The sequence below is a fragment of the Cinclus cinclus genome, chromosome 8 (assembly GCF_963662255.1).
Source record: "Cinclus cinclus chromosome 8, bCinCin1.1, whole genome shotgun sequence".
Lineage (NCBI taxonomy): Eukaryota > Metazoa > Chordata > Aves > Passeriformes > Cinclidae > Cinclus > Cinclus cinclus.
In genome coordinates this window covers 11,827,418-11,971,596 of record NC_085053.1, presented here as the reverse complement: position 1 = coordinate 11,971,596, position 144,179 = coordinate 11,827,418, and the positions used below count along the sequence as shown (strand labels likewise).

At 38.3% G+C, this 144,179-nt stretch overlaps 5 protein-coding genes across 8 annotated transcripts; 1 reads left to right on the top strand and 4 right to left on the bottom strand.

Annotated features, from left to right (window-relative positions):
- Positions 1 to 25,154: 25,154 nt before the first annotated feature.
- GPR88 (G protein-coupled receptor 88) lies at positions 25,155 to 26,219 on the bottom strand. The gene has a single exon (XM_062497731.1). It carries the CDS (start codon positions 26,217 to 26,219, stop codon positions 25,155 to 25,157), a length of 1,065 nt encoding a protein of 354 aa, XP_062353715.1.
- A 3,162-nt stretch (positions 26,220 to 29,381) lies between these two features.
- Positions 29,382 to 80,526, bottom strand: CDC14A (cell division cycle 14A). Of its 2 annotated transcripts, XM_062497103.1 has the most exons (16): positions 80,038 to 80,526; positions 79,537 to 79,627; positions 69,335 to 69,410; positions 63,542 to 63,634; positions 61,505 to 61,584; positions 55,494 to 55,560; positions 53,322 to 53,384; positions 50,107 to 50,194; positions 48,272 to 48,502; positions 46,007 to 46,145; positions 43,423 to 43,579; positions 42,665 to 42,777; positions 42,038 to 42,085; positions 40,847 to 40,975; positions 39,595 to 39,913; positions 29,382 to 31,185 (listed from the first exon to the last, which is right to left on the bottom strand). In XM_062497103.1, the coding sequence occupies exons 1-16, from the start codon at positions 80,141 to 80,143 to the stop codon at positions 31,156 to 31,158; spliced, it is 1,830 nt and encodes a 609-aa protein (XP_062353087.1). In that variant the 5' UTR covers positions 80,144 to 80,526; the 3' UTR covers positions 29,382 to 31,155. The 2 variants fall into 2 exon arrangements, with proteins under 2 accessions (XP_062353087.1, XP_062353088.1); XM_062497104.1 differs by lacking the exon at positions 29,382 to 31,185 and having other exon boundaries at positions 39,595 to 39,675.
- A 2,407-nt stretch (positions 80,527 to 82,933) lies between these two features.
- EXTL2 (exostosin like glycosyltransferase 2) lies at positions 82,934 to 91,866 on the bottom strand. Of its 3 annotated transcripts, none has more exons than XM_062497615.1 (5): positions 91,641 to 91,866; positions 89,901 to 89,971; positions 87,524 to 87,951; positions 86,097 to 86,167; positions 82,934 to 85,516 (listed from the first exon to the last, which is right to left on the bottom strand). In XM_062497615.1, exons 2-5 carry the CDS (start codon positions 89,903 to 89,905, stop codon positions 85,025 to 85,027), a joined length of 996 nt encoding a protein of 331 aa, XP_062353599.1. In that variant the 5' UTR covers positions 89,906 to 89,971; positions 91,641 to 91,866; the 3' UTR covers positions 82,934 to 85,024. The 3 variants fall into 3 exon arrangements, with proteins under 3 accessions (XP_062353599.1, XP_062353597.1, XP_062353600.1); XM_062497613.1 differs by having other exon boundaries at positions 89,901 to 89,974; positions 91,641 to 91,654; XM_062497616.1 differs by lacking the exons at positions 82,934 to 85,516; positions 91,641 to 91,866 and adding an exon at positions 86,878 to 86,978 and having other exon boundaries at positions 86,145 to 86,167; positions 89,901 to 90,852.
- Positions 91,867 to 92,239: 373 nt separating this feature from the next.
- Positions 92,240 to 115,791, top strand: SLC30A7 (solute carrier family 30 member 7). Its single transcript, XM_062497221.1, has 11 exons — positions 92,240 to 92,319; positions 92,487 to 92,588; positions 95,965 to 96,078; positions 97,503 to 97,590; positions 99,315 to 99,441; positions 100,385 to 100,540; positions 101,964 to 102,014; positions 103,891 to 104,026; positions 111,726 to 111,816; positions 112,564 to 112,713; positions 113,444 to 115,791. The coding sequence occupies exons 1-11, from the start codon at positions 92,240 to 92,242 to the stop codon at positions 113,489 to 113,491; spliced, it is 1,143 nt and encodes a 380-aa protein (XP_062353205.1). The 3' UTR covers positions 113,492 to 115,791.
- Positions 115,792 to 119,123: 3,332 nt separating this feature from the next.
- Positions 119,124 to 138,920, bottom strand: DPH5 (diphthamide biosynthesis 5). The gene is given in 8 exon segments (XM_062497315.1): positions 119,124 to 119,373; positions 120,252 to 120,355; positions 121,422 to 121,461; positions 122,370 to 122,490; positions 131,856 to 131,964; positions 135,206 to 135,330; positions 138,446 to 138,687; positions 138,690 to 138,920. Coding segments are annotated over 8 exon segments (1,185 nt in total). The 5' UTR covers positions 138,910 to 138,920; the 3' UTR covers positions 119,124 to 119,149.
- Positions 138,921 to 144,179: the final 5,259 nt, after the last annotated feature.

Genomic DNA, 144,179 nt, shown 5'->3' with positions numbered 1-144,179 from the left:
TCATTCTACCTCCAAGGTCAGCATATGGATCCTGCTGTAGCTCATGGTTTCACAAAATGTTCTCTTACATAGTAAGTTTTGACTAGCAAACACAGTTACCTATGGGACTTAGTTTTCTGGCACATAGCTGTAAAGCAAACCATTGTGAATAACTGGAAATCCTGCTAGGATCTAATTAGAAGAAATAGGACACAAAACCCAGTGAGAAGCTGTCTGTGACTTCTTGGTAATCTCATGACAACAGAGTGACATCAGTTGCAACAATTCCATAGTAACTCCTTAAAGTCTCCTAGGGTTAAACACAGTGTAAACCTAACTTCTATGTGATTGGAACTTCAGTTTCACCTTGGCTGTAATTGCTGGCTGTGTCTCAAAAGCAAGACCTCTACATTATTCAGAGGGCTCTCCGGAGCTCATGGAATGTCAAGAGCCTGCAGGGGAAGCGAGTGCAGCCTGGATTGGCACTCTGGGTTTACAACACACAGAAGTGTTCAGTAACAGTGAGAGCAGCTTGATGCTTCCCATATGAGTATGCAAGAACTACCCAGGAGCCCAAGCCAGCTTTAAAATCTTGCTGTTAAAGAGAAATGAAATCTGCCATTCCTGCCAATGTAACAGTGCTTTACATAGAGATAAATTTCACAGGTTCTTTTCTGAGAAACTTACTACTCAAGGTATGCATGAATGTTAGACTCTGCCACAAATTTATTTGTAAAATTTCTAGGGTCCACATATTGAGAGGCTATTTGAAAGAGTATTAAAACAATTTCTTTTAAATAGCACAAGTTCTTCCTATGCTAAAAATTAAAATATTTATTGAAAAACCAGGAATCACCATTGTTGCACAAAACACAATAAATAATGCAAATAGATAAAAGAACAAAAACTGGAAAAAATTGAAAACGGGAAGTAGGTATTGAGGAAAATTCTGAAAACATTATTAAATGGTCTTGCTTCAGTATCTCATGTATTTCAGGAAAACTTTTTTCTTATGAAGTAGTTCAAATGAAAGGATAAATGGTGCTAGCACATATAGTAAAGATAAAAGATACTACAGAGAATATTCCTATTCTCTTATTATTATTTACACATATTACAAAACACATTAATGTTTTCCTTTGGAGGTTACACTTTTTCATTTCTTTTGCCAAAAGGAAACTTTGTCATAATTAAGTGCTGCTGTTGTTTCTCCCTTACATTTAGAACAATTTCCTTATTATCTTTTCCAGCATATATTAAAAGAAACACAACTGTACACCAAAGTATTTGACAGAAAGGTGTGCTTTTCCAAGAGAAAGAAGGTTTTTCTAGTTAATTCATGATTCCTCTAAACCTTGGTAAGAATCATGGGAAGTAGGCCAGAAGATGGCTAGTACCTGAGATCTCACTCCTATTCCCCCATTTCCAGTCTTTTGGAACTGAAATCCTGTTTGGATGTGCTCATCAGTGTAGTTCTTATAAGGAGACAGAGATGGACAGAATATACTCACAGTGGATCAATCAGAATTTTTTTCAAACCAGAATCCCATCCCTGACACAGGCCAAAAGCAGGTTGAAAGATAAAATCTTGAGAATGGTGGAAGTACAAGTGATACAGTTGCTTACACAGGGACTCAGAAAGAAATGGTCTCTGCATTGAGTCCGTATTTTTGAGACCATAATTCAGTACAAGAAAAATCCTATGAGCAAATGAAATTTGAGAAATATCGAAGAGATTTGGAAATACAACTTTACAGACATATTTCTAAAGCTTGCAGCCTTTTAAACCTTAACCTAAACAGCATAGAAAGACAGAAATTATTAGTATTAACTAACACTATTTCAGTTAGAACTAGGAATCACCTGCTCTGTTCTGCCATTCTAAAACCAGCTCTGCTGCTTTACTCTCCTCTTGCACTACTTACTGCAAAACATTTTTCTCCTTCAACTTCAAAATAACCAGTCATATCTGAATGCCACTGAATTTTATCAAGTGAGCTCTTGTTAGCATCCCAGCTTTGCACAGAGCCTCTGCCAAAGTTTTGAATTGTCCTACAGCTGTTACTGCCTGCAGTGCACTGCTCCCAGGCCATCTCCGTCCTGGTACCTCCATTTGGCTGTGTCACCATCTGCTGACTTTGCACTACAAGTGTCACAGACCCACCTGTAAATGTAGGATTTCCCTAAATCAATCATGCCACCTTCTTACTTAGGTTTACATTCTGGCCTAGTCTAAAGCTCAATGGATTCAAACAGAGAACCTTCAAGATACACTATTAGACTTTGCATTGTCCTCTTCAGCTGTGTAAATGACTTTTTAACCCTGAAAACATCATATTTACTAACACTGCAAACTGGAATGACTGAAAGGCCAAGGAGCTGCTTTGCTTGCTTCTTTGCAGTACACATTAGTCTAACTGTAATCATGAGGAACATGGTAATTTAGAGAGCTCCTGCTATGCTGGGCCACTCAGCCCAGGGCTCAAGCACGAAGCATGGATGCAGTTCAGAAGGCTGTCTTTGCCACAGCACAAACATTTACAAATTTTATCACAAGAATACATATTTTTACTTGAAGAGTGGAAGATGGCTTTGCAAAACAGCTTGAAAATCATGTCAAAACCGATTTCAAAATGCAAAGATGTTTCAAATGAAATATATGAAATAGTAAATCTCTAATGGGTATAATCAAAATCACTTCTCTTTCCATGGTGTTTCTTTCTGTTCTCCTCCTGGGAGAAAGTTGGCATTTATCATTATAACAGCATCTATTATCTCTCTTTAAGCATTTCTCAGTTTTAGTAGAGAAGCCTCCACCTTCTCCCAATACACAATAGATGAAACCTTACTAAGGCTTCAGCCCTTTTCAAAATCCCAAAGTCACACATCGGATAAAGAAAGAAACAGGATATTCAAGTAAATTATACAAAAATAGGAAGAAGGTTGTTTATGAAATGGCAACCAGAGTCCTGACACATACAATATTCTCACTGTTTTTTCCTTTGCCATAAGTTTTCTGACCCTTCTGGCTTTTTGTTTTGTTTTGGTTTTTTCTGGCTGATTTATTCATCAGCTTTTTCTATCACTATGGCAAAGGCAAATATCCTCTGGAAGGAAGACATTTTCCTCCCTCCACGCTTCCTCTGAGACATAGAAGAAAGAACTTCAATTTATTATCCTGCCAAAGTTGGCCACCTGGACAGAGACACCCATCATTCTCAGAAGTGCAAGATTAGAGTGTGCTCGGGCAAAATCTGCCTGAGGAACAGATCATTTCCCACATTTGCCTTACTTAGGTCCAATGTTTAACTTACAGCAATAGTCAACAGCAGTGGCCTGAGCAGAAGATTAAGACTGCTCATAACTAGCAAAGATCATCATGCAGTTCTTTAAATAATTTCCTTATTTGCTGAGATTATGTCTCCTTATTTGAGGTATCATTTCCTTCTTTAGCTTCTCTTACTTTACTGCAATTATTATTCCTTCAACAGTGAAAAACCAAAACATCGATTTAAAAGTCAAAACCCATTCAGAATGAACAATGCATACAAACACTGGTAAACACTGGTGCATATAAATTTGTCTAATTTGAATCTTTTATCTCTGATGACAGGAAGAAACTTCCCGAAAGTTTCCCACCCACAAATTATCATATAATCAGACCGTATCAGTTTCAGAAATTGCACTTAAATCAAGGAAATATAAATCATTGCCTGGAAATGAGAGGAATTCCAACTTACTAAATCACAGTTCATGCTAATATTCAGATTGAAAATGTAATGTTCCTCATTTCATCTATGCTGTGCTATTTACAACATTCAAACTGCCTGTGTTTAGTCTGTGACTTTTACATTTGACTTTTAATTTAAATAAGTTAAAGAAAGGCAGATAAAAAGACATTTTTTCAAAAAGGAATGTAAGGTTTATTTGGTGATTTATGAATATACTGCAGATTACTCCTGAAAATGTCTTCTGTACACTACCTTTATTAAAGGTACATAAACACAGATTTGTTTCCTGGTACCACAAAAATTCTATATCTGCATCTATTTTGTCAGGATTAAGACTCATTTTAACAATTAATTTATTAGTCCTATTTTCCACACAACAGGGAATTTATATCTTAAATCATCTCAGGTATATTTAAATCTCAGTTAATTTAAAAATACTTTTCTCAATTTGCAGGTGAATGCCAATATCACCAAGTTGCTTGCATGCATGCAAGTGGAGGCCAAGGACTACTCTTTCTTATGGAAACTGTCATTTGACTTGTCTAATAAGACCAAAGGCGATAGAAAACACTGCAAATGAGCTACACAGGAAAGTTTAAGACTTATCTGTAGCAGAAAAAGGAGAGAAAATGCTTCAGTATTCCAAGTCCTATTGGAATCCTTCTAGGCAACTCAAATGTTGAACCAATGTATCTATATCCTGAGTTACATCAATCTTCAAAAGTACTGTATTCCCTACAGGGCACATAAAATCCATATACAAGCATTTAGGGAAGTAATTTTTAATTTCAGTTCCCTTTTAAAAAATGGTTGAAAAACATTTTTAATTGAAAACCAATAAATATTCACCCATCTCTTCTTTTGATTTTGACTAAGTGTTTGTGTCCTGTCCAAAAGAACACAAAATTCAACTCCCTCATGCAGGTACCCACTTGCTTTAAATATCCTGGCTGACTTTTTTCCTTGCGTAAAACATTCTATTTCTTATCATATTATTATTCGTTTATATTTTCGTTTATATTTTCGTTTATATTCTAGTAATATTTTTACAAATGTCTATCAGCATTATCATGTAGAAAAGCATCAGAGATAATAATAATAATAATAATAATAATAATAATAATAATAATAATAATAGAGATAGTATTAATTTGGGGGAAAAAATTAAGGCAGTTGGGAGGCACTAAAATTTCTTATTTGCTTCTCTACAGAGAAATGTGTGACCAGAATGATTTGCCCATACACACATCCATGAATCTTTCTTAATAAGGGCCCTGTAAATTGTGCCACCAAACAGGTGGCAATTGTAAGTTCTTCACTTGCAATAACTTCAGAAAATTATTGGCAAGGATTAGCACTAGCCAGTGAGTTTTGATTCTTTCAGACCAATTCAAAGAGCCTTGTCTTCCTCTGGAAGGACTTCAAAATTATGAACGACTGCCGAGAAAAGCAGCCTTTGCTAGGAAGAAACAATACAATGCAATAGGTCAGTGGAAGCTTCCCTCTAAACTTTTTTACATGCAGGGTTTTAGGGAGCAAAGGGAGGGAGAGCCTTCCACTTGAAATAATAAACCCCAACTATGTTACAGAAACCTATGGTTGCAGAAACACAGGCATTCACACAATTATGTTAAGGAACATTAGGTGCTTCTGGAATCTCCACCCTGAAATGGTTTCCTGTTTTTCAAAATCGCAGCTACTAATGCTAAATGCTAAAAGATTTGCTTTAATGCAGCTCATCTCATTACAGTCCCTACATCCTGTTTGTAAATGTGCCACTGAAATTAAGCTTTCATCCAGCTGTGAAGTCTGTCCAAACTGACCACTGCTACATGCCAAACTAGAACCTGGTGTGAACTTTCTTGAGTTAAGAACCCGGCTTCTCATTTTCACTGTGGGATACCTCATGTTCCTGAGATCCTACAGGAATAATTAAAAGCCTTGAAAATACACACAATAAAAGGAAAATTGAACCACTGAACTAAACTCATCTTCCAGTTCTTGGAGAATTTGTTCGTACAGCTATAGGGTTAGTTACAGACTCTAAAAACACTCATTAAAAACATAAAGATACATTTACAGAAACACAGCTTCACAGGATAAAAGCAATTAGTCATGGATCAAATACTCTTAATGAAATGGAAGAGCTTTGTACTTCCAAACTTGTTCTAGTGAAGATGACTATTGATCAAAACACTCTCTTAGAAACTCCCACATCAATAGCTATATGTAGAAACAAAAAAAAAAATTACATAGTCAAATCTGTATTGACATCATTTGATTAAACAAAATCCGTCTCAGGGTCCCTTCCAAGGCATATCTCTTTTCCAGCCCATTTTCTCTCTTTGATAAAAAGAGACTGAATCAGGCTTGTAAGAAACCTGGAAAAGAGATGTTTAGGAAGTACTGCCCATCCAGGTTATGCCAAAGATCTTAGAAGACTTTCAAATTACCTCAGATTCTTTTCTCTTATAAAATATGAATTCTCTAAATAAAGATGTAAAATAAGAATTTCTCTAGAATCTCTTAATTTGCTTTTTTCCCTGACATCTCAAGCAATTTTTTTCAAAGTCCAGGCTGCAACAGCATGAAATCTGCACTCCTGCATTAAGGCATTGATCTGATTTTCAGACTTTCATGAAACCTCCATGCTTCCAACAAAAACAAAAACAAAAACAAACAAACAAACAAACCCAAACAAAAAAACTCATTATCTCTACAGTTCATGAGATAAAGCATATTGATGGGAATTACTGTATATTTTGCAAAAAGGCTTTTTGGCTTTGAGATATCCTCTGGCAACTTAGATTATTTTGAAATTTTCTGCATTATTTAATTTCACTCAATTTTGTAAATTTTCCATACTACCAACATCCTCAAAAATCACTACAGAGTCATGTCCTAGATAAAATCTGAAAGTACTCAACATCCCTTTTGATATTTTAAATTTTTTTTCAATCTGTTAGGCTTTGAATCATGATCATTTCCTACACATATTAATGCCTGTCTACATTCATGTTTTACAAATACAGCAGAAAATGTGTTTTACAATTTTTGCTCATTCAACCACATTAGAGTTTAAAACTCTATCACCAGTATTTTAGCAAACTTCATGAAAAACAGACTGGTCATAGCAAAGTCCCCAGTAGATGCTATGGTATAAATGCTACTTTTACAAAATAAGTTTTAATATCTTATATCCAAAAACATATAGTTGTCCACATTCCTTATTTTAAGATGGTGCTTAAAACACTCACAACTCTGTGAATTTTTACTGATTTAATTTTTTTTTTTTTTTAACCAAAAAGTTCAGTTATTTTGAAATGAAGGTATAATCCAAGTACGGTGTATGACCAGAACACACACACACATCCCATCAATCCTTCAGAGTAAACAAATCTGTCTCAGCTTTTGCTTGTATGTGCCCAGGATAGTCCTAAATGTACCTACACTGAAAGTCAACAGCCCAGCAGGTCTGCTGGAGCTGCATCCCTGTGGTCTCTGTCAGTATGACACGCTGTGGAGGAACTTCTGAAATGAGATATTTTATTTAAAATTGCTACTGAGGTTGCAAATCCACATACTATTAAATGGGAAAGAAGATAATTGAGGTTTGTATGTTTGTATGTTCCCACATAATTTCCGCGCCCCCCCCCCCCCCCAGGAAACCACCTATTTCTATATTAGAAGAGATAAATTGATTGTGGCAACCAGTGAGGGGTTGGACTATAAAGAAGACTCTTTTTACCTGCACTTTGTCTCATTTAGCCATAACTAAAGTTACTGAACACTATAATTTGCCTAATTAAAGTAGTATGGAATGTTCATTACTTTGAAAATTCAGGTGCTTAACTTAGGTAATCCAAGTTAATAGAGTTGAGGTTCTCCAGAGAAGTGGGTAGAAAGGACCAATAAATTAATCAGTGGCAGTTGTCTTTCATGTTTTTGAGATCTACATCAAGAGTGTTGGCCTAGGTACAGTATAAACACACGTGTTCAATTCAGTACATCTATTATCTTCTGAATAAGCTGCAAGGGAGGAGAAGGAATTGATGTAATACCCTCATGATTATGAGGAAATTCTTTGAGATTACAGACTAAAAAAAGTAGACATAATAACAGAACTACAGAAAAAAAACAGCTTTAGGCTATATCCAGCTTCTAAATGTTTTTTACATGAGAAGTAACACTCATTTTGTCCCATTTCCTACATCCACAACCACTTACACCAGGAAGAAAACCAAGCAAGACCCAGACCAACACATCAATTTCCCTTGACAGAAGTTCCCAAGTTTTGCTATACTAAGTGAACCTGAATTCCAGACAGCACAAGGGAAATGACATCCCTTGAGCCAAGACTGCAATTTTAGTCCCTGGAATAGCACACCTCTGGAGTTCAATTACACGATGAAAGAATTTGTTTTTTAGAAATAGGCCTGATAAAGAACTGTTCTGTGGCAGGCCATCTTATAAAATACAACAAATCCAAGCTCAATGAAGTTTGGATAAGGAGGGACTCTCAGATAACAGCCCAGCACCTGTGAAGAGCCCAGGTGCCTGAACCCAAGCAGCCAGCAGTGCCTGCTCTGAGCCCCTACACAGCACAGGCTCCTCTGGGCTCTTACAAGGAAATCTTACAGTTAACTATTAAAAATCCACCCAGAGAGCTCATCAAGCAAAGAACAACAATTAGACTATGGAGAGAAAAACCTTGTGCAGAATTTAGATTCAACGGTGATTCCTAACTGTGAGGGATTTTGTGTGATGTAACACTTGTAGTATGGAGTTACAACAGGGAAAAAATACTGAAATGGGGCCTGTTTAGTATCAGATAACTTTATATTTTTTACCATAAAAAGATTACAATAAACACATAAAAGTATATGCTCTGGAGGTTTCAAAAGCTTAAGAATATTCAAAGGTTAGATTTAATCTTGGAGATATTTTACAACCTTAATGACTCTGTGGTTACTATTATCTCCCATTTCAAACTCGGTTGGGCTATGCTATGAGGCAAAACTTTGCTCACCTTAGACTCTTCAGCTGCAACTAGCTGTGGTACCAGTCACTGCCAGCTGGACTTCCCATGAACAATAGGCTATGTTATACAATGACAAAAATAAGAGCCTGCCTTTTAACATGTTTACAACATATACAATTTTATGTGCAATAATTTCCTTTTGTTCTTCTCCTTTTGGTTACTCTGAAGTTGTGCAAATACCTTCCAAGTATGGCAGTGGTCTCCACTGATGCAGTGGAGAATAGGAAGTCACAGTATAAATATCTAATGAGGACAAACATGTAAAAACTCTGTACCTTATGAGAAGATAGCCACAAAGAGAAATGCACCCTTAGGAAGCTCCCTCTCTGCCAAGAAATTTTGCAGTACTGCAATGGCAAATGCCCCAAGTTAATTTTGATAAGGTCAAAACTGAAGAAGCAGAGCTGTGCAAAGCACTGAAACAATTTACATGCTACTGTTTGAAAAGTATCTTCACAATGCTCTCACAAGTATACAGACCTCCAGATAGACAAAATTGTTCTCAGACTCAAAGGAACTTAAAATATTTCCTCCTTCACTATCACATGGGTATACTTCCTTCTTGATGATTATGGGTCCAGCATCCTCTGGTTCTGTGCAACTGTTGGGCACTTTTGTCCAGGCAAACAACAATAACCTAGGATGATGAAGACAATCTGCTAAATAAGGTAACTTGTTCTGACACTCTTCTTGAAATTCTTCTTTCTGGTAATTAGTTTTACATCTTATTTTCAGTAGTTCATTTTGACTATCTTTCTTCTTGATTATTAAATCACCTGCACCTTTATGCACTAGTTTTAGCACACCAAATTTTCCTTTGCCTATTTATTTTCTCTTCCCAGTTCGTCAGAGGGTAACTTCAAAACTGCTTTTATTTTCTTTAAAGGCTCTCTTCTACACTGACAGGTCTCACATTTCCCATCACCATAATTGCTTTTGGGACTTTTTCCAGTCCTCTCAAAATCACATGCTGAATGTTCTCATTTCCTTTCCAATATGCCTCTCCAGAAGTCCATTTCTTACACTTTGAATTGCAGCCAATCTCTCATTCATTATGCTGAACACCTTTCTTATGCCTTTGCAAACATTTCTTCACCAGCACCTGGAAAAAGTTAGCAAGATCACTCAGATGACTACATTTTCACAAGCCATTAATAGTTCCAGGAACTACTGAGTGTAGCCTGCAGTTTCCCTGACAGTTAAAACTAGCAGAACTGTAAAAGATTTTATAGAGGCATATTTGCAGGCATTTAACTTCTTTGCATGTCCTATAACTTCCAATGCTAGATAAATTCTCAAACTCCTTGCTTCCAAATACTTCCCAAATCTAGCCCTATATTATTTCTTAGTATTGTGTACACACACTATTGTTCTTTTCCCACCTAGTTCCTGCTCTGTCACTCAGTTACTTAATTTGTACGAAATCAGTACAATTAATAAAGATTTCCTACTATTCTTTCTTTTAGTTATCCTGTTGGAATGCCCCCACCTACTAAGAAACATTGAAAAAATTTTCTGAGATAATGAAACTAAAACCTACTGCAGGACAATAAAGAAAAAAGAAAAGAAGTTGATAAAACATGCTATTTGTGAAACGAAACAAAACAAGATAGGATGAAAAAACTATTGACACTAAGTTCAGTGTAGGATCTCAGAACACTGCACAATCTCAAAACGGAAAACAAAATTAGATGTCTCTTCACAAGTACTTATTTCTGATTATTCGTTGTGCAAAGTACTGAAGTATATACATAACATCAGTAGAGGGTATTAGTTCCACTTAACTATGTAACAGAAGCCTCATATATGCTTAAATGTTTTGCTAAAATAATCCTTACTGTTATTAAGTAAGAATTGTAATTGTTGGTATAAAAATGCAATAAACTATCCATTTAGTTTGCAGAGCATTCAGCAGTGAACTCAGAGGCTCCCAGGCTTTGTGTAAAAAATCTCTAACAAACTTTTACTACAGCAATCACATCTTAATAGCTCTGAACATCTTGTGTACATATGTACTAGAGCAGACGCTGTTTAATGAGGGTTTGAAATCTGTGGAAATACCCTTGTAAAAGAGAGGAAATGGAAATCCCCTTTGCATCCATTATTACTTCAAAATATTTTATACAAATCAATATCATAGTCATGGGTGGAGTTCAATATTTAGGAATATGGAGAAATCTCCTTGCCTTCTGGATATTTTGTAAGGATCTGTAGGGGACCTTATGGTTCCAGAATTTCCTGCTTGTAACTATTCTTTCTCAGCATAAACTTAAATTCTGCTAGATATTGGTCCCTTCCTTAACTTTTATGTTGGAAGAACTCTTGTATTTCACAAGACTAGATTAGAACTGAAAGAAAAAGAAAAGGAATGTACTTGGTTAAATTAACTCCTGCTTAAACCAGATGCTGCAGACAGACTGGGCACAGGGAGGCAAGGCTTTTCCTCTGGCTTGTTACACTGGTAAGGAACGTTCTCATCTTTTTCTTTAGTCCTCACCTGTGCTGGAGCAAGCTGCTTTTGGACATTCCTGCTAATAATAAAAACACTACAGCTTAGAACTACAGTACAGGTCAAACCTTCCACTCAGAGAGAAAACAGAGAGAAGAAAAGCAAAAAAAAAAAGAGTGAGAGAATCTCTGTCCTTCCCGCACACGGTGGGTCCTGGAAGGAAGGAAGGAAGGCTGCTGCTCGTGGGTGAGGAACTTTGGGCAAGCTGCATTTAGTCCTTGGGCAGGTAGCCTAGGAGATAACCTGTACCTGAATTAGGGCAACTAACTTAGAGTGTCCCTGGAAACACTGAGCCAGCACTGGGAATTTGTCATGTAATCTGCAATGGAATATGGAAGCACATATTTACAGATGATTGAAATAAACATAACTCATTCGGCACCTTCCAAAGATGTTAAACAAATTAATTTACCAGAAACTAATTTTTATAGCAGAAGAGTGATTTTCAAGTGACTATTGCAGTATAAATTTATTCATAATAATAATAATCTGAAATTCTGATCTTCTCTCCTAATCAGTACACAGTAAAATGCCATATCAATGAAGAGCCTATTCAACATCCCACTAGAATGTTGTATATTTCTAATGCACTCCTGGCATTTCCAAGAAATTATATTCATTGTAATAAATAATTGTTGATTTATTCAGAGCAATTAACAACTTCAAGAAATGTTCATGTTTTCATGTGCTGTCTGTGTCTTCTGCTAGAAGACTCATAAGGCTCTAGGCATATTTCACAGACCCTGCTTGGTCTTCCTGTGAACAGACACCAGCCAAAATTTAACTATCCTGGTACTTCTAGTATTTTATAAACATATGGCCCTTAAAATACACTGCTTTGATGAACAGTCTTGTGAATAAATTCATACAAGGATAGTGAAGTAAAATGAGGTGTTTCAACTTAAAAAGTATTAATGTTTAGAACTTCTTTTTAAACACATTCACAGATCCAAAGTACATTAAATTTATCAACTCATGCTATCTTCAGTTCACCTATGACACTAAATCCACAAACAGTCATGCTGGATTTTTTGCTGAGTGTGCCTATTTTATGGCTGTTGCTGCAATCCAAAATTAGTACTTTATTTAGTATCAGCACTTTCTCGAAAACAAATACAAAGTTGACAGTTATTTTTAAGAATGTGCTGCATCACACATTTAGAAAACACAAATAATACCAGCAAACATGAAGGAGATGTACCTTATAGAGTGTCACAGGAAACAGAAATCTCACAGAACAAAAAGATCTTCCTATCACCAATAACTATAATTTGAACCTGCTATTGTTTATTTAAAACATAGGGAAAGCTCTGCTTCCTGTCACTATACATGTATTTTGCTCCATATACAACATGACCCTTGACTTATAATAGACATTAGAGAGCTCCTTGGCTTCCATTCAGTTCAGCCACTATAGACTGAACCTGCAGAAGGTTCAGCCAACATCCAAACTACTTTAAAAGGATTTGACACATCATCAAAAAACCAAAATATGAGTTTCCTTGAATTCTAGGAGGAAAGCACTTGAATGGCAAAAAGAAAAAAAAAAGAAAAACACAGAAATGTTGCCAGGTCAGACAGTCCTGCTCCTTATTGCTGAAACAGCACAAAGCAAAACTCCCAGCTGTACAAGTACTATATCAGCCCTCCCGTGTTTCTTAGGTATTTTGAATGCTGAAGCCTGCAGTCTGTTCTCCAAAGTGGCAAACTGCATGGTACAGTCCCCACTAAGGAAAAAAATGTGTGATTCCTAAAGAAATTAATAAAAGTAATTTAAAAATTACAGCCAGTTTTTAATAAAGCAGCAGAAATCTATGGTTAACTAAGGAGAAGGCTCATGATCTGCCATGTGTGGATACAAGTTGGAGGAATGGTAATACTGACTGGATGGTGCTCCTCTTCCTGGGTAATCTACAGTATCTCTGTATTCCATGCAAAAGGGTAGAGCAGCAAGTAGGTGTTGTCTCTCAAAGGTGTTAACAGGAACGACAGTTTTTCACGTGTTGCTAGTAGAAGGGAAAGACTTAGCAATTGGTTATAATTTCCTCTGAATTTTATTCCTAAATCCCTCCTCTTCACCATTTTGGTGATGGAGGCCCTTTACATTTTCCATCTCTTGGAAAGCACAATTTTTCCCATTTAAACTTCAAGTATGTCCTTCTACTATACTGATACCAAGTAGAGGACTTAAAAAGGACTCTGGAACCACTGAACACACAATAAAGCAGGAGTTGTAAAATTCAGTGTAAGATGTAAAATAGCCCCAAACCTGCTGTGAAATTAAATTCTTTGTTTTCTTATTTTTAAACAGATTGTCACGTTAAAATTAACTGATTTTTTGCTGTTTGCTAACCTATAGGATATTTGTTTTGCTACCACTGGTTGTTCTAATAGCCTTCTATCAGGTTCTCCAAATTTACAATCCCACTTTGTAAATTAATATGCATCTACCTCTCTGCACAATTTCTACAAACTTTTGAACTTCCTCCACTGTGCCTTCTGTCCACAGATGATTCCTCCTCTTCCAGCCTCTCCTGAAGCTTCTTCAATAAACTTCCTGTTTTCTTGACAGTGTTGACTATGTCCATTATCTCATTTTCACTTCCAAGGAGATGTCTTGCTCTCCCATTCCTTCCGATCCCATTTTCACCTCTTTGTTCAAACTTCTTTGCTCTATTTGTTTTCCTGCTTGTTCCTTAACACTGTCCTTGTAGGCTTGCAGTTCTATGAATTTGCTTCACTGACCTCCATATGCTGTCTTGCAAATGTGTGAGCATTAAAATTCTGTAGCTATATTAAGCTTTTTAAGTCATCTTGCTCATCCTATTTTTTCAGGATTTGCAGAAGTTCTGCAAGTATCTTCCTAGCAACTACTAACCTTGAAGCTCTCCTAGCATCTCCAAATTATTTACATGCTCATCCATACCTCTTCCAGTCACATTAATGATATACTGAACTCTGAAGGAACAATATGGTATTTTTTGTTACCTTCTGCCATGATAAAATCCTACTAAATCACTTATTTTTTGCATTTCTTTCATGACAGATGCACATTTGTGTAAATTGTACAGCAATACCTCACCTCTAAGACAACAACTATTAAACTCCTCTACAAAAAAAGGACTCTTTCTTTAGCAAAAGACCTTGGCTCAAACAGAGCATGCTGCAGTGCAGACCCCTTCACTGCATAAGCAAAAGATAGAAATGAAAAAGCCTAGAAGCTGGCTTTACTACAGATGTTTCTCTGATGGGGTTCTATTTACTTTCAAATGTTGGGACTTATAATATAATTATAAATTAAGACCTCCCCAGACTTCCAAAGCTCCCAGATGTTTTTGGTTTTGGTGGGGTTTTTTTTGTGTTTTAACAACTTTGACATTCTCCTAAGCAATTTTTAAGCTTAAACTGCCCACTTCTTTCCAGATGTTTTTATTTATTTATTTTGTGTTTTAATAACTTTGACATTTTTTCTAAGGAGTTCTTAAGCTTAAACTGCCTACTTCTGCTCTTAAATACTAATTACTGGTCAGGTAAAGGCCTTGGTTTGCCTTGCAATTTTAATAAAAGCTACGTTAATATATTCTTGTCTGACTTTCATTTCGAGTGGATGAATTACATATATTCATTAACTAAAAAATAGTAAAAAGTAGAGATTACAGAAACTGATGTATCATAGCAAAAATATATGTATATAAAGACAACTTAATGAGTGTCTTACAATAACTACCTGATATTTGCTTGAATAGAATGCATACTTTGGTAGTGTAGGTCCATTTACCTCTATCCCTGAAGTCATTAAAAGAAGGTTAATTGAGTGTTTCAGGGTGGATTATTTTTCCCCTCTAGGCTGCTGGATCCAATCAGATGAATGTGTTGATTTGCTGTAATTGCACACACGTGTTACATAGCTTATCTACTTCCATAAATAATAATGTAAACAGAAATACCTGAGCATATGTTTAAAAATCACAAATATGTGTAAGTTATGTTAAGGCAATGATGCAGAAACTATTTCTCACAGCTTTATCTGTGTAGGCAATCTTACAGCCATTTTACATCTGCTTTGTTTTTCATGTTTATATGCTTAAGTCTGTTTGTGTTATAAAACCCAAAAGGTAACTAATTGTATAAGCCTGTTCTTTTCCTAATTCCACTCCAAAAATTCTGACCCTGTTTGCTGATATTTATTGAATTCTAGAGGCTTTTTAGACTAGATAACTCGCCCAGCTTCACCATGTACACCAGCAGTACACGATCCCTTTGGACCATAGTGCCATCTAGCTTCTCTTTTCCTGATCTCAGTAATTCCATGTGCAGAACAAGGTTGACTGATGTAGCAAAAGAAGGGCCAGGGAACAATCATTAACAGAATTGTTAAGTTAGTTGATTATTTCTCTAGACATGCAGCTGAATTAGGGGAGCCTGACAATAAACCCCTCTTTGGTAATCCAAATGTGAGACAAAAGCATGTATTTTCCTTTGGAAAAGGTCTTATTGTTTCCCTTCAAAATGGGAAAATCAAGATCCTTACTGAAGCTCTAGGAAAGCTACCAATGCTTTGGAAATGCTCTGGCACCACACCAATACTAATACACACTTCACTGGACATCAAGGGCAATGTGGCTAAATCCTTGCATGTTGCTGAAGCCATTTGTTTCTTACAGAAAAACCTCTGCTTTCAAAGGAGAAAAATTTGAAGACTTGGAGCATTCCTTGCAGTGCCTAGAAAGGAAAAATGCTAGAAAAAGTCTCTTTCTCTTCACATTATGTGGTAGGAAGGTAATGGACTTCCTTGCTTACACGTGGAATCTAAGATCCACTCAAAGATGCCTGGGTTTCATTTACCTTTGCAATATATGCAGGACCTAACTCTATGCAAGCATGCAGCAAATCCAGTCCCTTTAATACCTGAGGGTATAACTTCAGAAAAAGGGCTGCAGTGGTAGAACAGAAAAAGTCTCCTCCAGGTCTGGGTCTGACTAACATCCTTGGCAGCTTCTGCTGGACTACACAAGATCCAATTTAGTTTGCTTAATCTTTCTCTCTAATTCACTGCTGTGCTTGTTACTACCAGGAGGGATAGGTATTTCCTGCTGTGTCCCATGAGTATGGTTTGATCCTCCACTGGCACCATTACATGAACTTCTCACCACTGGAATGACAAGTACTTAATGCTGTTAATGCCTAATAGGAAAACAGCTGATTCTTCAAACATTTATTTCAGAATGAATGTCAAGATAAAGATTTTCCATTAAATCCTATTAATCAACTGAACTTCGTAAATGATCAGGGTATATTAAGGTCTTAATCCCTAAATAATTAACAAATTAACTGAGATTCCACTGGTATTATTCCTTTCCACGTAAACCACCTAAGTCTGTGAAGAGATGAGGATAAATGGGCTACTGAACACGTAAAGGTGGCATAAATGTGCAGCTCTTAGAGAGATGCAGGAGTTGTGGCCTTTCACAATAGGCTTATATGAGGGAGAACACCTCAGATCACTGGATGGCCCCAGAGCAGCTGCAGCTCAGCAGCCTTCTTGTTCCCAAAGAGCTGGCAGACACAGCTGTCTGCACTGTGACAGCTTCCACCAGCATAGACACCCTGGGTTAACAGCTACCAACAACCTTGGCATCACTGGAAGTTTTTATGGCCATTCTTGCCAAAAGTTTGTCCATAGACTATCTGAATAAAATTATTTATACAATAGGTACTTATGCCAGCCTAAGAATGGATAGCACATTAACAGCTTTGTACATTTCTGCATGAAACCAAATATTGATGTCAAAATATTACCAAATACATATGACAACAGTTCACCAAATTTTTTTCCCAAAATCAATTAATAGAAAACAGTATTTCAAAATAGTACTGTGTAAGTGATAAGAATAAGAAACAAAAGAACACTTCAGTCTACCTCTAGGTATCTCATTTACAGATATAAACTTGTATGGGCTGTTCTACTGTGATTAGGTTGATCTCAATTACTTTCAGATTACAGATAAGAATACATATAATCAGCTATTTTATTCATTAGGTTAACATAATATTTATAGTGTTAGATGCTAATAAATGAGATAATAGTTACAGTACTCTTAGTTTTACATGTAGTGATTTTTTATTCTGCATTATTTGCTCCACAAGTTGCATTCACGCAGATTCCTCAATATGCTTTTCCTAGAATTTTTTTACATTTGGGAAGAGATTGTTTATACATTTGTATACTTAACGTGACAATATTTTTTCTTTATAATTAAATGAAAATTGTCTCTGAAATCTAAAAGAAAATAGGCCAAGTGTATTAATGAAATTTGAAGAAGCTACCAGATAATGACTTATTTTTTTTCCCTGAGCTCTGCCACACATAAACTAGACTATTGTATCCTCTGGGAAGCCACACTTTCTCTGCCACCCACAACCTTGTGCAGTCTTGCAAACGTGTCTCCCAGGAGTCCTGATCTCCAGATGAGCTTCTGGGCAAGAGGGCTCACCAGCTTGACATGACAGATACCTTGGGAGGAGCAGTCAGAACACCTGGGGCACCATGTGCTCTACTGCAAAAAGATATGGGCTCATCTACCACTCTGACACATGCTGCCAAACAAATATTTCTCTGAGTAATAACTCCATTTTTTAAATATTCCTAAATTCCCAAACTCAGTGAAAGGGATGCTCGTCAAGGGATATGAAGTTCTGACAAGTTTTGTCTACCTCAAATGAAACAAAATCATAGTTCAAAAGTCTACATGCTTTTTAATTACATATGCATGTATGTACATGTAAGTACATAATTCTGGAATGTAGAGAACTCAGGAACAAAATATCCCCCCTCAACAGTCTCAAAATTTATTTGTGTTTGGGCTGATACCAAGCATGGGACACTATCATCTCAAGGATTTTTTTAGCATAGTATGACTACATTGCAGAAGGGACTATAATTATAATCTTGACATTACCATAACAACCGTGGTTGCTATCAGGTGACAGGTATATAGATAATCAGTAGACAGCAATATTTAATGATGCATGAGATAAAGGAAAATTAATTCATGCCTTTAATTCAGATCAGAGCTATCATTTGTTAAATCTGCATGTAACTGTCCTAACCCTGTTCATATGTACATAACAGTTAGATTAAACAATAAAGAGCCAAGCAAGATATCTGCTGTGAAATTCAGAGAGCTCATGTTTAGTCTTTATACAATGAATAATTTTTGTGTTTATATTTATCACTATTTTTAACACAACAGAGTTCTACTGCCTTGATTCAATTAGCAATTAAAAAAAGGGAAAAAAAAAAAAAAGCTAGTAGCCACAGTGAAAAGGATAAAACATGTCTTTGCTTGAAATAAAATAAAAGCAGTAGTGAGGCTGGCTATTTTTTTCCCATGCTGCAACATATCAACTCTTTCATTTAATCTGAGAGAAATAATGCCACAAACTGAGAAAAACTAGAAATCTAGAGCAAGGGGAGATGTTCTGTGGAGTGAAAGAGGGACAATTATGCTCACCAGAGGAGCTAATATGGCTGAACATTTCAAATCCTGCAAGATTTTATCACTACCTTTATAAAACAGGATTAACTGAAGGAGATATTTTTATGGAGAAGGACACTCCTGAAATTAAGCTATTCCAGTACGTGTAGATGGCCATGGGTGAAATGCAACAGAAGACAAAAGAGTAATACCCAAAGATAGGTATGAAGAAATACTACTCACATATCTTCACAATATCTCTGGTTACTAACACTGTTCAAACCTTGGTGCTCCTGTCTCCACAGCGACAACACTGCTACAGCCATCTCACTGAACCTTGGAATGGAAGATGCAAAGTTTATAGAGAATCACGGGAATAGTGTTTAATGAAATGACATCAAAGTCAGTGGCAGAGGTTCCAGGCTGAGAAGAAACTGGCTATCTCAGCACTGTGGTTCACAGAGGTAAGGCAGACAAAGGGGTAAGAAGAAAACAGAGGATATGGAACATACACGAAGCAAAGTTTGCACAATGTTTCATAAAACTGACTATCTTTCAATTCATCACCTTTGTCTCTCAAGCTCTCCCTTTCACAGTTTTCCTCTGTTGCTAATGCACATTTTGTTGCTTTGTGACTGACATTATATCTCCATCACAGCACCAGCTTCTGAACAGATTAGGAGGGATGCAGCTCCTGCCTGAAGCATAGCTCTGTTTTTAATTCTGCCCTAAGACTGTCACAGAGCAGGTGAAGACAGCTGAACACAAAGCATCTTTGGTCTTAAGTGAATCTTTTCAATAACAGCAGCACTGCTCTTGTTCTTTGTGTCTTGGCTCTTGAACCACCAGAGCTGATTCTGTCCAGTAAGGACAAGATTTGTTCTTCCTTCCTTTGTGTTTCTTTAGTAATTAATACTAATTATGCTTTTCATCAGCTGTCAATTCTAGAGCAGCAAGAAAACTTTGGAAGCAGGGATGAATCTCACAGAAGCACAGAAAAAAAAAAAAGACATTTAAAGAATGCTGAAAAATTTTGGCAGAGGCACATTTTTATTATTCATAACTTCAACCCAATGTCTTACAAAGGATAAGTTCACTATGGTGAAGTTTAAGGTGCTACTCAGCTCCTTTGATTGGCTTGAGCTCCCCCTCTGACTGGCAGTTTGCTTTCCTTCTGAACAACTCTCAAAAGCTTGGCTCTAAACTGATGACAAGCCTGATGTCTGGGGTTGCAGGTTAGACATCCTACAGTTTTCCCTAAACACCAAAGAGTTAACCTTCCTGGAGTGGTTATTATGCCTCTTCAGAAATCCAAAGCTTCAGGCAAGAAAGCAGTCACAAGTGGTTTTTTTCTCAGGATTGTCTCCACTTCTTTATTTTTATGAAAATCCATCCAGACTCGATGTAGGGCAGACTGCACAGGGGCCCCTACCATGTTGAACTCCTTGACAATAAACAGACAAGGTGGCCCATGCTCTTCAAGCAGAGCTATTTTCCTGTAAGGTCATGTTTTCCACACCAGAAGAGATCATTAGATCACCATGTATGGTAACAGATTGGTAAGAATAATAAGCATAAATGTGCTTATTCTGTAATGACGCCACTTTTGTTAAGTTACTATGATTTAACTCTTCAGCCAAAAAGGTTTTTTCTCCAGTCTTCCACTATTTTTTGAATTCTTTTTTCATACTATCCTTTTGTTTACACAGTCTTACTCAAATTCAAATATCTGTAAATATAGACAAAGAATTTGTCCACTGCTCTGCACAGTAAAAGCCCAATTTCAATGCCTACTCACTCTTTAATTAGAAATGTAAGTATGTGGGATTTGTCCATCACTTCTTTAGTCTTAGTTTACAATTGTCTCCCATAACTTACCCTGCTCAAGCAGTTGTGCCCTGATTAGCAGAATCAAGAACTTTTCCCTTAGTGAAGAAAATTATGGAAGATGCTGAAGAAAGGGAAAGAGAAGGAAAGAAAATAGACTATTACCCTGGTAAAATGATGACAGTGCATGGGAAGGATTGACATAAAAGAGCAAAAAAAAGTAGCTTTCTTAGAAGTTAAACAGTCACGAGAAAAGCTATTTTCGCTGCCATTTGAGAAAGGGACTTCTGAATTTAAAGAATATTGCAATAATCTAGTTATGTGATTTAAGATGAAATAGAAAGCTAAAGTATATGTTGTCACTTTTTTCTTTAATGAAATGCTACACTTAAATGTCTTCATTTGAAAATAATCTGTATGTGGGTTTTTTTAAAAATAGCATCAACTTGGTAGTTAGAAAAAAAAGGTTCACAGTGTGCTTATGGCTGACTGAATCTGGAGGTTAGCTAACATGTTATCTCTGCTTGTCAGTCCAGTACTGCTGTTGAATGCAGTCTCCACAAGACTGCTGATGCAACTCATACCTTTTTTGATTTCAGAGTTTAAAGAAAATTTGCTGGTTATGGAATGCTTTGTTAAAGAAAGAAATTGAGAATACAAGTGCATGTTTTTATTTATTAAGAAAAGCATAGAATTCTATCTCTTCACATACAAGGAATCTAAGAATTTGAGATGTTTAATTTTATCATAATCCCAGGCCTCTTCTGGCTTTCAGACTGTACTCTGTGTTGTTTCTCAGGATCAAACTGCTAGTGCCCCTGTCCTGCCTTCCTCATCTCCCCTTGTCATAATTTCCCAGCTTCACCGTGCTGCCTGTGCTGTACTTTTTTTACACACCTTTTTTGAGGGCAATGATTACCTAGCTTTGGTGGAGTCTCATATTGTTGTAGCTACCTAATTTCACAAAGCAGCTCTATGGCTTTTTATAACTATTTTGAATTAAGGGTGACTTCAAAAGATTGAACCCAAACTCTAACTTCAGGAACAGCCTCTACAAGCTTTGCTTTCACAAATAACCCATGCCTCAGGATGTTATTTTGAGGCATCACAATTGTACTTTCAAAAAGCAGGTCCCACATGTATTTCTGTATGGGCAATCCACAATCCGAGTGGCAGATTCATTTGGGCCATAATGTACCAAATGACACTTTTCAAGCACATCAGTGCAACTGGCCACAATTCATCCAGACTATTACTGATTCCTACATGTTCTTGTTCCCAGAAGCCCTGAGAAAATAGCAAAGGAAGAGGCAACTATTGCACGTGAACAACGTGGCTGACCTGCACTCCTTTATCACTACTGCATTGCAAATTCAATGTTTAATGAGCTCTCACCTCCCATCTAAAGCACACGAAGCCAACTAAGACATGTCAATGCCAGCCAGTCTAGGAAGGGCAGCTTCAGGCCATGCTCAGACAACTTGATTGGCACAATACCAGAGAAAATGAGCAACTCATTTCAGGCAAACTTCTTTGCATTGCTGCCAGGATTTTCCATCATCTTCATTTACACCTCTCGAAAGAGTGTTTGGTTGAGACATTTCAAAGGACAGTTGGCAACATATCCCTTGTGTCTGTAAATTAGTTGTTTGAGCATGACAGAAATTCACATTGAGGAAAAATTACCACTAAACTAGCAGAGGACACATATAAATCATCTGTAAATTAAAGCACAGAATGACAAAAACTGAGAATGAAATCCATTTCCTTAACCAAGAAGCAGTACCACACAGCCAGGAGATCTTGAGCCAAGCCGAGCTTCCATTGCAATTTACCATGGAGTATTTACAATGAGGAAATACAAAGATTATGGCTGTAGAACAAGGCATACAGGACTTTTCAGAGCAGTCATTTCTCAGAGAAACTGATCTTGAGACAAATACTCCTTCTTAATTACTTTAAATTAATTCTTTTTTCTGCGTAATATTATTTAGGTCACCTGAGTGTATTAAAACAGTCAAAGATTTACAGTCAGATGTAATTACATCAAACTTTCCAAGGGATTTCCAGTTGTTTTCTGGAATTGATGCATAGCATAAGGATAGCTGTCTAAAGTTTTGTACATCATAGCATTTTTATACGTTTGCATTTAAAATGTGGTCTATATAAAATGCAGGCATTTCAGATTCAACTTGCATGCTATTTTACAAGGGAAGAAGCCCAGAAGTTGCAGTTATCTGATGGTTTGGACATTGAATTCTGAAACATGTTATTGCTTTAATTCCAGACTAACGTGTTCCATGGCCAAAAAACAGGAGAGAGGCATTGTCTAATCTTTTATTTTAAAGTTTGATTTCTTTTTTTTTTTTTTTTTTTTTTTTTTTTTTTTTTTTTTTTTTTTTTTTTTTTTTTTTTTTTTTGCTTATGGGCCCAGTATTGAGTTTTATCAAGTGTCTTGAGTTCCTTTAGCCATGGTGGGAGGTGGCAATATGCATTCTTCTGTGGGTTCCAGCCTAAGGGTTATTTTGTAGTTGAACAGGGTCTTGCCCTCAGGTGGCCCTTGGTTGAGCTTTATTTTCGAAGTGAACCAGAATATTTTCCAGTACTGGGATAGATGAGGTTGAAGCAGTTTTCTTTCTCTATTTTCTACACAAAGACAGCTAAAGCACAGGCACTGCGATTAGGATGAGATATTACAACAAGGATATAGTGGCTCCTTCACTCTCCAAGATATGTGCACAGTGTTAATAAAATAAATCTTGTGTATCTTGTATGTTCAATATTTCCTTGCTGGGACTCTACATCTTTCTGATGCCATCACTCAGAGGAACACTATCTCCAAGATGAAGGAAGACGCTTTCTGTAAGCCTCAGATTTAGAGGAAACTAATTTTACTTTTCAACAGATGCTTGCAAGTGGCTAAAGCTGTTTTCAAGATGTTCATATATTTTCTGGATGTCAATTTAAAAAAAAAAGTCCTTTTGAGACCTTCATTCTTTGTGTTTTTCAAATCCTGACCGTAACAAGCATCTCTTCTGTAATGATGGATTTTATTTTATGCAGGGAAACAAAATATTGGTATGGGGCTTTTGATACACCATTGTATCACAGATACCTAACAAGTCGCAGTCTTGGGGGGAAAAAAATCCCTTTCTCTTAAAGCATTTTCTGTGGAAACTCAAACTCCACCAGGTAAAGCAAGCAAAGTGTGTGTGGCATTACAAAATATGGCCAAAGGGCTTTTTATGTTACTACTTATCATGTGTGTCTTTTCCTTGTCATTATCCCATCATTAAACTATCCTCATGAGAGTTTTAAGTTTGTGTCACCCAGTGCAACAAACTCTTGCTGTGACAAAGTTTCCTATGTTCCATGAGTCCATTCTTCTCCAGACAGCACAACTTAGGCAATACTGCTTGTAGATGTGCAAGGATTCAGAAAACAACTACCTTCTTCCAGATATTTGTGCCAAAAGGCAAAGACAGCACTAAGTATCACCATGAGAACAACAGCAACTGCGTTGGAAAAGAGGAAGGAGGAAGTGAACCAACAGAGAAGGAAATACAAGGAATTTAAGACCATTCCTGGGAGGAATGGGCCTGCAGCACTCACCACCGCAGTTTCAGCGCGAGGAGCTGTCTCCTTTCTAAATGCCACACAGAATCTGTTATTTTGTATCTGGCAGAGGCTGTGAAATCATACTTCTGCAATAATATATATCTGAGAGAAACACAACAAACTGGCAACTGAACAGGTGACAAGGTTAGATGGACCACACCAGTCTTCATATTGCATTGTATTTTATAGACTGCACATGGGCAAAGACCTTTGTTAAAACAGGCCTTAAATAGCTTTCAAAACAAAATATCCAAACCAGATCACCACAAAGGTGCGTATGTTTTTGCTTTTAACAGTTTCCACAGACAGCATCATCCTGAAGTTTGCCAGAGGAAGCTGAAGGAGGGTCTGGCACGGAGCACGGAGATCAGGTATGCTGGGGGAAAGGAAGCAGCTCCCGGTGTCTGTGTGCGTGTGTGTGCAATGAGACACCTGCCAGCTCTTCATTACCGAACCTTGTGTTCAGGGAGCTCACTTCAAAGGACTACTTTAAATGCTGAAAGAATTACACCGATTTTATAAAAACAAACTTGCATATGTCTCAGAAAGAGCTGCCTAGGTGCCTGTCTCATACTGAAATCTTTAGAGCATAACAACAGTTACGTGCGTTGCCATATTTACCGGTTATCCCAGATTCCTAAACGCACCGCTTTGGCTGGAGTCCTGGCCGGCTCCCGGGGGCGGACAGCAGCCGTGCCGGGAGCGGGGCTGAGGGGGCGGGCGGGAGATCCCGCCCCAGTGTCCGTCCCGGTGCCTCGGGAGGCATCCGGCGCTGCCTGGCCGTGCGGTGGAAGAGGGAGCGGGCAAAAAGTGCGTGGGGTCAGCAAGGAGCAACAGGAGAATGCGTGGAGGAGGAAGCGCTCCCAGGGCGGGGTCCGGGGCGGCTCGGCCGCCCGACGGGCGGTGGCGGCCGGCGGGGGTGGCGGAGCAGCCTGAGGGGCCCGCGGGGGTCCCGGCGCGGCCCCGGCCCCTCAGCGCGGCGCGGCCGCGGCGCTGGCGCTGCTCCCCGTGCCCCGGCGCCGCGGCAGCTGCGGGCAGGGCGGGGCGCCGGCGGGGCCCGCGGCGGCGGAGCGCGGGGCGGCGGCCGGGCCCTCGCCGCGGGGCAGGACGGAGCGGGCCGCCCGGCGGAACTCCTCGCTGCGCCACGTGTAGAGCAGCGGGTTGAGGGCCGAGAGCGAGCAGAGCAGCAGCCAGCTGGCGGCCTGCAGCGCCGGCGGCGCCGGGCGCAGGAAGAAGCCCAGGAGGCTGACCCAGACCAGGGGCTGGGTGCCCAGCAGGAACACGCAGCAGAGCAGCAGGACGGAGACGCTGCTGAGGCGGCGCTGGGCGCGGCGAGGCGGCGGCGGCGCGGCGGGGAAGGGCAGCTGGTGCAGCAGGTGGAAGTTGAGGACGCTGACCCGCTTGGCGCTGCCCCGCACCCGCCGCACGATGCCGAGGTAGCAGTGGAGCAGCAGCGCGGTCTGGCCCAGCACGGCCAGGGCGAGGAGCAGGGCGGTGTAGCGAGAGCTGCCGTCCGACTGGGCTGAGCCCAGGGTCCAGAGCCCGGGCAGCAGCGGGACCGGGAGCAGGGCGAGAGCCCAGGAGAGCCCGATCATGCAGCCCGTGTGTCTCCGCTGGTAGAGGGCCTGGTACACGCTGGGCAGCTTGGTGATGAGCACGTACCTGTTGAAAGCCACCAGCAGGTGCGAGGCCAGGGAGACGGTGAGGCCGAGGCCCAGGAGCCCCCCTCGGAGCAGCCGGTACTCCGCCGAGCGAAGGGAGGAGGAATTGGGGGGCAGCAGCCCCAGCACAGCCTCCTGGGGCATCCACAGGGCGCACACGCTCAGGTCTGCCGCACAGCCGTTCACGATGAAGGCATTGCTGGTTGTCTGTAGCTTCTTGAAGGAGAAGACTAAATAGATGACCATCACATTGGATAAAGTCCCTGAGATAGCTAAGACTGCGTAGAGCAGCGACAGAAAGATGCGGGTCCCGGAGGAGTCCTCCCAGAGCAGCAGCAGAGGCGAGCTAGCACTCCAGGAAGAGGCGTTGGGCATCTCGCTGAATGCAGCTCAGTTCTGACTTTGCCCTGCAAATCCCATCCTTGTCTGGGTCAGAAGTTCTGCTGCAGGAGTCCTCACCAAGCACACGGGAGGCTGTGCAGCTGAGGGACTCTAAGGCAGGTTTCAGTCATAGATAAGCTTGTAAGGTCCAGAAAATGCTGTTCGCAGTAACGATCCAAAAACCAGCAGTGTCCAAGGCAGGTAGGCAGCAAGAGAGCCCACAGATTGTAGTTGGTGAAGGTGGGTCCATAGGCAGGCAAATGGCTGTTGGCAGACCAGAGCACGAGTGAGGTTTCTGTAGCTGTGAAAACAGCAAAAGCAGCAGCACCTTGCAATCGGCAGCAGAAACGGCAGCAACTGATACAAAGCTTTGCAGTTTCTCCTGTGCCACAGTACGTACACTGTATATCATTCCAGGAAGATTCAGCCCTTCCACTCTTCATGAATTATTCAGCAGATTTTCAACTTGTTAAATCAAGAAGGAAAAAAAAAAAGCCAAACCCTATCATGCTCCAGAAATACTCCAACTACACAGTCTGACTCTTTTCTCCCTGCCTTACCAGTCTTCTGGGTCTAACCCATTTACACAACTTTCATTTGAAGCAAGGTTTTAAAGCACTATCAGTCTGAAATACAGTCCATAAACTGTAGAAATTCCTCTGCTGGGTACTCACTTTTTAACAGATTTTTTTTTCTGATCTTATTTTTGTTAAGAGAAAGCTCAGTATGCTTCTGCAATTTCAGTTAATTTTAGAACTAATCTATAATAATAATAATACACTTTCCAAATGAAATCTTTCAAACACAATAAATAGACCAATCCTTGTAAGACAGTACTTATTTGAGGAAGCTGGCTCTCAGTCTGAACATTTTACATCTCTTCATAAATGTCAGCCTTTCTCAGCCCACAGGAAACCCTGCATTGCCACCCTGCCAGAGGTGAAAACTGGTGTTGGTGAGCACACAGATAACACAGAATTAGTGTAGTATTTGAAACGGTCTCACTCCAAAATTAGTTCCTGGAGAGATGAGTAACAGCTCCTGAGGTGGACTAAAAACTGACTGAAGAGTAGGCAATAACAATCCATTCCCAGATGGAGAATAATTAGTCATGGGATTCTCCCAGGAACTCTACTCTGCTTTACTCAAACAGAGACAAAATGTTAACTATCCTTAACCTGGACCAGACTTAATAAGAAACTCAGTAAGAGAACTTACATTTACTTTGAAAAGTTTTTCAGATACAGAACAGCGGTAAATTTTGTGATGAACTTAAGAAAAAAAGCTGCTTTTACAGGTAGGTTAGATACACGATACAGAAGCAAGCCATCACAGTTTGTAAGGTATTATCTGTACCATAAGGCATTTTTAGATACTGTTGAACTCCTGATGCCAACAAATGGCAATATGAAAATCATGTATTAGGAGGTAGTTATAGTTGCAAGATACATTTTCTCAAGTTAAAACAGTTAACTTGTGTGGGTTAATGGATGTTGCAATACAGCACATCTTTTATTTGACACAAAGGCTCATGTTAACAATTGACAGAAATATTGATCCAAAGGTGGATTTGTTACAAACATGAATATCTATGTTCACTTTTAATTAATTAGATGGCTCATATGCTTAAGGTTAAAGACATAGCTCAGTGATTTACTTGATCAGGCCCTTAATTACCATATTTTTTGCCTGCTGCACTTTACAATGTAGATCTAATCAAGTGTCAAACCTTTTGAGGCCTTTCATTGTTTAGCTGTCAGTAAAGAACAGTTATTATAGAAACTAAAATCCTCCTCTTTCTGCAGTACTGTAATTGAAAAATAGTCTCTGAATCTGTAACAAGAAATATCTCCCTAAATGAAAAGCTTCATAACTCATACTCTAAAAGAGACGATGATGATTAACTTTTATGTTAGCCGCAGAATATTATGCCCAGTAAAGACCTTTAGATTTATTCCATCCATCCATCCATCCATCCATCCATCCATCCATCCATCCATCCATCCATCCATCCATCCATGTTTTTAGAGATCTTCAGTGCTACATCTTGTTCTCCCAGAACCAGACATATTCATATTTGAAGGAGCATAAATGGGAGAGTTTAAGGACAAGTGAACACAGGACACAAAATAAATTTCAGGCTATTTCTTAAAAGCTACAAGGTTCTGAGCCACCTTCCTGACCTTTCACTGTTCCAAATGTTTATGTTATTGTTAAGAAGTTGATAGTTGCAAAATATTGACTTACTTATGAATAAAAAAGTTGGTATTTATGTATAATAATATATTTATGTATAATAATGTAAGACAGTAGTTATGTAATTAATCTATTTATCTAATAAATCAATGAAGAGTCTAGAAAAAGGCCAAGGGAGAGATTGATTCCTATGTATTAGAAACCTTTAAATTTGCTGTTCTTGCATATTATTTACTCTGCACATTCAAATCACCATTCATCCAAATGCAATGGCAGAAGTCTCTTGTTGTCTTTTTAGATCAGACTGTCACCAGAATTTGGGCAACTTGGAAAGCATCTGCTCTATTCCCAGCTTTTCCATTCCTTTGGAGTGGCTCTGGAACAGTTACACAATATCCACATCTGCTAAAAAAGAGAGGCAGACAGGAATATTAAGCACTAATAAATAATAGATAATTATGTAACACAAAAAATTTGCTGAAAATCAGCAAGAGAGGTAAACAAATGTTAGAACCATTTGTGACTAGTTTTAAATTGAAGGAAGGAAGGACAAAAAGCTAAAGAAAGCGAAATTGTTTAGATTCTTATGCACAAAGAAGTTGCTGTTTGTGGGACTGAGACCTGTTGCACATGCAAAAAAGTCAAGGTACCCACAAGGTGCCTCACCCAGGATTCCTCAGTTCAGACACAGCTTTGAAATTACTGTATTTTGAAATATAACCCCATGATCATAGTATCAGTATGTTGATTAAGTACCTGGCAATATACCAAGCAAATACAAGAGGGTTTAGAGAGATTATTAAAAAAAGGTATCTATCTTGCTAATGGCCTTTTGCCATGTCATCCTACTTTTAAGTACATTACATGGTTTACAGGAAAGAAGATGATTTTGAAGAGTTATCTTCAATTAGAGATCAAATCATCAAAATATCTAAGAAAACATCCCAAGAAACAAGTAAGTTGACTTATATAGGCATTTATTATCAATTAGCTGTATGTATATATATAAATATCTACATTTCAAAATTAATCAGTATTTTATTAAGGAAAACTATTTATAACAAAGTACATGAGAAAATTCTTTGAGAGGTAGAATTACCACTAATCTATAATTCATATACAGTATATTGTATATATATGCACACACATGCTACTTTGTGTGTGTCTATGTTACATATACACAGTTGCAAAAACATTCAGTATTGCATGTAAATTTTATTCAGTGATTTTGATTTTTATAGCTGCTCTTAGTATTGCTTTTCAACATTTTCAGTACAACTTTCCATAGCAATTTGTGATCTGGTCCTTTTAAAAATGATGTAGCACTTAACATCAGTTGTAAAGCAAATGCTGGGTATTCACAGGTCTTCAGGAACAAAGACTGAGAATTCAACTAAGCTTTATTTTCAAGTTTCTGCATATATTGAAAAAACAAACAGGTAACCAATCTGTTTTGTTTTTGTCTTGCACACGAGGGGCAAATCAAATCCTCACAGCTGCTTATATTCTTTTCCTTACCATGTATTTGTGAGTTCTGAAAATGTTATACATGATCTTTTGTACCTCCCTGTAACACCATTTTATCCTAAGCCTCATTCCTAATCACATATGACTGAAGTGAATGTTCCACAGAGTAAAAAGCATCTTTACTATGACAAAAACCTTCCACGATACAGGAGGCTACCTCAGCCATATGCTTAACAACAAATGTAAAGGTTTATGAAGCCTCTAATTGATAAATAAAATTTAATATATGTCCAACATTGACTATGTGTTGCTAAGGAAATTGTACACATACTGCCAAATGTAGGTTAAAAGCATGCAAGTATACAGTGCTACCTAATTCATTGTACATTTTTACCAACTTCAGTTTGGTCTGCCTTCCTTTTTGCAGCATATATTGCATAGCAAAAGTTAACACTCTACACTGAAAACAAAACATAAATCCTTTAAGACAAATTGAAAGAGTGTTAATTGTACAACTGAGTCATCACATAAATTACTTTTTTGTTGCAGCAGAAGATGTAATTACATCACATGTCAACAAATATTTTCCCTTTATTTTTCTTTCATAGTGTTTCCTTAAGAAACGTTAGCAGCCAGAAGTGGAAAGCAGACTATATATCAAGTGCTTTTAGTTGATATTGTAATAGCAAGTCTCTCACTAGTTAGACTTCCATCAAATTAGCAGAAGACCAATTAGTAAAAAAGTAAATTACATTAGGCTCTAAGCAGTAATGATGGACCCCTAAAACAAGAAAAATCTCTTGTTCATAAAAAAAATTATATCTTTGATAAACATATACAAATTCTTTAAAATATACCTTTTTGTAGCAAAGTAGACCCTAAATTAAAATATATTCTAGTTTTTACATAATTTTTATATATAGTTTACCAAAATATTCTTTTAATACATATTTTAACACTGTACACAAGTTAATAAATGTCTTAATGAAACTCATTAGAAATATATTCAAGCTGTCTCAACATAAACAATTTAAATTTCTATATAACATGGAATAGGAATTTCCATAAATTCAACTTCAGTGCATCTGCAGTAGTCATTAGCAATAAATTTCTGCCTGTTAAGAAGTTTCCTCTTGGTGTTAAGGTTTTAATACATCTTGTACTGAAGGTTCCTCCTTTTAATGAGCAGCTTCTTCTCTTCAGTTCCTCTCCATCATGAAGAACATTGACTTGAAGAGCTCAGCAGGTTCACCAAAGCAGCAATGCTTTAGTACTGAACATACTCAGATTGAAGGGACTGTGCAGAGAAGAAAAACTGATTAAAACTCACTGGAGAGGTTTTATTTATATATATTTTTACTTAAAGAGTAGAGGAAGGACAGAAAGGAGAAACATAAACAGAGTTGGAGTGGGATGTGAATCTCTACACAGGTAAAGAGTAAAACAGAAGAAATTAAAATCTGAGTAAAGTCCATCAACCCTCCTGAATCTACACTTTTCCAAACCAGCTTCTTGAGATTCTTTAAAAAGTGTAATAAGTCCTTTCAAATACCACTGCTGCTGTAAGTGAATTGTTTCCCCATATCCTGAAAGAGAATCCAACTGCTTCTGTAAAATATCCAACTGCTACAGCTTACTGTAGATGTTGATTCAGATAACGATACAGGAAACATAAGACATAGCTCATTACTGAGGAAAAAAGCTACCTCAATAATTACACAGACAGATAAATTTATGTATGTTACCAAAACCAGATGAAAATGAAGCACTACAAATTGTTCATCTGGATTAGTGTCAAGTCAGTATAATTAAGAGAAAACCATAACCTGCTCTATTGTATTTATTTACATTTCTGTTTCTACTGAAGTCTAAAGTCTTATTAAAAACTGATTAATCAGCTTAGACAGTATCCAATCCCATTACTAGCTCCTATACAGATGTGTTTAAGAAGTCATTCTGATGAATATGTTCTGTACAGTGGTGAGCCGTCCCAGATTAGTATGGTTATAAATAAATAGTAAACAAACCCCCCAAACATATTTTAAAACTGCACCAATTCTTCAGAATTAGAAAGAACTACTGCAGACCAACATGATTCCTAAGACACACTGGTCTTCTCTTCCATTTTCCTACTATTCCTAACTAGTCATTATAGAAAATACTCTTTGGCACCCATAGTGAAATCTGTTGGTAGAAGTGCATAGTATGTTTACTTATATCTTTATAGCTCTATCTAATATCACACAACTACCTTCCTCTATATTTCAAGTCTAAAAATACAACTTTGAAAATATACACTAAATGCATTTTCACATCTTGAAGATTTGAGACCATCTGGATATTTTTTTCTAGGTAGAAAAAGTGCTGTCAGCATATAGATTTGAATACCTACCACTCACGGAAAAATGTCTGGCTTTAGTAAGAGCAATGCAGAAGGAATAACCTTTCATTAATGAGTACTTGAAACTTTTAATGATCCTCAAAGGCTTCTCATTTTTGGATGTGTATTTTAACAGCTGGAAAGATGGTTCCACTTAATTTGTGCAATATTTGAAATGGACCCATCAAAACTGAATCCCGAGTAAAACATTTTTAAAAGGCATGAAATGTAGTTATATACTCTCAAATGCTGTACAGTAATGGATTACTTTAAGATTGGACAGCTGAAAGATGACCAGAAAGCACTGTAGACTCTTAAAAGCAGCAAGTATTAGTTACAAAGAACTGAGAACACCAGCCCTTCACTCAGCAGAGAGCAGTAAGCAGAATTCTACACCATGATTTCAGTAAAAGAAGCAAACCATAAATTAAAGATTCTGAAGTTTAAATTATAATTCTCAAAACTGTTAGTAATCCAAGTTACAAAAAATATGGAAAAAAAAATAAAGAAAACATTAAAAAAATCCCTAATATCCAGCAGCATATATTGTTTGGAAACAGGATAGCTTGTTTTGGTAATTTCCCTTACAGATGGGTAGGCAGAGTTTATTTACTTTCAAATGGAGAAATATGTTTTTCAGTGTGTTCTCACCCTCATCATAACTCTACTTCACATCCCTATGATTTCTTCCTAATGTCTCAGTCTTTTCTAAATACAAGCAAATAATTAAATCTAAACAGCATTTTTTCTCAGATTAATCTAAGTCACTTCACATAAATTTCTATCACTAAAAACATGGTGATAGCTGAAACAACTGAGCTATTGTAAAGTATAAGATTTACATTTGAGTTTGAAAAATTTAAATATAGCAGGAGAGGCTTGTTTTGATATTTTTTTGGCATTCTCAGAGAAGTAATCTGTGATCTTAAATCTCTTCACATATCTGAAGAGATTGACTGCAAAGTTTCAAAGCTTGTAATTGTGGGGTTTTTTTTTTCCTTTCTTCTTTTAAAGCTTTTGAGGACTTTTCTATTTTAAAATTTACATTTGTCATGACTCAACGTATGGCCTATGTTTCTGAAATCTTAATTAAAAACAAAAAACTCCAATCCATTTTACAAGTAATTTGCTGGATTTAACAAAATCTTATTTAAAATAGAGTTAAAAATAGAAGAAAAAAAAACAAGGAAAATTGACTGCTGAATTGCAAAAATGAGAGTTTAAAAGCAGTTATTGGAGTAGAAATCTCAGTGTGTATTCCTACAGTGGTCCCATGCCATGTCAAGCTTGCCTTTTTATACCCAAGTAACAGACGTTTCAACAAAGAACTAAGAATTAGATCGTTTCACTACAGTTAAAGATATTTAATGAAGTTTATGCTGAAACAACTGCTTAGATCACTTTCATTTTTCTTCTTCAAGAGGAGACACAGAAAGCCTCCTGGAAGAGAAAATAAATACCAAATTGAGGCACTAGAATTGTACTGGCAGACATGCGACTGCAGGACTAAGCCTGATTTTGAATTCTGTTTCAACACAGAATAACTCCATAGGCATTTAGGTCTATTTGTTAGGATTTTAACATGCCTTTTCCCCAGATAACTGCAAAAATGTAACAAGTTTTCTGAATTGTGCATCAACTCTCCCAAAACATTGCTGCAATAGGAGTGTTGCTGCAGGCAAGAACTACTGTGAAGACACAAGAGCCACTGAACTAACTCAGGATGCACTAGAGAAAACACACACACACACACACACACACACACACACACACAGTGATCCCATGGGTCTGCTGAATTTACACATCAGCAAGATGCACCAGTGTTTGTCTGGTTTTTGCAAAGCCTGTCCTATCTACATTAATGGTAAATTCTTATTAAGAAAAACCATGCTACAGGTAGAGATTATGTATGAGTTTTAAAACACTGCCAACACTTCTCAATTTTTTGGCAATGTTTCCATCTTGCCAGTTTCCATGACAGCTATAGAAGCAAAAGGTGACTCATCTTAAGACTACCCAGTTACATATTCTCCAATAAAAATACCTTTTAAAGAGCGATATTTAGATTTAGAACTACTGTAAGAACGAAGCAAAAATCTTATAGCAGTACCTTAAGTGTGATTATAGTTGAAGACAGTAATTCTGTTATTGTGAGAGATTCTGTTTAATCAAAACATGCACTTTACAAAATAAAATATTTATTCTATTTGACTGTAACAGCAAGTTTTCTTTTCTTTGAAAATCAAGCTTTTCTTCTAGTTCATCAGCATAAACACGATAAAATGGATTATAAGCTTGCACTGATGAAGAACAAAAACCATTAGAGAAAAATACTTGTCTGACAACAAAGGTTATAGTCATGGTTATTTTTTATTCTTCCTTTTTGTTAAGTGGAAAGTGGAACAGCAGTATTACTGCTTTTTCATTGCAAAACACTGGAAAAAGAAGATGAGCAAATAACCTTCTCTTCCATAGTGTGGGAAAAATTCACTAATGAGCTTAGTGAACAGAAGCAGAACTGAAAAATTGCTGTCCTAGCCATCTCAAAATGCTCCTGAACCAGTCATGTTAACAAAGATAGACAAGTAAGAGTGATAAGGTGATTTTCTAATATAAAAGTACTGCATGATTACAGCTTGATATCTAACTCAGGGAAAGGAGATTTTGGTCATTAAGAGGAAGGGAACTAACCAATATCATTCAAGAGTCCTTTGACAAGCTAAGTGAATAAACAAACCACCAGGACATGTAATAGACTTCTGTCAGGTACATCACTTGATGTGCTCCAATTAGAAAGAACACAAACACTGCAGCAAGCCTAGGCTGGGCTGTCACGACTTTCAAATAATTTCAGCATCTAAAGCAGTGAAGTGGAAATGATTAAACAGAATTCTGTTTTTAAAAGAACTCTGCCAGAACTGGTAGCTTGATACTACTCCGTATCTTGCTGATGAGCTTCAGACCACTGAAAAGTGCTACCAAAAGCAAAACAGCTGCATGTCAGGGGCTGAAGTAGTAAGGAAAAACCAATCTTCCTTGGTGGCTTAATTGGTCCTAGAAGAAGAGGGGAGGGGAAGTAGAAAAAAAAACAAAAACAAAACCAAACAAACCAAAAACCAAATAAAAAGAAAAGAAATTATGCTTTTCCACAGAGCTCCACATGGAAAAAAAGAATCCCAAACCAAACCAACTATCAATCCCCCGAGGAATGCAGGACATGGGATTTAAATACAAGAAACAGAAGTCACTGTCATTAATGGCAAGAACTCTTTTTTTCCCCTCTTCCCCCTCAGCTCTCAGTGCATTACAGTCAAAGAAAATAAAAAACTATGCATTTATAAGCAGGCTAACACTGAGTAGCAGATTTCTGGACTGGAACGATTTAAAAAAATGAAAAAAATTGAACACTTTCTAAAAGCGGTTTTGAACTTAACATAGTTTATCAAAAGAAAATCAAGTTGAGATGAGTGGCACGAGATATCTCCACAAGAAAATAAGATAATAAAGGGCTATAACATGGACATAATAAAGAGATAAAGAAAGTTTCAGGTTAAAAGTGAAATAGTTTTACTCTGCTCAATCAGTGGGACTAATAATTCAGAAAAATTATGTTGTCCTCAAAAGAAGCCATCTGTATTTGCCACTGAGCTGCTCCCTACCAGACAGAAAGCTTTCAGAGATAAATGACTGAAAAACCTACTCTTGTCTTAAACCTCAGGACATCACAGTAACTGCACTCAGCCAATTGTGCATAAAATGGGTAACAATTTAGTGCACTCCCCTGTGACTGGGAGATATGCACAAGGCTACACTTAGAAGCAAATACATTAATCAGAACATATCTGAAAATCATTCCAAACAGGAACACCTTTTAGCCATTATTATATTGAAGAAGGTAAATAAGAAGGTAAAAAAGGTAAATAAGAAATTTGTACTTTTCTAGACTTTTCTAGACTTTTCATGGTATTACTCTTGCTAAGAAATGCTGCTTCTCACATCACAGCATATAATACATAAAATAGCATATTTTTAGCTCACCTCACTCTTCAGAGCAGAGTGGAGATAGAATTTTGTTTAAAGATCTTGCTGCCTTTGACTGTGTGTAACCTCTACTCAAGAGCAATGTCAAGCCAAGAATTATTCAAAGGTTAGATCCTTTATATCCCTTATATCCTTCCATGCATTACTAAGTTATTAAGATAGGTAGGAAGAAAATTAAAGGTATTCTTAAAACGGAAGAATTGTGCATTTTAGAAAGATTTTTTTTCTTTAAAAATGTTTCCAATTCAACCTGAAACTTTACACTATGCCCAAGATATTTTATTTAAATCAATGTTTTAAGTCACTTAATAGTTCTACTACAAAGAGACAACAATTAATTTCCTTCTTCACTGCAACACACAGAGCTGTAAGCACCTCTCTGCTGTCAACATGTCTATTTCACCTGTACACGAATTGCTCCTTTCTTCTTCCTTAAACTACACAGTCACCAACATTCTTTGCTTTTGCCTTCTACCCAAGTCATCCTTATCTAAGAAAAAAAGGCTTGCTACAATTCAGGAAGTTTTACATTTTACATTTACATTTTTCAGGAAGTTTTACATTTTACACCAATTCAGGTAGTTTACATTGTAAACCACCCCCTCTCCTCACACAGATTTGGGGAATTTTTGTCAATGCCAACTATGTTGCACCTCAGAAGTTTTATGAGACTAAGGAGAAACACAACACTATCCTAGAATTCTGTAAATATCTAGACACAAAAAACCCCCAAAGTGTCACCAATACTTAATTTCCTGTCCTATGCTTATGGAACAAGCCCACTAACTTGACTTTCACTGTTAAAAATCATTTGTAGCACTAAGTTACAGCAACTACTTCTGCAAAGGAAGTGACAGTTCTTAGCATTTAAGATGTTATATTTACATTCAACCTTTTAAGCAGGTTGAGGAAAACAGGCTTACTGTTTCTGTAATGCTTTACCTTGTCATTTGGAACCCTTGTAAATTCTGGCCTATTTGTGAATGATGTCAGCTTGTTTTCATGACTAAGTCATATTACAGTTACAAGGAGTGTCTTCCTCTTAGGGTGCTGCATTTAAGTTTACATGCATATCATTTAAGCATAATATATAGCTGTAAGTAAAATATGGAAAAAACCCCTCTAAAAATGCTGCTGGAAGCATATAATTTACAAAAGAAACAACTGAAAAGAATGGGAATGGGCTGGCTCTCCAAAGAATTACTGTTCAATACATTAAATATTAGACAGCACTGAAAGTGAGACATTAAAAAAAAATCAATTCAGCTAATTTACCACTTATTATTCAGATGAGTGAGTGCTCTCACCTGCTGGTACACTGACTTTTAGTGCCAGGATACTCAACAGGACCACAGGACTGAACTCCTGAGGACTGAATTTCTGTAAGCACAATTAAAGACTGGGAACACCTAAAAAGGTTGACTTTCCAGAGCAATCAGAATGCATGAACAAATGAAATGCTCATTAATGTATCTCAAACAAACATTCCTGGCTTGCAAAACAGCTTTTCACCTCTCTCCTCATCTCTGTGCCTGAAGAAATTAAACTGATTTAGTTAAACAAGACAATCCTCTTGTTCTAGAACTCGTTTTATCATAGAAAAATTGTTGTGGTTTCTATGTATCACTTGAAAAATCTCAATTATATACAGTTGATTACAATCCCATGTGGTAGAGTAAAACAGAGTCAAATTAAAGAGGTGAAGATGTGGCAACATTCAAGAACTCCCTTGCGAACAAACTACTGCTGCTGTTTAAAGCAAAGTTTAAACTCAAATTTACACTCAATGCAGAACAATAATTCTAAGATCGTGGAATATCAGCATTTATTTCCAGATAAACTGTAGTGGATAAGAAGCTAGTTTTTTTTTTTTTAAACAAGGAGTCTGAAAGCATCAAGTATTCTTAAGAGCCACCTCAGGTCAAGCAGATTCTACCACAGTAAGAAGAACCCACTGAATTAAGAGAATACAGAATCACCTTTCCTCAACTAACTTCTATGTTCTGTATATACAGATTAGGTTTCAGTCACACATGCAATTTAATTCCACAATGGAACAATGAGATTTTATTTCCTACCGTCATGTATCCCCAGAAAAAAATCCTAAGCTACAAAGATGTGGCTTCTGAACTGTGAGTGGTGCCATACCCGAGCTGTTAACAAGAGGGGGGGTCATCCACTTGTGCAGGAAGAAGGGAACACAGCCTGTCAATGACCTTTTGCAGGACATCCTACTTACATGCAATGTATGTTATTAGCTGTTTTAAGACAGACTCATCACACTCAAAACCACTAGCACGTATAACACCAGAACTTTCTTTATACTGAAACAATTTATCAGTGGTAAGGAAACAGAAGAGTGATGTGCACTGAAGTTAATTTTATACAAAGCCAATTTTATTTCCACCCAGTAAAAAAAATAAAAATCCTAAGTGTCAGAACTAGTCAAGAGAGGCTGACAGGCTCCTTTAATCATAGGCAAAATATATTAAAAAGTGTACTATTTTTCATAATTAGTAGGCTATCAAAATCCTTGGAAACCAGGTATTTTAAATTGGTTTTAGATTTATAGTAGTAGATACAATTATTTTTTCCCTAGAATAGATGAAGCTATTTCTCATTTCATAACTGAAGTTTCTCTAGTCTCTCTTCTCTGCATTTTGTATAGAAACACTTTCAAGTTGCATTAGTTTGTATGTACATCCTCTTTATACAGACTCTTACACAGAGGAAGAGCACAAAATAAGCCTAAGGCAGCACCGCTGTTGAGGAATGAAAGCTGCAATGTGAGACAATCAGAAATATCTTGCTTCTAATACTTTCCACATTTGGTGTTAGAAAAGGAATAAGTTTCAAGTCAAGAGCACTAACTGTTCAAATAAGCCCTATCTTTAAAGATGTTCTACTTCTGTTTACTATGACACATACAAAGGCTTAAAATCTGTTACTGCACAAAGATGAAGACGCATAATTAACTTACAGACTGTGTTACGGATAATTCAAAATAAAATTTAAACAGTAAAAAGGTCCATTAAAAAGTTATCAGGAAAGATGTAAAGTTCAGGTGCAATTTATTTTCATGAAGCTTCCATGTAACAGATGCTTAGAAGAGATGGAAACAAAAGCAGCTGAAATGACAGGTAACAGACAAAGGTGCTGTTCAGAAACATTAGAGGAAGTCGGAGAATTATGCTACGACTGTTTCTTCCAACAGTTTTGCTCACAGAAGCAAGGAAGAAAAGCATCAGTGACCTGCCTGAAAGTGCTGTTGTGACTATGACTTACAGGAATGGACTCTGGTATCATGCTGGAGGAGTTGTAAGGCCCATAAAGGAAGGCTGCTGCGTACTCATCTGTCACGGCGCTCTGAAAATTGATTTGGCTGCTCAGGTTGTTGCCGCTACTGCTGTTTCTGTTGTATAAGTTGTTGTTCAGTTCATGTTTTTTTCTGTGTGGCAGCTCCAAGCTGCCATTCAGGTGACTGGCGATATGGCTTACAGAAAAACCTGTCCTAGAGGACGATGATGTCATTTTGCTCTCATCATCATCTGAAGCAGCATACAGGTTCCCTAGAGAACTGGCTAGTCTGGAGTTTATGGAAACGCTGAATGGAAAACACATGCAGGGGAAAAAAAATATTCACAAGGTATGTAGAGAAATATACAAAAATGTAACAGACAATTCAGAAGACATTAGGTGAATAACACAGACCTTTCTGAAATAATCTGTGCTTGCACACAGGTTCATTTTCTAGCTCGTAAGTAATGAAAAGCAGAATTCTTTGTAAGGACTTCCCAAGTTTTGCTTATTCAAGCACTATGCCATGGCCAGCTTTCACCTCTGTCAAACCATATACACATGCAGAAGATGGTGTTAAAAGGTTTAGGCAGTATCTGATATATACGGAGGGACTTTTGTGTACATGAACAGTTTAGGAACTCCTCCTCTGTTTCTTGCAATCAGTTTTGCGATACAAGGCTTCAAGTAACCAAGCAGTAATACGACAAAATTTGAGACTAGAAATAAGGTGTCCTGAAATATCTCAAGCTGGTTACTCTGTTCAGGCAAATGTTTGTGCACATAATTATTAAAAATGCATCAATCATTCTGAGTGTCATATATATAATTACTTAGGACAGTAGTAATAATGAAGCTAGATAGTAATGAATCAAGGGTTCATAAAAATTAATTACCACTCAGTATTCTGAGAGTAATAGCATATAGACTAGTGGGAATAGCTGCAAAACATCTATAAACTGAAAGAAGTGAATGAAACCTTAAGAAATCACCTGAGCAAGTACTATTTCTGATGACGCAGTCTCAATAAAACTCTCAGACCAGTAGGATAGATTTTGGATTTTGCTTTTTTTTTAAATCTGTAGGCAACTAAAGTTTGGCTAGTGGAACAGAAAATCACTGCAAGTAAATTTAAGTCTTATAGCCAAGAACAGCAAGCCCTTCATAGGCTGCAGATGTGCTGACAACCACTGCAGGATACGGTAAGCATTTGAACCAAAATGAGAAGAAGAAAAAAAACCTTTTAAAGTTAGAGCCTGAGGATGTGGCAAGTCTGCTTATTCTTTCTGCAGATGGTGAAGTAACTGCCATCACTCTGGAGGCCTTCAGAGGAGAAATGGATCCTTCTGTGCTACCTGCAGTACTCAGTCTAAAAACAACACAGAGTTCCAGTGAGAAGCAAGATTTTATAATTAAAATACACATCTCCAACACATAAGTCTTTCAGTGCATAGACTGGTATTTTAAAATAAGAGTGAATTCTCAAGTCTGAGAACTCAACAGCAAAAACTCAAGTTTACCTGCTTAAACATATTTTTAAAAGAAACTTTCCAGATATCCATTCCAAGTATTTCCCCTGCTGCCCCTTATTAAAAAGATACAAGCTACTTTTCACCTTGATAATTTATGAAGGACACGGTCCATTTCTTATAGATTTATTCTAAGTTTTATCATAAATTTTAGAACTCTAAATGTAAATTTTATTAAGAGTACTTTTTGAGCTTATAGAGCAAGTATGAGTAGAAAAACTCAAAACTGTACTTTTCATGAGGTCAGTGTCATTTCCAGATGAAAATTTTCACTAAGTTGCACAGAACATGCAGCTCTTTCTATGGTGGGATTTTTAATGACAACATTCTTCATGTGTTGATAATGAGCTGTATGTATGCTACACTGGACAACTCAAATTGTTACTACTATTGCTGTCCACATTAATTAATTAAAAAATTAATTTTCTCTAACCCTAGATCAAGAGATACAACAATTGGACCCTAAAGGATGAAAAAACATGGGTACAGATCTCCAACTACATGCACAGAAGAAAAATGACAATAAGCAGCTTTAATTACACACCAAGAAAGGGTAAAACATTAATTTCCAATGCTAGTCATCTGGAGAAATTCAACTCAAAAATTCAGGTCAGAAAACTGAAAAATATGTGCTCTTTTCAGTATTAATGCTTGATAATGATAAAAGTTCTGTCTTACATACTGTATTGTTGATTCAATGGGGTAAGGCATGCAATTTGCAAGTGCTTAAAAAGGTTTGTTACCTGCCTATGCTCAGAAGTCTGAAATAGTGATCATATAAATTGATTAACAATGATCAAAAAAAACCCCAAAACAACCAAACCAACACAAAAAAAAACCAAAAACCAAAAAAAAACTAGTCAAATGATATACATTTAGAACTAGAGTTTTAAAGTCAGTACCTGAAGGGCTGTGATAGTGACCTGGTGTGCAGTTTGATGTCTTGCAGCCTAAAGAAACAAAAGCAGCAATCTTTATACAAGGATCAAAAAAACCTTTCCTCTCTGCCAAATCATATCTGTGTGTCTCAGGTTGACTTAAAATACAAATATAAGAGTTAGAATTATTGTCAATCAGTGTTTTAATTTACAGTTAAAGAACAGAGAGCTACTTCAGGTTTAATTTCAAAGTTCACATTTTTGCTGGTTCTGAAAAATTCTAAATTTCCATAAGGAGTACAGAAAAGTAATTACAGAAAGACAACAAAGTTTGATTAAGAATATTTTGTTCAAGTTTTAAGTTTTAGAACACTGGATATAAATTAGAAAATTTTCAAGTATTTTTTACATTATCTTTTACTTCTACAAAGAAGGCATCCCTACACAGGGAGACAAAGAGCAACAAAGGAGAGAAGAAAAAGATTAACAAACCAAATCTGCAACTAATAGGTACATATCTGGAGAAGTTTCCACCACAGAAGGTGATACAGGTAGTACCACTGCCTTAAACAAGATCATGTACTTGCCACACAGACCTGATAGCATGGACTGAATTTAAAACTGTAGGTTACCTCAGACTGGTATAATTACCTCAGAGCTCCAGCTGCAGCAGAACAAGGCTGTCTCCTAGTTTTTAAGGCATTCAGCTTATCTCCCTGTGTCATCTCATTCTGAGCTTCCACATCTTTGTCTTCAGAATCGTTCTGGGAAACAAAAGCATGCAAGCAAGGGAATCTATTAAATCCTAGGAGAGCACAGATGCAAAGCCCTGAGCATCTCCTTGTCAAAGATCAGAATCCAGAAGGCTGATCTACTGCCTCCTGCAGACATGGCACTACTCTTTGTATAGCTGTGGGACATTAAATGTGCCTCTGTACAAACACATGCACATAGGGCTCTTGCAGAATGTGACCTCGAAGTCAGCTCATGATGCTCAAGCCTAATGCCAGCATTTATTGACTTCAAGGATGTCTGTTGGACATTTATACACACCTGCATTATTAGTTAAAAACTTAGAATAGGAAGACTTTTTTTTGTTTCCAAGAGGAAAGCTGACTTTTTGTTTTCCTTCATTCTCAAGAAAACAACTGAAAATCCTGAGAGAATGACTTGAAATAATGCAAATCTTTTGAAGCATGAAAAAGCTGTAGCAGTTTTAAATATTACTTGATTGTTTTTATTTTTTAAGTGGATATTTGATTTTTCTCAGATTAACTTTTTATAGGTCATAATTAGAACAATCTAATACTAATACAAGCCTAAAAAAGCCAAAAATCTAGAAGTTATCTGTAACTAGTTGTTAAAAGCACAGTTTCAATCTGTCTGAATTTTTTACTAAGAACACTTACCTCCTTGTATTGCTCCAAATCTTGTGCTTTATTCAAAGTGTCACTGAGGGAAATGTCATTCAAGCCACAAAGAACTCTGTTAACGTTTCCATCAAGTCCTTGCTGTTTCTGCTTTGATCGGATGAGATCTCCCTCCAGCCATAACATTGCTTGCTTCCTTCAGGATACAGAACCAAAGCCATTCAGATCAACAAATTTACATACACATAAAAAACCATATGAAAACATGCCACACTTACAGACTGCCAACATTTGAATCTTCTGTACATCTTCATCTGGAAAAAAAATCTACATGTCTCTCACAAAAAATTTTAAAACTTCAATACTTAAAAAGAACAACAAAAACCCTCCAGAACCAAATACATCTGTAGTCATCACAGTACTAAAACTTCATTTTATCAAATCCTTCTGGGGAAAGAGGTTAACTAAACAGGAATTTGCAATCATATTTTAATGGCTCTTAAAACACAACTTAAATAATATAAAATAGTGCTTTAATATACATCATATGTAGCATAATTGATGATACAGAACTTTGCAACTCACTAGTGTGTCTTCTGAATACAGGTATTGTGTAGTGAAACTACAGCTGACCTGTGAAGTGCAAGTGGATGCAGTCATGTAAAGTTTACCAGAAGCCTAATATAAACTTTGAGAAACTGAAAGAATATATTCTTCACACAGGTGGCATTATTCCTCTACAAAGAAGTTTGCAGGATAGGTACCAGTGATGCTAGTTCCATCCAAGAACTGAGACACTATTACATACTACAGAAACAACATTGAATTCCTCCACTGAACATAGAGGAAAAACATGAGGAATTAAGTAAGAATAAAATAAGAATACACTTTCACTGGAAACTTTTGTTTGAAAATAAAATATTATGGCAAGCCTTAAGAGCTAAGGGATCTGAGCCAACTGCCTAATCTTTTGCATAATAAATGCAAAAGGTAAGCACTTCAGAAAATTTCCCTACATCCCTGGTAAACATCATGAAAAGGCAGAATACAGGGATGGGGGAGAGAGGGAGTGCCACTTAGTCCAATTAACAGAAGTAGCCTAGAAAACATGCTTGAATTTAAATACTTTTGCAATCTTTCAGTATTACTGCATATGTAGACACAAATTGATCTAATACACATTGAAGTGGGAGAATTTCTGTAACCATATCCCCCCCCAGACTAGTCAAACCTCCCTTATCAAACCTCAAAGAGCCGATTAGGCTTTGATATCTATGAAGCTTGGGAGATTGAAATTCCAAGATGTTACCTTTTACTCTGCAGCCCTGAGGGCAAGACATTTTTATCAGAAAGATGTAACTGACATTCTTTCTCAACTCCATTTTGACACCACTGGTGACATTGCTTGACTTCTGTCTGTGATTGTTAAAACAGCTCTCTACCACCCATAGACAGTGGAAAATTCTTACTGAACAATACTACAGTTCTCAGCTGTGGCAAATGCAGGCAGATCTGAAGGATCTTGGCCTACCTTTAAAATCAAGCCAGGTATTCCTTCAGTCAAACCAAGAAAAGACATGGGTCTTATTTTTCCTATCTTGTAAGTAAACAGCATTTACTATTCATATTGCCTACTACTTTTATTGTTATTTTTCTCTGAAGAAGTCTGATCTGGCTCCAGTGAACACCTGCAGTTTGTCAAAGTTTGTGATCCGCAGTGTTTTGAATAATAGCAATCAATCACTCAAACAGAGAAGTGCCCATTTAGTTGCACTGGAAAATAAATAAAACCCCTCATCCATGCTCTACTTCTCTTGAATTACCATTTGAATTCTCTTTTCCTCTCCAATATCCTATGCAAGGTCGGTGCATCTTTTACAACATTTACACAGTATCTAGCAGAGCTGATGAACTATCCTTTTCCTACTTGTAGTGGATTTTCTTAAAATATTTTGTCCCATAAAAGTGCAAATGCCTCCAAGTAAATATTGTCATGCCATCAACTCAAATACATCAGCATAAACACTGCAGTAGTAAATGCACAACACAGAAACCACTATGACATTAAACTTACTGTCTACATCACTCTCATTCATTTCCAGTCAGGATCAGATCTGAAGCTGTATTAAAACCATACATTTGTTTGGCTACAATTCCAAATGAGAACAGTTTCATACATCATGTTGAGGAATCTGATGGCGATCATAAGCTTTCTACCAAATATTAATTTAATCTTTAGTTACAATAAAGAAAAAACATACAAATGATACAATTTTAAGTGCCAAAGATTATATATAAAGTATTTAAAACTATTCTGTCAGTGTTAATATTTAATAAATCCTATTTGTTGATTTATTCTTTTGTCCACATCAGTCCACTTCCAATACATTCATCTAACTCCTGAATTCCCCAGAACAGAAACATGCAGTCTTAGGGCCCTGTGCCCCTTGAAGGGGACAAAATGCATAGAAGTCCAGAAAAGGTGACTGCTTCTGAGCAACTCAGATTTCAATCCCCTATTAACTAACCTTAAAATATCAGTAGACAAATTAGGTCCTATAAATAGTGCAAGATGGAAAGGGATGGAGAGGAGCAAATAAGGTGTATATATATATCTACATACTCTTCCAAGAAGTGTTGCTGTGGTCCTATAACGGAGCCTGGGCGACATATTCTTATCCAAGCAATGGCTTCAGCATGTGTGAACTTGTAGTGCTTCATTAGGTAACAAGCAATCAGGGTTCCTGTTCTTCCCAGGCCAGCTACACAGAAACAAGCATCAACAGCCACATATGAAGGGATGAGCGTTCCAGGATTATCAAATAAAAGTATGGGATATAAGAAAACTTCCATGCAATGTTATTCACCATATTAGTATTTGAAGAAATAATTCCTGATTCAGTATGCTATTTATCACATAATTCAACTTCAATGCTGTTGATATAGGGTCAAATCTTTCATACTTAGGAAAAGTTAATGTTTAAAAGAACACCTGCAACAGTGATCACTCATGGAATTTGAAAAATTCTCCTCCATACTTCGTTTAAAAAAAGGCCAATATTTTTTTAAAAAGCCATGATCAAGCTGGATACCAACTTCATATTTATAATACCACTATAAAAACATAATCAAAGCACCCTTGAGAGGTCAACACAAGTACCTAAAAACCATGGTGCAAATACATGTCACATCTCAACAGAGAGCAACACAGTGGGATTTTCTTTTTGAATCAGTTTTGTTGTTAAACCAGCACATAAGACTATTTACTGCTATCTGTACAAACAGCAGTCACTGTTGACCAATGTATAATTTTAGATATCAATAGCTTAAAATAATTTAACCCATTGTCCAACAAATCCCAAACTAATCCTGTTTTTAAGGGGACAAAAGAGACAGAAAGATTAGCTTTTATTATTAGTAAAACCTGAAACTACAGAGTGAGAATTAACCTCTTTCCAGCTGTGTCTCATCTACTAGTAAAGTATTTCCCCATTTAAACCTTATTTCCCACAAATACAGTATTTACAACTTAATAGTCTCACAGTAGCCCACTATTGTTAACGTACCAACAACTATCTGTGTGGAAACTCTCCAAGCAGCCAGACATCTCTACTGACAATTCTATACACAACTACAAACTCTTTACATTTAACCAATAACTAACTCTGACTTTATTGAAAGTGAAGATGATTTAGGTAGGATGGAGGTAGACGTTCAAACATAGTGAGGTTCCATAACTATAGCTTAGAAGACAAGCTCTGAAGACTCATTTAAAAGGCAAAGTATTGATTCCAGTTCTTTCCTCCAACATTCTGCTAATTTACAAACTTTCCATTACAATCCTTTGCAATTAACTGTTCTATCTCATCTGAGACAAGCAGTTTCTAGTGTAATAGCTGTACTCAGAAAACCTCTGCCATGTATCTCTGCCCGAGTTAGGCCTGAGTTAACTATTCCTTTAACACTATAGAGGATTATTTATGGTGGTGTAAAAACTAGAAAGAACAAGACTGTTGATTTGCTTACTAAATGGTCAGACAAAAGACCAAAAATACTTCAATGTAGAAACCACATCTCTAACTCACTAACAAGTATGTAGTATTTCTTAAGCAGCTAAGTCTGGAGCAATCTACAAACAACCTCCTGCTAATCAACAGTTTATACTCTCATTTAGCCAGTTAGCAGATGCCCAGCTTATCAATGCCAGAACTGAGTTCTAGCAGCAATAACAACCTGCTGACAAATAAACCTGTTTATCCTTGACATGCGTATTTATTGATCATGTGAAAATTATGAATAGTATTATTCTTGCTTCTGATCAGGCAAGGCATTCATCTCCACCATGTCCTTACACAACTCTAAACATAAATCAAGCTGAACCCTTAAAAGCCTTTGTTAATCTCTCTTGACTAAGCACGTTTTGTGAATTTTCTGGCTGGTTTGCTCAATTAGGCTGGTTTGAAATGCTGGCATCACAATAACCCACATTAACTTGAAATGTGGAATTCATACTCCACAGAAAAATGCAGAACAGTCAAAAAGCACAAAGATAACCTTTTAGTGTTTTGCACTTCCTAGCCAAGTATCATAATGCTGTGAAAGCATAATGCAAAAAAGAAACCTTCATCAACTAAATCTCAAGTCATATTAAAAGAAACACAGAACAATGAAGAACAGATTTTCAGTTCCTGCATGTAACAGTGTAGGATGTAAGGACTTCATATACAGAGGAAAATAACAAATATTTGGTATATATTTAGTCAAGCACCAAAAAGCATCATTACTCTCACAATCTCAAAGTGTTCTTAAATACTACACTTCTGGTATAAACTCTATGGATTTATACTTACTCTGAATTTCAGTTTAAGAAATGAATAGGTGCACTTACCTTTACAATGTACAGCAATGGCACCATCAGCATTTTCACAGATGTTCAGGAACCTCTGGACTATACTGTCACTTGGTGTGCTGCCATCAATGAAGAACAGATCATAATGCTCAAAACCAGCATCAGTAAAGCGTTTTGCCTCATACATTTTTTTGTTTAGTCTTATGACTGATGTGACATTATGCTTCTTGAAATAGGGAAAGTAGGCTTCAGGTGCATGAAGAGGATAACCTATAAAAAAAATAAAGCCACAATCATTTAATGTCCTAGGTTCATGAAGTTCAAAATCTCACTAATCAAAACTGCCCCTGAAAACTTTTTGAATAATAAACATGCGAATACTAAAAATACTTTAATACCTTATTCAGAATAGACATGTAAAGTGATATAAAAAATTGTCAAAAAAATGCTCATTAAGACCACTTTTATTATAAAAAGTATTAGGAGGCAAAAAATTAAACGAGAGTTCATGTGAAGCACTGTACTGTCTCCAACTAAGCCCCCATTCCTCTCTGCAAGAGGGATTTATACATAAAGCTGGGGACATATACGAATTCAGCATTTCAAACCAGCTGTTTACCTAGAGTCAAGCTGCTGATCAAAGAATAAAAACATGCTTCAAGAGGAAACACTGTTTCTAAGGAAAATAGACTGCTCATCTATATTAAGGACAAGAGGAACAGTCAAAGGATAAACTGCAGCACCAAAAATACTCCTGGCCTACTGGGAAGTAAAAGAGCTTTACTGCCTTGATTCTCAGTCAAGGGACAAAAGGATCCTCTAGACGGAGATGGGGGGACAAGAAGGGAGGTCAATGACAAGACAGCTGTTCAGGACAAGTCACTGCATTAGTAAGTGCAATTCAAGTCACAACATCATGAGAAAAATGTAAAGTGTACTTGCAATCACTTGGGAGAAGTTGAGCTATTGTTTCATAATTGGATTTTAAGTGTATTAATTTCTTAATTTTCAGTTATAAATGTTATAAATAAATCACAGGTTTTCCAAATTCCATGAAACAGTTTAAGTAAATTTAGAAAAAATTCTTCAAGAAAGGGTTGCAACAATGACTGGGGAAGAAACCCAAACCAACCAAAATATTTTCCTTCTGGATTTTGTTTAAATTTTCAGGGGACACTATGTAACTGGCAGCAATTCAGTCATAAACATGCAAGAGCAGAAGAAGTGGATTGGCAGGGAAGGTAGATATTCAGAAAATATGCTCACATAAACAACAGGACATGGCACAAATAATATACTCAAATTCAGAAAAAAGCTGATGGCAGTATTTAAATAACTGATTTTCCTTTTAGCTGGGCCAAATCTCTACTTTCCCTCTGTCAAGAAGCAGTCAAGTTTCTCTCTCTATTTTGGTTTTTTTTTAATTCCACTATAATCACATTCCCTAGGTTCTTCACATTACCTCAAGTATCTTCAGTAGGAAAGGCAAGCTTCTTTTAAAAGTCTTTCCTGGTCTGTGCCATAAAACTCTTAACACAGTCTTCTGTGATTAATACAACTCACCTTTAATTCTGCACACTTACTTATCAGGTGTCTGGTTCCAGGAGAACAGTAAGCAACCTGAGTCTCTCAGGCACTTTGTCACAGGATGAAAAGTCACTGACTGTCAGAAGAATTGAAATTCTTCTGGCAAAGAAGAATTCCAAAACCTTTTGAATTAAATTCTATGAGTGGATATAAAATGCTCACTGGATGATTATTTCTGAAGATTAAAACTGATCTATAACCCTCTATTATCTTCTGCTCATTGGCTGTGATGGTTCTACGTGCTGGAAAAATACGATCATAGCATAGCATTAAAACATGCACCGTACCATTTTCAAGTTTGCTTTTTGGGTGTGGTCCACTAAAAGCCAAAAATTTTCCTGGAATAATCCAGTTGAAGTCACCATTTTCCACCCGCTAAAAAAATTTCAGAAGAGAAAAATATTTTAGTACCTGTATCTAGAAGGTTAAAAAATTACTCAAGATTTTATTTTACACTTTACTATGTTCTTGTTGCATTAAAACAAACATTTGATATGTAATTAAGCTAGCTTAATTATATGGGACAAATTAACCATAAGCTGCTTCTCAGATCTATCTCAACAAACTGAAATGCAAACAAAATTTGCTTAAGTTTTCCAATGAAAGCAGAAAGACCCTTTATGTAAGATATTTCTCTTTGAGAGGGTTCAGTGTTTCAGGACACCTATTAATAACACTGACAAACACCAACATTCTTCTAAGTTTTAATAAAAAACTACGGAAAAGTGCTTCCTTATGAGGCACTAGCTAAAAAATCCAATTCAGAGAAAACAAATTAAAAACCAATTAGCCTTCAAAACAATTACTCCTTCCTTGTAGAAACTGAAATTTACATATTGGCATAAGCCCTCATGAGCTAGTAATCACAGAAGAAAAGTGTAAATTAAATAAAAAGACTAGATTTTAATAAACTTTCAAACCATGACATTTTGCCTTTCTTGCTCACTTTTAAGTGCGAACCTAAAAAAGCTCTTCAAATTCTGTCACTGCTGAAAATGAAAGCTTCTTTGGAAATAAGTAACATGAACTGTAGTTCTAAACTGCCTTCTTTTCTTTCTTTAATTGAAGACTGCTCATTCCTTGCTTGGCAATGCAGTTATTCTCAGCGTGACTTTTAAGGACACGGCACTCACTTCAGCTGCGTTATTAAGCTTACATTTTTGGCTCTCAGCTCATCAGAACATCCTAATGAGTGAAAGGTTCTGATAATGGACATCACTGTAATCAATTCAGCAACTGTTTGCTTAGCTGAGCCCATTAGGCTTGTTCCCAATGTCCCTGCACAATGGAAACTCCTGGAAGTTACCCAGGTTGCATAAGGACTAGAGAACCAACCTCAGTGCCAAGCCAGGACCCCTGTCCCCCAGTGGTATCACAGACTGATATCTCAGCACTGCAGCACCCCTACTCCCTTTGGGGAAGAAGTCCTGTTCAGTATGCTAAAAATATTTTTATATTTGTATGACTAGTTTTATTTGTGGATTAAGTTCTTTATAGTTACAGAGGTCACGGCAAATAATTTCAATTTTTATCAATATGGACTACAGGCATCTCTGCATATGTGTGTATATATATGCTCAACACTACATGCAAACATCATTATTACTAAAAATCCCAATCAGTAATTTACTTCCAGACCAACAAAAGGGGAATTAGCTGCCTTGATAACATCATAAGATGAAAGAACATGAAATTAAATTTCCTTTTAGCCTGCTCCATTTAAGTCGTATGCAACTTTTATCTACATAACCACACATTTTAAGATTTAACATAGCAAAAAAACCTGTAACATTTAGAGTTTTTGAAATATAGCACAGGACATAACAAAACACAAAGCTGACCATGATGTGTGAAAAAAAGAAGACATACCAAAAAATGGACAAAAAAATTAAAGATGATTCCAAATTCTTGCTTCTTAAACTCAGCAAACAGCATAAACATCATTCACATGTATGTACTTTTCACACTCTAAAATAATGTTAAGCCTTAAACAAGATAATGGGATAGCTTTAGTCAATTATTTTAAGCCTCTTTTTCTAGCAGACTAATGCCTACTACACATACAGAATTCCCAACTACCACTTGTTTCTAGAACAAGTTTTTCTTTTAGTACCTAAAGTAAGCAAAAAGCAGCAACTTCGTATTTTAAATTTTAGTTCCTGTTCATTTAATTTTGGTAATTCTGCACAGGCTGTATCAATTTTTTAACGTAATCATTATGGAACACTGCAGGATACAGAAATCCTTCTACAAATGCTTTCAAGTTTAGTGAAATAGGCAGATGTGCTGCAGACTGCCTACTGCAGAAATCTACTGTATAGATGTGCTGTCAATTAACTTTTTCCATTGTTAATTCCTCTTCTGACTTCACTTTCTTGAAAATTTATGAAGCATGTCACTATGTACCTGAAATATATACAGCTATGGGAAATGCTTTTAAAATGGACATTTTCAAACTTAGCAACTTTATTCTTATTACTTCCAAGTTTTCTGAAAACTGCAATAGAGGGGAAGAATATGGGAAGAATACTGCCTACAGCAGAGCAACACAAGTTTAAAAAGAGAGTTAAATTTATATTCAAATATTTAGTACACCTCTAGTTTATATATCTTTTTCCTTAACCAATACAACTACGGGAATTTATAGGTGGTCCAAAGACTGTGTCCAATAAACTAAATGATTGTCACTGACTTCTGTAAAAATCCTTTCCCACCCTTGGGGTGAGACATGGTGGACAAAGACCATGCAACTCTTTTGGACCAGATGGATGTACACCTTCTGTGCCTAAGATTTCCTCTGCACACAGTCCAGTCCACAGGTACAGCATGGTGTATTTTAAAGCTTCTCTAAAGCAATGTAGCTTGAGATAGCTTCCTACTGCCAGCAGATAAAGGTGTGAATGTTACAAAGTCCAAAACCATCTAGAGCCAACCAGAGTGCCTATACCTAGATAAGAAAGTTGGCAGAACAGTGAAATACATCTGCTAGCTTTCTAGGACTTCATTAAGGTAATATTCTGGATGCATTTCGTTACCACAATTCCAGATAATGCATCCTCACTAAAAAAAAAAAAAAAGAAACAAAAAAACAACCCTCAAAATCTGCTTAATCTATGTGGCCATAAAAAATTTGTCACATATTTGGGACTAATAGGAATGGAAGAAGGAGCTAACAAGTGCTGAAAGAAAACATTCTGTGTCAGCTGAGAGACTTTGGATCATGTCCAGGGAAAAGGTTGGGAAAGCATGAGAGAGGTCCCAGAAGTCAGAAAAGCTACAAGAAAACAGTAGATTTATGGTACGATGCACTGAAATTGCATGGATAGCAATCCTGCATGTTCTTCACAAAGAGCATACAGGTTTCCATGTACATACCTTACATATGAACACTGGGTTTTACTCAAATTAAAATGTGTTTCCAGTATGTTTTAAGTTGGGGGATACTGTATTCTATTATTTTAGGTAGCTCAAACACATTCAATGCATTATTAAACGTACAAACCTCATAGTGTTCATATTCATCCACATCAAATGTCTTAAAGTCAAAAAATCCATGCTGCAAGGCCTAAAAGGCAACAAGGTGTCAGTTTACACTGAAATACAATATATAATCTCATTTTATAATACTTCTATCAGCAAAACTAAGTCCCTAAACATCTGTGTTTGTGGCTTATTGAAACTTTTACGTTAAGACAACATTACATTTTGCACAGATTAGCAACACAGACAACAAAAACTCCAACAATGTCACTGAAACATGTTAAGCTCATTATTTCCCCTCCAAAGACATGAGAATGGGACACAAGCTTGTTGCATATCACTTAAATTGTAACATTGATTCTCCACACCCCACCAGGTGGGCTTTTTTCTGTAAGGCAGATGACAAGTTAAAAAGCAATTCCCTTTTTGTCATACATTCATTTAATGATTCCTATGCCAAATGTATTTTCATGCAGCTGGACATAACAAAACATCAAACACTGAGAGTTTATTGACTTTCTGCACTTAGTATGATACTCTAGTTTTACCACCATACTATCCAGGCAAAATGGCATAATATAGAATGCAGTGCCATGTATGATCTTTATTTTATTATTTCTTTTAATACACATTTCACAGATACAATAAAGTCCACTAGACTATATTAGACAGTATTTATTACAGGACTTAAAGAAGTTTTGTATTTGATTACTGCATTTTTATTAATTATGCCAATTTTGTACTAAATATTTGCATTTAATAACCATATTGAAAACAATTCTATGAATATTAAATTCATAGCCAATATTTATTCCTAATTGGTTGAAGACATTTCTGCAGCATATATTTCTACTGAACCTACTGCATTCTGAGAAACATAGATATTGCACAAAACTATGGAATTAAGGTGTGATAAGAACACATCACAGATCTACGATTTAAAACCAATAATCATCAGACTGCTGTTTGCTACATACAGAGCACCGTTTTAGGACAAATTAAAAATAGGTTTATCATAGACAAGATAGGCTCAGTGACTGGACCTTCATGAAACCTACGATACTGAGAGAGGTCTGAACAGCCGATTCTGAAAAATGTATTTAATTGAAGCACGGCTGGCTGGCTGCCCTCCAGAACTTGCAGGCCCCCTGAATTACCTGTATATGACATACACACATACAAACACCACAGCTATCCAGGTAAACTAAGACTACTTTCAATTAAGGCATACGTTTTCTGCCCAAAGTGTTTTTACCTCTGTAGGTGAACTAGAAAAAAATTCAATAATAAACTTTGAGAACAAAGGAGGAAAAGCTGATTCTCACCGTCCTTTTGATGTATTAGCTGCAGATAAATTACAGTGACTGCACTGACTACTTCAGATCTTCAGGATCTGTAGAATGCCTCACAAATTACAGTCTTGCTGGCAACTGACAGCTCCTTTCCCACCCCCACAGAACTAAAAATATTAAGCTTCATTTCTCTTTTTCCAGTTTTTAAAAAACACTTGTTTTGCCATTTTTAAGAATTACAAGTGGTCTAGAAAGTATCTGTACAGCACTGTTCCTATAGCCTGCTCCCTTCACCAAGAACAATGGGAAAGGATAAACAAAATTTAAAGGGCCCCAATTAAGAACTGATATAAAATTTTTAAAGAAAGCAATAATGGAGCTTAATAGCTCAGAACTACTTAAAGTGACACATCAAACCACTAGTAAGATACATTAGTTTTCATCGGTTTTAAACAAATTTGAAAAGATCAAACACTGAACCAAGTGTTTTGGGGAAAGCTGGGGCCAAGTACACGCAAAAACTGTTCTGATTAAATCACAGTATAGCCAGGTATCTGCTCTATTTGACTTCATCAACCTGTCATTCCCACCCACCAATGGCTATAAATGATGTATTACCAGACTTTGTACAGTGCCTTGCATTAAGAGCCAGGCCTGGTGCATTTGCATGCTCCAATTCAGGAGGTGAAGTTCAAAAAGCTGTCAAAGGCCAGGCCAGGCAGGTCAAAGTGCAACCTTCCTCCACCATCAGTACTCAAACACAATCCTCAATAACTTAGGCTTCATCACTACTCATCTGCAGTCTGCTCTGAAACCAGACTTTATAATCTACTTAACAGTACTTTTCTTCATGTTTTAAAAATCAATTTAAACTTGTTTTGCTAACAAAAAAATGTTATTACCTTATTTACTCCCTGTAAACAGTCCAAGATCGTAAGATTGTATGTGCAGTTCCCAAATGAAGCATCCCTATAGATTTAATACAAATGAATTTAATATACACAAATTATTTTAAGAGCTAGGGGAAAGGCACCACAGAACACAATACATTCAAGCTATTCAATCCCCCTGGAGAACCCTGAATTAAAGTTCAAAGACATTTTTTTAGAAGCTCGTTCAGGTTAAAGTACTCCCCTACCCAAGATGCAGCTCAGAGTAAATAGAGTTAGATATTGCAAGCTACTTCAGGCACATATTTTACATCAGTTAACTACATGCTCTTTACTAAATTATTTAGGCTATTCTGGAACAGGAAGGTTTGCATCCTTTCAGGATTGTGGAAAGATAGCAGCAAATAAAGCACAGCTTGCTTTAACCATTATTCAAGTCTTAATTGAGTTACACTAACAGGGGCAGGCAAATAAGACTACTAACTTGGAATTAAATTACAAGCTTTCATTTTGATGTCCAGTTATAGATATGATTTAAAGTTATTCTAATATAATTAACTTTCATATTACTTAACCTCAGTTCTCTGAATATGAAAATTATAACCTGTCTGTGAAAGATGAAGTGAGACTCCAAACCAAAATTGACTCAAGTGGTAAGAGACAGCAATATTAAATGGAAAAAAAAAAACACAAAAAAACCCAAAAAAACCCACACTGTGGAAAAATGAAAAAGTACTTTTCAAAGTATGCTTCAGACCACTGATTTTAACAAAACACTGCCTAAGTAGATTATTTCCTTATCATTCATCAAGGAAATCTTATATCATTTCTCTTAGCTATCTTAGACAGTCCTAAGAACCACAATTTATCAGAATAACAACATTATAGGTTTAAACAAATACATATTTAATCTATAATTGATTCAGAATTTCAATCTTTCATTGAAGACTCCTTTTTTGATGAAACTTGCTACAAGCAGTATGAAGTTTGTGATACGCTCCTTCAGCCTCAAATAGTTTAAGATAATAAAATTCTCCCTTATTCTTAGCAGTTTTGAGCAGGCAGCATTCACAGAAAATGTTTTAAAGAAAATAAAAAGCCACAATTTTGCTAGTGTCATATTGCAGGCAGACCAATCTAAAAAAGCTTTTGAATTATTGGTTTATTAAAACACACTTAACCATAATTTTTTGGAATGTGAACTTTAAAGTGTGTATAGTGTGTATAAACCTTCCACATCCAATTCCAACAGGGAAGTTTTAAAAATGAGAATCCATAAAGTAGTTTCAATGCTTTGAATAAGCAGAATGTATAAAAACATTATACAAATTTTACAGACGTTTTTGACAGATAATGGATTAACATGATTATTTTGAACAATACATGATAACAGATCATTTTTGCATGAAAGCATTTCAGCAAACAAAAACATCTCATGAACAAAAAAATTAAGTGCCCAATGGGAACAGGTAGAGAGGGTTTAAAATCTGTACCAGTTTTCTGGAGGGGCTGACAGAAATAAAATCCACGCTAATGCAAACCACAAAATTAAATATTTAGAGAAATATGAACAGAAGAGATGATTGTAGCAGATTCTATATTGTATGTTATCTTGCTGTAAAGAAGAAAATAATTTTTTTTTTAATTGTATGTATATAATTAGTTCTTTGACTGATGAGGCACCTGATAGTGTTCTTCATAAAAACTATGCTGGGGGAAAAAAGCCACATAATCCCTACCTAATCCATTAATAATTAATACAAAATTCTACAAAAGAGGGAGGGAGGATGCTGAAGCTGACCTAGATGTATAATTCTAGGTGTACAGGATTCTCAGCTACAGCTCCCACAGCCAGCTGTTACCAGTGACCTGCACACAGATAACATGGATTGCCTCCATCACCCATGTCTCAAATGCCTCATTTCTCCTGATGTGCACCTGACCATTAAAGTAGGTTGCTGGCCACATGCTTCATTACAGTATTCTTAAGTCTTTTGTGCCCACATGAATAGCCACCTTACTTTTCAAACTGTGATAGAACTCTGTTCATTTTCAAAATGAGAAAAAATGTGAATACAGGGGATACAGATTTAGCATGAATCTGAGCTGGCATTACAGAGCTGCATACCCCACATCAGATTTCACAGTTGTTGCAGCTGACCTCAATACTACATAATGCTTTCCCTTTCACCAAACCTCTAAATACTGTCAATAACAAAACAGTTTGTTTCCCCAGCACTTGCCACTAAAGAAACAAACCCCAGAAGCTATATACTAAAATCCATCTCTGAAATCCATATCATTATTTAGAGACTGAATATAATAATCGTAAAACATATTTGGTTTTTTTGTCAATACAGAGAGTTTGAGGTAAAAATCTGAAACTGCTTCTCAGTAGGCAACTGGTATTCATAACAATTTTAACTGGTGTTAGCACTGTTTTTTAAATGGATATAAAATCTTCAAAAGACTAGAGCGTCACCAAGTGACAGTGAATCAGCCAAAAATAAGACAAAAGTGTCTCAAAGACAGCAGTGCCTTATCCTGCCAAGTTGCCAAGTTATCTTTAGCTTTTCTATTATAAAAACAAAACAAAACAAATTTCCATGAATTTTTTAAAAGGAGTGATCTGATTTTTTTTCTACCCCTGAACTGCATTTACTGAAGCTGTCTTTAAATGAAATCCCAGCTGAAGACCTAAGCTGATTAGGGCTTTTTGAGGTCACTGAGCTCCATGAAAGTAGATCAGTTTCCCAGTGATCACTTCATGTAAACCTACCTCAGTACTTCACAAAGAATCTGACAATGTTGCAGCTTCTCCTTATTCAGTTGTCTATTTTTTTTTTCTAATAGAGGACACTTCAGGTATCAAATTAACAAACTTGTTAAATAGTCTAGTTACACTTAACTGATCATTTCTCACTGATAAACTCGTAAACTACTCAAATAGAGATGTCTTTTACCAGAGAAGTTATGCAATATCTAAATTCCAGGCTACAAGAATAAATGCATATCAATAAATACTGAATAGCAATGATTAGTATCTTCAAATTATTTCCTTTACAGACCTTAGGACATGAGGAAAGAGGTAGGAGATTTGGGTTATGTCTTGAAATGGGAGGGAGAGGGAAACGTCTGATAGGCTTCGAAACACCAGGGAGGATGACTGAATTATTTCTTTCCCATTTCCAGGAAATTCAGATGGTCCCACTGCAGACCCTCATCAGACCTACTTGCCCTTCTCTCAGCACCAGTAATTCTTAAGCTCCTTGTATATACCAACCTCCATCTATGAACTCAGTACCCAAACAGCCCCTCCCTATCAGACTTCCCATTTCTCATCTAGTGTCTTATCTTACCACAATCCTTCAGTTTATTTCCTCACTCCTCTTTGTCTGCCCTCCAGTACAGCCAGATTACATACCCATCTTCCCCAGCAGGAAAAGCTACACTGCAGGTAACAGAATCTGCTTAGACTCTAATCCAGAGCCAAGACCAGATGTAGTCCAAAGCAGATTCAAAATAAATGTCAGTGCTTTCCTGCCCCACACCATGCAAGAAAGAGGGCTCAAGAAATCAGGATGTTTAATTCTTCTGGCAGAAGGTCCTAACACTATATTTCTTCTTAAGACAGCAAGGCTCAAGAATACCTCCCTCTAACATTGCCAAAGCTTTGCATTAAAAAACCCAAACAAAGCATCAAAAGCCCAAATACCTACCAGATCCCATCCACAACAGACAAAACCCACCACAAAAACTCCATAACTGTCAAAAGGTTTAGCTTTAGATAATCATTTCTCTCACAGCAACCTAGGGCTTGAAACACATGGAGAAAGACTGCAAAGTAGTTATGTTTCAGAATTTCCTACTCTATAAGTCTTCTACTGAAGTTGACAAATGGAATTAAGCAATTATTCTTTCATAAGCGTTTTGCCAACCCAGACAGCGAAACCTGAGTGGTCCCTTTGCTGGGCTTTCCTTTTTCAATGTTTTTGGTTAGTATAAAATTCCCAGGGAAGCACAGAAAGCTCTTTTGCATATAATATAAAATTATCTCCAGAAGATCTTGCCATTTCTTCAAACTTTTTAATCCCTCCTTCGCTGATTCTAGAGTAGCTCACTATTCTAATTTGGAATAAAATTTCATTAATTCACAAGGAATGTCATTGAATAATCAACTAATGTGTAATAGGAAATTGTTTTGTGTCACTGAATTTGTTACTGTGGTTCCAATCAGTCTCACAAGAAATCACACTTTCATTAGTCCTTCCCAGTCAAGCAGAAACAGTGTTTTCTTATCATCACTACTTCTATCAATATCAGTATTGTAAGGAATTAGTTGCAAGGCAAGAGTCTATAGCCTTTAGCTGGAGCAAGCAGGGTCCTGTGAGACTGTTCTGCAAACACACTATTCCTCCCAAGTCTTCCATCTTACACTTCTGGTACCTGACAAGTAAGTTTCTTCACTTTGTCAAAACCTCTTTTCTACACACCTTAATTTTCACCTTGGCAGGGGTGAGAAAAACCTAAAGACATATCAATTTACTACAATCCCAAACAGTAAGTTTCTTTAATTGGTCAACAAGATATAGCTATTCAGCTATAGGGCCTGATGAGATGTATCCCAGGGTCCTGAGGGAACTGGCTGGAGTTGTTGTAAAGCCACTCTCCATCATATTTGAAAAGTCATGGCAGTCAGGACCAGTCCCCAGTGACTGCAAAAAGAGAAACGTTGCTCCTATTTTTAAAAAGGGCAGAAAGGGAAGAGTCAGAGACCTGCAGGCAGGTGAGCACCTTGGAAGATCATGGAGCAGATGCACATGGAAGCAATGTCAAGGCATATGCAAGACATTGTTTAATGTAGATCATGACCCCTGTATCTTATACAGAATTTAGAGATGCTAAAAAACACTGACACACTTAAAATAACTGATTTTTTAAAATGCATTTAATACTTGTACCAAGTATCTTTCATGATCAGCTAAAAAATATGGACACCAGTAGCTCAGTAAACTTCTTGGGCTCTGGATAGCTATCAATGACCAGTTCAGTGTATAAATTCTCTATCAATAAAAGCTACCACTGATTTAACACCTTTTTTAAAAATTTAGCTGATGGTTTAAGATTTCATGGTCAAACTGGTCTTGACATAAAAGAATCTACCACCCCACCAGTTTATACTGCATCTGGCTTCTGTGCTAAGTATGAGAAGAGACAATCTGATCTTTCTTTGCTGAGTGACTGAAGAATTGGAGGAATTTGATATAGACAAGGTAGGTCTACATTTACAAATGCACTGGCCAACAGTGAACACCACTTGAAAAATGCTGATTCCCCTGAAAGAGAGGATATTGGCCTTCTTGCAGTTGACTTTTATTTCCAGTGTTTGCACAAGAATACCATGAGGCATTCTCATTCATAAAGCATAAGGGCATTTCACAATTTACATCATGAAAAATATTTGCAAGTCTCTCTATTAGATAGGCATGATAGCTAAAATTCCTTAGATTCAAGCCTCAATGTGAACTTAGTACAGAGAATAAAGACAGATTGATGGAAACTATCCATGATTCAATGACAATTTTCCAAAACCTTAATATCAGAACCTGTTCTGTAAAATAAAGGAAATACAACAGCATAAAACTCCCTTCAATCCTCTAAGTCTCACTAGCTAGGGACTAGGTAATTTCAAATATTTGAATGACTTCCAAAAAGTAAAATACGATGCATTATGAGGAAAAGGTTTAAGTGCTAGATCACAAACATGCTAAGAACTATTTTCAAAACCTGACAGATTGCTAGACTGAGTCTTACTTAAGACTTATCTCAATCTAAATGATTTATTATTCCCACAATCAGCAAGTAATGACACAAGATGCAAAAAATATTTTTTCTGAAGATCAGCCATTTCCATACAATACCAGTATCAGACATGAAACAAATTTTAGGGAGGCAATCTAAACCCCAAAGTTTTAGCAAATTTCATAACAGAGAAGGTAGCCTCATTTCTTGTGTTCACATACCTAAATGGAAGATATGGTGGATTAGATCCAGATAAAAGTGTCCTGTAAGCTTCTTCTGGTGTTTTCTTCAAGTATATAACCTAAAAGGGATGGGGAAGAGGGGAGGGAAAGAAAAAAATCAGCCCTGAACCTGAAACTCTTTAACCAGATAGTAACTTCCTCCAGCACACTAAACTTATAAGAATGCATATTATACTCCCTTCATGACCAATTCCTGTGACATACACAGATCAGAAAAGACATGCCTACACAAAGAAAAGATTCAGGTTATCAACAGAAGTCAACAAAAATTTTGTTTTGTATCAATCCCTTATGTTAAAAAAAGAAAATTGGAAAAAAAAGTCACATACTGCTGCAACTGTGAGACTTTAATGTTGCATTAATTACTGCAACATAGCTTACATTTAAAGCCTAAATTCTTGCTTGTAGACAAAAAATCCTTAGAGGGTAGTTCAGAGAAGTTCAGGAAAAAGATGAGTTTCCAACTTACCAAGGAACTGTGAATCTCAAGTAGGGGCAAATTTGTACCATATGTTTCTCCAATAATGCAGGTTTTATTTGACAGAAGTTCTGGCCTTTCAAAGCTGTGGCTGCTCAAAGACATGCATACATAACACTCTGAACTAAACCCTGGTCATTGTCTGTCCACACAGCTCATAAAGGCTCGTAATAAAGACACCAAGAGGAAACAGAAAAAAAAGATACTATGAACACAAAAAGAGGAGAGGGAGAGGGAAAGAAACACTGAACAAGCTCCAGAAAAAAAATCAAGAGTATCTCAGATGTCAAGAGCAAAGCAATAACTGAAGGAGGAAAGATAATGAAATGAAGAGGAAAACATTACAGCACACCTTCAGCACCTAAAAAGTAGTGAATTCCATTAATAAAAATCAAGGAGACATTTTCTGACTCATCTCTATCAATGAAAAGTCAGCAACCAAAACTTAGCTTAAGTTTTAATCTAATCTGATGAATCTTCAAAGTGCTTTCATTCTGCAACATACACAGATTAAAAATAAAACCCTAACACCACAAAAAGCCTATTCTGAATAGTTTGGATAAACTGAACTGGTATCTAAAAAGCAAAAAAAGCTTAAAAAAACCCCACCTTAACAGTTTTTCACTGTATTTCAAATGCAATTTGGATTCCTATTTTTCCCACCTGCACCTGCCATTTAAAAATTAGAAGTATATAGAACAGATCCCCTCTAGCTGCTTAGATTACCAGCAAACAAACCCTTCATGTTTCATGTAGGGCTGAGATGTCAAATAATTTTTTTTTAAATTAGGAAAAAACACTCCTGCAAGCAAGTAACTGGACATGCCACAGTAGTTTGCTATTACCCAGTCATTTGCTGCATAAAAACTACAGAGTTAAGAACTCAACAGTTTTTCTCTCTCATTGGCATTACAGAAAACTAATAAAAGATATTACTACCAAAATACACACTCAGAGGAATCATGAGAAAGAAGTATGTCTGGTCCATCTGCTACCTATAAGGAAAAGGAACAGGAACCAGGGCAAATAAACCAAACCTTCTCAATTAACTTTCAAACACCAGTAGAGCTGTGGCACACTGTCTGTTACTCTGGGGCGGCTATGAAAACTAAATGAGAAAGGAAATCAATTCAATAATCACTATACCTCTGGTTTAGTAACTTTAAGAAGGCTGTGGGAAAGATCTTTTCTCCTTCTCAGTCTGAATCTCACAAATTACATGAGAAGCAATTCATCCTAACTTGGTCAATTAGAGGGAAATTATTTGGATTTTCAACATTCAGTAAATCGGTATCCTATGGAAAAACATGCAGAGGATCTGCCAAAGCCACTGCCTATGTAGTAAAATAAATGGAGTTAAGGGGTGATAACTGGGTTTCCCTAAAACTCATACAACAGAGTTTTCAAAGACAACTTGGAGACAAATGAAATGACCATCTGCCCACCTCCCTCAAGGAGCATCCCTTGAGAAGCCATTTTACACACAGCAGAAGTCTCTCAAGGAAGGTTGAAATATCCATGTGAACAGAAATACTTACAGCGTATGCCCCTATTAAAAACGCTGCATTCGCTCGCTTCCGCTGGTCAAAACTGGTGTAGTACACAATCTTCTTTCTTGATAGACTGAAATACTGTTACAAGGAAAAGAAGCAAAACAGCATATTTACTAAGAAAGGGGTATGATTTAAGAATACTTCAGCAAAATCACTTTTCCAAAACTGCAAAACAGTTTCGTTCAGAGAAATTCAGAGAAAATTCTTATCAAGAGGTTCTTAAAATTAAAGGAGATAAAAAGCTACTGATAATGTGAACAATCTTGTATCACAGAAAAATAGGAGCGCAGGGAAATAGCCATTGTTTCTGGGCAGACCTCTTGGTTAGCTGTACAAAAACATGCTATAAAGTGGAGCTGAACCAAAATTTTCAATATAAAAACTGGAATTTTTCCCCCCAATCAGAAATATTTGAAACACTAGCTTATGAACACTGCTTAAAGACATTGAAATTTTCAAACTAAAACATCCTCCTGCATATTAGGCCTCTTTAGCACATAATTCTGTGGAGAAGACAAAAGAAAAATTCAATCAACCTTTACAGTCATTTTATAAGCTGAATGCTTCCATCTATACCATTTTAAAATGGGGTGACAAACATCTTTAGAAATCTTCAACAGCAAGAATTTACTTAAAAAGGTAAAAGAAAAAGAAAAGATTGTATAAAAGAAAAACCTGAAGAAAAGGCTAGGCAAAGACAAAACTAGTAACACTCGCAATTCTTGTTTCCTTATGAAGAAAAGAAGCCTGTGTCAGAATCCTGTGGACAAACCTCCCATTGAAAACAAAATCAACAAGCACCAGAAAAGAACAATAATGACAAGCTGCAGCAAAACTATTTAAAGCCAGAAAGAGACACTATTGTCACTTAAAATGGCAAGTTGGACAATTTACTGCATTAGTAATTTTTAAAACTTCATGAATTGCCACACTTGTATTATACTCTGCTACACCACTGCATGTTTTTCCAGAGTGATTTCTGTAGTATTCCTACAGTTTTGAGGAAGTCATCAACAGATACAGGAGATTCTGTTTCTTAATATTTGAAGTATTTTTCTATTTTTAAAAGTAGCATGTTCTATAAAATGCTCTAATACCAGTGCCCTTGTTATCCAACGTCAGGATTTTAACTCTTGACACTGCAGACACTTGGGAAGGGGAGATAAGGTAACTGCTGCACAATAGTGCCTCATTTGTAGTGCCAACTGTATTTCTCTTCCAGGAATCTGTCAATGTCCACTCTCATCTCAAAACTTATTGCAAATTATAGAACAGTTTTAACTACAGAATCAAATTTTTAAAAAAAGCAAACAAAAAAACCCAACAACAACAAAAAAAACCCCAAACAAACCCAAACAAACAAAAAAACAAAACAAAACCCCCCCAAAAAACTCTAAAAACCAATAGCCAATCAAGTCAGGAGAAAACTGATGTAGGTACCACAGTGAGTTTCTTACTCCCACCTCCCTGAGGAACAGCACCTTTAGTTGCAGTTCTAACTGTACCTTCCAGTCTGGTCTGGCCAGCCACAACTTCCAGAGTTAATGCAACTGAGTGCAAATAAGACTGTAATTCCTGAAATAGCTGGTTGCTGTTGGTTAAAAGAGATTGTATCTTGAAGCCAACAGCAACATCTCTCTCAGTGTATATGCAAACATACAAAAAACAAGTCGTTACTTAATTAGTGAAGCATTCAATTATTATTAAAACTTGACAAAATGAATCCCAGTACTTTAAGATTCCTCCTTTCTTCCCCCTCCTCAATTTTTTAATTTTAGTGTTCTCTAACTGCAATTCCACCCATGATGTGTAGGTGGGATAAGATTACAGTAGTTATGCAACAGTGACAGAACTTCAATTATAACTTATTGACTACTACTTATTTTAAAGCAAAGTTCTTTGCAGCAGTTTACAGTTCACCTAAAACACTATTTTAAACTGCAAAGCTAGCTAGTGAGAAGAGAGTTCTATGCAGTAAGACCATACTTCTTATTTTATTTTATAGAACTGATCTTTTAATCATATGGGTATATTAAGTCATTCCAATTTTGAGACAATTTTGTATGTACATTAGCCATAACCTGAAGTTTCCCGAATTTTTAGATTAAAACAATGGATCAGTTTTATTGCATAATTTTCAAAATTTAAGGGTTTAATCCTTGTTATATGAAATATTTAAATGCTTTGAACCCTAACTAAAGCTTTAACACAAAATTGAAAACTGACATTAATGCCTTATAGCACAGTAAGCAGTGGAACACAGCAGCACAATTTAAATTTTCAGAAGCCTATAAAACAAGTAACTGTTTTTATTTGCACACTAGTTACAGAAAATTAAGTTTTACATTAGGTGTTTGCTGAAGCATCAATGCAATGCATCTGTTAATACTAATGTGTAACTTGCCAACTCAGTGCACTTTCATTATCAACGCTAAGCTGCATGACCTATTTTTTAAAACTACTGATTTTCTGACCATATTTAATAAGCTACATCTACTCCTCTGGCCAGGTTCAGTGATGAGCTTCCCCAACAGTTCTGGGAGGTTTATGTTTTTACAGCTCCAGAGCTCCACCTGAATGGCTTAGGGCTTAAGTTCCCTTAGGCATTGTTCAACTCTGAAGAACGAGGACTGTTTTAAGGGTTTTTTCAATACAGGTCATCTAGTAAACTATACTTGCAGATAACATAGTAGCCAATGATACTTTATTCCACAACAAAACTAAAGTGCACACACTATGAAGCACTAAAAATATTCTTTACCAGTGAGAAAATTTTATCAGTTTCACAAATCATTAAAAGATAAAATTTAACAGTATCAGGCAACAGTGTCTGTCAAGATACATCCCAGAAGAACATACTGAAAGACAATCTTGTGAATTAAAAGCAGAGGTTACAGAGAAAGTGTAGTGGTTTTTGCTTTAGGTAATAAAACTAATTCATAAAAGTGTATGAGATGGTTACAGAATGTTTGCTTTCATTGTGAGACTACATTTTTTTTTTCAAAAGTTCCCTGTAGATCTCAAGATTTACTTACAGAGAATTTATGGCAGGATTAGAAAGTGCTGTGGTGGACAAAAAGGTGCTTACCCAACCAAATACACCAAATCATTTGGGCTTAAGCACTATGATTGTTTCAGAGTCCCAGAAGTGTTGCAGTATGGCAACAGCAACCATCCCATGATAATCTGCAGTCTTTTACCTCCTACGATCAAACAACTCCTGCAGCTGGTTACAGAGCACCCATCCGTAAGGCAAGGGTCCTTAGTCCAACGTGCATTTTCCACCTCTGGAACACTCATCCCAGGCTACTCACACATCACCTGGTGCCACGTAAGAATTACCAAGTTTTTGCTGCTGCAGGGCAGGTAAGTCACAGGTCAGGACCTTGCAAGCACCCTGGTTCAGGCCCCGAACTCCTCTTGGGACACGTGTGAAGCACAGACACAAGGAGAGGTGCAGGAATGGTGACTCATTCCCACCTGGGGAGCCAGAGCAGCAGTCACAGGCCTTCAGTCCCCAGCAGATGCACTCCTCTGGGGCAGGTAAGCACACATGCACAGGCAGGCTTCAGCCCTGGGTCTCACAGCCCGACTTACCCACTGCAGATGGCATTTAAATTAAGACAGAGTGCGGCACAGACTTTAACTACCAGAAGAGCAAAGCTTCCATGAGCAGTAGTGGCCCACCCCAGGGGTAGTGCCAATCAGCCACACTGGAATCCATCCAGATGTAAGCTTCTATACTACTTTGGCAGTACTCCAGGCTTTTGCTGTTTGATTCCAGGTATCATTTACCAGTGGTTGTCCTATTAGGTTATCTTTCTCTCTTAGTAACTAGGAGTTTAATTTAACCTATTTGGAATTAGCCTCTGGCAAGCCAGCAGCAACAAACTGTACTTCCTCCCAGTGGAGACCTCTCTGTTCTGGTCCTGGCCAGCTGTACCCTTCATTCAGCAGTGCAAGTACATTCACTCCTCTCAAAAAATAAAGAAGTTACATTAAAATTGGCAACACAATTTGCTAAACCAACCCAACAAATATGAGGGTTAATATTTCAGTTGCAATTTAGCTCCCTTGTCTTTCCCATTGTAACATCCAATCTTCATCACCATGCTTACAAGACACTTCATTCAATGAACAAGGTGATGTTCTTAGAACAAGAATAAAGATTGCAAACACATTCCTGTTTAATACTGAACCATTAAAAAAAAAACCCTGAGATATTTATTAGTTACATACTTATTTTCTGGGTGAAACTCTTGGTACCTAGGCTCAAGACAGAAGGCATATAGTAATATATGAGACTGTAGTAAGATCCCAAACTGATCACAGTCACAATCCAAATCTGGGAAAGACAGAACTGATCTCTCTAGCTCCCATGGGCACAGTGAAGTTAGAATAGTAGGTTTATTACTGGTTCTTTACTGGAGTAACTGCTTCACAGAGCAAGCATTCTTCGGTTTTTAATAACGCAAATACAAGATCACAAACAGCAGAATTAAGGTGAAAAAAAAAAATATATTCCTACTGAGTAAGAATCATTGGTCATGTGTTTGAATGGGAAAGTGGCACTGCAAAATAGGGTGATGATGTATCTATAAGGTGCCTGGTGTTATCAAATGGCAAATCCAACATTTTCCCAATATGAGCACAGGCATTCAAAATTACAAATAGCAGAGTTTAAGGTTTTATAAGTGTCTTTTAAAAGTAAGAAGCAATGTAAATTTTCACTAGAAGCACTTATATTTTTAAGAAATTTGCAGCAGCTCTACAAGCCCCTCAATTTGCAGAACCTCCACTTAAGAATTCACAGAATTCAGCATACCTCTGAAAGCAGCAGGTAGCATCAATCAACTTAGCTAAAGGTTTCATTTGTGCCCCTATAAATATTATAGTCATTTTCAATAAAGGAACCCTCTTGAAAGTGGCCAAAGCAATCACATCTGTTATCCCATTTCCCCATTCTGTCAGTAACAGGTCTAATATCTTGTATGATAATGATTTTAAATCTGTAATATTTAGTGAAGGGTCTTCTCATTATTTGCCCACAAGTTATATTAATCAGCATTTTGGAATTAAAACATCTATTTCATTTCTTGCAGTTGACAGATCTTCTATACATGCTGTAAATCACTTCTTCACAATTATATGGAGAAGGTGAAGCCTGCAGCTGTACGTATGTTCAGAGGGTCTGGCTGGGATGGAGCTGGGATTTAGGCAAAGCAGCCAGTGTGACATTGTGATTTAAATTTGTCATCAAAACTGTGTTGATAACACCCCCATGTTTTATCTGCTGCCAAGCAGTGCTCTCATTGTTCCAAGGCCTGCTTCTCTCTCTGCCCCCATCCCCTTTTCCACTGAGACTTTAAACAGTGGGATTTCAGGACCCATGTTTTGTTTCTTGAGTTTTAGATTTTTATTCCTGTTCTTTTCAGTTATTCAGACCAGCATACGCAATTTATTAGCTGCAAACCTGTGACACAACCAGCAGCTTTTGTTACTACTGTCATGGAAGTGTTAAGGTTATGCAGAAAGATGAACACAGCCTTCAGCCACCTGCCTCACCTCCTAAACCAAAATGAAGGCATAGTATTTTCTTTTACTCTTCAGAGGGGAAAAAAACTCAGCACAAAGAATATCCTTAAAGCTTACCAATAACCATCTAGTGAGCCCGAACAACAAGCTAGTGAGCACCCAACAACCACTTTCAAAAAGGCTAATTTTATTTCAATTTGAAAATACAGAAATATAGGAACACTGTTTTTAAACGAACCTTACCTTTAATTTCTTATTTAGTTTACAGCAGTATCTGTATAACATTGCCAAATTTAAAGGTCCAAAATCTCCATAGAAACTAGGAAAAAACAAACAAAACAGTATTACTTTTACAGAAGGGCTAAGTGAATTTCTACATGCATGTTGTTGATAATTAAAGCTGAAAATCAAGGCTACTGAGCAGCCCATATACATGGAACACAGTTAAGTCCTTTATTGATTAATTAAGAAGGACAATAGTAACAGTTAATTTAAACTTATTTGTAGCTTCAGTTTAAGATAGTCCAATAACTACTACTCCCATTATATACACACATTAACTACAGAATTATTTTCTTCATCCCATGATATCCAGTCTGGTTGTGGCCAAAATCACAGAGTGAAGAACTTGGAGACATGATATACATTTAAACCACGCTGATGTCATCCTAAAGATTCCACAACTGCTTTAGATGAGAATATATCATTACTTACTATCAAGAATAAGCTAAATAATAATTTCTTATGGGTGATAAAATTTATTTAATAACATCTCATCTTGATCTCTGTCTGAAGCTTAAGCTTATTTCTTTATATCCCTTCCTTCACTATTCCAGAGATTAGTTATTACATACACACTTTACATCTAATTATGTTTCCTTTTGTCCCCCAGATCCTCTTCCCACTAGGCTGTTCTTCCAATTTATTATTTATCTCATGCTCTAAATATCAACTTCTCATTGTTCTTGTTTCTCCCTTTTACATTTTTAAACTGTGTTTCCTTTGAACAACCATCTCTGGCCATAAAGCAAGAGCTAGCAGCAGTAATCTGCAGAGGAAAATTACTGCACAACAGGAGTTCCCTGTAGTGATTCACAGTGCTCCTCCTAGCAAACCCTCTATACAGGCACCTTCACAAATAACAGCAGCCTTTATGCAAGCAACTAACAGCAACCTCTTCTAGAGCTCCCTCTCAATCAATTGTGTAAAACTGGTCAAAATTTAAGCTGCAAACTTCTTCCAGTAATTCTCCTGTTGTGCATAAAAATCTTAATCTTGATGGTCAATGCAAATTTGTTGAATCACACGTTATGAATTACAGTGAAAATTAACTACTACTTAAACTGCTTTAATCTGATCTGCCTTAAGCCTTTTTGATAAAAGAGACAGGAAGTGTCTTGCCTACTGACACACAAAACAAGCCATCCTGTATCTGAATGCATTCTATTTGGGGACTCACAAAGGAAAAAAGCTGTTCTGGACTTACAGTCTTTGAAGGAGGAAAAAGGTACTGAGATTACATGATAGAACAGATGGCAGTACCTATCATGCTTTCTCCCCCCTGGCAAAGGGTTTATTTTTCAGGAAAACTAAATTCCAGTTGAACACAAAAAGAAAACCTCCCCTTTGAGGGCAATCAAACACTGGGAAGCAATTGCACAGAGAGGTTGTAAAGTCACAACCAGATTGTACCAGGATCTGAACAATCTGCTCTTGTCAACCTTGCTTTGAGCCCATGGGTTGCGTTACATATCTGCAGAGGTGCCTTCTGCTTCACCCATTCTGCACAGACACAAAAACAAGTTAGGAGTGCTTCATCTTTTTTAGTGCTTGTAACATCATTGATATCCTCCTCCCCACATTCTCTCAAACAAGAAAGCCAAGACCAGTGTAAAAAGAGACAACCATATTAGTTTGACTACTCTTTAAGACAAGTAGTCTTCCGGCTACACCAGTGCTATTTCAGTATCATCTACTTCACAGTATCAAGTAACAACACAAGTGCTGGTTAAGATTCACTTTGGCACAAAACATTATGATGTAATTACAGGAGCTAATTAGCTGGCAAAAAGACCAAGCCGTCCAACTACTAGAACTTAATTTGCAGGTTGGACAGAAGTTAACTAAACCAAGAGAAAACTGCAGCCCCAGGAAAGCAGGTTTAACTTCAGAATCCATCATCTTCCCTTAAGTAAGTCTGCCAGATATGGTCAACCCTCCATACAGTTTTTCACAGAAATGAAATAAAAATGCTCTAAGGACAAGTATAAGTTAAGACAAGAAGTTTAAACTGGAGCTCTAACAACTGGAGTGACTAGAGTTCCTAGGAAAGTCATACAGAAGGTTTCCTAACATGTTCTCCCATATAGCTGCACTAACACATGAATCAAATACCCCCACCCTATTTTACTCCATCAAATTTAGAGCATTCTTTCATGTAAATGTAAGAGTAAAACTTATGGTATTATTTTGGAAAAATACTTTTTAAAGTATTGTGAAAAAATATGGAATGGGATAGTTACTATAATACAGACTATTTTTAAAAAAACATTGCGAGCAAAGTAATAAGAAAATATAACTGAATATACAGTTCATCTAAACAACTGGAGAAGTACAACCACACTTTGTAATAAGCTTTATTACAATTCATTTGCTAGAAGTACATCAATATGAAGTCACATGATTAAATTTGAACAGCAGTGTAGGAAAAGCACATGAAAATCAATTTACAAATTTATCCACAAGACCAATTACTATTTTGGTGGGTATAAGGATAAAATACATTTGAGTCTATCCAGGAAGTAATTGTCTTTCTACAAAATGAAGCCATTCTGCTTTTCTCAGCCCCCAAGTTAAATCTTTGACTATTTCTCTGTCACAGATTACTATCAAGAATCCTGTGCTTCCCTTAACACAGTGGAGTAGGGGGTAAAAATATCTGTGTTTAAGACTCTGGTACTACCCCTGTTTGTCTGTGCCGCAGAAACAAGACACTTCTCAGAATCCAAAACCAATCAAAGGAAAGGCACTTTCAGTCCCTGCTGCATCAGCACTACTACCCATACACAAAACCACAGCCAATTCCCAAGTTACTACCCTACCACCATAGAGGCAGTATAAACCAGCTATTGCCTTTGCTGACAAAACATTGTGGTTGAAATGCAAGGCGTAAAGATAAAATAATGCATGTAACATAACCTTTCTTCATTTTATACCTCTAAATTGGAGTAAGTTAATTATCCTTTCTTTGATGGGGCTAAGTGAAACAAGTGCTTTACAAATCTTCAAATCAAAAGAGTTCTTTGAAAGATAATACAAGGCTCTGTACTGAAGTCAATGAACTCTGATGTACAAAATCTTTCTTCAATTTACATCCCTAGACATAAATACAGTTTCTGACATGTTTAAGCAGAAGGATTTAATCCTATGCATCCTCATTCCCTTTTTCACAAAAGGCCATTTTTATACTTGAATTAGTGACCCTTGATCCTGATTCACCCAAAGGATTTTCATCTCAAGACCAGAAGTTTAAGTAAATTTAAGTGGAACATGGGAAGTGGGTGGGGTATAGGGAATGGGGATGAAATGACATGCCAAGTCACCAGCTGAATAAAGAATTTTATCTGGGAAAAACTGAAGATCAACATAAAAATAGTCAAATAGTCACTGATAACAATTCATTCAATATTATTTTACTTCCATCTCTTTTACATCTAGATGTTTTAACAAAGCATTTAAATATAGTAAGAGAAACTGAAATGCCTCTAAAGCTTAAGCCAATTAAGAGAGACACTTAAAACAGAGATGGAAACCAGAGGAACAGAAGGCAGGTATGGTATTAATTAACATTTAATTATATTTTGTTTTAATCAAGTACCTAGATGATACATTATTCTTCCCCCTCATCCCATGGAGAGTTGCTATGCTTATGCTTCTCAAACCAAGTGGCAAAACCCCAGAATATACTAGCTGAACATATAAATATTCTACTTCATAAATACTATCATGACACCACCTGGAAGCAGTAGCATAAGTTTCTGATATCTATTTTGTCCTTAGAATAGACTCCTAGAACCATTTCTTCCGACCTGTAATTTGTTGCAGTACAGTATCTGAGGCATTTGCTGTACTGTATCATAGGAATGGTCACGCCCTTAGAAAGGCCAGCCCATTGCTCTACTCTGTCATGCAAACAGTTAGTGTAAATTTTTCCAGGGAATTTAATAGTCAAAGAAATGCAGCCCACACCCCTTTCCAACTGCAGTTCCATGGGACGCCACATGAAGGTGCCACGAGTCAGTTCAAGCCTGAATCAGCACTTCTGAATGCAAACATCACTTTTTATTAAGCATTTGATTATCTCTGACCCTTGTACTGGAGAAAAACGATAAACAGATTTTCCATCCTGGATGATTAGACGGTGCCATCCAACGAAGGAATATTATAGCCTAGCAGACTTTTAACTGACTTGATAACCTCCACAGAACCACAGAGCATGCTGAGGTCCCTTTCTGTGGTGTTGCCCTCCAGCCTCTCATTCCCTAGTCTGCCCCTACATCCAGGGTTGCTCCATCCTAAGTGCAGAACCTGGCACTTGCCTTTGTGGAATTTCATACAGTTGGTGATTGTCCATCTCCGTAATATGTTAAAGCCCAAATTAACCTGTCAATCTATCAGTCCAAAATATCACCTTTCAAAGATAAAATGCATTACCTACACTTTACTCCAGATGCCTGATATTTTTTCCCTACAGAGCAGTAGTTTTATACTGCCATTCACTTCCCATCAGGGCAGAAATGATGTTTCTGTTTGCCACCTTATTCAGTCATTGGTTCAGTAACTTGAAAACAGAGGCACCATTTAACAACTGCTATCATTTTCTGGAGTACATATCTCAGTACTTGTTAAAGTACAAAGTTTGCCTTCTTGAAGACTTGTAATCATATAAAGCTATTTTCCTGCCAAAAGAGGAACCCTCCAGGTTTGCAATTACCTAAGTCAAAAGATAAAACCCAAGAACCTGGAGAAACAATAAATATACAACTTCCTAACTGCAAAATTTGGCTAATTTTTCCGCATTTTACAAATGTCCAGCTTCCTATTAAAATTAAGCAACGAGACTGTTTCTCTTATTGTGATTCATTCTTCTCTTGCTCCTCCCTCCCTCTTCCCTGTGCAGGAACATTCAGGTTACTACCCTTTAAAGGCCTTACTGCATCTGTTCTGAGCCTCGCCATTAAACAGCACAAGGCCCAGGTGCTGCAGAAGTAACCACTGACTATTCAGCTACTTGCTTCAAATCATAAGCCAAACACTTCTCACATGGATGAGAGAGGATCAGTCTGCACATTCATTATAACCTAACTGCTGGTTGGGAATCTTACCTATTCAGGCTTTTTTTCTCCAGCTCCAGTTTTCTGAAGTGTTTCTCCTCCCCACTTCTGAAGCACATGAAAAAAGGTGAACACTGATTTTATACTCTAGATTCCAGTAACACGTCATTTGTTAGGAGCTTTCTTAATTGGGCTGAGACAAAATTCCCAATGCTTAATGCTACTTAGGGATTGCATGCTTCTGAACTGATGAAGGATGATACAGCAAATACAACCCTGGAAATATTTGAAGGTAGGAATAATGCAGAGGCTCTGAATTATGCATAAACCCCCAGGTATTAAGTCCATTTCCTCTTGGAAGTTCCAAATCCTCCTCAAGATCCTGATTTACCAAAACCCAACAACTCACAGATCTAAGTCCCGATACATGATTTTTTAACCCAGTATTCCTTGATATCAAAAACAAATTAACAGTGAAGAGGCTCTCCCATAAAAAGCTGCCCTATAGAAGAACCTTCAGGTCATACCAGAAGCCTAGTCCCTTTGGGGAAGAAATCTTGACAGAGGCCAAGATGTGCATAAGGGATTTCCTAGACAAGCTACATTCCCATCCAACATAAAACTGGAGCTTAGTAAGCTGTTGTTTTAGCCTGGTACCCTTTTACTGCAAAGAAAAGAAAAATCTCCTCAATACTAGGGGCAAATGCTTTTATCTTCTACTTATGAAAAAACAAAGACAAGACATGCTAAAGCAATGTATAAAATTAAGTTGGGAAATTTCCTTGTTTTAATAATCTTACTAAGTTATCTTGGTCATACAATAGTCGAGTCTTCAAAATTACTGATGTGAACAAGGAAATCCCTGCTTTCTGTGTGAAGGGACAGCTCTGATTGTTGTAACAAGGCTAAGTTTAAGTTAAGTTTTCCTTTTCCTTCAGTGATTGAAAGATTGAGACGTTCAGGTTTCCTAGGCCAGTACTGTTACTGGAGAGCCACAGAAAAGCAGCATTTAACCAAAGCAAAACACATAGGATAACCCTTACTCTTCTCACAGGAAAGACAAGCTGCTTCTGTGCATATACACATGCAATAGAAGAAACAGTACTCAATTTAATATTGTAGCTCAACACTTTAGAGTCTTGCTCTACTGCTACACAACTGAAGTAGCTCTCATGAAGACTGCTGTGAAATGGGCAAGTAACATACCATAGCTTGAAAGAACATTTCAGAGTAAATGATGATTTATAGAGATTATCATATTTACTACTTCTACAACTGCTTACACCATGTCAGAGATTAGATCTGCAAAAGCTGTTTATAAGACATTGAAAGTCAGAACAAATGACTGAATAAAACCATTATGATTTATTAAGGTTGCCATTATAATTCATCAGTAGGAGATTCCTGTTTCACATTATTTAAATTCTGCCTTTGTTTGAGAAAACCACTCAGAAATAAAAAGGACATTAAAAGTTGCTTTGATAAAACTATATGAAAGCCAAGTTAACCAGTCAAGTGTAATATTCTCAACCCAGATCTGCTTACTGGAAGGTGAAACGTGAAAGACACTATTCTTAGAGAATAAAAAGCTTCTTACTAGTGCCTAACTCATTAACTGAGGTCTTGCCAAGGGAAGGTTTGTCTATTTGCCAAATGACAATCTTCATCAAGATGGATTGTTTCTCATTAATTCCATTTTTCTGAAGCAATAGTTACCTGTACTACACTATCTTGAAAGACTGTGTTCCCTTAGAAGAAGTAGTGCAGACTTTCTCAAGAGGAACCTCAAAGAGTTTCAGAAAGATTCTGAGGAAATACAGAAACAGAAGTATCAAGGAAGAGGCTTCAGAATTATATAATTCCATTCAGGTTTCTTGTTCTCTTAACTGAGGCATTTGTGTATAATTTCTCTGGCATAATACGTTCAAGGTTAAATTGCAGCATATTTAACTAAAATAGTGACAGTTCTAGTAGCAAGTTCTTAGTCAGCTAGCATTTGAGATAGGCTTAAATGGTTTCAAGAAAAACATTTGCATTAAAGAGATATTAAAGACTAAGTTAAGACAGCATTATGGAGTCATTAGAATAGCTGAAAACTTCCATTGAGAACTGAAGGCTAAAGTCCTCAAGATTACATAACCACACTTTGTGTATAATTCAGTGAAAAATCACCTGACAAGCTACAGGAGCAAGTCAACCCCAAACTTCCCAAACCATCAGATCTAGCACTACAGCTCTTTTCTGTAATAAATGGGGAATAGTGCTAATATAAAAATTGCTTCCTTATGTCTCTTCGGGGGGGGGGGGGGAGAGAAGGGAAGCAAGGCAGCGAATTTTTAAGTACTATGTGATCCAGTAACAGGCTCTCTGTAATCAGGCAACTCCAAACCTACATATTCATGAGGTTTTCAGATCAGATAGTGCTTCAGTGAAGCAAAATGACACCTCTGTAAAGTCAGCCAAATAAAATTCTGTAACAAGCTAACAGAATAAGAGCCAAAAGAAAAGCAGTTTACTTCCTAACACAATGAAGTATCTTTGTCTTGTCACTACAATGATGCATCTAAGCAAAGTTAAATCAATATATAATTGTATTAATGTAATTACTTTCATACCTCACACGTAGGTGCTGAGGATTTCATGCCTGAGCAGGCATCTCCTATCCCCCTCCCTGAAATAACTTGTTCCCTCTCTGAACAAGTCATTTGATTAAAAAGGAAAAGTGGCTGTGGAATTCTGACCACAAGAACCACCCAAACAGGCCACTTCCACAAAGAAAGACTCTGCAAACACTATTCTGAGCAACAGCATTTCAAAACTCTATTCCAAATATTTATTTTGCTATCATGCAACAGATACTTCTAATCACTTTCTCAGAAAGAAGACTGCATTTTTGAGAAAGTGAGGAGACCATGTGATCTGTTATACTAAAGTTACACTCTACTACTACTTACAGACAAGCCTTGTCAGGCCCCCACTTCATGTGCAGTCTGGGAAACACAATGGACTGATGTCAAGCTTGTTCATGAGCCTAAGGGAAGCTGCAGTAAAATCAGCACTTTCCCAAGAACTGAGTTTTGCATTCTATTCCTCAATTTACCTCTAGCCTTCCAAAGTCATGAAGGTAATAAAAATATGCATAACATGGCAACCCCTACTGACACCTGCTTTTACCTCCATGAGACTCTATAAGCTTCCTTGGATATGAGAGGGCAAAAAAGAAATTAATATCAGGCATGGGTTTATTACCAAATATTGTGTACACTGATAGGGATGGGTGCTGCAATACAAATACCAGGGGAAAGTTTAGCAATAATATGTAAAAAGTTATTACACAATTCCTTGGTACCACCTGGTAACTGTCACTCATTTTGATATCACATTTTAGCATTTTATGAGCACAAAAGGGAGAGTACCTTTATGGTATCAGATACGGGACAACAACTCTAAAATGGGCCAAACAGATTAGGAACCATCAATTCAGAACATGCACTAGGAGTTAAGTGTTCAAAGTCTTTAGAGGTGCCCTAGAAGATAAAGGAAGCCTTGCTTCCTTCCATTACCTGGTAATTATATCTGGTATCAGGTTACACCCTCATATGTACTTAACACTGGGTTAAGGAATATACCTGCAGAATGTCCTCTGCACCGTAAAGAAAACTACGTCCCCCCCCCGCTAAATTTCTCCATACTTTTTTTTTTTTTTTTTAATATGATATTGTCCTTATTCAAATACCTCAGTTACAGACCTTGGTTAATAGGGCCATTTGTAACTAACGGTACAGAACTGCTCCCACTTCTTATCACAAGATCAAATGCCATGTAAGATTCCTTCACACTTCCTAAAAGCACATGAAGAATTGAAACAAAAAACACAAAATACTGAAGTCTGGAAGAGATACGAGTTCCCTTATAGCAAATTGAACACTTTCATACCACACAAATTCCTCAGGACCTTCCCCAACTGAGTTCTGCTTTCAATATTAGGTCAACACTCCCTTAGGATATTCCAAAGGTCACTTCCAACCAAAATTTCTAAATGATCATGAAAAAAAAACTTACTCCCAGCCCAAGCAGCCCATTACAAAACTCAACTTTCAGAATGAACCACTGGGAACTCCAGCAGAAGACACATAGCTTAAGATAAGAAAACATGTTGAAAAGATACCCTGAAACTACAAGTCGTGCATAGAAAGTAAGCTAAAAACCAAGGAATATTGGTTTACATCATCACAGAAGCAGTGCTGGTCACTGGAGAAAGGAGGGAAGAATGGCTGATGTTCACAATTGCTTCAAACCATTTGGAAAGCAAGTTATATTTAAAATAGGAACACATTTTTGGTTTCACTTCTGCCTCAGCACACTCCGTGCCAAGCAGATAGGTATGTATCATCACAAAGGGAACAGTGGATCTTGGAATGTAGTTCAGAGCACCAACATCTTAGCCACAGCATAGAGTGATTACTTTATTTGTTTGATGTTTTTTATGTCCTTAAATAGTATTCACAATTATAATCAGTTTTTTACCTTCTATGTGAAGTCAGTGTCTTACAAATATGAACCTTTTACTCCACAGAAAGTACTTTCTCTACTATTCTAAAAGATACAAAAACCATCAAGTGCTCTCTCAAAACACTCTAATAGAACCATAGTTATAAAAGAAGTTGCAGATACTCTTCAAAAGCACCTTTAAACATTGCATTCTTATGACTTTCTAATCTTCATGCTCTCTATACAGGAAAAATAAGACAAACTACTGTTTATCTATTCATACCAATTAAATCTTTTATTTAAGGCACCATTCAATAAAGTGTGGTAAGTCCTAAGAGACCTCCATGTTTTAAACAAATCTTACAAGCCTCACACATCCTTCTTTGAGCTCAACCACAATTTAAGCCCTTTAACCGGCCATGAAGTTGTTTTTATGTGTTTTTTTTATGAGTCACCTTGTTAAACTAATTTCAGCTAATAAACAGATACATTGGGACAAACTTCATGCTCAAATTCTATGAAAGCAACTCAATGGGGCCAAAACATTCCACAGAATATATCACAGTGTGTTGGGGAGACTGATCAGGTGATCACTTTGAATATGTAAACCACAACACTTACTTTTCATAGACCAGCTCCTCATCAGTACAGAAGTAGTGGGTATTTACGGTACTTTTCGGTTTAGCTCGTAAAGTAGCGAAGTATAACCGATCTGAAAAAAAATTAGAGGCACGGCGTCGGACAGGGAAGGCAGCCGGCCACCGCCTCGGGGCACGCCTGTCACCGCGGGGCGGAAGAGGCTCCGCCGCTCCTATTTCTGCTGCGTGAGCGGCGGCGGGAGCGCCCGGAGCGCTCCGCCCGCGGGCCCTTCCCCTGCCGGGCCCCCCGCGCCCCTCGCAGCGGCTCCGACCCAGCGAGCAGCAACAGGTGCCGGCCCCGAGCCTCGCCCGGCAGCGCGGGGAAAGCAGCGCGGGCGGGCGCGGAAGCCGCCGGACGAAGGGGCCGAGCGGGGCACGCAGCAAAGCCGGAGGAGGGCGGGAGAGAAGCCAGCGGGATTCCTCTCTGAGGGAGGCTCCGGGACCCCGCGGGCAGGGGATGGGGCGGCTCCCACGCCGCTCTCACCTTTCACGAACTCCGAGGCTCCCCCCAGCACTTCGGAGGCGGCTGCCGCCGGCTCCATCTTAAAGAGGGCGCGGAGCAGCGAGGCGCGGGGCGACTCCGAGCTCATGGCGCTCCGGGGCAGCGCCGGCGGGGCCGGGGCGCGCTCGCAGGGACGCGACCCGCTGCTCGGAGGGGCCGCCCGCCAGGGCGCACAGTGCTGCGAGCGCGGCGGCCGCAGCCCGCATAGGAGCGGGAAAGGAGCCGAGAACGAGCCGCGGGACACGGCGGGCAAGCGCCCGCAGAGACTCCGGCTCCACCCCGCCCCCAGGCAGGAGACGCCCCCGGATAAAGCGGCAGCGGGCTGTTACCAGGCGACCGGCGGCGCTCTAGCAACCGCGTTACGGAGCCTTTGTGTCGCCCGGCCCAGGGCTGACGCTGCGAGTGACCGGCTCCCCCCGCTCCCCGGCCCAGCAGCGCCCCTGCTCCGGCAGGCACCGACCCTGAGCCCAGCGCCGCCCCGCCCTCCGCCCCGCCTGCCTGGGCGGTGCCGCCGCTCCCCGCTGCGCTGGGGCCGCTTTTCCCCGCCCGAGGGCGGCCCGTAGCAGAGCGCCGCACGGGCACCGGGCTGGATGGAGTTCGTACAGCTCGGAGCGGGGCTGAGCCGGAGCGCTGCCTCAGCAGTGCGGGCGGATACCGGACGGGGGCGGGCGGAGCGGCGCTGCCGCCTCAGGCACGGAGAAGCCGACGGAGCGCTCATTGCGCTACCTGGGACACCCTTTGTCGTGACAGACAAACCGGCTGACTAATCAGAGCCCGCCCTGCTGCGCCTGCAGCCAATGAGCTGGCGGCGCTCCGGGGAGCGTCCCACCCCAGGACCCCCGCGGCCACCGCTTCCCGCCGGGGTGGTTCCGGCCGCCCTCGGGCGCGGGGCCGGGGGGGGCGCACGCCTGAGGCGAGGAACTCTCCCAACGCGCTGGTTCGAGCACTAGGCGCGTTCTTCCGCCTCTCCCTTTTACAAGGAACTAGTGAGTGCCAAACTGAAGGAGAGGTTCCTTGAGGTGAGGAAAAAAAAAGGGTGTAAAAAAGTCACTCTTTTCCCCAAAAAAAAAAAAAAAAAAAAAAAATTCCACGCTTGCAACGCTTTTAAAAGGTGTTGTAATATAAAGCCGTATGTAGCCCTGAGGTTCGCATTAGTATCACCAGCTTTCCTTAACACTATAAATAATCTACTGTAGCCACCAGTTGATATAATTAATCCTGGTGTGTCTGCTAATGAGGCTAAACCTGAGTGTGAAACACTTCTGCCTCTTCATTTTTTAATCTAGTGTCCTAAGTACTCTGTAATCTTTAAAGCTTTACAAACAAGGTGAAGAATTACAGAAGACAGTGCAGCTGTTTTGTATTTGCTCTTATTTGTATTTGTTCTTACACTGCTTTTTTTAAACTTTTTTTGGAAAAGCTCCAAAACTATTGAATATGACCCTGTTCGTGCCTGATTCTGAAACCTGAGAAAGCCTCATTTTCAGTAGTAAGTACTATTCCATACAAGATGCTTGTAAGAATGAGACTGCAGTTTTATGTAGCAGCAAATTAAATAAATGTTGTTGGAGAGTATTTGCTTTTCATGGAAATCAGTGTTTTTCTTTAGATTGCTATTTATAACTTCTAGTTGTGCGTAACCCTTAAAAAAAATCAAGTATTTCACTGTTGGTTTTTTTTTTTTTTATTTACAAACAATTATCTAAGCAGTATTATGGGTATTAAGGTATATTGTCCAGAACCGCAGGTTTTTTATGCCCTTTTTCACTCAGTTTTTTTTTTTTTAACTTACTCTAGTTTTTGTTAAAGCCTAAGATATGTAAACCCATAAAGTTAGACTGGTGAATCTAGGAGGCAAATATGACTAGAAACTGAAGCCCAGCTGTCAATTTTTTGTGTACTGCTTATATATCTCCTGCAAAGTTAAAAATACAGTTTTCATTGCAGAAGAGTTCTCATTTGTGGCAATTAGCTGCAGCCTTTGTAAGCATCAGAAATAAAATAACCTTTTTTTTCTTCCCTGTAAAAGTATGTGCAAAATAATCCCTATGTTTTTTTCAATTCCAGTATTGTCTTGTACCTATTAGTATGATTATTTAATGAATTCCACTTTGTAAAATGCTAGCTTTTAAGAATATTTTCCACTAGTACAACTTAGTTATTCTAACCACTACCATGTAGTTGTTTTAACGTTTGAGATCAAATATCAAGGCTGCAGTGACATCTTGTGGCATTTTTTGCAAAGAAGCAATTTTCTTGTGCTGTCATATCATTTTAGCACTATATCCTGATTTATTTTTATCAATGATTTTTAATATGTATTTTAGATGCCATATCTAAAATCATGTGTTGCATTAACAGTAATTTCAACAGAACATTCAGAGGTGGTGATGATTCTGTTTAGACTCCAAAATATTACCAAATGACATATGGATAATCTCTCAGAAGAAACAATCACATACATATTATTTTGCTTAAAATACAATTTTTGGTAATGTATTTTCAGTAAAGAATCTTAAGGCATTTTTATAACTACCAAGGGATAAAAAAAATCCACTTTCAAAAAATATGTAAATAACCCCTTTTGGTTCCAAAGTACAATGAATTATGACTGGAGCTTAAGTCTTTTCGTTGTATTTTCCTTGCTAGCTAAGACTAAATGATTAAGGCTGTTGGTCTTTTAATGTAGTTCCTTCATAAGTAGGCCTTACCTAAATAAAATAAATGTATGTGCCAACAAGTACGCATTTTTTTAAAAAAAGAAACCTCGGTGCTGCTCATGACTATGCAAACCGTGAACTTAAGAAGTGTTAACACTGAAAAATGTGGTCAATAATCTGAAAATAAATACAGCATGAGTCTGCTTTCTATATTTTATTTTACAATGGTGCAAATTAAATTTAACAGTATGATTATATGCTTGTTCTATTAATTCTTTCACTGATACAGAAGAACAAAAAAGCACCCCCAAAACCAAAACAACTCCTTTGCTCCAACAAAGAGCCCAATAACAAGATTTGGCTGAGTTGACAGTTCATTTCACATTTCAAAAATAAGGTTAACAACAACTGTGAGTCTTCACAACTCTAGTTGATACTCCACAGAAAAGAAGTCATGGAAGACAAATAAGCAAATGGAATACAGTAAACTACCACTGGGAAATTTGAATTTCTGGAAAGATCACAGACCTGTTTGTATACTACTTAGCACTACAGCACAATAATTAAAGACTACTTTTCACTATTACACCAAAACTAAGCAGACTTTACATGGCCATGTTAAGATTCTGCCCTTTAAATCTTACAAAAGTACTGGGAAGACTTACTGAACAGAAATCAAATCCTTTAATACTGATAGAGCAAGGCAAAAGAATCCTTAATTCCCCCCACAGCTTCACATCTTGCTATAAAGAACTTGTCATATTTTTCACTCTTTGTTCAGCTAACTTATTACAAAAAATGATCAAATTATACACCATTTGTGCAGATGCTATTTGTGTACTAGGTATTAGCTGTGACTGGTAGCCCACAGCTACCTTTGAACTGATTCTAAGAATCAATTAAAAGCTGATGCAGATGAAACTAAATCTGCTTTGGATGCCAAATCTGATTCTGTGATCCAGGAAAATCACTTGTCTTTTATTTTCTCCTTCATACCACAAGAAAAGCCCAACCCTTCTGCAACTTCATTGGAAAAGGCTTGCCCTGTCTATGTCAATAGCAGGTTTCCAGAACTACAGAGTCCCAATTGTACAGAAGCTATTAAGAGCAGCTCTGATTCTTGCTATAAATAAAGTCAGGGAATTCAGAGACTGGTAACAGTCCATCCCTGTCCAATATTGCTGTACCTTAAAACACTTTTTTTTCATAATGCTTTACCCATTTATTGAACATTTCAGCTCTGTTGTCATAGCCACCACAACAGAGGAAAAAAGGAACTAAAAAGTAAACACTCCTTGAAAGAGTTGCTAAAAGACCAGTAAACTTGTAAAATTACAAAATGTACACTGTAATAAAATTTGAACACCCTGATCTTACTAGGAACTGTAAATAAGAAATTTTTAACTAATTGAGGATTTTCCTGGCTGCATGTTTGCAACAACGCATACGCAAAATATCAAAATAAAACTAAGTACTAAAGAGACTATTAATAGGTAACATTCCATCCAGTTCTTCTGGCTGCTTATATTAGTTTCTTATTTCATATATTCATATTTCTTATATTTCCAACCACTAGGATTTACCTTTCAGCTGCTTACAGTGTTTCAGCAACTCTAGGCAAATCAATAATAGAAAAAAGCCACATCAGAGATAATTTTCCATTAACTCAACAGGAGTAGATAGTGTAGGCAATGGTTTAAGGATTATCTGAGATTAAGGTGAGGTACACTTCTGGCTTTCATAGCAGCTTCAAGAACATCTCAGAACACCAAGTAGCTTATATACAAACTTCAAAGGGGTTTTGTACAGGAGGCCAGAAGCCTGGCCAGCAGTTCACTGTAGCTCTTCTACAGCTCCACTGGAAACTGGGTAGGAACAGGTGAGGAGTGGGAAGGCAAGGAAGCATCTCAACATGTAACTGTCAAAAATATGCCTAGACCTCATTTGACTGGGTGTATATATTCAAGAAAAAAAAAAATCCAAACGTTAAGATCTGAAGAGTAGGAGTGCATTTTTGTCTGTATGTTTCTGAAGAACTGGCCTAATTAATTACAGTAGCTTTTCAGGTTTTTAGGAAAGAGGATGATTTTATCACAGCTAAGCATGACTGTATGTTCTTTAAGTTTTCATAAAACTTAGCTTTGTGAATTAGTTAGAAGGGAAAGAAAATACATTAAAAGCATAGTGGAGAAAAATCAGAGGCTGCAAAGAGGGATGGCCAAGATGCAGTAATTACACCTTCTTCTCTCCTTGAACTCAGTACAATTCACTGAGTATTGTTTAACATTTAACACCTTAAATTCACTGGCTTACATTTTATTTTTGTGATTGGCATAATTAGGAAAACCAAACTGAGAAATCATGATATTAGAATATTTTAAGGGCATGCCATCATAAATATTAACCAGTTTATTTACACAGTAGGATCTCTGTAACAAATGCTCTGCTCGGTGCCACATTCCAGAATAGCCACTGTTAGTGTCTTTTTCTAAATTTCTTATGTCAACAGGCTTCACAAACACTCCTGAAGGCTTTCCAGTATGCTTGGCTACCAGAAAATTCATGGCAATATCATCACAATTTTGAGTTTCATCTATTAAGGCATAAACTGCTTCTGGCTGCTGTTGAAAGTCTTCTAAATATCCACTGTGAAAAAATGCTGCACCAATAAGCACCATAGAATACTGATCTCCATTCCCAAATCCAGGGTTCTGCAATTCAAAGCTTCCATAACTGTATACGCCTGAAGGGGTAGAAATGTGCTTTCTAGGAACAAATCCCACTATATGCTCTGGAAATTGCTGAAAGAAAAAAAGAAATGCAACACGTATTTCACAGTGTAGGGTTCACTTAAGTGGGATCATAAGAGAGATTTATGCACTTTTTAAATGAAAGGAGGACAACTTTATTGCCAGGAAAGAATTAAATTGTTGGCATATGGTCCTTTGATCTGCATAAATGTTGCAATTAAATACAGTTTCACAAAACTGACAGTCTGCCTCATTCCACATCACATAGTGCCAACAAAACATCCACCCACAATTGGCAGCTGTGTATTTAGCACTGCAAATAACTTTACAGACAATTTCTTGTGTTTTGCAAAAGAAAACACAGACTACTACACATTTAAATAAATTCAGCAGTTAGCAACTTCATGGTTTTCTAAAGTAAGAGTTAAAATTTTAGTTACAGATTACAGATATAGATACTACTAAAGAACAATTTTGCAATTTCTACTATTCAACACTTCACACTTCCTAAAATCTAACTTTAAAGCTAGAAAACCAATGGTAAAACAGTATGATACAGCACTGCTCTAATTAAAGCTATTAATCTCAAGTGCAACTCACAAATACTGTCTGCCAAGATGCAAAACATTACCTGCCAAACAGAAAAGGCAAAAGCAAGGTCATGAGCACTGACTAGTGTGTCATCATCCATCATTAAAACAGCTGAAGGGAGGAAAATAAGAGAAAATCTTTTCATTGATCAAAAGATTAAATATATGAGCACAGTATGCAGCACAATATTTAACACATAAAATTTCTACAACTATTAAGCTGAATTGCAATTCCTTTTAAGTAGATTGATAAAAAATAAATAGACTTCAAAGCTAAAGCAAGGTTACAGATTTGTGGTAACTAAGTAATCTAAAACTTAAGTTTCTGATGATTTTCCAGATTTATACAAAACTCAGCTACCTTTGATCATCTGTAGTACAGCTGGAGAAATACATGTTAGAAAAACTGGGAGTGTTTGGCAAACCAACTTAAAATTCTACTAATCTTGTGTTAAGATACAACTAGAATAGAGTTAGATACTTTTCTTTAGCATATGAGACTTACAAAGGATTCTTAGTATAAAATTTTACTCATCTAACTACAAAAGCAAGTTAAATTGCCCAGGCAACATTCAGTATTATTAACTACAGAAGGAAGACTCTTTGCCTTAAGTTTTAGACAAAAGACTACCAGGAAGTGGAAAAGGAAGGATATTCTTAGATCTGAACTGGAGATGCGTTAAAACTTTTAAAGTTTACAGTTAGCACAGATCTTACTACAGTAAGTAAAACACTTGGGAAGTTGAAGCTTTCAATGGCTTCCTAGAAATCATGTGTTTGGACTAGCAGGCATGATAGGAAGGGGGCAGTAAATAGAATTACCTTTACTAATCATGAGTAAGGTCAGGTCTGTAATGCAACATACAGGTATTTTTTCCACTTGAAACAAACAGGATTTATTGTTGTACACCTCCTGGAAAGAGCTTAGGAAGAATATTTAGATGAATACCCAAGAGACTGGGGAAAGTACTCTTAAATAAAAGGGTGTGTAATTTGAGATAGAAAGCCAGACAGCAAGGGAGGGAAGTTTCTTGGAAGAGCAGAAAATGCTTGCGAACTTAGTCCTAATAGGGATGGACTTAATCAAGTCTTTACTAGATGACTTAAGTCAAGATTAGTGCAGACATTCAACAAATGCATGCATTTTAAATTTCAGTTTATGCTACAGAAGGAAGAGAAGCTGAACTACCTATGTCTGCCTCACAAAGGAAATGGAGAACTGTTGCAAAAGACCTTGAAATGCATTTGACATTCTTTTTTTTTTTCTTTCCTTTCCTCTTCACTGACAGCCTGGTGATGATGTCCACCTGATATCATAACACATTTCCTCTATACTACCCACGCTCTATTAGATGGTCCAAAAGATCCATTGATTTATTACACAGTATAACTCAACCATCTCTCTTTTAGCATTCAGATATCAAGCATGAAAATAATATTAGTAATAGTGATACAAACTGCTGCTTACCTTTTGTTTCCAGGTCAGGGAAATTCTGCAGTCTGTTTCTCATACGATTTACAGTTTGAACTTTAAAGACAACAGGGACAGGATGAGGCCCCAAGGAATTCCACATTTCCTCTGGTGTCTTCTCACCAATGTTGTTCCACACAACAATTACTTTATGTAGTTGGGGGATTGCTTGATAATGATTTAAAAGCTTTAGCAGTAAGTCAGTTCTGTTGTATGTCTGCATAATAAGAGTGAATGAATCCAAGGCAGACTGACTCTGGGTTTTTGGTTCCCTTCTCGAATTGGGCAGTTTGTCATCTTTGATAGTGGGAAGCAGAGCTGTTAAAGCACCTGCCACAAGAAGCAAGACGATGATCACCACAGAGGTGAAGCGTAGTAGGCGGATTCCCATAACTCTTCCTGGAAGCTTACAGAAGTGAAAACACCTTTAAAACAAGTAACAGGAAGGAGAGTTATTAAACCCGTGTAATGTTTTCTCTCTTGATCAAAACTCCCAAAATATTAACTACATTTTCGTTTAAGTAAGCAAATAAGGAGAACTTCAGTACATTGGCAAATTACTTTCAACTAACCAGACAGGTGTTTCTGGCACTCAGTTTCTGTGTTTACTTGCTTTTCACCTTTTTTTTTTGTTGTTGTTGTTAACTTTGGATTTAATTGTTTTGTGAAAATAAATGTAGAGTAGTTCTTTAGAGTGTTCATTGTTTCCTATTTTCTTAGTACTACATTTTTGATTGAACATTTATGTACCTCACTGAATCTATCCAGCTGAAAGTAGAAAACAAACTTGTGCAGAGATTTAGTGCTTTCAGCATTGCAGGAGTTCTACCTTACCTGGGAAGCAAAAAGGAGAGAAGGTGCCTTCTCAAAAGTTCTGGCAGGAAGGAGGAAATAAAATGCTCACTCTTTTTCTGTTCCTCAGGCACCACACAGAAGGAGCAATCTTTATAACTGGTTTGCTGGGTATGTTACAGTCAATAGTTTCTGTATTTGCTTCATAATGGTAATCAGTACAGAAAAATGTGATGCTGATTGCATTAAGGTCATAACACACAGGTGGAACAAAAGAAACATGCCAATTGGATTGTAATACCTAATACTGGAATGCAACAACCTCAGCAACAGCTGAACTGATACATCTAGAACTCCTGAGTAAATAGCAACATCAGAGCCTAGGTGCTACCTATCAGCTAACTGTGAGTGCATATTTAGTTTAAAGCAGAGGTTTCTGGATCCTTGTGATCTTGGAAATAAACAGAAGCCCTTAAAAAGCAGCTTCTAAAAAAGATAGCCCCTGAAATGTTCTTCACAGAGCGATAGGATATCCTGAGTTGGAGGGGACTCAAGGTCCAACTCTTGGCTCTGTACAGGAAAGGCCCCAAAATCCCATCATGTACCTGAGGGCATTGTCCAAACATGTCAGGCTTGGTGCTGTGATGATCTCCCTGGGGAGCCTGTTCCAGTGTCCAGCCCCCTCTGGCTAAGATGGTTAGATATTTCCTAATAGCCAACCTAAACCCCCTGACACAGCGTCATGCCATTCCCTGGAGTCCTGTCACTGATCACCAGAGACAAGAGATCAGTGCTTGGTCTTTCCACTTGCCCTAGTCAGGAAGCTGTAGATAACTGGGAGACCTCACAGACCCTTCTTCTCCAGGCTGAACAGACCAAGTGACCTCAGCTGCTTCTCAGATGGTTTCTGCTCAAGGCCCTTCACCATCTTCATAGCTCTTCTTTGGACACTAATAACTTTATATCCTTAAACTACACAGAGCCACCATGAGGTGACTGCATCAGTGCAGAGCAGGACAATCCCCTCCCTTGCCTGGCTGGTGATGCTGTACCTGGTGCCCCAGGACAGGGATGTCCCTCCTGGTGCCAGGGCATGGCTGGCTCCTTGTGTTCAACTTGCCATTGACCAGGACCCCCAGTCCCTTTCCGTGGCACTGTTCTCCAGCCTCTCGTTCCCCAGCCTGTCTGTACATCCAGGGCTGCCCCATCCCAGGTGCAGAATCTGGCACTTGTCTTTGTTACACTTCATACAGTTTTCCTTTTCTCCTTCTTTACTTGCAAGATTAGTACGAATTGAATAGAAGACAAACATTCTAAGCTTGCTGCTAACTCATCTATACATATTATTGTTATACCATTACTCATCTATGCATATGATTCATGTTACTCTGTGAGTAATTTCTAGGTTTTCAGCAGGGAATTCTGATCAAATTCAGTGATCCAGGACAGCCAAACAATTTTTGACAGAGTATCTGTGTGGGTTTTTTTCACAGAATTTTGAGTCATTGTTTTCCAAAGTGCAAATACCATGCTTGAAAATATGAATTTAAATTATTTTAGTCTAAAACACCTCATAACTCACCTCATTGTTAGCTCACGTAGGATTGTTTTCCCGGCTTGTTTTTACAGGGCAGTTGTTTGTGATCTTTGAGTCTGCTGGAAATTAAAGGGACTCTGTAACTGCAGATCAACAGTTATCCACATGCTACCCAGCATTCTTTTACAAGTAAAAGTTCCTCTCAGTTATTGACTGATATATGCATTCATGGCAATTATCCCATTCCTCTTCCTATTGCTCAGTTGAATAGTTATCTCTGCCTTCCAATGAACACTTCTGAAAGAAGTCATACACCAGATGGTTATAAAGAAAAGAACAGTCTGTTTATCTGCTTGTAAAATTGCTGCTTTGTGCCAGTGAAATGTCTGTGTATTCTATCCTCAAGTTCAGCTATGGAGATAAAAGTAGGTCTCCAGAACCTGACAGCTGTTCCTTTGTTCACCAGGCACCACTAAAATATACATTTGACTACCACAGTCAGGCAAATAAAGTAAAATTTTATCCCAATAATATTTTATTTTCTGCTTCAGACTCTCACTAAGATTATCAGTTGTATCAGAGGTTTAAGACACAGCATTTTGGTCTTCCCAAGAGGTTTGGCAGCTTGGAAAATATGAGTGCAAGCACATAAAAGAAGCATGTACAGGATGCAGGACAGCAGTATAAGAAAGCTGTGCTCCTAGGTTGTTGGAAGGATTGTTGTTCCTTTAAAACTTTGAACAACCAAAGAGTCACTAATTTTGGTTTGAGAATGGTACTATGAAAACTCAGAGAGCAAGAATTTGTTGAACTTGTTGGATAATTGAACCTCTGTGAAATTCCATAGGAGCAATTTGTTTGGGCTATATAAATTTGCTTCTTAAAAACTACAGATTTGTAATTTGCGTGTATACCAATCTTAATATATCCATATATACAGGCCTTCCCAAATCTGAGATCAAATCTTACTTTGTGACAAGAGGTCACTGAAGCTACTTCCAGAAGCTAATTGCTTGTTCTGGTTGCTTCATTTTATAGGAACAATCATGCCTGACTTCCAAAAATTATTAGCAGCAGTGGCAACAAAGTGTTTATGAGATCCACTATATCCCCATCAAATGTGCTTTTTAAAAAGTGGATTTCAGATCCTCTTTCAGCAGTTTGCAGCCTAGTTACAACACTTAATAGTGCTACAGTAATGATTAACTAAACTTTAAAGCATACCTGAAACAGAAATATAAATACTGTTTGCTGTTTATGAGCCCTGGCTTGCCATACCTTCTAGCGTTTGCAATAGGTGTAGAGATAGGCAGTGATGATATTATTATATATTCTCAAAATACACGTCTATTCGGTGTTTTAAAATTAGCATAACGTCACTTTCTAACGAGCAAATGCAGGTAACTTTTGCAAATTAAGTAATGATATTGCAATACCAGATTGACCTCTTTTAAAAAATCATTCAATACTACCTGCAGAGAATGCAAAACTGACGAAAATAAAATCCCTACATCAAAGGCCAGTATTTGAATTCTCATTCCAAGAAAAAGAGTTCTCGAATGGGGTCCCCTCCCTTGGCGCGCAACACCTTAACAGCACCCCGCAGTAGTTGGGTGCAGCCAGGCAGCAACATCGTCCAGCACCACACAGCATGGCACAGAACGGCACGGCACGGCACGGCACAGTATGGCACCGCACCACACAGCACGGCACGGCACAGCACAGTATGGCACGGCACCGCACCGCACGCCCCGCTCGCCGCCCCTCGCCCACAGCTCCGCTCACGTTCCGCAGGCGCCGCTCTTGCCGCTTCCTCCGGCCGGGCTGCGCTTCCCGCGTACCACCGGCAGCACGGCAGGGCAGGGCAGGGCAGGGCAGAGGAGAGGAGAGGAGGTACCGGCCCGGCCGCTCCGGTGACTCAGGGGCGGCCGTCGGGACCGCGGCAGCGCTACGGCGGCGCCGCCGTGCCCCGCTTCCTGCGGCGCGTCCCTGCGCTTCCTCCCGGCAGGCTGCGGGCTGTAGTCCAGGGTGGCTGTCACACGCCGAGCGCGCTGCTCCGCCGCCCCGGCCCCGCGCCGAGCGCCGCCACAACAGCTGCACCTGGAGCAGCCGACATAGCGGGCGGGACGCGAGCGAGCGGCCGGCACGGGGCGGAGAAGAGCTCACGCTCGGGGCGTGTTGTGTTTCATTAGCGGGCGGCGCAGCCGCGAGCCCGGGCAGCTCCCGCGGTCCCGGCCCGGCCCCCGGCGCGCCCCCTCGGCCCCGGTGCCCGGCGGCGCAGGCGCGGTGGCGGCCGGAAGCGGCGTGTGGGCCGGCCGGGCAGCGCTCCCGCCCCGCCTGCCCGTCCTGCCGGCCCGGCGCGCCGCGGCCCCGCCGCCGGAAAGATGCTGCCCCTGTCCATCAAAGACGATGAGTACAAGCCGCCGAGGCTCAACCTGCTCAGGAAGGTTTCGGGCTGGTTCAGGTGAGTGGCCTGGAGCCGGCCGGGCCGGGCGCTGCCGGCGCCGCGGCCGAGCCCCCGCGGAGGGGCTGTGTCGGCTGGTGCCGAGGCGCCCGGGCCGCCCGGCGAGCGGCCCCGGCCTCCTGGCGCTGTACCGGCGGCCGGTGACCTGCGGTGTGCTCCCTGCACAGGTCTATCCTGGCGGACAAGACTTCCCGAAACCTCTTCTCCTTTCTCTGTCTCAACCTCTCCTTCGCCTTCGTGGAGCTGCTCTACGGCATCTGGAGTAACAGGTAACCGGGGCGGGAGCGCGGCGGGGCGAGCGCGGCTGCAGCGGGCAGGAAGCGGCGCGTCCCGCCCGGCCAGTGCCACGTCTCCTCTCGGCGGGGCCGGGCCTCCTGGCCCGCCGTCCGGAGGGGCCGCTGGCAGAGCCTTGGGGGCCGCTGCAGAGCTTCCCCCGTCTGGGTCCGCTGTCGTGGGCAGCGACCGACGCCAATCGTTCCCTCTGCCGGGTCCCGGCGACGCGGCGGAGGCGCTCCGGCGGTGGGGAGCGACTCGGTGCGTTGCGAAGGAATGCTGTTTGGAATTGCTGTTATGTTCGGTGCTTTGCTGAGGAGGAAGCCTCGGCCTTGGTCCGAGTTAAGGGACTCGGGGGCTGGAGCCGCTGCTTGCCACAGAGATTCTCTGTTTGGGAGTATGCTTTATCCATAGGTTGATACCTGGATATCTCTGTCTCAAGCATCCTTGTCCTTAAAAAGTCCTGTATATGAGATAACTAAACTGAGAAACTTTAGTGACACTTATGGAACTTTGTCACTGAAGAATGTGGCATATTGGAATTCAGAAGACACTTATTTTTGTTCATACTTGACATTAAGAATTAGGATTTACTGCAGAGCCATTAGTTGAACCTTTTGTTTATGTTTCAAGTCACTAGTTTTGGGTATCTCTGAGTTGAGATTTTGGGCTAGAGCAAAGCAGTGTCTTAGCAAGTACTTCTTTAGTAGAGAGGGGTAGCAGGGTACCAGAGAAAATGATGAGGAGTGTCTTCAGTCAAAGCAGATAGGTCATGTCCTGGAAGAGCAAACACATACCAAGCAAACAAGGAACTCTACAGGGTTCATTTTGTCATTTTAATGACACAGTTCCATTGCTCCTCGATGAGAAATTCTCCTGAGCTTCTGTTTGACAAATAGATTGTTTCCTGAACTCACAGAAGAGTGTTGTCCAGATGCTTCTTGAACTCTGTCAGGCTTGGTGATGTGACTGCTTCCCCAGGGAGCCTGTTCCAGTGCTCAGCCACTCTCTGGGTGAAAAACCTTTTCCTAATGTCTAATCTAAACCTCCTTCGACTCAGCTTCATGCTCTTCCCTCGAGTTCTGTCACTGGTCACGAGTTTGCTGGCTGAGAGCTTGTTTGCTTGTTTAAGGTTGAAATTTGCTATGTGTGCACATTTGTTTTAATTTGATGTTAAACTAAATCAGCTGTGGAAGTGTCTTTATTTAGACACTGTGTTTGAGTACAGGGTTTCTACTAATTTATAATCTGGATGATGTGTTTGGTTCTACAGAAGTTCTTGCATGCATCCCATGTTGCTGGTGGTTCACTGTATGACTGGATGTATCAACTGGCTGTTGACTGGATCACTTGATTACTTTAGTAATCGCTTTGCACCCATTTTTTCTAAGGTCTTGTTATTTTACAGGTCACTTTAAAAAAGCCTCAGATGAAAGGAGATTGGTCTCTTGCCAGGCTTCCTGCCATTTGTGCAGCTCGATCACTTGTAGCTGTACCTATGACACAGAGCAGGGTTATGCTATGAGGTGAATTGCATTGCAGATGCAGTCTGCTGACCCCTGCTGATAAATCCACGTGCCTCTGGCCACATGGAGTTGTTAGCTTAGGTCTTGAAAGCAGCACAGCTGTATGGGTGTTGCACTTAAGGTAAGTCTTGCCTTAGTGAGATTTGCAGGTGTGAGCACAGTGCCATGGTAACTTGCTGCATTTCTGGTTCTAGAACTCCCATGGAATTTTGTTAGAGTAGCAGTCCTTATACACTTCTCTTTCCCAGAAGGTTCTATTAAAAAAAAAAAAAAAAAAGCCAACACCACGAACCTCCTCCCCAACACCAAAACCCAAACACCTCAGAAAGCAGTAGCTGTCTCTGCTTAGCTGTGCTTTTCTTTCCATTTCATAATCAGTACAATTTAGGGTTACTGTCACTAATTACCTTCTACCTGAATGTTTGATGTGCTTTGTGGTGCATTTTTTTTACTCACTGGATCTTCCTAACTGCTCAGAACCAAACCTAAAATCAGCTGTTTCCCTAAAGATATCACCTGGTTTTGTGGAGGGGGAAGATGTCACCAGACCCCTTCAACAGTTCAATAGCAAATTCCATTTTGCTGCTTCGTAGGCATTCAGCCTATGGGTCTTGTTTTAAAGTTTGTTCAGAACAGCTTCATCTCTCCTGCTTTGGTGGCTACAGCACATGAGGACATTATACCATGGCATCATCCCTCTGCCTTTAATATTGTGTGTAGGTATAGCTCTGTGTGTGTCCATAAAGTATATACATAAATATATAGAGCAAGACACTTGGTCTTTCCTCTTCTTCAAACCCACTTCTTCCACTGTTGAGTGTTTCATCTGAAACACTTAAGATTAATCTTGTAATTATTTTCAGTAAGTCTGAAATGGTTTGGCTTTTCAATGTGAAGTGGCTGGAACTAATGAAACTTTGTATTTGACTTCAAGGTGAATTTGTGTCTATCCTCTAGAACTTGTTAAACCAGTAATTGCTTCCTGTGCTTCAGTTTCCAAGAACTCAGTTGTGTATGTAATTATTCTTAGATAACCAAAGAACTGGGAAAGTGGAACTTTTGGAACTGTTGATTAACAATTGCTCAACAGTACCTCTCTATCAAATGCCTTTTAAAATATGAAGGTTTTTTTTTTGTTGTTTATTTCAATGTTTGTACCTCCTTGCAGACTTACAGAACCTGTTCATGAGTAACTTGGTAAACTTTGGCAACGCTTGTGTGTGGTGTTAACCCCAGTTTACCTATAGCTTACAAACTGATACAAATTCTACTGACTGACTAGCTCATGAACTAGTTTAAGTTGCTTTGAACTTTTTAACATTCTGGTTTAACTGTTTCTCCATCAAGACTGACATTTGTGCATTGGTTTTTGAAATAAGCTATTGAAGATGTGGTCTCAGCCTGTTCCTTCAGCCTCTAGATCTCAGAGCTGTGTATCTCCTAGTCAGTGCCTTGCCACTGCTAAGGCAAAGATTTAAAGTTGAATTACGTTGATGAGAGATGTGTCTGTGGGTAAATCTACTCCAGGAATTTTGGTGTGTATCTATGGAAATCACCTTTCACTATCACCAAAATCATACACTGGGAGGATTTTTTTTTTTGCCAAGCACTCTTTGAAAGTGCCTTCTCTAACTTGACAAAAGCAGTTTTGGCATCATATTTGTGTTGATGATGAAGTGTGGATTTCTCCTCTGTGCTAGCAAAACTGCCTGAAGCTTAGAAACACAGTGTATTCTGCTAGTGTGTAAAAGATTAATGTCTGTGGGGTTGTTTTTTTTTTATTTTTTATTTTCATTCTCAACGTCTAGCATATGGAACATAACACTTTCTTCCTGTTCTCTTTCAGTTTAGGTCTAATATCAGATTCTTTTCATATGTTTTTTGACTGCACTGCTCTGTTGGCGGGATTAGCAGCTTCAGTTATTTCAAAATGGAGGTCAAACGATGCTTTCTCATATGGGTAAGAAACTTCAGGCTGTTACCTTAATGTGCTGTAGTAAATGCTTAGGTGGTAGTTTTTCACTTACAAACAAAAGCTTTTTTCTGAACATGGGAAAACTATGTTGAAATTGAGGATTTCTTTAAGGTGAGCTATGTAAGCATCTGAGTTAATAGAAATAAAAAAAAATTTAAGGCATTGCTTTTGGGAAGAAGGTTTATCACTTCCAAGATCTCTCTGATCATACTAGTGGGAACAAGTTAGAGAGCAGAAAGTTGCCCTGCATTGCCATGTATTAATGGCACAAACAACCACATCCTGGGTTTGTCCTCACAGTGCAGTGAGGAGCATTACAGGGATTCCCAGACTGCTGGTGTCCCACTCCTCCTTTGGAACAGAAGGTTACAATTGAATGGAGCCAAGTCTCAGTGATGCTGCATTGGAGATTATAAGCCTTTATTCTCAGAAGCAGCAGGATTTGGAATGGTGGCTGCCATTCACACAGATTCTCAAGGCTGAGGTGTGTCATCCCATACTGCCCTTGGTGGATTTACCTGCTGTAGCTGGCATTTGACAGGCACTTGGTTCCACTGAATGTGGCAGTTGTGCCCTATAAAACAACACTGGTGGTACAATATTATTAACTGGTAATACTGATTACCAGCAAATGGTTTATGACATGGGCATTCCCCGTTGCATTCTTGACCTGTCAGCATTTAGCTTCAGCTGCCTTTCTTAAGTGTGAGTCACATAGTTTGAAGCTTAAAGCACAGTTTAATTTAGGTGGAAGCTCCAGCATGCACAGAAATCAATTTAGAGAGAATCGTACCATGAACTAATTGCAGTGAAAGCACGTTTGTATTAATTACTGCTGAGAATTTAAACAGCTGGTGTTCCATTTATCAGAGAACAGCCACACTTTATTAAGCCTGATGTTTGCTACATTGAAATTACATATTATTCTACACCTGGCAGTTTGTTATTGTCAAAATTTGATGTCTGAAATAATTAATTTCTACTTAAAACTTTTACTGAAAATCCACCTTCTAGAGGGGAAGCAAATTAATACATGTCTGTTTGATATTAACACCAGAAAACTTTGATTAGATTTCACATGATTATCTTAATTTGTGGCTTCCAAATTACATTTATAGTATAACTTTGAGTAGACATAATCTTAAATGGAAAGATTTTGACATATTGAAAGATTTCTTATATATAGATCAAGGAATGGCTGATCTGGATCAGGTAGCTTCTGTCAAAGTACAAGGTGGTCAGTTTTATGTACTCATCTGTAATTTATATGCCATCTTCCATTTAGCAAATTCCTGTGTAATATAGCTGTTTGAGAGCTAGAAGATTGCACTCCAGTCTCTTTTAAGTTCTAATTTTCAGCATTTAAATGAACTGGTAATGTCTGCTATTATTTTTTTTGTTTCTTGCAGTTATGTTCGAGCAGAAGTACTTGCTGGTTTTGTAAATGGTCTATTCCTCATCTTTACAGCATTCTTCATTTTTTCTGAAGGTGTTGAGGTATGTTATGAAATCAATTACACTATTTCTTTCTGTAATTAATATGGATAAACATTTCTGGTTTTAACAGGAATAAAATTTTGAAATTTATTAATTGAAAATTCAAATTATATTAATAATTAATTAAGAAAGCTGTGATTTGAACAGAGAATAGGGCCATCTGAAATTGCTGTTTAATGACAGAGAAACCCAGCTTTTTCATTGTATCTATACTAGCTTCTTAAACAGTCTATTTTGTTCATGTGTAGATTCTGTGAGATGGAGCCTGTCCTTTTTTTTCAGCCAGTTAAGGATGTCTTAGAAAGATCTTCACTTTTTATTACTAAAGAACAAATGAGGCCAAGAAATGACCAGACTAGTCATTCAGAGGAGAGCAGTTAGTCATAAATAACATGCAGAGAAGTTGGACCAGCTTGTTAAGGATAGAGCACTATTCTCCAAATCTTGAACTCTGATATACATGGCAAGTAGTAGTAGCTTAAACATTTACAAAGGCTCTTTTCTTGCACTTTTTTTACATGGTGGTTCAGGTAATAATTTCAAGATTGAAATTTAGACATTAAGGGCAACATCAAGGATTAAGAATAAAACTGATAACTATTTCTAATCAGCTTGGATTAATGCTTTTACTTTTTAATGGGAAATACACTATAAATTTGTTTAGACTTCTAGTTCAGAGTAAGTCTATTGAGTTTTTCTTTTATTAACGGAGAACTGGGAAGAGCTTTTTCTACATTGAACATTTTTCTACATTGATAGGCTTGTAAATACTTCAAAATCAGTTTAAACTGGGCTGAAATTGCCTAAAGCCTGGAAAAACTTCAAATCTAGAAACAGGAGGAAAACTTACTAGAAAAATTAAAAACCATGACAGGACCAAGGGTAATATTGAAAGATAATTCTTTTCCTGCTGATCTGTGCTCCCATGCTAAGTATTCTCTTTGCCTGTGATGGTGACTCTGTCACCATCAGTTACTTTAAAATTTTATTGTGCTAAATGTTTTATTGTCTTGCTATTTACTGCCTGTACCTTTCATCCTTGTGGAGAGATGGTAAATGTTTTTCTCCCCTGTCAGTAGTAATTTACTGTCATCAACACTTGGCTTCAGATTGTGCAAATTGTATTAGGCCTATAATGTCTCACTGAAAAAAAAACTCCAGAGGAAGTAGGGTGAAAAATAATTGAAAAAAATCAGTATAGATTTGAGAATGTCTAAAAATATAATATAATAATTTGTTTGGAGTCTTCATTTCATTCCCTTCATTGCCTCACCTTTCTAAAGAGAAAGGAATAAATGGTATTGTAGACTCTTGGAAGTTTTAGAGGTGACTTAAGCAATCCACATACTGGAACAAACCTGCCGTGTTTCACCACTCAGATGGTGTTGAGAACACATCCCACAGCATAACCACATCTTATGATAAAACTGAGCTAGACTCTCAGAATATTCTACTGTACTTTCACAGCTTTAATAATAGAACTTTATTTTCAGACACTAAGAATTGGTCTCTGTATCATCCCAAAAACTGGAAGTCCTGAGTAATTTTTAATTAGCAGCTCTCTCTCCCTCTCTCTCTCTCCATATATATATATATATGTGTGTGTGTATATATATGTTCTGTATGAGAATGCTCCTGCATCTAAGTAGTTTTGTGGTGCCTTTTAATGATGTAAAGAGATTGTAAAACTATACATTTGCTTTTTGGTTTGTTTATTTTTTTAGAGAGCACTTGAGCCTCCTGATGTGCATCATGAGAGACTTCTTCCTGTTTCTATACTGGGATTCATTGTAAATCTTATAGGAATATTTGTTTTTCAGCATGGAGGTCATGGGCATTCACATGGCTCTGGTAGGATTTCCTTTCTGTTTCCTTTCTTGGCAGCCTGTGTTCTAGGGCCTTACGTGCCCCAGTAAGAACCCCAGTATTCCATTTGATGTCTTGTTCAAGGCAATCCCAGCCAAATGTGTGTGTGACCTCTTGCTGTGTTGACTTCTGTGTTTTATTACCAGCCCTGGTATGCCACTGTTGTACTTCTCATGTCAATATCCATTAACTGGAGCACCTAGGAGTCCAGAAGCTGCTTTCTGGAGTTCATGCACTCTCCTGCACCTTATTGAAAGAGATTTGCAGCGCATCTTTTTGGACAAATTTTTGAACAAACTTTAACAAGATTCTGACTGGAAAATTTAGAAACAGTATTTAAACCAAATTTTAAGCATGAGATGATTCTGCTTCAGATGCTTCTCAACTTAGTGTCTTTTGAATTGAAATGTAGAATTTATTTGCCTAAATACACATGGTAAACATTCTGGGTTTTTTTTTCTGCAAGAGCCTGTGGGTCTTTCTTTGAGCTTTACATATAAATTTATATTAGACTGGTGGAAGAACATAGTCTTTGGTCTTTAGGCAGAAATCTGAGCTTGAATTTTTAATCTGCAGATGACAGTAATTTTCTGCTTTTTTAAAACAGCTATTTTTAAAGTGCTTATATCTAATGCAGTGTACGTTTTTCAAATCCTACTAGAAGTGTAGCACAACAAGTCTCAGAAGTGGGAATGTATAAAAGCACTTGGTTTCTAAAACCTGGTATATTTATATATATACAAAATATGTCCGCACAGCAGAGCTGTAGATGACAAACACTTTGTGTTAAGTTTCTTATTTAAAGCCATACCTTAAGATGATCTAAAAGATGGATAGGTTTTGAGTAGCTGAGAAACAAATATAAGTGTACTTTTATTCATCATTTATGTATTTATAAATTCACTCTAATGGTGACATTTGTTTATAGGGCATGAGCACAGCCATTCTCTGTTTAATGGTGGTCTCAGCCATGGGCACAGTCACGGAGATCATGGACACAGCCATGAACATAAACATTCCCATGGACACCCTCATGGTCATGGTCATGGCCATGGACACTCTCATGGGCAGGATTATTGTCATGGTAAGTACTGAGTTGATATCATAGACCATCCTGGCTCAGTCTAAATCTACAATTAATAACTTACTGAAAAATAAATAGAGCGTGTTGTCAGCTTGCTGTGATCATACATGGAAGCAGCTTCATTACATTTAATGGTATGCTCTGCCCCCACCATGTTTTTGTGACTCATTTTGTGTTTCAAGTGCCCTGTTTCAAATTTTTTATTAAAATCAATTGACAAAGTTGAACTGTTTTGCTATTGTTCTGCATTTGTACAATTTTACAATTCAAGATATTAGAAAAAATGTACTTATGGATTGTTAGTTGTACTTGGTCTGCGATCTCAGATAGGACTTTTCCCATTTTGTGTACTTGCAATCTGTTTTAAGATGGTTATGGAAAAGATACTTGCTATGTTAGCTATGCTGAGACCTCTTCTATGAAGGCAAACAATCTGAGCAGAGACATTAATGTAAAATGTGAAAACAGCCTTCACTATGGGTGAAGAGGCTGTGTAGGTACCACCTATTGAAACAATGCAAATGAAAGCCTTGTGGTAACGCAGGATTGTCAGTCCTTCCTGCCTAAGCCATAAATTGAGATCTGACATCACTCAAAATGTGCACATTCAGAACAGGAATAGTGTGGGAGCTGGCAGACAGGAGGTGACAAAGAGTATAAAAAGTGTATTTACTTGTCCCTTCCTTGCTATTTTTAGAAAATTGGTGTTTGTTTTCCAGTAGTTCTCCTGGAATTTGGTTGGAAAGCAGGAAGGCCCTGTTTCTGCCTCTTCCTTGTCTTCTGCATGGTCCCCACCCTTGTAGACCAGTGAATGCAGCTGTCTGTCTTGTGCAGTTTGATATTCAAATCAGCTGTTGTGTAAATTATTGTATTTCTTCATTAGAAGCCTTTTACTGTCCTTTAACAAGTTTTTCTTAAAATATCTTTCAGATTAATGCTACAGAGGCATTAATCTGCTTGGATGAGAAGATTTTTCACTTACTTGTTTCTTCTCCAAGTCTTATTCTTGGTTTTTTGTTTTTTGTTTTTTTGTTTTTTGTTTTTTTACATTAGATACTTGCCTAAGTGAAGTATTTCTGGTTAGCAAATTTGTTTGAACCTACTCTTCTGGCTTGTGTTCATGCCTTGGGTTCTTGAGGGGTCTTACTTTGCTATATACTAGCAAGGTCTTATTTTTCTGTTTGTAATGTAGATAATATATTTTAATATATACCTATGTAGAAATCTACTGTGTAAAGCAATGTTACATTTTAAAAAATGTGCTTTCAACTTAATTGCTGCATTAAAAAACAATAGCTTCAATAAAAGCTGGTCATTGTGAGCAGCCTGTCTGTCCAAGACATTTCTGAAAGGAAGAATGTAACAGAAGGTCCACTAGAGAGAGCCTTTGTCTAGGTTAATATGTCAATAATTGCCTTCACAGATGACCATTCCCTTGAAGTAATGCCTGGATCCAGCAAACAGATTTTACAAGGTATGATGAGAATAAGTATGCTGGTTTATTGGTTTTGTCACAGTCTGCCTGCCTGGGTCTGTCACACATCTGTTCTAGAGGGTTCCTCTGGATAAATGCCATGTTTTACTTAAAGGAGCTATTTAACAAAGTTCCATTCCCCCTGTAAACAGCTCTGCTGTATCCTGTGCATGACTAGGTGTTGTACACACAGTTTAAAAGAGACATCCCAACAGCTGGGATTCAGCTTCTGTTATTGATGCTGAAAAAGCAATGAAAAACTAAGAAGGAGTGGTTGAAAGCAGAAACCTAAGGAGCCTAATTGCAATATATGTTCTGTAACACAAAGATGCAGATTGATATAATTGTTAAAGAGTACCTGAGCTTAAAACTTGCATTTCATCAAGTTCTTAGGGTTGGTTTAGAGCAGATGGTAATGAATCTAAATTTCCTAAAGTAGTATTGTAGTCCCTGATCTCCTGAGCATTAGTTATGAATAATTTAGATGTTGGTTTTGAGCTTTAGTTGTCTGTTTGTTGGTTTTATTTTGCTTTTTTTAACTGTTCAGAAGTTAAAGGGGGACAATTATGAGATGTAGGAGGTAGTAATTATTTGGCATACCCCAAATGTACATAGGGTTTTCTCTTATTGGATGATTTTCTAGCTTGTTGGTAGTCCTTGAGAAGGAACACTTACAAGTTACTTCCTGGATTTACAGTACACTATATTGTGTATATGTGTACTCAGTATTTCAGTTGAAGATATTTGAAAGTCAGTCTTTTTGTGAAAAACTTATTTTAGTTCAAGCATATTAAAAAGACCTGGGTTGTTTGTTTGTTGTTTTTTTTTTTGAATACTGAGGGAAAAATCCCACCAAGTGATGTGAAGACAGTCACTATCAAGACAGTCACTCAGAAGCAATCACATCCCACCAGCAGATGAATGCCTAGGGAAGTTCTGAGCAGCAGCTATTTGGGAAAGACAACACTGTAGTTTTATGGGGAGCATGGTGTTGGATGGCATGAAATGTCCCTCTGGTCCATTTGGGTCAGCTGGCCTGGCTCTGTGCCCCTTCAGCATCTTGCCAGCCTCAGCCTTCCTGCTGTGGGGTCATGAAAACAGAAGGCCTTGATGCAGGCTGCTGTGGAGAAACCCAGCTCTGAACCAGCCAGATCCAGTACAAATGTAGACTTGGAGAAATCCCCAAAGAACTGGTTTATAGTAGTGTGTTGTTTGTACAAGAGGGGATAACCTGTCTGTAGAATTGCATTCGAAAAGCTGTTTCTGAATGACTTCCAGTCACTGCCAGCAGAGAGCTCCAAAGGCTAAACTTTGACTAGCTGCAAAGTGTGTTTTTCTTTGTACTTGAAGGCAGTGTTATTCTTCAGAATAAGAGTAAGGCTTTTCATGTCTGCAGTATTGTTTAATTCTCAAAACTATTTGTCTTGGATTTCTTTGCCAAATGACTTCTAGAAGGTGTTGTCAATTAAACATTAGCATGTGTCAAAGCTTTACAGAATTGTTTCTGTTAACAGTTTGTCCATCTTACACAGAACTCACTGCTGTAGGCATCAGGGAACAGGAGTTTCTGTACTATAATAAGGTTGGGTATTGAATGAAAAAAGTCTATCTGCAGCTGTCAATCACTGTTCAAGTTCATAGCCTTGCTGTGAAATACCCATTACTGCTAGGTGCCTAACAGAATGTAAGTTCTTTAAATGGCCCATATTCTACAAATGCATTAAAATCTTTGTGAGTTTGACCCAAAACTGACCACGAATTTTAAAAATATAAATCATATTACCTAGTTCTTGAAACTCCTTTTTAAAAGATCTCTGAAATGCTCCATTAGCTTTAAGGACAGCAAGTTGTAATGGTATCACTTGATCTCTTTCAGGTGTATTTCTGCACATTGTGGCAGACACGCTGGGAAGTATTGGTGTAATCATATCTGCTTTACTGATGCAGAACTATGGTCTAATGATAGCAGATCCTATTTGTTCAATGCTGATAGCACTACTTATAGGTGTAAGGTAAGTGTTGCTATCACTGGTATTTGGTAGGATTTTTGATGCAGCAGAAATTGCAGCTCAGATGAAAAAAGGGGTTTTGTTATGCTAATGATTTACAGCATTTGCTCTTTTTCCAAGATTGGTGTGTTACCTCTGTTCTGTCCAGCCATTTTGCTGACCTCTCACATGACCTGTTGTTCTTTCCTTTTTCTACAGCTACGACTTTTACTCTTAAGTCTGCATATTTTGTCCTTCTTTGCATAACACTGCAAAAATGTCTTCAAGGTTCAAACTGTAGAATGCTTCATCTCTGTATTTAGTACATGCTTATATAAACCAATGTACTCCAGTAAATGGAGCAGAATGGTTTCAGGACAGCAGACTTGAGACTGCTGGCACAGGATGTGCCCTTGTCCTTGGCCAATCAAGGCTGCTAGTTTTTAATTTTGTTTTCTTATCTCAACAAGAACTGTATTTTCCTTTGTATTGGCCATCTGAGACATCCTTATTTCTTTTAAGATCTTATGGAAATGCTTCATGTACTTCTGGATTTCACAGTTGTTTCTTACCAAGATCACTGTGAATGTGAGGCTGTTTGGATTAGACTGGTCAAGCAAATATTTAATTCAGTGATGCTATGATGCTTTTTTGGCAGCAGTTTCAATGGTGCCATAGGGCAGTGTGCCACAGCTCCAGTTACAACCTAATGACTGAACACCTTTGTCTGTTCAGCAGTGGTGAGTGTCATCTGATGAACTGCAGCTACTTCTGCTGATACCATGTATGGCATGTTTATGGCTTGTGCATGGCAGCATTCACAGGATTATTGATGTGAATCTCCCTGTTAGTCAAAGTAGGGCAGCAGGCTTCAGACACAACGCCCACAGAAATGTCTGCGCCAGAAATCACTCTTAAATCACCACTTTAATATAAACTCCAGAGATTCTGACTTCAACAGCCTCTAATTTCATAAATAACAAATTGTTGCAAACTACTTCTAGTACTGAACTCTGAAAAAATGGGAAAGAAAATGTGCAAGTTTCCACTGGAGAAGAAACTATTACTGAGGTAGAGGTGGTAGCTGAGTAAAACACAGGTTTCAATACACTTTGTATTTTAAGGGTCCAGCTTTGTGTACAGCAGAAAATACCACATGAATGGCAATTCTTTTCCTCCTTCCATTCATACAGTAGTTGAAATAACACAGAATTCCATAATAGAGGTGTCATAATAATGCTGTTTATAGGTTTTCTAGCACAGATAGGAGGGAATTTGAGACCCATGTTCTATGCTGAAAATACTGGACAAGTTCACTATTTGATGTGTCTTTTGAGCTGATATCGGACTTCAGCCTGTAACGTTACTTTGTTGGTCCACAATGCTATAAATGATCAGTAGAATAATTCTGCTATCAGTGCAGTCAGCTGCATCATAGTTGATGGAAGCAAGCCTGCATTTCTTGCCAACTGACACATCCTGGCACACCAGTGGAGCAGGCATTAATTGCAGGGGTGAGTGGTTTTGTGTTGGTATTTTATTTGTTTTCTATGCGGTCCAATGATGACCTATTGATAGTTTTGCTTGAAATGCACTTCGAGATCATAAATAAGATCACTGGCAGTTTCAGAGGGCTGTTGAGAACTTGAGTCCCATTTTTGTGGAGTTTGACTTTACTAATCTTCATTTACAGACCTGGACATAAAACCACTTCTAATTTTGCATTATTCTTCACTGTGCTGTGTTTGAAGTGTCCTTTAATAATTAGTGCAAAAGGGTTTTCAGATTTTCCCATAAGACAATCTTCTGTAACAGCAATATGGGAGCCCAGGTGATGCTTGCTAGGATATATAATAGTTATGTACTTAATCTTTTAAAGTCACCTAAATCTAACCTAGAGAAAAAAAAAAAAACTACTAAAGTTTTGTGAAATTTAAAATTTGAGGGAAATAACATTGCAAAAATACTCTAAACTGGTAATGGCAAGAGCTGTGTCTAGTTTGGGGTGTGGGGAGGATATTTGGGTTTTGGGATGTGTTTGGGCTTTTTTAATTGTCTGCTCATGGGATACTTGTGGTTTGAGGTGGGAAGGACTGGGATGTTCAATTTCTAATACAGGAGTAGCTGTCAATTTCTGTCAAATCTGAAACCTTGATAAATAATTTTTGGGGTAAATTTGGCTTCAGATTAAATAATTGTCTTCTGTTTCAAATGAATATTCGTTGAATTTCTGTTAAATCAACTTCAATAAGGTAAACTGGAGTATCTGTGTGCCCCAATAAGCAGACCCCATTCTTGTGTATTTTAAAATCAAGATCCTGTCTGTACTCAGGATCATTGTGGCTATAATAAAAGAAGCATAGTTTTGAGCCAGAGATGCAAAAGCCAATCTGATAAAGTAAATAAAAAGTTTTAATGGTGGTAGGGGACTTTGCCCTAATTGGAACTGTATCCTCCAAGTTACTGTTTAATGGTCTGAGTTTGACTTAGAGAGCCTGCAGTATATGAGTAGGGGGTAGGTTAGGTCCAGGACTTCTGTTTCTCTCTTGTTTTGTTAGGGTGTTTTTTTTTGTTGTGGAGGTTTTAAAGTTTGTTTTAGTTTGATTTTGTTTGGGGTTTTGTTTTTGTTTTTTTAATCTGTATTCCTTCTATGATACTTTTGTATACAAAGAAGGAATAAAGGCAGAACAGAAATCCTTACTGCCTTTCATGGAACTGTGTCTGGTGAGCCAGTAGAATATCAAAGCTACTGCATGAGAATGCAGGGGAAAATCATTGCTCTTAATCTAGGCTTGCTTGTGGCTATATGAGATAACTGTTCATACATTTTATATTATATGTTTTATAAAGCAAGTGTTTACTTGCTTTAGTGTTGGGTAGTTCTCTCTGGTTTATTTGAGCCTTGTCTGCTTCCCTGTTCAGGTTTCTGAAATGATGGCCACACTTGCCAGAGAAATCACAAAAATAACTGTTTAAGATGACTAAACTCACTGGTGCAGTGTAAAGCTGTACAGACTCCACTTTGCAACCTGTTTTGCCTTGTGCATGTGCAGAAGGGTTAAGCAGTGCTTCTTCAGAGAAGTCAAGCTTTTATATCAAATGGTTGAGCCTTCTTGTTGATCACATCTCTAATTAGTGCAAATTTTCAGCTGCTGACAGTTGCTCTGTTGCTCCTGTGATCCTTTGCTAAGGGTGCTGTAGGGTGACATTCTCTGCCTAACTGCTCATGAGTTAGCAGAGAACATTCTGACTGCACAGTGAAAATACTGTGTGGGATCTGAATTTTCCTGGATGCAAACATTAATATCTAATGACTCTTCCTTCTCATGAAACTAAAACATAAATAGGACATGCTTAAAATAGACAAGTCTGCCTTACTAGCATTTTTTTTTAACAAAAGCTTGACTATTTCATTGTAGTTTAGGCTAACGCTCTTCACTTTTTTCCAAAGTGTTGTCCACATAATGATATGTGACTTGAATCAATAAACAATTTCCCAAATCTCTAAACTGCTTTTAATATTTAAAACTCAACACTCATTTTGTTTTTAACCTTAGTATTCTAAGCCTTCCTCCAAAATGTTGAAGCAATTTTAGTATTTCAGTCAGCTGTATGGAACTAGTCACCAAGCAAAAGCTGCAACTCTGGTATAAATCAAGTTTGTCCTAAACCATTATTAGGCCCACATGTTTCTAGAAAGACACAGTAGACTAAATCTGGTACTAGATTGCACAGAACATGCAGACTGCATATTAAGTGGTCAAAGAAATGAGGCAATTTTGTGGAGTTGTTTCCAGGGGTTACATAATTTTTTCCATAAAATCTTGAGCTGTTTGAGCATGGTAGAATATGAAAGAGCTTTGGGGAGGGTTTGCCAGTAGCATTTGAGGCCTTTCATGTTTGAGGCATAGCAGCATAAAAAAACACATTTTTTTTTTAATGAAGTGCTGCATTCATTAAGATTCAGAAGGAATTTCTTATAGCAGAACTCCTCCACACTAGTGTGTTTGTTGTTGGTGTTTTTTTAAGCCATTATTGTTAAATGTCAAGCACTACCTTTATTTACAGGGCCATGGTACCTGCCAGCCTTGCTTGAGAATCAAGGTACTACATTGTTATGAGAAAAAAGAATTCAAAATCAGTAAAGCAAATGTTAAGTCTGTGATCCTTGTCTTGAGCAAAGCTTGCAGTCTGACTAAAATTGCCATTGCCTAATTAAAAAAACTATTAAAGATTATTATTGAAGTTCTGAAATAGGCCAACAACAACTGCTGATATGGATGGTGGCTGGGAAAAAAATCCAGAATTTGGAAAACTGGCTGTAGATTTTGAGCTATGGTATTTGAAGAACCCTAGCTGATCTTGATCCTTAGCAATGTTTGTTTACCTTCCACAAAACCAGTCACAAATACCCCCTATTTTCTGTGGTGCTGAGAGCACTGAATGAATTTCCTGCTGTGCTCTTGAGTGCAATGTCTGTCTAAAGGGTTCTTTACCCAGAGTTGTTTTCAGCTTTGCAGTTCAAGATCATGACATTGCCAGGCTCTTGCTGGCCATACCTAAAAAAACAGAGGCATAAACAAGATGGTACTGGAATGGGCATGAGTGTTATCTGAATGTGATGCAGGTTAAATAAGAGTCTGATGCTTTCATTCTTAATTTTTAGTCAATCCATGTGTAGTAGTGGCAGGCTGGATTTTTCAGATTCATGTCAATAGTTTGTTTTGATTTGTTTGAACACCTTTCACTTCTGTAACAGTGTATGTGTAGATGTGATGTGCTGTAACATTAGCTGCCTTTGCTTTTCTGGCTTTTGTAGAGGATATGATTTTATTCCAAATCTTGCTGTTGGTTAGCTCCTCTTTCATTTTTTATTGTCTTGTAAAAGAATGTGATATTTTAGTTTTAAGGCTTGGTAATCAGAAAGCAATGGGATTGTGTCTGCTTTAATAGCAAAGCTTACTGACTGCTTATGCATGATAAAGCTTTCCACTTGGTGAGAATTCAGCACTATTTGTTTTCCTCAATAATCTTAAAATTAAAACAAACAAGGGGGGAAGCACCAGTGCAATAGTTGCTGTGGAGGCAGCCAATTTTTATTATTTTTTTCGCTAATGACTAAGAAAAAAAAAAAAAAAAGAGAAAACATGGTCAAAATCTCTTACTGTATTGTCATCCAGCTTGGTTTTGTCATCTTCCCTTATGTTTTCTTCAGTCACATGAAGTAGAACTGATATTTCCAGTGCCTCCTAGTGATTAAGTAATACTGGTTTTAGTCAGTGTTTGAGAAAAGAGCATACTTTGTGGAGTTCTGGTTTTTAAATTAAAGGTTTTATACTTCAGTAGCATGCATGAAACAATGGAAAACACCAGGCATCATAAAACTGAATTCTGTTGTTTTGTTAGTTTGGCTTACAGTAAAATACCATGTGAATTAGGATCCTTTTGGATGCAGAGGGGCATCCATGGCTGCCTTTGCTCTGCACAGCACTTGTGAGGGCCTGTCACATCACTGCAGCTGTCTTTTGGCTTTTCAGCTTTGCAGAAGATAAACTTTGTATCTGAACACTGGCTCTAAGGTAGAGGAAGAAGGTGTGACCCAGGATAGGCTTCAATTTTCACCAACAGTATCGAGCCACATCCTGCTTTACCTCTATTCTTTGCACTTTTAAGATGTTCTTGTTTCATAGCCTGTCTCTTCAAATCTACCTTACAATTAATTTCCATCACATAATGTAGATCAGTTTTATTAAATAGTGTAAATAAGTTGTACAAATTAGATATTTTTGTTAGCTTTTTTCATGGCTTTTCTCACTCTTAGTGGTATGTTTCAATAAAAAGGCAGACTACTAAATTCTCTATTCCTTTAGTTGTTTTCCTGGGAAAAATGCACGGCCTGTATGTGTGTGGTTTTTGAAACCTTTGGATGCATATGCTAGAGAGGTCTTGTTAAATTTATGGGAATAGAGTAGTGTTCAAAATTCTTGCATTCACTTTGCATCCTAAACTTGTGTATTGGTCTTTCAAGGATTTTATTAAGAAGCAAACCTGCATTTTAAATAGGGAGTTAAAATGAAATCAATTCATCAGTGGAGTGTGTTGGCAGCTCCAGCTCCCTTTGATGTAATGCTTGTGACATGGACATTATTTAGTGAGAGGTCCATTAATAAGAGAACCTTTTTTCCCTAAACTTCTGTAATCCACTGTAGAATGTGACACTCCAATTAAGCTTCCTTTGGATGGACTGACAGTTATTGCATTGCTAAATGTTTGTCTTGGTGACAGGTCCAGTTTAGGCAACTCCTCTTGCCCCTAATTGCTTCTTCCTATTTCTGAACTGATTCCTTGGTGGCAGTGCAAACGTGGGAGGCCATGTGCTGGAGGGCCATGGCACCCGGCAGTGAATTTGGCTGGAACAACCTTTGTGCCTGCAAGAAGATTTAATTTTAGGGTGGTGGCTTTTCCAGGGGTTCGTTAGACAAGAGTCACGCAGCCTCTCACTCCCTCCTACCCTGGCCAAGGTATAGCCAGTGAATGAGCTGAGCAGTGCATCAGCCAGCACTGCCTCATGTTCAAATGAAAACACTTTTAAAAACGTGATTAGGTCATTTGTTCACACCTGCAAATACACAGCTGGTCTGTGCCATGCATTCCCCATCACTTTGAGATTTTAAACAAAGATTCTGCAGTGTCTTTTAATAACTGGTCCAGGTAATTTCTTGCAAATGTTTCAGGTGTGCTTTTAATCCCTCTTAACTCTATGTACTGCAGCTGTGATGCCAGTGCTGAACTCTGAAATGCAGCTTACAGCTTCTGAACTACAGAATCACTTTCAGTCCAGAATGTTAGGTGACTTGCAAGCTCTTGAAATTAAATTGCTATTGAAGCTTTACTGTTGGGCTACAGATATTTGTCATCCACTTAAAAGTTTTGGAATGCATTACTAAACTATACATGATACACTAGTCCTGAACAAAAAAATCACCATGCTGAATACTTAAGAGTATGGCCTATTAGTAGCAGCTTCAGGGTATAGGCCTACTGGTCTCCTGATTTTATTAAAAACCAAAAAGTAATAATAATAAAAAAAGGATATTAAATGTCTTAGTTTGCTGATTAAACAAGACCATTTGGCCAGGAGGGAACCTGTAATTGCTTCCAAATGTTTAACCCTTGAGCTTGGATGAGACAACTACACTTAGTTCACTTCAAGAATATGCCAAGTTGTCTGACAAAATAACTCTGTTGTAGCTGGACTGTTGCACACTAATTTTGTTTTATGAGAACCCCATTATTATCTTAGTTCATAAGAAAAATATGCCTTAAACCAAACACAAAAGCAAACCCAATTTCAGTTGAGTATTTTTATGGCTGTTTGTGAATGATTTGCCACTGAAGTTGGTTTTGAGCTATACAGCTGCTTTGTTGTATAACTTCCAAGACACCAAGAGATTTCATCTCAAATCTCATGATTAAACCATTAATCTTTTGTGTCTGATCACCAGCTGACTCTGGAAACCATGGGGGAGAAATAATCTTGCCTCTGATAGGACACCATAGCAATTTTGTCAATCCTTTTATTTTCTGCACTGCGTTTTCATGGCAACTTTCTCATCTTTTGATGGAAGAACTAAAGAAAAACTTCTCAGCATTAAGAAATCTTAGGTTTCTCCTTGCACCTTTTGAAAATGTAATAATAGCTAATTTCCTTTTTTCTTTCTAGTATTGTTCCACTTTTAAAGGAGTCCATTGGGATTTTGATGCAGCGAACTCCTCCTTCCCTGGAAAATGCCCTGCCTCAATGCTACCAGAGGGTGAGCTCTTAAGCTGTTTTTGCTCTGACTTATCAAGCTGCTGACTGAGCCTCAGCTGTGTGTGTGAGGATATTTTATGATTTTCCAGTAATGCCAGTCAAAGGTACCTTAGAATACACAAATGGAGGTACCAGTTTAATACATACTTTCCTGGAGTCCTAAATTGCACGTAGCTTCACCTCAGTTTGTGTTTTAAAAATTTTCTGTTAGTTCCAAAGAACAGATTCTGAAGCTATTCCTCCCAAAGTACTGTGTGCTTATACATAACACTGGAAGTGTATTATAAGAATACAAAGACTACTCTGGAACTGACCTGTTCTCCTACTTAACTTTTTTATTAGGTTGCCATGAAGTGCCTCTGCAAAGCTAATACAAAGCACTTGCAGGAGTGCTGCCTTTCCTTGCGAGTTGCAGGCTGCAACCATCACATGGAGGGTTTGCTGCAAGTGGAAAGAGTTAAAAACAAAGGGATTGGCAGGACACATCTAAGCCCTCACAAAATTGTAAATGATAAATGAATATATTTCTGTTAAAATTAGAATCTCACGGATTGTTTCATGGCAAATCCATGTTTCTATCTTCCTTACAACTGAGATAGTAGTAAGAAGTTTTGGTAAAAGATGACAAAATGCACAGTGAACTAGAAGGGAAAGAATGTATTGGCTTTTATAATACTTTCTGCAAAAAACCATAGTACAGACTATGATTTTCTGAAATACACTTTCTAAACTTTGCCTCTATTTTTAGGTGCAGCAGTTGCAAGGAGTCTACAGTTTACATGATCCACATTTCTGGACCCTATGTACTGATGTTTACATAGGGACTTTGAAGTTATTAGTAGCTCCTGATGCTGATGGAAGGTGGATTTTAAGCCAGACTCACAATATTTTTACTCAGGTATGTCTTAGCAGTGGAAATCACATCTCAAAGTGTAAATAGGTTGTTATGTGATGTGACATTTTAATTCTTACCAGAGGTTAAATATTTCTGAGTTTGGTATCTGTTTTGAAAAGCTTCCCTGCTCCAGCTGCATAGAACAATTTCAAAACAGATGTAATTGTCTCAGGTGTATCAAAGGGAGTTGATCTATATTGACCTATAAGGAACTAGGAAAGCAGATGAGGCTTCTCTTAGCATAGAGTTTCTCACCACAGGCTGGACCTGCTCAGGCTTTTCTCTGCATTGGCAGCTTGCACATGTGATGGCTTTCTGGATAGATCCATAATGTAGAGCTGGTTTGAACAAGTCCCACGTTACGCTCTTGTGCTTAGCTCTGTTTTAACTGACAGTTCTTCAAGCAGCTTGCTTTTCAGGAAGTTAAACTGGCACAGAAGAAAGTAAAATTGCTTTTGTGCAGCTTCACGTGTGGCAGTTATTTAGGATGAATCAGAAGAGGTAATGTGGCAAAGCTAATGTTAATACATCATTATGTATGTGCACTTGACTGTGTGAAGAACTCCTTACTCATCTGTTGTTCTCCGAGTGATGTGCTAAATGTGGAGATGAATGACAGAAAAATCAGATGTTGAGGTTTTTTGCTAGGTTGCCTACTGATGTGGGCTGATGTTCAGGACAGGAAACTGCTTTGGCTTTACAGTGTTTTTAACCTTCCTTCCCTTTTCCACAGGCAGGAGTAAGGCAGCTTTACATACAGATTGACGTTGCAGCCATGTAGTGAATTTCTGGAATGGTGCTGTTGGACCAAAGTTTTCAGTACTGTACTGGTGTGACAACACTTCTTGAGATGGAGCCTGCCTCCAGCACATCTGGAATTGACTGAATAGATTTCTGCCCTTGGGCTGTGGAGGGAGTTCACTTCTAAGGAGTAAATATTGAATGAATGTTATGGACTTCGGGTCTTGTTTTTTTTGGGGCCCTTAAACTTCTAAGTTTTTGAGGGTTTTTTACTTAATAAGATTGTGGTACTGGAAACCCTGTCATGTCTTCAGTAAAGCTGCTGAAACCACTGCTCGTTCCCATAAAACCAGTGTTATTGGCAATTGGAAACTTGTTTTGTAGCCAATGTCACAATGGCTGACATGCCTCAATATAATTGTATGTTTGTACAATTGTTTGTACTTTGCAAACTTAATGAACCAAACCATATTGGGTTTTCAAAGTGCCTTTTATATCAGGAGATCTATTTGCCAGCATAAATATGGAGCATCAAAGGGTTTTATTACTTTTACAAATAATCTTGTATGCAGTCTGATTATTTACTAGTGATGTATTGGGGGGGGGTGTGTACTTACATAACTGTAGATGTTAGACTTCCATTATATTTGCATCTTACCAGACAGAAAAATTCTAAATGTAAAAGACAAAGCTGTTGTGAAGAGACTTGCTTCTGAAACAAGCTGGCTATTTTGTTGCACGTGTCTTGTGAAAATTATTTTAGTCCAAATTTTAGATTTAACTCCAATGAGTCTCTTCATACTGTTGAGAGTAATGAGACATTACATGATGCTGCTCCTGTTCAGTCACTTAATGGGCAGTTGAAGGAAAATGCTGGTGATGGAAGCAATGCTTGAAGTCTGTTTTTCAAATTATGTGGTGGAAAAAACTAAATCCTGAAATTGTGAAAGCTTTAGTCTCCTTGATTTTAATAGATTGTTATAATTTTTATTAAAGCAATCAAGTTCAAATTTTGCCTTTCCAAATATTGAAAATAGTTGTTTCTGGAAGTTATACCCAAAATGGAAATAAGGACTGCTTTTCATGCTGTTTTAGCTAATGCCTTTCCCAGATTGACAAATCTTACATCTTTGACTATTTTACTTTGGCCATGTATGTTTTCATAGGGGAGAAAGTTATCAGTGCAGTAAGGGTTGTTAGATTGGTTGTTTTTTGTTTTTTTTCCACAGGAACATTCTTCTGTCATACTTTCTAGCATTTGTAATCATTTTACTCAGATATCTGAGTGTCACTTTCAAAAGCAATCTGCTGTGTTTGGTATTACAGATGATAGTCCCATTATGCTGTAGTAGTTCACTTAGTAATGGAAGACTTTCAAAGAGGACATTTTACAAACAGAACGTGGTGAAATAAAAAGCAAGACAGGCATTTTTCTGAGAAATCATAGCTGCCACTGATTGGTATGGATTTTGTGTTCATTTTGGTACCTGTCAGAGACAATACTACAATCAAGGCTCTGAGAAGCTGACAATGTCTGTGTAGTAAGTGCTAGGCACTATGAAATTACTGAAGATTGATTTGCAGAAGTGGTTTGTTTGCCACTGATATTGTTGAATCTATCACAGATATGGAGAGTTTCTTGCATTCATTCTGTTGTTCCTATATAGCACCTGATTTCTTTTTATGTGAAAACACACTTGCCAAATTTGATGGTGGTTCCTGAATTTTCCACCTGAGATATTGAAATGTGAATGTTGATTTTTTTTTTTTTTTTTTTTTTTTTTTTTGTGTCCAAATCTTGGGGGTGTACTCTTGTGTTTGGAACTGGAAACTGGGTGCAAAGAAATGGCAGTACAAAGCCACCTATAATACTGCCTTTAATCTTGCTGGCTTTTCAGATCCTTCCATTGCCATTTCCCTGGGAACACAGGGGCAGAGTGCCCTCCCAGCAGGCTGTATGTTCCACATCTCTCTTTCCTGGCCTCCTGCCTGGCAGTCTGTCAGGCTCTCTCCCTGTCCCACCTGGCAGATGCTGTGCTAGGCCCAGAGTTCCTGACAGGAAGATGGAAGTTACCCAGCACAGGGTGGGGTGCAGGAGTCTGCTGAGCAGATCTGAGCACTGCAGTTTAAGATACCATGTGCATGTATGTTCACAGACAAGGTGATAAAATCTGGTTGCAATTATAGGGTGGAGGTACTGTTTTGTAGTGTGGTGTACAAAGACTCTGCTTGCTGGCTGCCAACAGGACTTCCTCATTTTTTAATACTTGTTGTTACTGCTATTTGAAGCTAGAGAAGATCAACTAATATCACTTTAAAGGCAAGCACCAGACAGATTCATTCAAATTGTGTACACTATTTTAGTTTCTTAATGAAATGGCAACTGCTACTATTTGTTTACAAGTGAGAATCTGGCAGAGTGGCTGTTTGTTTGATGGTGGTGATGGCATTCTTTTAAATCTACATCTACCAAATTTTTAATAGGGGAAATGGAGTGAAAAAGCCTATAAGCCTATTATAATGATACAGTGATTTTAATAACTTTTGATAATTGTTTTTGCTTATTATGATTTAGCTGATTGTTGGAAGCATATATGTACAAGTCTGAGTTTTCTAGCCATGCAAGCTAGCACTTCATTATATTTAAACTTTTATAGTAAGAAATGTATCATTTGTTTGTCAAATATAATTGGGGATAGTGTAGGTAAATCAGATTCAAAACAGACTTTAGCCTTTTTAGGCTTTCTGAGAAAGGATAAGCATCACAAATTTCTACAAATACAGTGTATGATATGCTCAGCCAGTAACTGTAGTCACTTGTAGTATGTTAGTAAACAAGGGTCATATGATTTTTTTTTTCACCTCCTAAGGAGATACTTGCTCAGGTTTTAGGAGAGTGCAAACCATGCAGCTGAAAGCAAAAGTGCAGCTTTCCTTATCCTAAGAGCCAAAGCACCATTATTTGTTTTGCTAATTACTTAACACTGGCTGCTTATTTAACACTTTGTTACTGACACTTTATTGGAGATGCAAGGCATGATTTAAACAAAGACTTGTGTGAATGACTGACATCCAGAGAGGGGTGAATGTCTGCAGATCACGTGCAAAAATTCAGCTTCCTGGTTCAAAATTCACTTCTGATTTTTGAATCAAGTTTTCAAAGTGCTGTTTTCTCATGTTTTCATGTAGCTGATATTTACTGTAGGGTTACTGGTCTGTCTTTTTGGGTTATTTTTTTCTGTGACTAAACCCCTTAGTTTTAGGTTTAGGCAAACTGCATGATTTTTACCATACCTACAGCTAAGTAAGAAGAAAAAACAAATGTTACAATGTCTGTATCAAAACCCCTTACACAAATGTTTTTTTGTGCTAAACAACAGTGGAAGGAAACTCCTTTTACGAATATGCACAGTGAGGACTGGTCCTTTATAGGCTAATCTGGTAAGTGTACAGCTCTGGATAGACTGGCTTCTTTCATCAGGAGGGCCCCTACAGACAGCTGAGTTAGTGAGTTGCTAAGCTAAGATGAAAAGTAAATAAACGTCTCTGCTTTTTATGCAATAATGCCTACTAAAGCAAAAGTTTAGTTGCATCATTAGTAACAGCTGCTGACGTTATTTTTACACAAAAATTGAAGCCGTTACTACTACTAAAGTGGATCTTAGTGACTTCACATTCTTAATTTACTTTTGTTTAAGAAGTAAAGCTGGGTTTAAAGGTGAAGGAAAATTAACGGTTTCTCTTTTTAACTGTTGTAAGTGAACCTGTTCTGGTAATGTAAACAAGAGGAGAGAATCTGCTTCTCAACTGCAGTTTTCCATCTTCTGCACATAGTGTGCAAACAAATTATAAATTCATTGGCTTTTCTTTTTCAGTGCTAATAGCAGTTGCACAGTGCAGATCTTCAGTTGCATGCTTTTATAAAATGCAAACCCTTCTTTCTTCATGACACAAAGCCTTTAAATACTGGTTCAGAGCAACAATTTTAATTAATAATTAAACCCTGTCCTGTTTTCTCCAGCAGCCATCAGATTGCTATGATTCTTGATTATGCCACCCCTTTAAGCAGGATTTTTTTTTGTTTGTATCTCTTTCTTTTTGTAATAATCTCTCTGATACTCCATACTGACTCAGTAGTTAATTCCTCCTTTACACTTCTGTGAAAATCCTTATCTGCAGCTTGCTGGGGTTCCCTTTAGATTTGTCCCCCATTCAGGCTTTGTTGCAATGCCCATCCCTGTGGGGACTTCCTTGGCCAGACACTGCTATAATGTGAAGCAATGCCAGCCATGCTGTGCCTGGCATGCAAAGACTGAGTCTTGCTGTGTGCAAATACTGCTCAACCTACTTGTCTGTTTCAGTAAGCCACAAAAGGTTCCTGCCTGTGTGGTAATTTGGCATAAATAATGTGTAAAAAGAGCTGGGTATTTCACTTCCCATGTGCATTGGAGCCTCTCACATGTATGCTGGGATCTTGTACAAGAGTTAAGTGAATAGCTACAGTATCTTGGCTGAAGTGTGAAATAATGTGAATGAAGCAATTGCCAAAATATTTCTTGGTAGCATACAGCCCATTGCTTGCCTTTACCTTTAAATTACAGGAGTTACTCTTAGCAGTGAGCTTCAATTCAATAACCAAGTGTGTCAAAGTACCTGTGAAGAAATCTTGCAGGTAACACAAGGCAGCTCACTAAAATTCTGAAGACTGTGTTTGATTTTGTTCTGGAATGCTAATGTTAGTAGCTTAGCCACAGCTTGTCCCAAGTGCAATATTAAGAAATTTTTAATGTAATCTTTTCTACTTGAATACAATCAATATAAAATGTTAAATACCCTATATTGCTGAAAAGCTATGGGATCAATTTTCTTTCCAATAAATCTTCAGTTTTAAAAAAATATGCATACAGGTCTGCTTTGTTTTCATCATACTGTGAAGAACAGTTGAAATAGCAACCACCATCATCTACAAGCTGATTTTTAAAAAGAATTCTTGCAATCTGTTTGCTGAGACTTGGCTTGAGGTGAATTGTGGTTGCTGCAGTTGAGTCTAGCCCTTCATTAAGGCTAAAATGCATAAATTTCTGCATTAACATATGAAGAAATCCAGTTCTAGTTTAAATTGCAATCTTCTGAACTAAGAAATTCTGTGTAGCTTCTTCCCCTTTTTCACTAGCTGTCCAAAGGGAAAGTTCTTGGTTTTCTCTGGTTTAGAGCATTCTCACCTGTCTGTATTTGCTCTCCCAAGGCCAAGATGGACACAGACCTAACAGGTTTTGCACACAAATGTTTTCTGTTGGTAAGAACTGCTAAGTTTCTGCAAAGCTGAAAGGCAGAATTTAATATCTAATGTACTTAAAACAATGTATGCAGTAGGTTTGGTTAATGCACTACAGCAAGTGATGCCACACCACATACCTGGTACTCATATCCCAGTCAGCAGCCCAAGACAGGTGTGGATGCCAATGACCTGAATCAAAGCTTTAGAAGCTTCTGGAGGTGTCTGCAGGGTAGAAGGTGATACCAGCAGATGCAATTTGCAGCCTCAGGTAAAAGCAGGTCCATGTTCCTGCAGTGTTGTCCTCTGAAGCAATATGGAGTCTAACTACAGTTAGACAAGTCTCTCTTAAATAGTCACAGCATATCTTTATGCTGTTACACAATTGAAGATGGAATAAAAATGTAAATGCCTCGTTTTTATTTAAGTAGTCCTTTGACATGCATTATTTTCAAAACTGGAACTATCAACAGAGAAAAGTTTAAGCATTTCCAATTCCAGAGGATGCATACTGCCTGTAACAATTAAGGAATGTAGTGGAGCACCCAATTCCACAGTGGACATCTGCTGCAGTGTGCCTGAAGCAATCTTCTCATCTAGCGCACCCACACGAGCAAGGCCAACACAAATTGTGTTTTCAGTAATTTCTGTAAGAAAAAAGATTAAATATTTACTTTATTGACTAATGGCCCTATTATAAGGGGAAGAAGTACTCAAAACACTTAACCATTAACACTGCTTTCTTAAACCTCCAATTATTAAATTATTGGAGTGGCCTAGAAAGAAACTTGCTCTTTCAAGAAAATAAAGCTTAAGGATGTTGATAAGGAAGAATTCATTCAGGAACTGTGTTCATTTGGAGGAAACTACGCTGCTTCTGATTCATTCTGTGTAAAGGATAAAATTAAGGGATCTACATTTCAACTGTATTGAAGGAATAAACTTTTTAAATGAGGAGTAGACTTAGATGAATTTGTTAGAAAAAATTTCTGTGCCACAGCTGCATCATTGTTAGTAGCTGCTGTGATTTTACCCTTGGTCTCAAGAAATATTTCAGTTTGCTCTTGACTAGTGTTAAGAATCAAGGTGAAAATCACAGTTCTGCATCTTTGGGTTAACCTAGATTTCTGCTGGTGTTCACACAGAGCAGAGTGTTACCAATCTAAGCAAAACAGCTGAGGTTTTTTTGAAGCTTGACTGATCAAAAATGCTTAGCATCCTTCTGCCTCCTGCAACACTAATGGCTCAAAGAGCTCACAGTTCCACATGGATAGAAACAGTGCAGGGTTTCCAGACTGAGGCTTTGACTGAACCTCCAGGAGCCACCAGTGCACCTTCATCGATGCTCTCTGAACTGCGCTGTGTTCAAGCTTGGCCAAATCCATCTTGTGACTAGGATTTAAGGCAGCCCAAATCCACTGCAGAGCAGAATTCTGTGAGCCAGAGGAAGGGAGTAGAGTTCAGAGGCTCATCAAGAGGTGTGACTGGAAAGGGGTGGTAGCAGACAGAAGCAGTGAAGTCATACCTGGATTTTCTCCTTGGGACCTTCTGTTTTGAATAATGGTAAGAAGCTGTTCTGCAGCTTGATTCACACTCATGTAGCGTGGTGGCTCATAAATCTTTCTTCCTCTGCAGGGAAGGAAAAGCAGAGAAATTTCACATGTAAGCCATTTTGTTATCCCCAGCAATCTTACAGCTTATTTCAAGAGACCTCTAGACCAGCAGGTTATACTTAAACAGGCCCAGGCTCTCAGGCTGGTCTTTTAGACAAGAGTGGAATTTTTAAAGAATACAGGAATCTGTTGTGCTCTCACCACACCTGTGAAACAGCTGGGCTCCAGCTGCCAGATCATTTAGATCCTAAAAGTAAATTCAGCTGCTAGAAGCAAGATGAAGGTTTTGCAGCTACTCTTGAAGGATGCATTAGACTTAAATCCAAGGGCATACAACTGTTTTTCTGCTAAATGCCCTGTAGACAGATGATTACAGACTAGAAATATATTCTTAAATGAAATGCTGCTTTCTTTGCCAAGTGTGGATTCAAACAGATTTTATTTTGAAACTCCAGAATAAACAAACCTCAATGATACTGTGAGCTTTCACAAATGTTAATTTAGACCAGTTACAGCATGTGTATAAAGGAGCCATTTATATTCACCACTGCCAAAACATACAGATTGCAGAGATGAGTAAGATGTGGCAAAAGCTTTTTGAATACAGTTAAACAAGCATTAGGGCATTTTCTGTATATTGCTTATTTAACTCCTTATGAAGGGTGTTATGTATTCTGCACTTTGCACTGTTCCAGCCAATGTACAGAAGAATAAATTTAGAACATTGGTTCAGATATTATTCTGTTTCTGGAAGTGACAGAACAGTAGAGAAATAACACTTCATTCACTTAGAGGAAAGCCTACCCCTTTCTGACTTAGTGCAACTTACAGGAACAGTTACAAAAAAGATCATGTTCTGCTGCAACTTCATTCAGTTACTGTAAATAAAGCCAGGCCCTACTGCAAAGAACAAAAGAGTTTCACTCCTTGTGAGAAACAGAAGTCAGTGGCCATGGAGAAGGAGAGGAGAAGGCAGGTAAGTTCAGTATTAGACTATGGGCAAAGAACCTTTGTTCCCTGTACAAAAAAAGCCTTTGTAGGGGCACTGTGTGTTTCTTTGTATTTTTAAAATGGTGACTCACTTCATGAGATTCTCCAGAGACTGCTCCTTCACTTTAATATCTGTAGAACACAACACATTAAAACACATGTTCTCTACAAGGTTCTCACTTAGTTTTCTATGTAGGTAAAGCTTTAGCAACATTTTAGCTATTATTTATAATATTATTATAATTAGCTATTAAAATATGGATCACACTGTACTGTTTAATCTGTTAGTTAATCTCAAAATTCTGTGACTTTATGCACATGATTTTACCCAACAATAGGGCAAATTTCACAGATTTCAGAGCAACACAGCCAACTAAAAATCCTGGTAAATATACAAATAGGGATATTTACCATAAGATAGTTAAATACTAGTACATTTGAACATACCAGTTCATTGGGAGTACTCAAATTATGAACACATTATGTCACAGAAGGTAGAACAGACTGACTGCTCGACAGTGATTATATCACTGCCATGCAGGAACCTGATTTTTGTTAGCACTTCCTTCCTGTCCCAATCAAAATTTAGAACAAGCTTCTGTTATGGAAAAAAAAAAAAAGGATTTGGGCAAAACTGAAATAGAGAAGGGGCCAGGTAGGTAAGACTCTGCACAGCTGCAATTTTATGAAACAAATTGACCATAATCTTTCCAAGAGGAATTCAAACGTAACATTACCTGTACTCAAATATCTGCCCTCCCCCCTTATCATTCCAAAAGCTGGATACATATTTAACCTTGGATAAATATTCCTTGTTAATCATCTTCTAATCAAAGTGATTCAGATGAAAGGGGTTAAAATGCAAAACCCCAAGATTTTAAGTGTCCAGTTTACCAAACTGCTTCTACATGCATAAAGTCACTTTCAGTTCAAGAGTTTATCAGCACTAATCTTTTTAATGTCACATTTGCTTGTCTGTGATCTAGTCACTTGGGTAAACAATGCATGGACTAAAAGGCAGGAGACTGGCTGCTGCTCACCAAGTAAGCACAGGGTGTGCATTCCATTCTGCCTGTTCTTCTCAATCTTGTCAAAGAAGCTCTCTGGCTTCCATGTATCTGTCCAGAACACTATGGAAACGGTTTCTCCAAAATTGTACAACTGTAAAACAGAGCAAAGGCATTAACACACATGTGCAATAAGAAAAATTAAGAGCATGCAATCATGTTAAAAGACCAAGTCATGAATTACCTGTAAAGCTTTTACTGCATTTACCTTTCCAATACATAGTTAGTAACTTTCAATATACTTTCTATTGTTAATTCTGAAGTCCTTTCAAAGGCAAAAACTTTGTAAGATTAGCACCAAAATTATTATTTGCTATTTCTTACTTTGGTTAAGGGTTCTTTATTGCTTACTTTGGTTAAGGTTAGACAGCTTTGAGTAGTGCCATAATTCAATGTTTTAATTCTACTGATATAGTAGTGTTTATATTAAAATGACATTTTGCTGCAGATGGAAGCCCTAGCAGACAAAAGAAGTTACAGTCTAAGGAGACAGTGGATATGAAGATCTGAGGACAGATTGTGCAGGAAGCAGAGAGGTACAACATGGTTTGTGCACATATGGTAAGAATATTGCTAGCAGAACACTGCTAGCAGATTCAATGCCAAGCATACTCATTGACTCTATTCTCAGCCTTAACACGCTCCTTACCCTAAGTCCTTATCTTGGTGAAGGCATTTGAAGCAATAGTCTTGCCAATCATCTCTGGTGATGTAAAAGTGAAAGTCATATGTAACTAAAGGCAGTATTTGGCTTGGAAGTAGTTTTTGCCCTGAAACAGGGGAAAACCATGCATCAGTTTTGGTCTACTTAGCTCTGGAATGGGGTCACCCCATTTTTTACAGCCCATACATTTTACAGCTTGCCAATATTCTGTCTGCTCAAGCCCACCAGAGAAACAACAGCTCATGGACTTCCCACTTTATCTGTACTCCTGGAAGGAAAAAGTGCTTTTCAAGCCCACAACAGGAGACAAATGCACAGTGTGTGCTTTGGCAGAGGACCCTGTGTAGAAGCAGCTCTGGCAGCCCCGTGCCATGTGGGGATTCCCCTTTACATCCTTCTGTTACTGTGGCATTAGGCTGTGGCTTTAACTCCTTTATGCTGGTAGAGCAGAACTTGAATCACAGCAGAAACATATTTTCAGAAGTTGAAATTTTAACTATTCATGCTGATAAAATTTATTCAAAGATTCCTAGAATCTAACTGAAAAACATTTCCTCTTTTAAGTATTTCATTCTAGCACAAGGACAAGAACATGCTGTGCACATTTCACAACCTAAACATTCTTCCAGTAAAGTAAATACAGGTTGAAACAAATAAGTTGTTCCTGATGTAACTTGGCTATTTCAAGGTTTGTTCTAGAAAATGGAACAAAAAAAGCCCCATCGAACTCTGCTTTGCCTATTTTTCATGTGGCTGCCTAGAACTAATACCCATTTTGTACCAAATCTGTAGAAAAACTATTAATACAAGAAGTTTTTCTTTCTCCCCTTCACTCTCAGAGCATCTGGGAGCAAGATAACTTTAACCTCCCTGGTAGCATTCCTGTAATCTTCCACAAGTGCTGCAATGTCTGCTACCAACCTAAGTGCTTCCCATCAGCACCTGAAACCACTGCAGCCACTTCCCTAAAGCAGCAATCCTTGTTCAGGACAGAAAGTAGCCTCAATTAACCTTAAATCTTACCTTGTCCCTTTGGCATTTTGATAACCTTAGGAAGAAAAACTTCCACCTTTTCCCTTTAGGAAAGGAAAGGATGCGCAAGAATTGGAAAAATGTTATTACCTGAGAGGTATTTTGTTGAGAATCAGAACTCCTAAACCACTCTGCCATACATTAAGAATGAGTTGTACATTCAACTTTATACCCTACAGTGCTCGTTCCAATTGTTATCATTCTCTTTGCCATTACTCAGTACAAAGATTCTCCATCCTCTTTGCCAACAAGAAGTTAAGCAAGTTATCCTTTTTTGTATAAGCCCTGACAGTCATTCACTAATCTGTCATTTGTTTACTGGGTTTTGCATTAATACTGAAGCCTTTGTGTCCAAAAAGAGTAAAACATGTTTGCTGGAAATTGCCTGTCTATTCAGCAGAAATACCTTCAGAACACCTTCATGAAGTATTGATATCACAGAAAACAGTACTTACAGTCTTAAAAAAAATACACCTGTTTTCTCAGCACCTGGAGAGCACAGAAATAGTTTCTACACCAATAAGATAGAGTGGGACGTATTTTATTAACCCCCTAGAAATGCTTTAGCAGTTTATACCCCTCTACTAACTAAACTTGTGAAGAACAAATTTCCTAGGATTAACGCACACATATTTTTACTTTAAATTACAGAGGGAGAAGTACTACTTTGGAAAGTCCCAGGTACACCATCACTCTTAATAGTGAGGAACTGAAGCAGTAAGTGGATACCTCTACTGTGCTTGAATACTTATAACCAATTGCCTTACAAACACTTTTACAGACGCAAACCAGTATTTCTTTCTCATCCAGTATTTGATCTCTGCAGATGTGTGACATTTAAGCATGGGAACTGCTCTTCACTAGGGCAAGCCTGCATTAAAGAAGGAACACATGACCGTATCAGAACTTTCACTTGAAACACTCTCCCTGTACCTCAGGTAGAATTCAATTTGTTCCTAATTTAGTTTCCACTGCTGTGTTCTAATTTCCACCTGCTAAAATCGTGCATAAAATATCTGACTTTCAAGAAAAGTCTTGCAGCAAAGAAAGCAGTAAATGCTAAAAATTGCACTACTATCCCAAGGATTCAAGAATTACAGAAGACAGCAGGTCCCACTGAAGACCCACTGAAATTAAAAAGCATTCTTTCCACCAACCATAAAAGGCTGCAGAGGGTCCCAAAACTCCAAGAATCATTGAAATAGAGCTGTCTGACATGTTTGTTAACCAAGGAGTGTTTCAACTCAGCTAAGGACTAATGCCATGCTTTGAGACTGTTCACAAGTTCAGTAAGATGATGAGCTGTGTGTATTTGCAGAGACAGGATCAGGCTGTACAGCGGCTGGCACAGCTCTAAAGACAGGCAACAGCAAATGAAATTGCACAGCCAACTTGTGTGTGCTGCTCTCTCCATGAAGCAGGTGGGGTTAAGGAATGGGCAATGTGCGTTCTGTACAAGCCCAAACATCTCAGGCATCACACTGCACTGAGGAGCAGATTTTTTAGAGTGCCTACATTTTGCTCAGGTACAAAAGTGCCAGAATTTCAGAGGGATGCAGTGAAATGGTTGGACAGTGTTTAGTGTTTACAGACATTTAGTGTTTACAGCTTGGAGACCAAACTTCTTACCTTCTCAATGCTCAAAAACTTCACAGAAAGGTTTCAAAAGGTCATTTTGAAAGACCTCAGTCTTTGGAAATATCCCTTTCTCCACACCCTCCCCCCAAGCCATAACTGGCTTAAGCAAAACTTTGTGCACTCGAATTTTGCAATGCAATAGCTCAGGTCAGCAAAGGAAGTCAGAACTCTCTACTCTGAGGCAATGCCCTGCTGCTAGAGTTTTCTGCCTCACGAAACACTGCAGAAAGCTGTTCAACTCACAGTTACATCACCTCAGAACAAGATATAACTTCTTATTTTATTTACACACATGATATGAAAGAATGATTGACAACTTTTGGTGCTTTTCTGTCAGTATTTTAACCCTTCTATTAATTCTATTAATTATTTTACTTCTTTTTTTATACAAGCAGAATTGATTGCTAATTGAGAGGCCAGAATGAACTGTGAGAGAAAAAGTGCTGCACCATGATCTTGGAAAGTCTTCATGCAAGCGGAATTTCAATGACACTGATGAGCTACTTTGTTAAAGACCAGTCTGAATGATATCAGACACCTGAAACTGTCCTGATCAATTGTCCTCACTTGAAATAGCGGTTCGGTCAATCACCACAAAAATTTAGGGCATAGAAGGCGGAACAAGCTGAGACTAAATAGGGAAATTAAAAAAGGAAGATCCACCATCCCCTCTAAAAAGTACTAAAGCAAGCAGGAGAGAAGATGCAAAATAATATTAAAGGTCAGTTGGCCAACAGCTGCAGAGAAACCAAGAAGTAAACATTTCAAAACACAGACATCTATTTTTACAGCATCTTTCCCAGAATTATTGCTGTATCAGCTTCAATGGTGACACAGCAATTTTTCACTTACGAACCTACCTCCTTTCCTAATATTTCAAATAGCTTCAGAACTGGTGATGTGTCTGGGGTTCCTCCCAAAAAAACGAGTTACTGCATTCTTCAGACCTGCCACCATACACAACGAAATATCTGAGACCTGTAGGGCTGAAATGCTATGGAGCTATGTTCTGGTCATGGGTTACACTGCAGACAGTTCTCACAGCACAGGTGAACTATGGAAATTCAGACTCTTCTCAGCCTAATCACAACCCACTGGTAGGAACTGAGGGGTTTTTCCTCCTAAGGCTATTCCTCAATGGATTTAGAGACTGCAGAACACCTTGTATTATCCCAGGTTACTTCCTGATAGATTCCAATGAGCACACCCAGAAAAGCTAAGACATATTTTCTTTATCTTTGTCCTAGGGGTTCTGACATGATGCTATGCAATGTTCATCCTCAAAGATAAGGAACCTGAGTCAGGTTTTTCCCTTTATTCTCCCTAACCTGTTAACAACCCTCCAGACCATGTACATCAAATTAAAGGGTTCCCACTGTTCTTTGTATTATACATTGTTGCTTGATAGCAGCTTAAGAAGTAGTGTAATCGTCAACAAAGAGGTAGCAAGAATCATTCAATCTTTGTTTTTGCTTGGAATTGGTCATATGAAACAACCACAAGCCTAGCTCTAGCCCTTTACACTACCTTATTTAGAACCACAGACCTTTAGCAACTTCAAATGCCTCTCTTGAGAACCTTCACATGAAACTGGAATGTTTTGCCATTCACATATATGTGGCTTTGACTCCTTTTTGTACTGCAAGCCAAGAGATCGCCTCAGCTGTCCCAAAAACTTCCAGTCTCCTTAGTTTAGTACATGCCAGAGAGAAAGGAGCTGTGAAGAAAACACATTTGGCTTAGGGAAACCCACTCCACATAACTCCAGTCTTCAGAAGGCAGCTGAGAAAATCACACGAAATCAGTTGAAGGGATGAGAACATTTTGCTTTGGTTGCCTCTTGGACCTGCTTAGGAAATAGCCACTCCACAAGCAGAACAAAAGTCAGCTATCAAAATACAGAGAAAGCAAACCTGAGTAGGAGAGGATTCGCCCACCAAGGTAATGTCATCTTATCTTCAAAAACTTTCTAAGATTCCTTCCATCAATATGAAGCAATGTTTCCTTCCTGCCCTGAGGGTCACTTAGGTTACTACTATGTCATGAAAGATACCTAAAACATCCCAAACCTGATTAAATAGATGTTTCTGGGTCATGTTTGCTGGTGACAAATGGCACTGAGTTGCACAGCAATTGTGAGTAAGAAGTAGTGTGACTAGCACTGATTTAACCTTTAATTGGCTTGAGAAACAAATGCCAACTTCTTAAAGACTCAGAAGCTGGTAGCAACTGCAAAAAACAATCAGTGATGGAAAACAGTTTAACAGTCAGTTAATTACAGTTTAACAGTAATTTTGTGTAAAGTCCCTCCTATTAGAACAAAGAGTGTTTTTGAAGATTAAGGCACGCAGAGGGTGTGGGACTCAGAGGCTCCACTCCTCCACTCCACTCCAGCTACTACAGTGTTCCTATTTGACTATAAGCACAGTACTTAATGATAACATCCTTCAGTTTCTTCATCTTTAAGTAGTATTGTTCAACTTAACACTGAAAATGCACTCAACTGTTCAGTAAAAACTCAAAAATAACACAGTAAGCATTGATTTTACATTTCAGATGCTAACAAAAAGGCTATTTTCTATTTTATAACTGTAATTGTCTTGCAAGAATTAAGGGGACTGCAAACAAAAAAACCCAAGATGCGTCACTAAAAGAAACAAGGGCACATGCAGATGTTTGTTCTGAAGCTATTCAGGTGGAAAGTGGGTACATCTCAAAAGAAAGGCAGCTCTTTGCTGTAACTTTTTTTTCCTAGCTACTCAACCAAATGCTTTCAAAATGAGCAACACCACTCAGAAATGAGCGTTTCATTTTGGCCTTTTATCTCATCCTGTGACTTGCCTCCAGCTTTGCAGCTCAGTTCTCAATCCTCTTTCTTCATGTTAATGCCATGATCTCAAGCCATTTCAAACTGCATCATTCCTTCACATGGACCACAGGTCAGCATGATGCAAACCCTTCTGGATATGTTTGACCACCAATAGTTCCACCTCAAGGACACATTGCCAGCACTGGGTCAGAGAGAATTCTGTCCTGAGAGCACTACTCTGGCCAGTGACCTTCCCAAACCAGCCCAGATGTCATGCAGGTTAGAAAGGAAGGAGAAATATGTAAATTAGAGATCCTCAGTTTCCCGCCCCTTTATTCTAGGGCTGAAAGCCTTTGCAATCAGTCCTCTTCTCAAATGAGTGTGGGCACAGGTAAAGCCTGACTATTGTCACTGGTGGTTGCTCCCCACTACAACAGGACTCAGAGTGACAAACACACCCATGTGGCAGACTCCAGACAAGGAAAGTGAACCTACAGAGAACATGCTAAGAGGCACTGACATAGCAGCACTTTTCTTGGCTTCTCTCCCACAACCGTATTCATTTGTTTTTATGGAAAAAAACCAGCTTCTTCAGCCCTGGAAAGAAAAAATCTGGTACAGTGAAGCACAGCAAAAACAGTGTAAAAGAGAAAGGCACAGCAAATCACAGAGCCTTATGCACAACCAGAATACCCCTTTGCTAAGTTATACTACCCCAGCACAGTTATCAATCTGTGAGAGCTTCCAAGAAGTTTAATTTTCAAAATTAAAACCCCACTCTTTTCTTCAGTATTCCAAAACAACTTCACTAATTCTGTTAAATGAGCAAGACAGTTTAAAAAAAGTATTTGAAATTAGATATGCACCTCTCTTTATTATCTGGCAAGAACTACAGCTATGGAATGAAGTTAACAAACCATCACTGGTGCTCTACCAACTTCACTGAATCACTGTACAGGGAAACTGCACAGTATCAAAATGTTGTTGGCTGCACAGACACATTGCTGTGATGACCAGGGACATTCTTTTGTGACCAGACTGTGCTGTAGATGCATTTCACTGACAGCCTAATCAGCAGTTACAGCTCACTACGCACACGGCTCTCTGAACAGCGTATAAAGGTGTTTCCTGTTTTTCTCTACTAAGAAAGAGGGAGGGTTTGTATCACAATCAGATTAAAACAAGAAAAAAAGCAAAGGCTTTTCTGTGGTGAAACAAAAGAGGAATCCCACCTATACTTGACAGGAACTTTAAAATTTGAGACACAATAACTTCAAAACTAAATTGATGGCAGGAGACAGCCATGAACATAAAGTCTTTTGAAAGAAATTACAAACTTCCAACACAACTCTAGTTAATCAAAGGCTGCCTTTTTTAAGATACACCTCACTTGCTGTTTATGCCAGTAAGGAGCAATCAAGAGTTTGATTAACACACAACTGGTTATATTCTGCCTGGTAATACAATCACTATTTCCTAAAATGCCTTATACGACAACAGGAATGTTGACTTAGGAGAAGGCAGCCCCTCCCAAAGCAGAATGGAAATGGGGACTAATGCCAGAGTGAATAGCATCACATTTCCTTTATGGTCTGCTCCCTTCAGTATGGGATAAGGAAAGAGCAATCTAATCTCCAAAACTCTGCATATGTGAATAACCTTATGGACTGTTCATAGTGTACTCACATTAGGTTTCTGGTCTTTTTTTGAATTAACCTAAAAGATTTACACTCCTCCTTCCTGTGTCTGGCTCAACTGTGGGGGAAGGAAACTTTCAGAAAACTTAAAAAATTCTTTGGGCCTTATATCTTCCTTCCTAATGAATCTAAGAGAACAGCAAAAAAGAGAGCATGTAGTAGAAACTACTTGTCAGCAGCCTGACAGCAGAAGCAAACTTTGCACCACCATCAAGCTGAAAGGGGAAGAGTGAGCCCCAGCTACAACTCTTGTTTTACCCACCCCAGTAAGTGCAGTCATGCAGCAGCTGCTATCTATCTGCTGTAAATGTAGATTTTACACACCAAGAAGCCTATTTCCTTCCTAACAGGTAATTTTGCCCAAGTCCTGCAGTATTAGGCAGGTATCACTAAGAAAGTGCTCACAAGAAGAATTATAAGGGGTGTGAATGTTGTGCAGCATTCTCTTTAGCATTAGCCAACAGGACAGGTGTCACTGCATTGGTTTTGAGTCAGGTCAGTCAAGGCACTCAGATTTCTAATCAAAATCAAAGATAATACCCAAACTCATTGCAACAGATTTTCTGCTCTTGGCCAGCATTACTATTGGAATGGAGTTTGGAGTATTGGAGTTAGTCAATGGAAATTTGAAGGTATATAAATACCAAGTGTTTGCTAAAATTAAAACAAATTATGTTCTTTTACTGCTAGTTGGGAATTCCTCCTTCAGTGATAGAAAGTTATTGTTCAAACCCCCAACTTGTCTGTAATACATTTACATTCCTGTGCTTGCTTTTGGCTTTTGTGAAGTAGGAACTTGGTTTAGGGGACCCATACACAGGGAACCATTCTGAACCTTGACAGGTCAGGTTCTATGTTAAAGTGATGAATGAAAACATGAGGAGGAAGCATCATCTCATTTATATGTGATTAGTTATGATTTATATACTGCCACATGCAGAAAAAGTAATAATGAACCTATACATGTGTAAAAGGAGGTATTTTCTTGGGGAACACTAGACCTTTTTACTTTAGCCATTCACAACGCACAAAAACTGTAATATGTTTTACTAGTCCTTGGCTAGGTAAATCCCTCCTACCTCTTCAGATGGGCAGAAAGTGGAGGTAGATAAAATTTAATAAAGAAAGAGTGCATCATATTCAAGATGCACTCTTAGGAATTAGTTATGATCTGAGTTGGACATACATGCAGGCTTGTGCATGTATTTCTTATATGACAAGATCAGCATAGTCTCTACAGGATAACAACCTTATTTAAGAAAAACTTATCAGATATTACCTGATACCTGATGCTACCATCAGTAGTAGAAGGAAGCTAACATGACCAAAGCTTTATCTGTAAAATAATTTTAATTAGCAAAGGTTCCTGGGAAGGAGGGAAGTTAGAAAGCGGAGAAGAACAGAAGTGTTACTATTCATTTTCATGTGAGCTCATCGAAAGGGGCTTTTGCTGACATGTGGGATGCTAAAAGGAAATGTCAAAAATTCTAATATTAAGTGTACAGTTGGTACAGATCTTCAAAGTTAGGATTTCAACATGCACTGCCACAGCAGAAGAGCTCACCAATTCTAAGCTTAGCAGTTGTGAAATAACATATATGCATATACAAAAATGTTACCTGTAAACCACAGCAGCCCACTGCATTCATTATTGAAGCATTGTGAATGACCTTGTAAGGAATCCCCAATTTTACTGCACGTAGCACTAAATCACTGTGTGTTGTGGCCCTGTGGTGAGAAAAGGAAGGAATTATACACTGAAAACATGATATTACTAAGTGTTACTAGCACTGTAGTTTGTTTTGAAATAAAATTAAACCTTTCACAACAAGGACAATGCAGAGGTGGCAAAATGGCAACAATATCCTCATGGTTAGAGGAAAATAAAAACTCCAGTAAGGCTTCCATATGTCATCTTCCCCAGATGAAATGCCAGGCATACTGAGTACAGTACAGCTCTTCGCAGCTTTCTGGCATCATTAAAACTGCAACACTATTACAACTGTTACTTTATAAAGTAGCCTTGGCAAGTACTTGAAAAGGAAAGTTCCATGTATCCTTTGTCTTCTGGAGGTGTCCGTTGAACATGCACTGAACTGTAAAGGTGAACTCTGTTTGGCACAAACTTCCACAAAACTCCAGCATTTTGTAACTGGCTGCACAGCCAGGCCCCCTCCCACCTGCACCAGCGTGTGCCAGGAAAGGCCCACACTCAGACAAGAGCTCTGAACAGAGGTGAACTGTACATTTGCTTATAAAAAACATCCTTAGACTGAATAAATTTTTATAATATTTAATACAAGTTACTCAAATTAACAATGCCTAAATCTGAGTGATCAAGTTTATTCTGAAAGAGTTAAGAATATTGTAGTTTCAAACAGAGCTAAGCTCAGCTCCAAGCCTAAGGCTCAATAAACACCTTGCAGTGACTACTGCAAGAATTACTGGGTTTGCAGTTAAGCAGTTGAGATTAGAGCCTTTCTAAAATGGTCAGTTGCATACAGATTGAGCAAATCTTTGAACTGCAACGTTTACAAATGTATTTTGCTTCTATGTATGCTTATATACATGTGAAATATGAAAATGCACCTACCCCTTGCCTAAATTTATCAAACCTGATCAATGACCTTAGACATCTCATTCCCAAGATGTACCACACACTTCTGTGTAGCCATTCCAAAGAAGGAAGGAAAGAAATAACATATGGCCATCAAAACAATGAACTAGGAAAACTGCTTTCACCCTAGCCTTGTTCAGTTACCCTAGCAGAATTCCCCTGGTTTTAGCCTGATAATTTCGGTGCCATGTGTCTGACCAACACCCAGTCAGCAGATCAGGTGCTTCAGACTGGAACACAAATGTGGCAGCAGCTGGCAAGGCTGTAAAGATCAATATCTAAAAAAAGAAATCCATTTCAGTGGAAGGAAAAAAAAAAAAAGAGGAATGTGAATTTTGAAATCTGAAACCTTTATACAAACAGGCTCCCAGACCTAAGAGAAGGCAGTAAAGTGATCCGAACCAATATTTTAGTTACTACACAAACATTGCTCTTGACTTCCAGAAGCAAAGGTGATTTAAGAATGTCTGTTCTAGGACAAACGGAGACTGGTTTTACAGCCTTATGCTATTCCCTGCACATACAAAGGACAAGGAGCACTGGAGGATTTTGTGGTTATGCTAATACTGACCAAGGGATCAGCTGGCTTTATTCACTGAAATTTGCTCCAGTCAGTATGTTTTTTCTCCCAGTAGATCTGTCTATAATGACTGTAGCTAAAGGCAGAAGTGCCCTTAGGAGCACTCAGCTAATACCAGGAAAACTTGAATGGAGTCATCCCTCCACAGCCAAAACTACAGCAGTATTTTCTGTCACTGACAGAGACATTAAGTTTGAGGGGTAGTAGTAATATGAAAGTTAACACCAGCCTAGAGTGGTGACTACTAAAGTTGTCAGGTTCTTGTCCCACATCTGTGGGTGAGATAAAAACTTGCAGAGAACAACAGTGAGGATGACAGGGCACAGCCTGCTTTACTGCTTTAACCATTAACCACCAAGGCCTGGCATTTCCTGTGGCTGCAAAGTACTCTGCTCACCTGCAAATAGACTTGAAAGGCTGTGATCAGCTGCAAGTGGCTTCTATCCTCCTCCCCTCTGGACCCTCTTAGGACAGAAACATTCAGTACTCTGTCCCAGTAACCTCACAATCCCCTAAATCCTTAGGGTTCTATGTCAGCCCAGGAGCAGTTCTAGCTGCAATAGTAAGAGCTAAGAACATAAACATTTAGAGAGAAGCAACTCATTAAAAAAAAAAAGGTAGTTCTCAACAATTACGTATGTTAATCAGAACGGAAATATTTTGACACTGAAACTACTGATAACTGAGGCAGATCAGAATACTGCTTACAATGAGCAGCTACACTTTAATCCATGTAGTTTTTTTTTTCATCTTGTGTACTTGTATCAGCCACTGGATCAGAGCATAAGGGTACAGGTAATGTGGCTCTACACTCTGCACGAATCCCAGTTTTATCATAAACATGGACTGCAAGTATAATTAATATTTCTGAAATACAGGGTCATCTGCCCATAATTAGTTTTATATAATATTCTCTTGCCAATTGCCTTCAACCTGTATTTTCATAAATTATCAGCTTTTGACAGATGTGCATATTGCTCCTTTTTTCACGAACTCCATTTTTTCCCTCAGAAATAAGGTGCTCAGATTTAATTTTTCTTGTGCTCCTTAACACTGTGGTATGAATCTTGCATCACCAGCTGGAGATGAAAAGCTCTTCTGCATGGCTTGACATTACAGATTGATGATGCCTGACCAAAAAGACAGAAGGAGATCCTTCTGGTCATAGAAAAAGACTATACTTTCCAACAGAAATAAAAAGTGGAAACAAAAGGCCTAACAAACCAACATGAGAAGGTATTTATAATGACATAAGTGATTTTTTAAACTAGCATATATTAAAGCAGATGATACAACCAATAATCTGTATTGATTCTAAAGCAACTGAGTATAAAAGCTGCAGTTTATAAGTACAAACAGCAACTAAAGGAATATTCCCCCAAAACAGCACATTTCTTATGTATGAGATAACCTAGAATTTCTTCTGCTAGCAGATAAATCATGAGTCAAAACATTTGTTATAAAAGGCAGCACAGAGAATAAAATGATAACAAATGAAATTTTAAGTATCTGCTGAAGGAAACATTCACACATCCTGGAGGGCCCACATTCCTATCTATAATGGACATCTGGGCAAGGAAACTACAAAGCAAGACAAAGTGTAGACAACTGTATATATATTTGTAATACAATACAGAATATGCAGACATAAAAAGTGTTTCTGGTCTGAAAATCAGTTTCCTCATAAAGAATTACAGTTACAGAGTTGGCTTCTTCCTATTGAAAAAGAGTGATGAAGCTACAGCAATAATTAAAATGTTGCTTTGTCTTACCCAAAAGGATCACCAACCACAAGAAACGCGACATCACAAACATCAGCTTCTTTTAAAAGGCTATCTGCTTCTTGCTCCACCATTTCTCGGTCAGCCAAGATCAATTCTTTCCCATAAAACTCTTCCTAGAAATTGAAATTAATAATAAACATCAAAATAGGACACTTAGGAATGTTTTTGTATCTCTCTGGGTGCTCACTCGGGAACACAGCCAATGGACACTGCAATAGGTAATTTCATTGTTCTCCCCAGCAGCCTGCCCCATGTCTTGGAGAACCTCACCTCTGCTTGCATGAACACCTGAGCTGCCCATAAAGCAGCTCTGAGCTGACAAAAATTAATGAATGTGAACTGTATCCTGATACTGATTTGGTTTTCCATGCTTTCTGTGTCAGTCGAGGAGCTGCACCTACAGCAGCTCAGTCACACCTGCACACTGAGGGTACCTGGGTGGACTCCAGGCAGAGTTAATTTACCCTGCTGCTGTAAGGCATCCCCTCTCACAGCCTGAGCCTAGCTCTTAGGCTACTTACAATACTGGCACCAAACCAGATACAAATACCACACTAGCTACACCACAACCTGTTCTCTCAGATTTTTCCTCAGTACATTTTAGCTAACCACATCTAAGGAATGACTTCATAGTAATCCTTCATCTTGAGTTCTCTTTAAGAAGTACTTTGCCAAGTATACAAGTAAACATGTATTTGATCATGTCCTTAATTCTTCTTCAGCAGCTCAGTAATTCTTGTATCTCTTTGTACATTTTAAATATCTTTATTTCCAGAATCAACTTCACACATGTAAAGGAAACTTCTTTTAGTTCCAGAATTGTTTTCTGATCGTACTGAAAACATCTGCCATGTTGTGTTATCATGCATTTTACATGATTAAAGTTTTTTGGTTTTTTTTTCCAGGGCAAAGACCAAGAGAGGTATTTTTGTTCTAAATAGTAGTCAGCAAATCTGTGTGATATTACAAATATTAATAAATTGATAAAACTATTAAACTCATTTATCACCCAGAAAGGTTTTCCTCTGAGTTCTGTGACTTCTTTGCCCATAGAGAACAGTGAATTGACAAGAGAACTATCATACCTGTACAGAAGTGGAATGAAGCTTCCATAAAAAAATCCATACCATAGTAAGAGTAATAGGTACGGGACCTCTGTTATCAGGTGACATTTCCTTTCTTGAATATGAATACCTGCCCATTTCTGGGTAGGTTTTCCTAACTCTATAAAATCAGGATATTATTTTCCTCCTGAAACAGGCTGCAACCTGTACAGATTCAGCAGAGAGGGGGACCAAATAAATGTATAAGCAAATCTTGCCTCTGTGACTCAGAACCATTGACAGTCACCCTGGAATAATGCTGAGATCTGTATAAACCAACTCCAGCAAATTTTGACACCCCACTGGTTTTCATTAGGTACCTCAGCCCAGATGCACATCAGCACAAGGGGAGCTGGTCTGTAAAGCAGAGCACTCCATAACACCAGCACACGTCCCTTTCTGTTGCCATTGCACCAGGCTGGCTTTGGCCCAACACTGCGAGCCAATGCACGCTCCAGAGCAGATTGGGTGCAGTGCCAGGAACACACCTTTCAGTTTGGCTTAATCCAAGGGAATCTATTTGCATGCTTTGAGACTGCTCCACAATGCTAATCAAAGCATGCTAAGTAGAGAATATATAAAAAGTAAAATGGAGACTCACTGGGTCCAAACAGTTCTTTCACCAAACTCAGGGCCAATTTGGATGGTCAACATCAAGTAACTTTTAATAAACATTTTAGGCCAACCCAACAAACAAGCAAGTCTTGTCATTTGAATTTTATGACCTGATTTTAATACCATCAATACAGGAGGATTTCTGGGAAGTCTCTGCAAGCAAAGATCTGCTCCTTACTTCTTGAGTTTTCTTCTAACTTTTGTGGTGCTTAGGAGAGACTGACCTTCAGATTAGTAAAAAAACCTATTCAGCATTGTCACTTGCATGTAAACCAGGCAGTATTATAAACACTTGGTTATCAACTCCTATAGTCCCTCTTAGGTGTTTCAGGTAAGACAACATTTTTACTTCGTTTTAATTGATCTTTTTCCCCAGTTATCTCATCTTTGGCATTTCAAGGTTTGCAAAAGACTTAAAACAGTAAGAAATATATGATAAGAAAACCCAAAATAACCACATCAAAAATAGTCAGCATTTTCCTATTATTCAGTGTGGTATTTTCAGATGAATAGGAATCCATTCATTTTTCTTTTGATAACAAATGTTCATTTTGAAAAGTAAAAGTCTTTAAGTATTCCTTTCCATTGAACAGTTTGACCACTATCAAACAATCACAAAGAACATTTTGTTTTGAATGGACCGACTACTCAGTTCAGACTGCTTCAGTGTACTGAAAAGAAACATAAACCACAGAGCATATCTTCATACAGCAGATAAACCAGAGATGTTCGATATATTCTAGCCTACCTTGTCTATGGAAACCACTGAATGCTGATTACAAGCTGCAAGTCTCACATGCTCTGTGTACATGCAGCTTTGCATAAAGGTACATTATGGCCATACAGCACCCCAGACCCAGATAGCATCAGCTTATTCAGAGGCAAGATCTCCGGTCTGTGGGCAGCTATGCTATATTTTAGCATTAAACTTCATCTTTCTGTGACCAACTATGAACTCCTCAGAGTTCATTTGCACATTTTTACTACCCTTGTCTTCCATCAGGTGTGTTTACCAATTTTATTTCCATGATGTCCAACAGCCCATCTGTGATTGAACTGTGCCTGTTCTGGGAATCCCAACATGGTGAGGCAGCTTGGCCCACGTGGAAATGTGAGATAATCATATTGCTATTCCCAGCAGGCACGCCTTAACACCTCAAGCCGATACAGAGGTGCAGGGCTTCAAAACATGTATTTTTCTGGTATGACTTTTGGGGTTTTTTTTGTAGACACTTTCTAACAAAGTCCTCCAGTATCTCAGGGTCTGCACATATTTGTAGGTTTTGAGATAAAAACTAGTGCCAACAGTTGTAGAAAGGAACATTTTATTTTTGCATCAGTCTTCTTTCAAGGTAGCAAAAGAATTTCTCCTATAAAACACAATATGTGAAGGTCACGTACACATTTCTGCCGAGAGCGGGCACGGCTAATTTCTCCCACGGACTCGCCAGCCCCAGCACGGCCCTGGCTCCGCGGCACGAGAGGCCTCGGGCCCTGTGGCCAGACCTACCAGCGCTTCCTTGCCCACGGTGAGCACGGACGTGTAGGCCTCCAGGTAGACCCTGCGGCAGCGTCGCACGGCCTCCAGCCCCTTCACCGTGATGTCCTTGGCATCCCCCAGGCCCAGCCCCACCAGGTACAGCATGCTCGGCAAGCGCGGCCGAGCCGCCACCTGCCTCAGGGGGGAAGCGGAAGCGGGGTCAGCCGGGGCGCCGCACGCCCCGCCGCTCGCCGGGACCTGGCCCCAGGTCCGGGCACAGCCTGGCTCTCCGCTGCTCGTTTCCCGGCTCTCGGCTCCCCTTTCCCCGGCTCCCGCTTATCCCCGGCTCCCCGGTTCCCGGCTGCCCGCGGCGCCGTCGGGGCGCAGGGGCCGCTGGGAGTTGTAGTCCCGGGCCGCAGCCGGGTCATGGCAGCGGCGGGCAGGCCCGGTCCGGGCGGTGTCCCCGCGGTGTCGGTCGCCAGCGGCCACAGCATCCCGGTGCTGGGGCTCGGTAAGTGGCGGAGGGCCCGCCCAGAGCCTGTCTCCGTGCCAGAGGCGTTCTCAGAGGGCGGGGGTCACCCCAGGGCCCGGCCTGGCCGGCCCGGCAGGTTCGGCGCTGCGCTTGGCCCGCAGCCGGACTCGCCTGAGGGCAGCCCGGACCGGGCAGGGCAGGGCAGGCCCGGTGCTCCTCCGAGAGCCCCTGTGTGGCCGGGTGAAGCTGCGTGCTCTTCCCAAGCGCAGCCAGACCTGCTGGGGAGCGGTGGGCTCGCAGCACAGCAGCATCGCTCTCCTAAGCAGCTAACCCGGGACCCTGTGCTGTGGTTCGTGGTTTGGGTGTGTTTTCTTATGAGGCTTGGCAGCAGACTTTTCTTTAGAGCAGACTCTCATGATAGACTTAACCTTACTGCACCTGCTGAACTGAGATCGTGTGTAAGAATCTCAGCGTCTGTGATGCACAGGGGAATGGTGTTTGATGATGAATATTTGTTGCAGCTGTCTCTTACACAGTCACTATATAATGAGCAAAATGGCTTATTTTGTTCAAAAATTAATATTTTTTTCTTTTGTTGTTTTTTGGTTGATTATTTTAACCTATAATACTTATTGCCAATTTACTTTTCTTGGAGATTTTTTTTGTAGAAAATTAAAGAAAAAGTAATGTAAATAGTATTTCTTTTAGGGAATGGACTTGGCTGTCTGATGTCCATTGTTTCAGTATATGCTGAATGGTACTTCAGACTGTCTACAGAACCACCTTTTTTGTTGGAGGTTGTAATACATTTCTTGGGTTATGGGAAGAATAAACTGACTAGAAACCAGACATGAAGAAAGACTCCGTTGTATTCTCCACCTAATAGCTGCTCCCTGTCCTTTTGCTGTATTGGAAAGTTCTGTTGTTATGCCTGAACTCATACCACAGTAAGTGGATAGTGGCATACAAGAAAATCAAGCTTGCATTTTTCTGGCCCAGTAACTTCTGCCAGGTATGTCTTTCCAGGAGCTTCTCTTGGTTTTCAAGGAACTTCTCTTGACTTACAGTGGGGTGTTGTCATGAGCAGGATTTAGTTCTTTGATTTCACTCACTTGTCTTGCTAGAGTAACATTTTACATATTGCTTTATACAGTCTGCAGATCTTTTGGATTTGTATAATAGATAGGAACCAGTCAGGTCGTTTTAAGAAATCTTTGATATTGTAAAATGCTGAGAATTAAAGAAAAGAAGGGAGAAAAAAAGGTGAAGACTTGCTACACTTGCATTTGTGGTCAAGCTATAAATACCACACAGCCCAACACAGTGGGATCTTTATGGTAGCTGTTCTCACTTCTCTTTTCCACATTAATGGCTTTTTGTTAGTCTTACTGCATTAACTAATATTTGCAGTGCAAAAAAAATTAATCGCATGTGAAGTAGAGGCAAACTTTCTTAAATGAGAATTTAAGAAAAAATGCATTTTCTGCAGGGTTAAGATTTGTTTGTCATTTCTTATCCCTCTATATGTGCAGACCTAATTGTTATCTGATGCCTCAAAGACAACTTTAATAGATACAGATGTTGTCTATTTTGGTAGATAACATTTCTAAAAGCTTCAGAGATATAAATATGCTAATTATGCATGAAGATGGTTTCAACTATCCAGTTGTGTCACCTAGAAGGCAGCTCAAGTAGCTTTGCAAGTTATTTCGAAATGATGAAATGTCTTTTGTAGTATCTGAGAGCTGAATTAGGAGGCAGGTAATGTGTTTCTTGGCCAGAACCTGTTACTTGAGAGAGTGCAACAACACCCTGGAATAGCATTCTGTCAAAAATATCTCTTCTTCCTGTTCAGGCTTCAGTTATCAAAATGTATTTGTGATGGTGGTTTTTTGTTTGGTTTAATTTTTTTTAATGGGTTTCCATGCCACAGCTTATTTGTCATTTGTATAGAAGTTCAGGAAGTTGGTCAAGGTTTGATGCAAAATGGAAGATGGGGGAGAAGGAGGTGAAGTCTCTCATTAAGTTATCACTCTCTTTCTGGGGTTCTGTGCTCTTGCATAAACTGTTCTTAATGAGAAAGGTCCACTTCCATTAAAATCTCTAGTGAGAAAGGTTAATTTTTACACAGAGAAGTCCATGGAGTATGCAAAATTTGTGTTCAGTCTGAAGGGTTACTTGGAATAACACACCCAATTGTGTACATCCAAAATTTCCTATCTGCTTAGGTGCATATTCTTAGTGTCTTGTGTGTGGCAAAAAGACTGGTCTAGAAGCAATGGTGAAACAAGCTGACCTTCCTGAGGCACCAAGAAGTTATGATAAGGCAGCTCACCTTTATGTTAGAAATATGTTGTGTGGCTAAAGTTTTAATGAACAGATAAAAATAATCTGCACTTGTTTATTGTATGATTATGAAAACTGCTGGTAACTTCATGTTTCATATGGTTTAATGCTCGCTGTTGTGTTATCATTATTCATGTGCAGAGGGGCAGGCTTGTCTACTGTCAATTTTCATTACAAAGTCTTCTTTCTACTGGAGTAGGCTTAAGTTTAAAATGAATTGGAATTTTGGCCCCAATACTTGTTTCGAGTATAAAACTATGCCCCAGAGAGTACATTACCTCACAGTGGCTGTATATTGTGTTAGGAAAAGGATACATTCACTATCTTGCTAGTAAGATTAGTGTTTTAGAAGTGCATGGCAAATAACTGATATAAAACGTGACACTGTTTAGAAGTTACAGATGTAGTTACACTTTTCCATAGGAGCTACGTGTGTCTGACAATCTATCTGTTGTTGAGACTTCTACTGTAGTAGAAAATCATATTTGCACTGTTTCTTAACTGCAGAATACTTGGTGCTTACCTAAAGCAGCATCCTCAAAAATTTATCACTTGTCAAAATGGCATGTTCAGTATGATCCTTGTCAGGTTTTGGAAGAAAAATGTATAATTTGAACTGTTCCTGCTTACTTCTGTTAAGTAGGAAGCTCTCAGACACTTGTCGCCTCATTTTTTTTAAATCTGAGGAGGGAAAATGCCACTTTCTGTAGCATTTGTTTATAATTTAGTACCACAGGGGCTTTTCTTCCTGTAAATATTAGGACCTTTGTCAAAGTCATGTGCTGAATGGTTGACACTTCTTCAGGATTGTTTTGGTACTTTCTGTTGAAACTGTCCTCATCCCCTTTATGTGGTAGTTATGCTCCCATTAGAACAGGTTTTTGTGTGTGTGTGGTTTTTTTTCTTTGTTAACTTGTGTTTGTTATTTTGTTTGGGGTTTTTAGGGATGGTAAGAATTAAATTCAAGTGGCTTGGTCAAGTACCCAGTGATTTCTTGAAAAGATGTGCTGGTGATACCAAAAATACATAGAATCTTTTTGTGTAATGTTGCTTTCTGTGTCATCTTTAGGGCAGCTAGAATTAATAACAAGTTGATGAGATACAAAAGTCTCTAGTGTTACCCTCCTATTAAGGTTAATTGGATACTTGTTTGGGAAGGGGCATCAGGACACAGAATTACTAAACAAAATAATCAAGTCTTCATACTTGTTCCTGAGGTTGCACAGAGTGAGTATTTTATCAGTGATAATAATGTTCTTTAAAGGTCATTCAAGAATGCCCAATATCTTTACTGTAGGTACTGTAGCTGGGAAAGCAGTCAGGTACTGCTCTGAGCAGCTTCTGGTCAGACAGCCAAACCTGGAGGGAAGGAATACACAGTCCTTCCAGACTCAAGGGAAACCATTAAAATCCCTCTGTCCTCATTGCAGGGTGTTTCATAGATAACATTCCTGATACTCTGCTGTACCCTTGTCTAAGTAAATCAATTGTAAAAGTAAGTTTTGACTGATTTCTACTTTGCTGATTGCATTAAGACATTGCATCCTTTGCATTGCAGCCATTCAGGACTTCTTGTATTGTTCCCAGCTCTTTTCACAACAAATAGACCTCCTGGCAAAAAGCATAGAATCAGATTGCTCCACTTTCATTGCATCAGGCTGTGTTGGGTTTTTTTCATCAAAATGCTACATAAAGTTAAATCTTAATGTTGAATGGAAATATTTTAACATTCCATTATGTATTACTAACACAGTTACCTACTTCTTAATTATTAATCCTAGAGTTGCTTATTATCATTCTTAAACTTAGCTGTGGTCAAGAAAAGACTCAGTCCTGCTGGACTGGAACAAAATGAGATTTTGCTTTTCAATTCAATGGCAGTAGAGTCAAGCCTTTTACTTTTTTTCATTTTCTACTGTTACTGCCTTTTTTTTAAATTCATGGCTCCTGTTTCTTCATGGCTTTGGTTCTTAAGGAAATTTATGGAACAGTGGTCCTGGTACCAAGACCTATGGCACTCCCTGCTATTAATCTTATCCTGTAATAAGAATTGGCTGTTTATTTCTTCCCTTTGTTTTATGTCTCAACCATTTTTTTTATTCTCTTGAGGCTCTGCTTCTCACCCATGGTTACCGAGTTGCCTTAATAGCCTCTTGTGATGAACAAAATACCACTCTATAAATCTTTCTGTCTCAATTCATCCACTGTTTCAGTAGATCTGACCTTGAGGAGTTGTACTTGATCTTTGAGGGCCTCCAGATATTGAACCTCTCTCCTGTAGGGAATGTGGCCATGTCCCAGGCAGCTGGCTGTTAGTAGGCAGTGGAGCAAAGCAGTGTCCTCTCTCAGCCTAACTAAAGCTGCTGGGTCCCTACCTTCCAGCTTCACCTCTTCCAGCCTCGTGCTGTTTTACTCCCTAAAAAAGACTGAATGCTATGCAGATGTTGTTTTAAGGGGTGCTAATAAATGCATATGGGGTAACATGCTGGGCCAACTTTTGCTTACATCAGAGTCTACACAGTACAGAAATATTTTCCTTTTCTTCTGAGGGAAGTTGCTGCTTTGTCTCTGCTCTCTTGTACACCTACAAATCCATGAGGTCAGCTTTCTGTATGTTTGCTGGGAATTTTACCTTCTGTTATGGCATATGAATTGTGATTTAATAGCAGAAAAATAGGTTCCTTTCTCACACTGGATTCTTTTTTGGTAATCACTGTATTGCTGATGTGATACAGATGAATTTTAGATGTCCCTCATTAAGTCTCAGTAATAAATCAATTTGGGATTCTACCACTGTTTCATAATTAGAACGTTTACCACTATAAGCAGAGGCACTTCATATGTATGCTTTTAACTGTCCTTTGCCATTAAGACTTTTAAATGTTATAAGCCTAATTGCCCAAGAGAAGAACAAATTATTTGTAAGCAGTTTGAAATTAACAGAGA

Bases quoted from the DNA above. Each gene is read 5' to 3' on its own strand.
- SLC30A7 (XM_062497221.1), top strand. From the start codon at position 92,240: ATGCTGCCCCTGTCCATCAAAGACGATGAGTACAAGCCGCCGAGGCTC. The intron at 97,591-99,314 runs GTATGTTATGAA...TTATTTTTTTAG, and splicing joins TTTTTTCTGAAGGTGTTGAG to AGAGCACTTGAGCCTCCTGA. The intron at 100,541-101,963 runs GTAAGTACTGAG...TTGCCTTCACAG, and splicing joins TGGGCAGGATTATTGTCATG to ATGACCATTCCCTTGAAGTA.
- GPR88 (XM_062497731.1), bottom strand. From the start codon at position 26,219: ATGCCCAACGCCTCTTCCTGGAGTGCTAGCTCGCCTCTGCTGCTGCTC.
- EXTL2 (XM_062497615.1), bottom strand. The intron at 86,168-87,523 runs GTAAGCAGCAGT...TCCTCCCTTCAG, and splicing joins CCCTGACCTGGAAACAAAAG to CTGTTTTAATGATGGATGAT. The intron at 85,517-86,096 runs GTAATGTTTTGC...TTTTTCTTTCAG, and splicing joins TTGCCTTTTCTGTTTGGCAG to CAATTTCCAGAGCATATAGT.
- CDC14A (XM_062497103.1), bottom strand. From the start codon at position 80,143: ATGAGCTCGGAGTCGCCCCGCGCCTCGCTGCTCCGCGCCCTCTTTAAG. The intron at 69,411-79,536 runs GTAAGTGTTGTG...GTTTTTTCCTAG, and splicing joins GAGGAGCTGGTCTATGAAAA to TTTCTATGGAGATTTTGGAC. The intron at 55,561-61,504 runs GTATGTGAACAC...TTAAATCTATAG, and splicing joins CCACCATATCTTCCATTTAG to GGATGCTTCATTTGGGAACT.